Source organism: Vipera ursinii (genome assembly GCF_947247035.1).
Source record: "Vipera ursinii genome assembly, chromosome: 7".
Taxonomy (NCBI): domain Eukaryota; kingdom Metazoa; phylum Chordata; class Lepidosauria; order Squamata; family Viperidae; genus Vipera; species Vipera ursinii.
In genome coordinates this window covers 1,052,476-1,196,654 of record NC_139521.1, presented here as the reverse complement: position 1 = coordinate 1,196,654, position 144,179 = coordinate 1,052,476, and the positions used below count along the sequence as shown (strand labels likewise).

The following is a 144,179-nucleotide window of genomic DNA, read 5'->3' as shown; positions in this document are numbered from 1 at the left end:
CTGCAGTGATTCACTTAACGGGCGTGGAGAGAATGGTAATAAAATGGGGCAAAACTCGCTCAACAAATTTCTCACTGAGCCACATAAATTCTGTGGTCGTAAGTTGAGGTCTACCTATTCATTTATATCCTGGTTTATTATTTTATATATGTACCTCCAGGCAGCAAACATATCCAACACACCCATATCCACTTCCTCCCACAACAACAGCCCTGTGAGGTGGGCTGGGCTGAAAGAGGAGGGCTGGCCCAAGGAGACCCAGCTGGCTTTCATGGCTAAGTTGGGACTAGAACTCACCATCTCCTGGTTTCTAACCTGGGTGCCTTCATCACTAAACCAAAAGTGACTCTATGTAAATCTATCTATCTATCTATCTATCTATCTATCTATCTATCTATCTATCTATCTATCTATCTATCTATCTATCTATCTATCATCTATCTATCATCTATCTATCATCTATCTATCTATCTATCTATCTATCTATCTATCTATCTATCTATCTATCTATATTTCTCTATATCTCTATCTCTATCTCTATCTCTCTATCAATCTATCTCTATCTTTATCTATATATCTCTATCTATCTCTATTTCTATTTATCTATATCTATATATCTCTATCTATCTATATCTATATATCACTATCTCTCTGTCAATCTCTCTCTCTCTCTTTATCTATATCTACTGTATATATCTATCTATATATATCACTATCTATCAATCTCTCTCTCTCTCTGTATCTCTCTCTCTCTCATCTATCTATCTATCTATCATCTATCTATCTATCTATCTATCTCTATTTCTCTATATCTATATCTCTATCTCTATCTCTCTATCAATCTATCTATATCTTTATCTATATATCTCTCTCTCTCTCTCTTTCTATTTATCTATATCTATATATCTATCTCTATCTATATATCACTATCTCTCTGTCAATCTCTCTCTCTCTTTCTATTTATCTATATCTATATATCTATCTATATATATCACTATCTATCAATCTCTCTCTCTCTCTCTCTCTCTCTCTCTCTCTCCATCTACATACAGATATATGTATACTGAATTATCTCAGTTCTATTACATTTTAGATTAGAGCACCATCTGACCAGCCTGGAGATCTTCTTGCTCTCTTAGATATACCAGTGAAATGCCCTCCCCACCTTTTTTTTCTGACCAGCTTCTCTCTGTGTCCTGTCATCTCACCATCCAAAGCTATTTTCCCCCCCCCCCCATTTTTACTGTTGGGGGTAAAAAAGACGAAAACCAAGAGCCAATATGAATATTCATTGCTCAGGCTATTCAATTAAGCCTTCCATATTTGCTTGTGTCACACTGTGCCGTTAATTTGTTTTTCACGTAAGCCGTTTTCTCAAAAGGCCGTGCGACACCGATTCCCTTCTCAAAAAGTGAACTTGCTAAACAACAGCAAACAAACGCTACTTTTTCCCCCCCTCTCTAAGGAAAAAAAAGAAAAACTTTTTGGAATGAAATCTGAAGCACTGAGTGACACCGATTATCTATCTTTAAATATGGAAGTTTCCAGGTAAAGAAAATAAACTTTCCAAACATATTTACAGTTGAAACTCTTGGTGAGAAAAGCTTTCTTTAAACACGGAAAGAGAAGAAAGTTCTTTGACCTTTCATTGTGTAGACCAGGGGTCTTCAAACTTGGCCCTTTGATGACTGGTGGACTCCAACTCCCAGAATTCCTCAGCCAGGCACGTGTGCCTGGCTGAGGAATTCTGGGAGTTGAAGTCCACCAGCCATCAAAGGACCAAGTTTGAAGACCCCTGGTGTAGATGATCAACAAGCACAAGTTCAGCAACCATTCAAACTTACCACAGCACTGAACTGATAGTTATGACCAGAGCATCCCCAGAATCCTGTCGTTGCAATTTATGACCTTCCCATCTGGCTTTTCACGAGCAAAGTCAATGGAGAAGCCGTCATCATTCTTTTTTTTTTTTAATTTTTTTTTATTAAATTTATTATTTAAAAACATTGGACACAGTACCAGCGAGCTGACAAACCTTTTTGTCTACAATGTTTAAATATATATATATACATGTATATATGTACATCAAAAATACACTTAAATACACTTAGATTACAAATCGGTAAAATACCACAATATTTAAAACAGTGAGCTAGTCTGTAAAACCTAATAGAGACCTTTCTTTTTATCCATCCAAAGATACAATTTGTTCCAAATTCTATAATAGTCTGATTGATCTTTATTCTTTAATTCCAAAGTTAATTTGTCCATTTCAGCGCAATCCCAAATTTTCCTAATAACCTCTTTTTGTCCTGGGATCTCATTCTTTTTCCATTTTTGCGCAAATGATATTCTAGCTGCTGTGATAATATGGATCGTTAAGTATAGCACATCTTTAGGATATTTCTCTTTCGTGATTCCCAACAAGAAAAGTTCTGGACTAAACTCCAGATCTTGTTTCAAAATTTCTTTCAGCCAAATCCAAATCATTCTCCAAAATTTTTGTGTTTTACTGCAAGACCACCACGTGTGGAAGTATGTGCCTATCTCATCAGAACACTTCCAACATTTGGGAGATGCTGTTGTGTACATTTTGGCTAAGCGGGCTGGGGGAAGATGCCATCGGTAAAACATTTTAAATAAATTTTCTTTATACGATGAGGCCAGTGTTATCCTTTTATTCCTATCCCAAATTGTTTGCCAAGTATCTAGGTCGATGTTATGTCCTAAATTGTTAGCCCAGGTCAACATAGGGTCTTTCACTTGCTCTTCAAACAGCTTATATCCCAAAAGTAATTTATAAAAATTCCTTATTTGTTTAGAGTCCGGTCCCAATAATATTTTGTCCAATGCTGTTTCAGAGGTATATATCCCCCATTCATTTTTATCCTTCCTAAATCTCGATTGGATTTGTAAGTAGGCCCACCAATCGAGTTTTATACCTTGTAATTCTAGTTCATTCCTAAGTTTCAATTCCCCCTCCTCATTCAGAATATCCTTGTATGAGATTATGTTACCCAAATCAAACAGATTTGGGTAAACTATCGCTTCAAGGGTGGATAGCCAGACCGGTATTTTAGTGTAATTGTGAGATCTAATTTTTTTCCAAGTATTGAGTAGCGCTTGCCTGATCCGGTGTCTTTGAAAATGCGAGAAAAGACCTTGTTTCTCCGTCCATAGGAAAGCATGCCAGCCATATTGCAAATCGTGACCCTCTAAAGTTAATAGTCTTCTATTTCTCAAGATTACCCATTCTCTAATCCAGCTCAGGGCCGCGGCGTGGTAATATAATTCCCAGTCTGGCAATCCAAAACCCCCATTTTCCTTCGTGTCTTGTAAATATTTCAATTTAATTCTTGGTTTTTTCCCCTGCCAAATAAAATTTAGTGATAATTTATCCAAATTTCGAAAAAATTTAGAGTCGAGTTGAATTGGGATATTCTGAAACAGAAACAGGATTTTAGGCAGAATATTCATCTTAATGACAGCGATTCTTCCCAATAATGAGAGTTTTAGGTTTCCCCATCTTTCCAGGTCACCTTTTATTTGGTTCACTACATTATCATAATTATCCTTTTTGAGTGAAGTGCATCTAGCCGTAATGTTAATCCCTAGATATTTTATTTTCTTGACTATTTCTATATCCGTGATTTCGGCCAGATTACCTTTTTGTTTATTGGTCATATTTTTAACAATCATCTTGGTCTTATTTCTATTTATTCGCAGTCCGGCAACCTCACCATATTTAGATAATTCTTCCAATAGCTTTGGTCCCGTCTGACATGGATCCTCCATAATAAAAACTAGATCGTCCGCGAAAGCTTGCAATTTAAAGGTTTCCTTTTTAATGGTTAATCCTTTTATCTTTGGGTCGTTTCTTATAGTTCTCGTTAATACTTCAAGAGTCAATATAAACAGCAACGGTGATAAGGGGCAGCCTTGCCGTGTTCCTTTTTGAATTTGAAACTTGCTAGATGCTTCCCCATTAAAAATTATTTTTGCTTCCTGATTGTCATAAATTGCCCTAATTATATTTATAAATTTTTCTCCCATATTCATAAAGCTAAGCTGTTGGCACAAAAAAGACCATTTAACATTGTCAAATGCCTTTTGGGCGTCTAAGAAAAGTAATGCCATCTGTTGTTCGCTATGTAATTCATAGTACTCCAATGTATCTAATATTATTCTAATGTTGTGCTTAGTGTGTCTCTTAGCGAGAAAACCATTTTGATCTGCGTGTATGAAATCATTCAGAAATCGTTTCAATCGTTCCGCTATAATTGATGTAAATATCTTGTAGTCCGAGTTAAGAAGTGATATGGGTCTGTAATTTTGGATTAATGTATGGTCTGTGTTATCTTTCGGAATAAGGGTTATGTTTGCCTCTAGCCAAGATTTAGGCGTCCTTGCGCCTTCTAATACTGCGTTAAATACCTCCACTAGGGGTTGAGCTAGGATATTTTGTAATTCTTTATAAATCTCTGATGGAAGACCGTCGGGTCCCGATGCTTTATTATTCTTTTGTGCATTATTTATTTATTTATTTATTTATTTATTTGTTTTTATAAACCGCCCTTCTCCCGAGGGACTCAGGGCGGTGTACAGAATAAGATAGGCATACAGAATGAACCGTAGTGAAAAACAAACAATAGTAAAATACAAATTGGGACCCCAATAAGAGCTATCAGGCCAGGCCGGACTGCTGGAACAGGTAAGTTTTTAATTCGCGCCGGAAGGTGCGGAGGTCGGGGGCCATCCGGATTTCGGTTGGCAAGCTGTTCCAGAGGGCTGGCGCACCCACTGAGAATGCCCTCCCCCTGGGGGCCACCAGCCGACATTCCTTGAGCGGTGGCACCCTGAGGAGGCCCTCTCTGTGGGAGCGCACAGGACGGTGGGGCGTTGACATTGGCAGAAGGTGCTCCCGCAGGTAGTCCGGACCCATGCCATGTAGGGCTTTGTATGTCATTGTCAGCACCTTGAACTTCACACGGAAGGCAACTGGAAGCCAGTGCAGCGCACGGAGGAGAGGTGTGATATGGGAGTATCGGGAGGCTCCCAAGAGTGTCCGCGCCGCTGCACTTTGCACCAGTTGAAGCTTCCGAGTGGATCTCAAGGGCAGCCCCAAGTAGAGAGCGTTACAGTAGTCTAGGCGAGAGGTCACAAGAGCATGGGTGACTGTACGTAAGGCATCCAGGTCCAGATAAGGCCGTAATTGGCGAACTAGTCGAACCCGGGAGAAGGCCCCCTTGGTCACAGCTCCTATGTGATCTTCCAGGGAGAGCTGCGAGTCAAGGAGGACACCCAGGTTGCGGGCCCTATCAACAGGGGGTAGTAACTCGTCCCCGATGTTAAGGGATGGGATGTTCTGAGTATCCTGGCTAGCCGGTACGTACAGCCATTCAGTCTTGTCCGGGTTCAGTTGAAGCCTGTTCCTCCCCATCCATTCCCGGACCGCTTTCAGGCAGCGGGACATCACGTCGAGGGCATCACTGATGTTGTTTGGAGTTTGGAGCATTAATAGCTTTTATCACCTCAGATAGTCGAATTTCCTCGTTTAACATATTTCTGGTATCTTCTGTGACCTTAGGTAGTTTGGCTCTTTGAAAATATTCCTCCATTTTCTCCACACTTGCCTGGCTATCTTCTTTATATAAACGTTCATAAAATTCCTGGGCTATAATTTTTTTTTTTTCCTCCTGGTGGAATATTCTCCCTTCCTCATCTCGTAGTTCATGAATCCAGTTTTTCCCCTTTTGTTTTCCCAATTTGTATGCGAGCCACCGGCCCGGTTTATTTGCATTTTCAAAAAAATTTTGTTTCGTGTTTCTCAATTGTTGTGCCAATTTCTCTTTGTCTAGGATGTTAAGTTTGTGTTTAATCAGATCCATAGATTGCTTGATATTCTCTTTTTGTGGATCTTGTTGGAGTGTAACTTCTAAGCTCTTATATTCCTCTTCTAATCTTTCCCGTTGTTGTCTTTTCCCCTTATTTTTATATACCATATATGCCCTCGCTACCCCTCTCATCATTGCCTTAGCTGTATCCCAATTGTTTTGTACTGAGGTGTCTATAGCTTTATTTTCCTTAAAGAAAAAACTTAGTTCTCTCTCCATCTTAGATTTGAATTCGTCTTCTTTTAAAATTGCTCTTTGAAGCGTCCATCTGGGTATTTTTTTGGAACCTTTCCAGATAAGTTTAATAGGATTGTGATCTGCCCAAGTACCTGTCGCTATATGTACCTCGTCTATTTCTGAACTAATTTCTTTCGTCATCCATACCATGTCTATTCTAGACCATGAGTTATGTCGGTTGGAGTAATATGTATATTGTCTAGCCTTACGATTTCTTTCCCTCCAGACATCTTGGATATTTAGTTCCTCAGCCAAGTTAAGAAAAGATCTCGGTAGAGTTCTTCTCTTCTTTTTCCTAAGTGTCTTTCCCATATAATCCAAATTTATATCTAGGATAGCATTAAAATCTCCTATTAAACAAATCTCCTCATAATCAATGCTACATATCTTATTGTGAAGTGTTTTGAAAAATTGTTCTTGGTTATGGTTTGGGGCATATATCTCTACCATCATGACCTTCCTGTGATTTATTATAACCTCGACTATCAGTATTCTACCCTCTTTATCGTTATAAATTTGTTTTGCAGTCAATTTTGGGTTTACATATAGTGCCACTCCTCTCTTTTTCTTGTGTCGGTCTAAGGAAACGAATAGGTTCCCTATTCTTGGTTGTACTAACAAATATTTTTGTTGTTCCTTTATATGGACTTCTTGTATTGCCACGATATCCAATTGTTGGTGAATAAGCCTATTAAAAAATTTCCGCCTTTTCACTGGCGAATTCAATCCATTAATATTCACAGACATAATACTACACTCACCTCCCTTCATCTTACTTATTTCTGGTTTTTGTGGATCTCGTGATTCGGGGCTCTCTCTCTTCCTTGTCTCTAGTTCCATGTTTCTCTGTTAACTCACCGGATTTGTTCCTTCTATCCTCTGTAGCTAAGATCTTCCCATCCATTGCCACACGTATTGTATCTCTTTCTTTTACCTCCCTTCCATCTTGATCTTCTAAATCTACTTCCTCTTGGCTATGGAAGTGGCGTTTGTAAAAATCTTCTGCCTTCTCTATCGTGTCCAGTCTATGCCTTCTATCCTGCCACGTAACTAGAATACCCTCTGGAGTTAGCCATCTAAAGTTTATATTTTCTCTTATTAGTTTGGATGTTAAGAATTGATAGCCGCGTCTCAGATCCCTCATCCTTTTAGGTATCTGTTTAAGGATGGTGATTGGTTGGCCCCGAAATTCTAATGGTTCCTCTCTAGATCTATGCAAAAGCTCATCCCGAATTGATTTTTTAACTAACCTTACATGTACTTCTTTTGGGAGGTTGTGCCTTCTCGCATAATTAGTTTGGACCCTGTATGTTTCATCAATTTCCGCCAGCATTTCCTCCTTCCCTACACCGAGTGCCTTTGCCATCAGTTCTGCCATCATGACCAACAGATCTTCCCCTCTTTTTTCTTGAACGTTCTGGAAGCGTAGATAATGAGCAGCCTTTTCTGCTTCCAAAAAAATGACTGTTGTTTCTAATTCCTTATTAGCCTGAAGGAGTGTTTCATTTAAATCATCTACTCTCTTTTCCTCTTTTTCCATTCTAGCTTCCATATCTTGAAGTCTTTGTTCATTTTTGACTAATTGCTGTTGAATCCCTTCAAATTTATCATCTATCGCTTGGATTTTCCCCTTTAATTCACCAGTGTCGTTTCTTATTTGGCCTATTTCTCTCTTCATCTCCTCGTGGTTTTTGGCCATTGCCTCGTGTAGGTTTTGCAAAAGGGCATGTAAATCTTTAAAGGAATTCGAGTTAGATCTTTCCCTTTGCAGCATATCCTCTATAGATTTCTGATTGGAGGGACTTGAGGCCATCCCCTGTCCCTGTGCTGCTGCCTTTTTGCCAGCACTAGGCTTAGTTGCTCCCGAGATACTTGTCATGTTTCCCCAATTATAACAGCGTTTTATCAATGTATAATACCCTGAGTCTTATATAAACCTTTTAACTCTATGACAAAAGATATATAAAACAGTTACCACCAGATACTTATTACCAACTAAGCAATTTATATAATAGAATTCTATAGTATGAATATATTCAAAGTCACGTTCTTCTTCTTTTTCTTTTTTTTCCCCCGTTTCCGGCGCAGAAATTGGCACCTTTTCCGTCTTCCTCTGCTGTCAAAGACCAGTAGGTGTCCCACTAAACAAACCTCCAGTTACTAAATTGCTATATCAAATGGCCGCCCTTGACAAGTAGAGTAGAATTTCAAAAGTTTCAAAAGTTCACAAATTCAAAATTTATTTTATTTATTTATTTTATTTATTTATTTAGTTATATTTATATACCGCCCTATTCCCTGAGGACTCAGGGCGGTTTACAGGAAATTAAAAAATCCAAAATACAAAAATTAAGAACCAAATTAAAAAATATTAAATTAACCCTGTAGTCAATTAAAAAGAACCCCAAATTAAAAATTCCTCCTCAGTCTGGGCCCGAGAGCTCAAAGAGCCAGGTCTTCAGGCCCCGGCGGAATGATCGAAGGTCGGGGGCAGTTCTCAGCTCCACCGGCAGCTGGTTCCAGAGGGCAGGCGCTCCCACCGAGAAGGCCCTATCCCTGGGTGTCGCCCGCCGGCAGTCTCTTACCGGCGGGACCCTGAGCAGACCCTCCCTGTGGGAGCGCACTGGGCGAAGGGCATTTGATGCCGGCAGCAGGTGTTCCCTCAGATATCCCGGACCCAGGCCATGTAGGGCTTTATAGGTGATAACCAGCACCTTGAATTTCACCCGGAGGGCAACCGGAAGCCAATGCAGCTCGCGGAGTAGAGGTGTTACATGGGAGTATCGGGAAACCCCCATTACAACTCGCGCGGCCGCATTCTGCACCAGTTGAAGCCTCCGAGTGGTCTTCAAGGGCAGCCCCATGTAGAGAGCGTTACAGTAGTCCAAACGGGAGGTCACAAGCGCATGAGTAACTGTGCGTAGGGCGTCTCGGTCCAGATAGGGACGCAACTGGCGCACCAGGCGAACCTGGGCAAAAGCCCCCCTGGTCACGGCTCCTATATGGTCTTCAAAATTGAGCCGTGAATCCAGGAGGACGCCCAAGTTGCGAGCCCTATCGACGGGGGGTAACACCTCACCCCCCATCATTAAGGATGGAATAACTTGGTAAACCCGAGATGCCGATATGCACAGCCACTCAGTCTTGGCGGGATTGAGACGAAGCCTGTTTCTCCCCATCCAGACCTGAACCGCCTCCAGGCACCGGGACATCACGGAGAGGGCATCACTGGGTTGGTTCGGGGTGGAAAGAAAAAGTTGGGTATCATCAGCGTACTGATGATACCCCACCCCAAAACCACGAATGATCTCGCCCAGCGGCTTCATATAGATGTTGAACAGGAGAGGCGAGAGAACCGACCCCTGAGGGACTCCACAAATGAGAGACCTCGGGGCGGATCTCTGCCCTCCTGTCAACACCGACTGCGAGCGGCCCTGGAGGTAGGAGGAGAACCACCGTAAAACAGTGCCTCCCACTCCCAGCCCCCTGAGACGCCGCAGTAAGATACCATGGTCGATGGTATCGAACGCCGCTGAGAGATCTAATAGGACCAGGACAGAGGAGCAACCCCTGTCCCTAGCCCTCCAGAGATCATTCACCAGCGCGACCAATGCCGTCTCCGTGCTGTGTCCGGGCCTGAAGCCCGATTGGTACGGGTCCAGATAATCAGTTTCCTCCAGGAACAGAGGGAGCTGATGCGCCACCACACTCTCAACAACCTTCGCCAGAAAGCGAAGGTTGGAGACTGGACGGTAGTTGTTTAAAACAGCCGGGTCCAAAGCAGGCTTCTTGAGAAGGGGTCTCACCACCGCCTCCTTCAAGGCGGCAGGAAAGACACCCTCCTTCAAGGAAGCAGTTATTACTGCATGGAACCAGCCTCGTGTTCCTTCCCGAGCCGCATAAGCTAGCCAGGAGGATAGACCAGGATAGACCAGACTAGACCAAGCTGGTCGCTTTCCACGCCCGACAATCCAGAGTTCCAAAGCTCAGACTTTGACCTGTTGTAGCTTTTCTCCAGCTAGAATACAGTCATATAGTCTTCGGCTTTCTGTCCCTTGCTGTTTTTGCCAAACGCCTCCCTCAAGACTTCTATCGCCGCTTATTCCCTCTCCGTGAGGCTCCCACTTCGAACCAGTACCTCTTTCACAAGCGCTTCCTATTTAGTATTCGGATACACTCTCCGTCAGCTCCGCTCTACCGTTGTCCCGCTGCTTACGTGCTAGCTCCGTCCCTCTGTCAGATCTTCATGTCGGCCATTACTGGCCTCCTTCTCCCCGGTTCGCTCGCATCAGACTTTCTCCGGATCTTCAACACGAACTGCCGCTCATGAAGGTTCTCCGGGCTGCCTGCAACTTCGGATGTCCCTACAGGACCTCCTGAAGCTCCGAAAAGCCCCCGCGAACACTGGGTGAGAGGTTGTGCGAGGAGAGAGCTCCGTTCACACAGCCGCCCGCTCTGACAGTTGGCTCCGCCCTCCCCGTCATCATTCTGTGGGATCCTCACTTAATGACCCACGTGGTCCTGACTCGATGGCAAGCAGAACGAATGGAACTGCCTTTGCCAAGCACGGTCCCGTCGCTTCTCCATTTAACAAGCACCGTCACTTAACAGTGGGGTTTCCAGTCCCAGTTACCGTCATTAAAGGAGGACGTGGTCAGCCTTCCCAGATAAAGCACATTGGAAACGCAATCACATTTAACGTCCCAAAGATGCTTTTTCAAGAGGCAACTGGACTTTCCTGCTTTTCTTTGAAGACGTTTCGCTTCCATAGAACATAGAATAATAGAGTTGGAAGGCCTTCTAGTCCAACCCCCCCCTGCTCGGGCAGGAGACCTTGTACCACTTCAGACAAATGGTTGTCCAGTCTCTTTTTGAAGGCTTCCGGTGATGGAGCCCCCATAACGTCTGGAGGCAAGCAGTTCTCACCATTAGGAAATGTTTCCTTAGTTGTAGGTTGCTTCTCTCCTTGCTTAGTTTCCATCCATTGCTTCTTGTTCTGCCTCCAGGTGCTTTGGAGAATATCTTGACACCCCTCTTCTTTGGGGCAGCCCCTGAGATATTGGAAGGCTGCTAGTAGTCCTTCTTTTCCAGCAGATCATGATATGAAACATATAAAGCTTTCCGACCTCAACCATTCAAGTCAGAACTGAAGAAGCTACTTGGATGAGAAGCTTCTACATAAATTGCCCTTTGTAGCAAGAGCTCCTGAACCCCAGCTGTTTTCTGCCTCCAAAATCTCATTGGTCCTATGAATCAGCAGAAAAATCACACACACACACACAAACACACATACACAAACACACAATAGTTATTCCCAAGGAGCTAATTAGGTTTCATCTGAAAGGTTGAAGACAATGTCAACCAGTTGAGTGGGGAAAGACAAGAGCGGTCTGAATTTTTGCAAAGATTACATCTCTCCTTTTTCATTCCCTTTCCCAGAAGGGGCTGGACACATGATGAGAAGGGGGCAGAAAGAACAGAGTGGATACGACGTTTACTGACACAACAGTGGAAAAAGTTGTTGCATGAGCAACCCTGTCTTTAAGCTTTTTGTTTCTACTTCAGTCAGAACATTGACTGCTGGCTTGATCCATGCCAATTTAAACAGCTGAGCTTCTCAATGTCAACTCCTGGAATGACTGACAAGAACAAGGACCTGGAGAAAAAGCCCAATTGTTAAATCCCTGTTAAAACTGTGGTGCAACCGTAGCTTCACCAGCCAGATTAGTGTCTATTTAACAAGGCATAATACTCAACAAGGGGAATGGCTGAAGAACAGAACTCACCCAAGTCCATAAAATATATAGCCATGCAGATTATGTTCATGATGACAAGGATATCCATTTGGTCATGTCAAGGCTCTTGCCAACTGGGAATGAATTCCAACCAGCTTGGAAAATATACAATAGGCCTTTAGAATAGAATAACAGAGTTGGAAGGGACCTTGGAGGTCTTCTATTCCAACCCCCTGATCAGGCAGGAAGCCCTGTACTATTTCATGATTGTCCAATCTCATCTTTAAAACTTCCAGTGTTGGAGCCTTCACAACTTCTGGAGGCAGGTTGTTCTGCTGGTTAATTGTCCTCACTGTTGGGAAGTTCCTCCTTAGTTCTAGGTGGCTTCTCTCCTGCATTAATTTCTACCCGTTGCTTCTTGTCCTGCCTTCAGGTGCTTTGGAGAATAGCGTGACTCCCTCTTCTTTGGGGCAGCCCCTGAGATATTGGAACGGTGCTCTCTAATAGCCTTGGATCTTTCATAAGAGCATCTTGTCTATTCAAATTGACTTCTTTCAATAGGTTGCTTCTGAGTAACCATGCCAGATTTCCTTGATTTGATGCTGTCATTTGATGGTGTCTTTTCAGACATAGCTGTCCTCGGTGGAGGAGGCTCCTAAACTGGGTTGGAACCTATCTCAGGATTACTGGTAGTCCTGAAGACACCAAGTTTCCTTCTTGTGATACCTTATCCTGGTCTTCTCCCTCTTTTGGAGAGCGCTCTTGAATGCAAATTTTGACTGCATGTCTTCTAAACTATTTCCATGGAAATAGGACTCAGTAAAGATCTTCAGTCGTGGGTAAGAATGCATAATTTATGGACCAACCCCTCTGGAACTGGAAATGCAATGTTTCATAAGGCTCTAGAATCAAAGAACTGGAACCCATTAACTACCAGGTGCACCAGCTTTTGAAATATACTGGCCCAATTAGTTGATGTTACTCAGACCCTGTTCTTAATTTAGCTTTACAATGGCACAGTTGCCAGGCATAATTTTCACGCGGGGGATTTTGTTTTAATTCAGTTTTGTGACCTCCGGATCGGAGGATGAAAATAAATAAAGAGGAGGAGGAGAGGGCTGTGTTTTCTTAAAAACACAATCAACAACCAAATGAGAAAAAGAAAAATGGGCCACTCTTTCAAAATTCTTTACAAAGAAATTAAGCAAGGAGCTTCTTTTAATCGGAACGCAAGCAACGTGGCAAGGGCTCCGGGAAGTTTATAACTAAATTATTTGATCAAAGAGCTTGTCTGGCAAAGGAAATAAACCTTCTTGTTAAATAGTCAAGGAAATAAAGCATCTTTCGGAAAACAGGTTATTAGGAGACTAACTTATGATATGCAAGCCACTTAAAGACATCCAGCTAAGCATGGGAAACACGAAAGCTTTAGAAGTGTCTTTTCAGGCCCATGAAACTACGACGTCCTTTTTCTTGCACTAAAGAAAGAATAACCCTTTTTCCCCCCAAATAATTAATTCTCCATTGCTTGTGGCAGCATATAATAATCTGAGAATCACCTTTGGGGCAATCATGACCTGGATGACCGAGAACCTCCATAGACATTTAAAATCTGGATTATTTTCATTTCCATGTCCCCTTAACTGCCTTCCAGAAGGTCATTAGGGCTGTATGCAAGCAGTGAGAAGACCAACGTTGCTTCTCTTAGCATCTTCATCCCCTTCCCTCATTTTCTGATGTCCATCTTCCTTCATCTGACAGCTTGAAAAAAGTGACCCATTCCATTTCCTGCCCCTGAGCTGGTACCATTCCACTCTCGCAAGTGTCACGATGCGGAATAATGTCAGAGAAGGGAAAAAGGCTAGTTGAACGGGATTGCAACATCACCACTTAATTTAAGGGTAGTTTCACGGGTCATGGCTATTTGGCCCACGGTTTACGAAACAACCCAGAATAGTTTATGACATAAGCCACAACAACCTGAATTCACACACTACGATAAGCTATAAATCATTCATCCAGAATGGCGGCGAGGTTGACACAGCAAGCCGAACCAAATCACGCAAGTGACATTATAGCCTGGCATGTTATAAGAACCACGTCTAAACGATAACCTTTCATAGCCCCAACGCATTTATATCTGCAGTCAGGTTGATGGCCTTAATGAAGCATGGAACATTATCTGTTAGAAAGGTCATTTTCAACAATTGTCCTTTGGTCAAATGTAGCACGTTTGGGCTCCTGGCTATAGCCAGATTGTAAGAGCTGACAGTGTTGCTTTATAAATATTAGAGCCGAGAAGTCCACTTTGGGTGATTTGTCCCAGGGATTCGGCGGACTATCGTATATCACGGAAGCTGCCACGGTGTCTGTTCCAGTTAATGCCGTGGCTGGAAAACCTAACATTTTCAACCAATGAGAAGGTGTCTCCGAAACCTAAAGATACACAGCAATGAGATAAACGGACAATCTTACAAGAAGAGTCACCAATATGGACTGGTGCTTTTCCCCTTGCGGTCACGGATAAGCGGAGGATATTAAACACGGTGTTCTGTAGAGAGGGAAAACGGAGCCTGACTCTTCCGTTGCAAAGCAAGGAGTTTTGCCCCATTTTACGACCTATCTGCCACCGTTGTTAAGTGAATCACGGCAGTCGTTTAAGTTAGTGACACGGTTGTCAAATGAATCTGGCTTCTCCGTTGACTTTGCTGGTCAGGAGGCCATCGAAAGGGATGACATGACCCCAGGAGACTGCGACCGTCAGAAACAGGAGTCAGTTGCCAAGGGCTCTCTTTTGATCACGTGGCCATGGGGATGCTGCAACGGTCGTAAGTGTGAAAAATGATCGTAAGTCACTTTTTCAGTGCTGTTGTAACTTCAAACGGTCACTAAATGAACTGTTGTAAGTTGAGGATTATCTGTACTCAAATGATCACATTGCCAGAACAGAATAACAGAATAACACACTTGGAAGGGACCTTGGAGGTCTTCTAGTCCAACCCTCTCCTCAGGCAGGAAACCTATACCACTTCGGACAAATGGCTGTCCAGTCTCTTCTTAAAAACCTCCAGTGTTGGAGCATTCACCAATTCTGGAGGCAGGTTGTTCCACCGGTTAATTGTTCTCACTGTCAGGAAGTTTCTCCTTAGTTCTAGGTTGCTTCTCTCCTTGATGAGTTTCCATCCGTTGCTTCTTGTCCTGCCTTCAGGCGCTTTGGAGAAGAGCTTGACTCCCTCTTCTTTGGGGCAGCCCCTCAAATATTGGAAAACTGCTGTCATGTCACCCCAGGCCTTCTCTTCATTAAACTAGCCATCTTCACCAGGAGTTGTGAGGTAATTTTGCCACACAAAATAAGCCAAATGTTCTCCAATGGAACATGTCTGCAGTTGCCCATTTTCGCCGTGGCAGTATTTCCAATTATGACAAAGAATGATTCCTACACCTCAAAAGCTAAGGGGCCCCTCCCCACCTCATTCTTTTAAGACATGTTGAGGCAACCATCAACTATCACATGAAAATTGGTCCTATGACTTGCAAATTCTGAGAATGACAGCCAAAGAGCAAAGCAAAACTGTGATCCAGCAAAACACAAGTTATTTACGTTAGCTCAAATACATGAGAATTACTTATAAGCACAAACCCTTGTAGATCAAAAAGATCTGCCGATCTTTTTTTTTAAATAAAAACACCTCAAAAATAAGTTCTATAAGGTCATGCCATCAATACTGTACATATTTAAAACAAAATTTGACTCAGAACACGTTTCTTCCAGACCGAAAGAAAAAAAAATCTTAGATGCAAAACTGCAAAGAGGTAATCGTTATAAAAAAAACAGGAGAGCTATGGGGGGAAAAGAAACCCTAATAAAATGTACTCCAAGCTCCAATTTGAGGGAAAATCAATATAAAATGTTTTACAGATGGTATATAACTCTATCAATGATCACTAAGGTAGACAAATTGTATCGCAGCAAATGTTGCAAGCGCTACAACAACGGAGGAACATTTTCCCCCGTGTGTGGCGGGAAAACTCCAGATTTATTGGAAGGAAATCAAATCATCCAGAACATTCATCAAAACATTCCGAATGCTTTAAAAAAAATAACATTTGAACTGCAACTGTAAATATTTTTATTGGGAATAATTCCAGAAAGTATATATGAGAAATATCACGACTACTAAGATCTTCTCCGACAGTGAAGAGGATGAGCTTGGAAAAACGCTTGGCTGGTGGTCCCAGATTGGAAGACCAAAATTGGAGAATATGCAACAATCAAATAGAAATAAGTAGAAATAAATTCAAGTAGGAAATGATTGCTTTGCGTGTTACACATCACCCAGCAAGGCAAGTTGAGAGGTCTGGGATACAGTCTCTAGAAAATGAGTTCAGATACCCATCAGGACAATAAAAGGAATGACTTAAACCAGGGGTCTTCACACTTGGCCCTTTCATGACTGGTGGACTTCAACTCCCAGAATTCCTCAGCCAGGCATGCGTGCCTGGCTGAGGAATTCTGGGAGTTGAAGTCCACCAGTCATGAAAGGGCCAAGTGTGAAGACCCCTGACTTAAACTGACAATAGCAATAACCTCCGATGTGTAACTTTCCAAGTACGGTACAAATATTTAGATATTAGTTAGCAGTTGGGGGAAAATGGAAACGAGGTGAACATGAATTACGAAAAACCTTTCTCCCCCGAATGTTTTCACAACTACATTAGTAATTGTTTACCTTCTTTATCGCCGTGCGGTTCCTCTCTAAATAATCTATCCAAGCCTAAGCAGCCAAAATAATTATGAGGATTCGAGAGAGGGAATGCTGGCTTCAGATCTCTCAGTCTTGACTGTTACATTTATACTCTCAATCTTCATCAGCCTTCAAACCGCAGTTAACTTAGAAAGAGTGCTTAAGCCCGTCTTCCTAACTTCTCTCTATTTCAGCTTGTGATGTTCCAAGACATGTTTACCTCATTTTCATGTTGGTTTTGCCCAAGCAATGATTTTCTTCAAAAAGGACTCTTGCTTGTTGGTAATATTTAAATTCCTTCCCTTTGATCCCGTCATCTAGTGATAAATTCTTTGCAACTCTATTGTGTTCTTAAAAAAATATTCTCTCTTATCTTCATTCGTTTCAACTTCGTAAGCTAGTCAACATTCCTCTCTGCATCTTTTCTTATCACAGGCAGCGTTGTTTTCTCATTATTTCTCCGGGGGGGGAGGGAAATGAAAAAAATAATAATAAAAATTGCAGGTTTAAAAAGTAATCTCTGTTGACAAGGAGTTAAGACTCGAACAATTGTCTTCCCGCACACCTCTTGCCTTAGAAGCAGGATTAGGTGGTGTGTGTTTTCTGTGTGTGTGTTTGTGCATATAGATAAACGCACCATAAACATTTGCCTTTATCCAATTGAGATCACAGCAAGCTGCTGGAAAAATGAAATCATAACTTCTGGACCCGTGGAAAACAAAAGACAGCGCATGAGAACGTGGGCGAAATGCAGGTCAACTATTGTAGAGTATAAAACTAAATATTAGCCCTTTTTCGCCTCTTCTCTCCACACGCTCTGCAAAATAGGGGCAGCCATGGCAAATCTAGACAGCAGACTAAAAAGCAGAGACATCACCCTGTCAACAAAAGTGCGTATAGTCAAGGCTATGGTCTTCCCAGTTGCAATGTATGGCAGTGAAAGCTGGACCGTAAGAAAGGCTGAGCGCCCAAGAATTGAGGCCTTTGAACTCTGGTGCCGGAGAAGACTCCTGCGAGTCCCTTGGACTGCAAGGCGATCAAACCGGTCAGTCCTAGAGGAGATCCACCCTGACCGCTCTTTAGAAGGCCAGATCCTGAAGCTGAAACTCAAATCCTTTGGCCATCTAATGAGAAGGAAGGACTCACTGGAGAAGAGCCGAATGCTGGGAAAGATCGAGGGCAAGAGAAGAAGAAGGGGACGACAGAGAATGAGGTGGCTGGATGGAGTCACTGAAGCAGTAGGCGTGAGCTTAAATGGACTCCAGAAGATGGTAGAGGACAGGAAGGCCTGGAGGAACGTTGTCCATGGGGTTGCGATGGGTCGGACACGACTTCGCAACTAACAACAACAACAACAACATTAACTTAAGGAAATAACCACTGCTTAGTTGGAGAGCTCCTCATTTTCAGGCTTGGTTAGAAAAATAACAATACTGCTTTTACAGGTAGCTCTTGACTTACAAGCGCAGCTGCACCCAAAGTTTCCGTTACTAAGCGGGACAGCTGTTAAGCGAGCTTCGCTCCATTTTACGACCTTCCTTGCCACAGTTGTTAAGTGAATCACTGCAGGTGTTAATTTAGTAACAGGCTTCCCCATTGACTTTGCTTGTCCGAAGGTCGCAAGAGGGGATCATGTGACCTCCAGGGGGACACCGCAGAGGTCATAGATGCGAGTCAGTTGCCAAGCGCCTGGATTTTTGATCATGTGACCCTAGGGCAGGGGTCGGCAACCTCGGCTCTTTTATGACTCGTGGACTTCAACTCCCAGAATTCCTGAGCCAGCTCAGGAATTCTGGGAGTTGAAGTCCACGAGTCATAAAAGAGCCGAGGTTGCCGACCCCTGCCCTAGGGGGATGCTGCAATGCTCATAAATGTGAAAAAATGGTCATAGGTTACATTTTTCAGTGCCGTTGAAACTTCAAAGTGTCACTAAATGAATGGTTGTAAGTCGAGGACTGCCTGGGTTTATTAATATTAAATTTGAATGTTATGCAACTATGCTAAAGTTTGCACAATCCGAATTGTCAATCTTAATCTCTTTTTCTCTTTTGTCACGTATGTAACCTAAGCAAGTATCTTAGCATTCTGTGTTTTTGGTATATACTTTTTTTGTTGAAATTCTCCCTACGTATTTCTCCTAATTATTCTTATATTGTTAGTTCAGCTTTGGAAATTTGCATACTGCCTTCCTTTGTGCCTGTAAATGACCATGATTAAGCCTTTTAGAATAATCAAGGTGGCAGCTGCCCCCTTTTATCAGATTTATTTATATGAGACACATAAAAAGAGGGAATGTATTGGATCACCCTGTTATAGACTCCTTTTTGCCTTCTTTTTCTATCCCTTCTCAGACACACACACACACACCCGGGTCCCCATCCTCGTGTGCCAAAAATCCTGCTTCAACTTTAAGACAAACAACTTGCCAAAACAAAAATGTGTTCCACATTTTTGGAAATGCTTCTGCGATTTAATACACCAAACAATAAAAGATTGTGAACATTGTTCTGTGCATATACTCAAAAGGTTGACATGGTGGTCATGAGGATGTGCCTGAAACTCCACCTATTTTAAAGTGTGATGCAGACGTAAAAAAAATATAAGCAGAATTTTGAGGGCACCATCTTGAATTTTTTAACCATTGCATACGGACATCCTTGTAAGAGGATGCCTTGTTTCCAAAACTTTCTACTGCTTTAAAGGCCCTTTCAAATATCAACGGACAAATATTAATTAGGAATCTAACCTTTAAGGATTTAGTTGTTTATGTATCTTACAGGAAAGAGCAGATATCTGATAGATAAAGTTGAAATGATGGTAGAGGTTTTCTTCAAACTCACGTGACGTATTAGCACCACTTTATAAAGTCTTAGTAAGGTCACACCTGGAATATGCTGCATCCAGTTTTGGTCACCAAGGTACAAAAAAGATGTTGGGACTTTGGAAAAAGTGTAAAGAAGAGCAACTAAGAAGATTGAAGGCCTGGAGACTAAAATATATGAAGAACGTTGCATGATTTGGGTTTGGCTAGTTTAAAGAAGGATTAGAGGTGACATGATAGCAGTATTCCAGTATTTGAGGGGCTGCCACAAAGAGGAGGGGGGGATCAACTTATTCTCCAAAGCACCAGAGGACAGGATGAGAAACAATGGTTGGAAACTGACCAAGGAGAGAAGCAACCTGGCATTAAGGAGAAACTTCCTGACAATGAAAACAATTAACCCAGGGGTCTTCAAACTTGGCCCTTTTATGACTTGTGGACTTCAACTCCCAGAATTCCTCAGCCAGCAAAGCTGGCTGAGGAATTCTGGGAGTTGAAGTCCACAAGTCATAAAAGGGCCAAGTTTGAAGACCCCTGAATTAACCAGTGGAACGTCTTGCCTTCAGAAATTGTAGGTGCTCCATCACTGGAGGCTTTTAAGAAGAGACTGGACAAACACTTGTCTGAAATGGTCTAGGGTCTCCTGCTTGAGCAGGGGGGCTGGACTAGAAGGCCTCCAAGGTCCCTTTCTGCTCTATTCTATTCTGATTGGTTTACAAAAATGTGGGCTTTCTAACAGCGTTCACGCTATGGTTTTTGTACCAAAAAATGGCAGGGAGCTATCCTTGGTACTGAACTGCTAATAGCTGAAATGTTTCTTCAGTGGCCATTAAACAGATGGAAGGTGAAAAAAATAAAGACACCCTTGAGCTGAATTGAAGTCCTGATAACTTCGGTCTTCGGGGAGACAAACATGCAGGTTTTTTTTTTTTGGAAACAACACTGAACTGGTTGGCATAACTTTCTTTTTAGATTTTGGGTTTTCATTTTTTTTAACTTTCCACTCTTGGCTACCTCCCTGAATTTCCACATAGTCTCCCAACTGAATGTTAACCAGGACTGACTCTGCTTAGCTTCCATACATTGGCCAAGGTTGGTGAAGTGCTTTTTCCCCTTAGTAAATAGTTCTTACTCATAGTGTCACAATTTACTTACTTTGGGTCTTTGCAGCAGGATCCATCCATCAATGAGGGTGAAGTCTAAATTTATTGAAATTTACAGGCCGCCCAAACTCTGATGGCCTCTGGGTGGTCATTTCTGTTCTGCTATGTTTGATTTCTTCTTTAGCCATTACCAACCCCTGGAAGACATTGGATTAAGACGTCTTGTGAAAACTGACTCTTTCACCTACATTTTGCTTCGCTCGCAGCTCGACAAAATAAAGAGGGGGTGGGATGGAATGCAAAGGTGGGGGGGAAAAAGGCATCTAAGCATCCACCAGCTCTTGTGAGACATTGCTGTCACATCAAGGACACACTGAGCAGATGTCCCAGCGTGGCTGGCTGGTTCCCATAACAAAATGAACAGAGAGTTGGATGTAATGGACTGTGAGCGGCCCATAGGAAAAGGTGGGATTAACATGCTTGCTTTTGCATGGGAAACCCAGAGCTGGTTTCGTCTCTTCTGTGCCAATGTGGTTTATTCAGTAAAGTTTTATACTCTTGGTAAAATAAGTTTCTTTTTCTGGATTTGCCAACTGGACAATTGGCACTTCCCTATCAGGAGAAGTTTGTGTCATCCCTGCCACTAGGCAGGAGGAACCAATGTCAAGTTATGAGAGATGGGGTGGAAGGCAGTGAAGGAAGCTGGCCTATCACCAGGTTCACTACAATTCAACTGCTGGGTCTACAAGAGGCTAGACTAGCAAACACGTTCTGAACGTAAAAATAAAAAGACCAGGATCATGACCACTGCAAGGAACGGAGACATCAAACTAAAAATTGATGGTGAAGAGATAGAATGCATGGGAAAATTCACTTTCTTAGGATTGCAGATCACTCAAAGCGGTGAGGACAGTCCAGAAACAAAACGTTGGATTTCACATAGTAATGATGAACACGAGCTGAACATGGAAAAGCAAAGACATCAGCCTGGCACCCAAATATAGGTTAGTCCACTCTATCATGTTCCCCACAGTTACCTACGGTTGTGAAAGTTGGACCGTAAAAAAGCAAGACAGGGAGAAAAATGACTCGATTGAGCTGTGGTGCTGGAGAAGGCACCCGCGTATCCCTTAGACCAGGGGTAGGCAACCTTGGCCCCCTCGTGACTCGTGGACTTCAACTCCCAGAATTCCTGAGCCAGCAGGGCTCAGCTTGGAAACCTCTCCCTTTCCCCACAGCATGGCTGACTCAGGAATTCTGGGAGTTGAAGTCCACGAGTCCTAAAAGAGCCAAGGTTGCCTACCCCTGCCTTAAGACAACAAAGTTCACTAACAAGCAAGTCCTGGAGTGTCTAACACTATACATGCCACTGGAAGGAAAAATCACAAGGCTGCATCTCACTTACTTTGCTCATGTCATATGGGGAAATTCGCTGGAGAAAGCAATTATGTTGGGAAAAGTCACTGGTAAATCTGGCTGTGTCAACAACTGTCGATTGTGGTGCCTTCCTTGGCTACTGTGCATTTTATTTTGTATATTTGTACGCTAAGGTCACTTCCGAGGTTCCACATACAGTAGCTACCGAGGTTTGTGAAAGTTGGACCTTAAAAAAGCAAGACAGGAAGGAAAACTGACTGCTTTGATCTGTGGTGCTGGAGAAGGCACCTGCGTGTTCCTTGTGAGGTGACTAACAAGCAAGTCCTGGAGGGTCTAACACTATGCATGCCATTGGAAAGGGGGAAAAAATCACAAAACTGTTCTGTACCAGCCTGCTACCGGCCCTGCAGAAAAGGCAGGGACAACCCCTTTACAACCGGCAAGAGGCTGGAATTACACCTGCCAAATTTATAGCTACAAAAACAAACAAGACACGAACCAAGAAACAGGAGCTTTAAGAAACACGAACTATCCAAGCGGTTGCCTTCAGCAAACCAGCCCTCCCCACACATTCCCCTTATATAGAGTTCAGGGCGTGGCTTCTCTCTGCCTCCTTCTGAGAAGCCCCATTGCCTTCCTCTGTTTACTCCTGATTGACTGCCTCCTGCGTCGGGCGTCCTTGAACAGGGCCAGCTGTGGGTCATCTTCATCCACACTGTCAGGCTCACACAGCTGGGTCTCCGTGGTGACCAAGTGGGAGGGGCCTGGCTGAGGGCTCTCATCAGCAAGATCTTCAACCCCCTCAGCAAGGTCTTCAACACCCCCCTCCTCCTCTGAGTCGTCCGACCCAACTGCCGAACCCACAGGCTCACCCTGAATCACAACAGAAACTGTATTTGACTTACTCTGGCCATGTCATATGGGGAAATTCAGCGGAGAAAGCAATTCTGTTGGGAAGAGTTAGCGGTAAAAGGAGACCAGGCCGCCAAAGAACACGGTGTGGGTGGACACCCTCAAGTTGACACCAGCCAGAGCATGGAGCAACTCAAAGAAGACGTGCAAGATGGGGAGAGACCAGCTGGCCCAGAGAATCACCCAGAGTCGGACACGACCGAATGCATTTAGGGGAAAGAGAATGGAATTGCACTTAGGGCAAAGGACTGTTCTATTCTCTAAAAGAGAAAACAGCTTAACGGAGAACTTGGAAAATACCTCAATTGGTGAATTTCTAACGTGCCCCTTGCAAGAGGGGGAGTTCCACAGCACTCATTAAACAACCCAATGCCCTCATTTCAGGAATTAATTTTGCTAAAAGAATTTCAGTTGCCAGATTACTGTAACTATTCCGGAAGCTTTTCAAATCCGTCAGTCAAGCCTGCAGTGATCATCGTAACGAAAAGGTTCTGGTGAGGCCATCCATAGCATTAGTTTACGTTGCATCATTTAACAGAACATTCACCTTCTATCACCTCCCTCCCCCCGTGGAGGATCTGTCTCTGGCTGGGATGACTAACTGCATTTTTATTGCTGGAAAATTACAGCTTCCTTGCTCTTTATCAAAGCTCGCGTAGACTTTGTTTGCGAGCGGGAAAGTCACTGTTGAACCGCCAAGCAATGTCCTTTCCCAAAGGAGACGATGTCGGCATTGATTGATTATGTGCTGCTGTGTGAGTGTTGACTCTTGACCAGGGCTCTTCAAACATGGCCCTTTTATGACTGGTGGACTTCAACTCCCAGAATTCCACACGTGCCTGGCTGAGGAATTCTGGGAGTTGAAGTCCACCAGTCATAAAAAGGCCAAGTTTGAAGACCCCTGCTCTTGACCATCACAAAGTTGGATCTTCTAGGGATGAGCTGCCCCCAGTCGGGCCCCAAATGTCCCCACCATCACAGTAATATCTTGCCACTGATCATCCTCACCTTCTCTTTCCTTCGGTGCTTCTTAGAATGACGGGAGCCACGTCTTTTGCAGGATGAATCCAAAATATGGTCATTTTTGGCCGGTCATTTGTGCCTCAAGTGCAAACTCTTTGATTCAGTATTTTTGTGTTGTTTTGTTTATTTGTTTGATATTTATAACATTATCAAGGATCTTCTCCAAAGCCAAACTTGGAAAGCGTCAATTCCCCCCCCCCCTTTTTTTAAATGTTGCTTGTTGAAAGTTCAACTTTTCTTTCCATAAATAAGGAAGACCTTCCCCAACGAATTTTATCAACGGGCGCGAGAGGCAGCTGACTTCACAGAATATCACAGGAAAATCTTTGGTCTGCCCAAAGGATCTGGCCCTTCATTGCTACGCGGTCTAAAATGATTCGCTTAACAACTGTGGCGGCAGAGGTTGTAAAATGGGTCAAAACTCACTTAGCAAACATCTCGCTGAACAACAGACGTGTGGGGCATAATTGTGCTTGTATTACCTGCATTAATAGTAGAATGCACATTTTAATATTCAGAAACTGCTGTAATTCTTTCATGGTGGATTCTTAACTTTTCCATAACAAATTGCTTACTTGAAATTTCTAGATTCCTTCATCCCCTTGGTTTTAGCCCAGCATTATTGGGGAGAATCTGACCTAGAGTTTTTTTTTAAAAAAAGACAATAATGGATCGTGGCCAACTGGTTGACAAATTAGGTCTGAAGGATGAATTTCAGTGGAACGCTTTTGTTCTGTAACAATTCTTACTATGCCTCAGGAAAAAGAAATTATTTTAATACGTCAGGGTACATCATACTTGACTGTGAAAAAAGTATCACCGTTTTGAGGTGCAATTAGTTCTTAAGAAACTTTGGGCAAACCCTTGGGCGAAAAAGTGCTTCTAATGCACGGAAACTCATGCAAGTCACCCTTCTCTTTATATGTTTAAAGCAGCTGTATTTTTTCCATTTCACTTGGCTTCTTCAGAAGTCATCTCTACAGATATTTACTGGCTGTTCATACATCACATAAAAACACAACCAGGAATCACTTTCAAAGCAGCTATTCAGACATGGGAAAAAACACAGCTGCTTTAATAGTCCCAAAGGGCAGATTTGTCTTTATTTCTCCATGTACTCAAGAACTTCTTTCAAAGGGTTGACACAGCCTTAGCTATACAGCTACATCACAAAGTATCAAACAGAAGGATTCCGTTGGCAGAGGATAAGTTGTAAGAGGTAAGTAATGTCTCCTTCTTGTCTTGCTAGCAAGTTTCCTTGGTCAGCTGCTCTCTCCAACTAACCTGGTGGCATATTTTCTGCACTGAATATGAAATAATGATGTGTAGATATGTATACATGTATGTGTGTGTGAGAGAGAGAGACAGACAGAGAGAGAGACAGAGAGAGAGAAAGAGTGTTTTCTTGTTTTAGAACACATTTGTGTACTTCACTCATATTTTACACAAAACCCTTCAAGTAGAATCAGAACAGACGGGAAGGGACCTTGGAGGTCTTCTAGTCCAGCCCCCTACTCAAGCAGGAGACCCTACACCATTTCAGACAAGTGGCTGTCCAGTCTCTTCTTGAAGACCTCCACTGATGAAGCACCCACAACTTCTGAAGGCAAACTTGTTCCATTTGTTAATTGTCTTCACTTTCAGGAAATTTCTCCTTAGTTCCAGGTTGCTTCTCTCCTTGATTAGTTTCCACCCTTTGCTTCTTGTCCTGCCTTTGGGTGCTTTGGAGAATAAGTTGACCCCCTCCTCTTCTTTGTGGCAGCCCCTGAAATACTGGAATGCTGCTATCATGTCCCCCCTGGTCCTTCTTTTCTCTAGACTGGCCATTCCCAAATCCTGCAACCGTTCTTCCTATGTTTTAGTCTCCAGGCCTTTAATCATCTTAGCTGCTCTTCTTTGTGACAAAGTAGAAGACACCAGAAAAATAGAAGACAGAGATAAAAATGGGAGTGGCTAGAATTTATCCACTGTCCTTGCTCGAAAATGTAAGTGATGGAGATTTGGAAATAAACCGCATGACGACGTTATGAATAGGGAGAAAATGTACACCTCGCTTCATTGTTAAATCCATGCCTTTATTTTGGTAGATGGATTTGCTCGTCAGAGCATCCCAAACGCCAGCGTGCACCTGCTACTGGGAGGCAAGTTGCTGGATGAGCAATACGCAGCGTTGTGCAGAGCTGGTGAAAATCTGAAGCCAATGGCAAACTGCTCTTTTCACAGCGCATGTGGAAATAAATAGCTCCGGCTGAAAATAACTCACAGCCTAATTTTAGATCAAACATGAATGGGAGGCAAAACAGAATGGAAGGGAAGGGACGGTGCCTCAAATTATGAGAGGTTACGCCAGTAATTCAGTTTCTGGTTGAGTCATACACAGACCGCATTGGCTGAACGAGAGGCCTATTTGTAAGGCAATAGATCTATAAATAGCAAAATACTGGCTTCCCAACCTTGCACACAATTAAATGTAGTTAGGGGCAGGTAATAAATCCAAGCCATCCATGGGATTGTTAAGGAATTGCTGCAAAATGCATTTGAAAAGGGCTTTTCGCCGGCTGCAGCAACGCCGTTCTATTTCAAAATCAGCTCCACTAATGTAAAAACGGTGTTGCTTTTTTTGAGAATTCGGAGAAAAGAATGTCCTACAGCAGAGGGGATGGAGGAGGTTGCCACAATCTGCCGGCCCCCAGATAGGAGGGGAACGGCAGCTCCTAGATTTACAGCCAGCTGTTGTCCCAATTTATCTGGCTTTGGGATTAGAGAAGGCTGAGCTAAACCAAAGAGCTAATAAGTTGTACTCTGTTTGGAGACGATAAGATTGTTGTCTTTGTAGACCAAAACATATTCTGTGGGAAGGGCAGTCCTCTCAACCAAGGCTCCCCAAACTATCAATAAAGGAGAATGTTTGCAAGTCAGGGCTGAAGTGAGGTGTCTTTGCTGTTTGCTGAGCTTGCTTTTCTTTCGGGTGCTTCATTACCAAACTAGGTAACGTCATCAGTGCTAGCCCTGATTTCTTCCTCTCTTGAGGGCTTGCTTCTGGTGCTTAGTGGACCCAGCTGATGGGAATGGGTCACATTGACTGTGGGGTGGTGGTGGGAAAATGGAGGGCCGTCTGCCATGGTTTAGCGGGGCAATAAAAGACTGCATTGGTGCCTGCATCTGCCTACGCTATCTGGGCCAGAACGGCTAACTAGGACAATTGGGGGAATGGCGTAAACAGAAAAGGTAAAGGGGAAAGTTTCCCCCTGTCCAATCAAATCAGACTCTGGCGGGTGGTGCTCATCTACATTCCTTAGCTGATGGAGCCAGCGTTGTCTGAAGAAGCTTCATGTGACCCGCATGACTACACACCAAAGCACACAGAATGCTGTTTACTTCCCGCCAAAGTGGTAGCTATTTATCTACTTGCAATGGCGTGCTTTCCAGCAACATGATAGCAGTATTCCAGCATTTGAGGAAAAGGAGGGTCAACCTATTCTCCAAAGCACCAGAAGAAGGCAAGGCAAGAAGCAATGAATGGAAACCCATCAAGGAGAGAAGCAACCTGGAATTAAGGAGAAACTTCCTGACAGTTCGAACAATTAACCAGTGGAACTACCTCCCTCCAGAAGCTGTGGGTGCTCCAACACTGGAGGGTTTTAAGAAGAGACTGGACATCCACCTGTCTGAAATGGTCTAGGGTCTCCTGCTTGAACAGTGGGTTGGACTAGAAGACCTCCCAGGTCCCCTCCAGCTCTATTCTGATTGATAATACTAGCTTGGCAGCTCCCTTTCAAATCGAAAACCTGAAATACAGATCGCTTCCAACTCCTTCTAGCCAGCAGACTGAAATGGTGATATTAGCATCTAAGAGCCCATCCATCTGGCATGCTTACACTATGAGCCAAGGTGTGCTTTAAAATAAGGATTTTTTAAAATTAGATTCGAAATCAATTAAAACCCCATTAGAAACATAATTTCAGTCATACAAATCATGAAATAATCTCTTTTGCTATAAGCTATAAAACCAAGGAAGCTTACCTAATTGATGATGTAAGTAACACGAGCAAATCCATACACCTCCACGCTTGAGACATGGTGAAGAGATCCCCTTTTAATTCTTACAGCCTGGCAGATCCAAAATTTGAAGGGAGCTTCGCCAGAATTCATATCACTGTGGACGCTCCACGCAAGGGACCCTTCAAAACATGCCGCGTGGCTCCCGTAGGAGAGAAGCTTCGCTTTTAATTTCAAGGAAAGTTCAGAGGCACCGCTTGCATCTCCAGCTAAGGCGGAGCTTGCTTAATTTTACTGCTTTATTGAATGAGGCGGAGTCAAACTAAGTTTCGATAACTTTCTATAAGCTGTAAACCCGGAGCGACACCCAGTTTCCATGGGCTCAAAAGTCCGCAACAGTCTTTGCGTCAGATGTCAGGGACCAAACTACAAGGGCCTAAGACAATTTTGGGAAGGTGGGATTAGCGCTCAGGAGCTGGGGGCTAAGGGGGTCCAAACTGTGTGGAGGTACCTCACACCTCACTTAAGTTGGAACTATGGAACAGGGTAACTTTGCTCTCTCCCGCCCCCTCTCTCCTCTCTCCTCTCTCTTGCTCTCTTTTTCTCTTCTCTTCTCTTCTCTCTCTCTCCTTTCTCCTCTCTCTCTCCTCTCTCTCTCTCTCTCTCTTCTCTCTCCTCTCTCTCTGCTCTCTCTCTCTCCCCCAATATACTGAGCTAAATTTAGTTCATCTCTCAAGTGGCCCGTGCTCCCTACAGAGAGGAGATGGATCTATAATACAGCCAAAATACTTCAAAGAATCTCAGTTTCTTCCCAGACGGAGAGACCTGGAGGTCTCCATAGATCTAGAAGGAAGGAGAAATCTCCTGACAGTGAGAACAATTAACCGGCGGACCAGCTTGCCTCTCAGAGTGCTCCATCACTGGAGGATTTGAAGAACAGATTGTCTCCCACCTTGAACAGGGGGCCGGACTAAAAGACCCCTGAGGTCCCTTCAAAAGCAAGGAGTCTATGTTCCAAGTTGTCATTTATTATCTTACATATTTATGCCTCCGTAAGGAGATGCTTCTCTGTAGTTAGCCGAAGCGGTGGCTCAGTGGGTTAGGACGCTGAGCTTGTCGATCTGAAGGTCAGCAGTTTGGCGGGTCAAATCCCGAGTGCCGCGTAGCAGAGTGAGCGCCTGTTACTCGTCCCAGCTTCTGCCAACCTAGCAGTTGGAAAGCACGTAAAAATGCAAGTAGAAAAATAGGGACCACTCCGGTGGGAAGGTAACAGCGTTCCGTGCGCCTTTGGCGTCTAGTCATGCCGGCCACATGACCACGGAGACGTCCTCGGACAAGCGCTGGCTCTTCGGCTATGAAACGGAGATGAGCACCGGCCCCTAGAGTCGGAAACGACTAGCACGCATGTGCGGGGGAACCTTTACCTTTAAGGAGATGCTTCTCTGTAGTTAGCCGAAGATGGAACCAGAACAATATTATCCAAGTCCTTCTGTAAGATGAGATGAATGGATTCGATTACAGCGGCTACCTTTGCACCACAGTTAGTCCTCCACTTTTACAACCACTTGTTTAGTGATGGTTTGAAGCTACAACGGAAAAGTGACTTATTGTCTGGATTCATGGGTTTAAAAACCATCAATAATGATTAGTTTCTATATTTTCACAATCAATATGTTAGTTAATATTTTTTAAATCTTCTCTTCACCCAGTAGTCTTCTTCTTACTAATACATATTTGATGTTACATAGTGCATACTACGTTCCTTTCTCTCTAGCTCGTTTTTCTAGGCATTGATAAAAATTGTCCCATGTTCCAAAGTATACTGAACCTTTTTTCTCTTTTATCTTCAATGTCAATCTGTCCATTTCTGCACAATCTAAAATTTTCTTAATTAATTCTTCCTCCGTGGGTAGATTTCCACGTTTTTCCAATATTGAGCAAATACTATTCAGTTAATACGTGTAAAATTAAGTATATGCATTCTTTCTCATAGTTTCCTACTGTTATGCCTAACAAAAACAATTCTGGCTTAACGTCTATGTGTTTTTTAATCATTTTTTTCTAACCATATGTGTATTTTTGACCAAAATCTTTTAGCTTTAGGACATGTCCACCAGATATGATAGTAAGTACCTGTTTTGTTGTTGTTGTTGTTGTTAAGGATGACTTGATGGAGCATAATCAATCGGTCGATCCAACCTTCTTCATAAGTTAGTAAAGGAGAGTCTCTTTTAATGATTCCAGGATTTGTTGCTCTGCCTTCACTTGGATATATTTTATTATATGTTTTATTTTATTTTATGGATATGTTTTATTGCCTTTATTTGCTCTATTGCTATTATTGCCGAGTGATGCTATGAGATTTCATATCTGCTCTCCCCACGTTTTCATGGCACAGCAAATAATATTGAGGCAATTACCATGCCTGTCCATCTTTAATTCCCAATCCACGCTCGTCAGGAATCCCTGACCGCAAGCTGAAACTACGAACAGAAAGTTCTTAATTAAGGTTACAAAAACTCTTTAAAATTTATGCACAGTAGGCAGGCTGGACAGAACCTCTGATTTCTCTTTGCTAAAGTTTTTCTCATAAATGTCTCATAATATCTAGGTCCATGGTGACGAACCTATGGCACGGGTGTCACAGGTGGCACACAGAGCCCTCTCTGTGGGCACACACGCCAGTCCTAGGCCTTCAGCTGGGTTTTATAAAACCTTTTCGCTTTAGGCCTCTGCACACACAAAAAAAAGTTCAATCACTCAATTTCAACTTCTCATGGGGAAAAAAAAGATCTCACAAAGTTGGAATTGATTGATTGAACTTTTTAGTCCCACCCAGTCTGCCGTTACCACTGCAGCCACACCCACCCAATGGGCCACACCCACCCAATGGGCCACACCCACCCAATGGGACACACCCACCCAATGGGACACACCCACTCAATGGGCCAGGTCCACCTGGCACCCAGCAATACATAAGTGGGTTTTGGGTTGGAGTTTGGGCACTCAGTCTCCGAAAGGTTCGCCATCACTGATCTAGGTGATCGGTTGACTTGTTATCCAGACAAAATGGTTAGAAACTGCTGATCAAGGCTACAGATGAATTTATTTTAATTTGCTTTTTCTAGGATTTTGGTCCACCACCACCCCGGTAGCTCCACTGCCATTCATCTTTAATATCGCTTTTTCCATGCCTCGTATGTGTTTTGCTAGAAACATTTATTTCAAATGAAGCATGCTTTTCAATTTTTTTTGTCAATGATACTTGAAATCCCTGTAAAGATTAAGTACATAATTTAATTGTCCTTGTATCTAATGGGGGGAGGGGGAAGAGAAAAAAAATGCTTCCCCACAGCAGCCTATTGACTCTTTCAACCTTGCCTCTTGAATCCTTCCTGAATGTGGCCGCTGATACTGCAGGTTTTGTTTTTAGAAAGATTAATTAATTCTCCACTAAGCAATGTTCCTGGCTGCACGAACAAAATCCACTTTAGAAAACATAAATGACAGCCTGCCTAAAATAATTAACACCGCAGTGATAGAATTGGGGATGTTTCTCTCCTTGCTTTATGCTGGAGTGTTTCAAGAGACGGTAATTACAAAATATTTCTCCCAAGAAAAATGGTTAGCATTAAAAAGAAGAAGAAGAAGAAGAAGAAGCATGATTTATGTAAAGAATATGTCACTGGAGAAAGAGCAGGAGACAGAAAAAGATATTTTAAAGTGGAGATAAAACACAGTGATTTCCACAGGAGGGATCTGTGGATGTCTTATCATAATAGAAGTTCTCGCATCTGGACCCCAATACTAAGGGTATTGAGTGACCATCTCCAGTTCTGCTTGCTCTTCTCCTACACCAGTGTCCCTACTCATCTGGTCAGATGACCTTCCCCTCAGCCCACCTGAACTGGAGGTGGAGTTAAATGCATCATTAGCTCATAATTGCTGTGTTCCCACAAGTGTTCTAAGTCCGCCTTTGCTGAATTCGGTTGACTCTTATCTGGTGCCAATTTAGCGTTGAACTTTAGTCGACCAGATTCTCGTGTATAGATTTGTGAACTTACTCTGAGAAGAGCAATTCAGGAGCCCCTCTGAATAACCCACCTTGGGTAGACACGGTAGGAAAACCTTGAATTAGAGACACCGACTGGGGCAAGAAAAAAGCATTTCAGCTCCTTTCGGCATGAAGAGTCAAAGTCGTTAAACTGAGACTTGGTCAGCCAACTTTGAGCTCTTCCACCCACTCCTTGTAAAATGTTCTTGCCCCAGAGAGTTCTCCTCAAAACATCTGTATCCACGTCTCCCTAATGGAATGGACCTGAGCTGGTCTCTCAAGGAGCTGAAGGTAGCCAATCAGCACATTGCTAATCTATTGGAATGGGGAAATATTTTGTGTTGTATACAAATAGTCAGTTGAAACCCTGCAAGAGTGTGAAAGCTTTACTCCGAAAATGGTACTTTTAGCCCTGATCATCATCTGGTCAACATCTGGTGTTAGATTTCAGCAAATGGTTACAAATAGCTACTGGTCCTTCCCCATAGCTGCCCTCTTATGAAGGCTGTTCTTACCAGAATTTGGGGATGTCAAAGCTAAGAGTCGTGATTCAAATGAGGAGCTTAATTACACAGGCTTATCATTTCTACTTCTAGATCTCAAGAAATATCCTCCCTGGGATGTCATAATTCAAATAAACTATTTCTGAATTCAGGGAAAAATTGTATGATGAACTTGCTATGGGCCAGTTAAAAACAAGATCCAGTGATCTGAGTTTTAAATGCTCTGATTACCCAGCTCAGGGAAGTTAAATAAATGTGACAGGAGCTTGCAGTGTGAATGGTGCATTTCACCACAAACAGATTATACAAAATTACCCGACAAGTGGCTGTTGACAGCTGCAGAATATGCAACACAGAAATGCTGTCATACGCTTCCTTTATAAAGCTTTGCTTTTCGGATATGCATTTATTTCATATTGTCACTGCAGGGTCTTCCATTTAAAACAAAACAAAAAAAAAGAAACTGTCCACTAACATAACTTGATATTCAAAACTGTACATGCAAACACTCAGATCATGATTTGCCTGAATTAATTTGACACAGGAATTCTATGCACTCCTTTCTATAACTATAAGGTGGTTTCATTCCAATAAAAAAAAACCCACTTCTGTAATTGTATTTGCAATTAAAATTAAAAGGAGCCCTGGTGGCTCAGTGGTCAGAATGCGGTATTGCAGGTCGACTCCGCATTCCACAGCCAGCAGTTTGATCCTGACCAGCTCAAGGCTGACTCAGCCTTCCATCCTTCTGAGGTCGGTAAAATGAGGACCCAGATTGTTGGGGGCAAGAGGCTGACTCTGTAAACCACTAAGAGAGGGCTGTGAAGCACTATGAAGCAGTATATAAGTCTAAGTGCTAAGAGGTATTGTTATTGCTATTACTTATAAGTTCTTTGATGGGGCCTAGTTACCCCATGGACCACCTGTCTCCCAAAGTCAGTCAAGTAGCCAATAGCCATACAAGTAGTCAATCAAGTAGAGGTCCCAGGTCAAACTGTAGATCACATCTAAGAGCCATGGTGGCCCAGTGGTTAGAATGCAGCATCGCAGGCAAACTCTGCCCACTGCCAGCAGTTCGATCCTGACCAGTTCAAGGTTGACTCGGCCTTCCATCCGTCCTTCCAAGGTGGGTAAAATGAGGGCCCAGATTGTTGGGGGGGGGGAAAGAGGCTGACTCTGTAAACCTCCCAGAGAGGGCTGTGAAGGCGGTGTATAAGTCTGAGTTCTACTGCTATGTGTTGAGCACGCAAGACGTGAGGGTCGGAGCCCTTCCCGCTTCCCACGAGAGGCCACCAAAACCTTCTTCTCCCAATGGTTTCTTCTCCCTTTTGCCAGCCTTCCAGGGGGGAGATCAGAAGGCCCCCTGCCCCAGCACAGAAGTGGGACCTTCTTTTCCTCCCACTGCTCTTGGGAGCGAGGCCGGCCTGCTAAAGGCTGGATCCCTCCCTCCACGAGGGAGCACCGCTGCCGGCTCAGGGAAGGATTGCAAATCTTTATTAGAGACCACCGGAGGACGACGGAGACTTAGCAGAAAGCTGAAGAGGGAAAGGAGTGGGAGAAGCAGAGAAACCAGTCCTGATCTTTGTCAGTGGCGCCCTCAGCTCCGCCGTACGCAGACACAAACGCACACCCCCGAGCAATTTCACACAGACCAAATCTCCGTCCATAAAATAAAGCAAAATCTATACCGTGTCTGGCTTCGCTGACCCTAGTTTGCTCTTCCAATTTGCTAAGTCCAGCTATTTCTGCTGGCTGAGCTCTTTTCTCTCACCTGGCTCCCGGCCAACTTTTATCCAAGAGGATAAAGACAAAGGCACAACGGAGAATGTCCTTCCCCCGGGAGAAAGCCCGCCCCGTTGGGCTTTTTTTTTTCTTCCACTCAACAAACACCAAGATTGGCAGGTTGGCTCCCTTTATTCAGCTCTTCTTGTGTCCGAGGGATCTTTGGGAGATGGCTTTCTCCCACCTTCACTGTCCATCTCCAAGTAACCTAATTTGGAGGGCATGCAGGTGACTTTGCTCCTAACCCTAGCCCAGTTAGCCCGTTCAGGAGAAAAACATAGTTAGATTTGAGAGATGCCAACAACAACAACTTTAATGATTAGCCCTTGGGCCATATCGAAGTGCAAATTTCCAGCACAAATTGTTAGTAAAATTTGATAAAAGCAGTTTAAAGTGGAATTTGATAAAATACAATTTAAAATGGAATTAGAATAAAATACGATTTAGGATGAAATAGTAATAAAATAGTATCTAAAATGAAATGGTAATAATGTGCAATAATTTAAGATATAGATAAAATATGATAAAATTATATTTCGGAGTCGCCCTTGCAATCTACCCCAATCAGCCCCACATATGCAGATCTCAACCGGATCATTTTGTTTAAATACTGTGCTACATTAAATGTTATTTTCAAGTTCTGGCCGGACATAAGGTAAGTTGCTTTGATATGGGGATCCCAATGGGTCATTCGTTTGGTATATAGATCAAGATACCTGTCTCTCACCCTCTTATACAGGCAACACCCTGGACGGTATCTCTTTACTCTCCTACCATCGGTTAGGAGATATAGGAGTATAGCCAGCCGCACCAACAGGCTGAAAAACAGCTTTTATCCGTGGGCTGTTAGGCTTTTGAATGAGAAATAACTTTTGTGAATTTTATGCAGAATTGACTTGGGAGGCCGGTGTGTGGTGTAGTTGGTTCACATGGTGTAGTAAGATGGAGGGTTTGTTGTCACTGTGTGTTGAGGGGTGGGAGCACAAAGGGAGGCTGAGCTAATCTCAATGTACACATAGTTGTACTCTGACAATAAAGGTTCATTTCATTTCTGTCAAATAGGATGTGAGCCAGGTCTTCTACCTCAGCCGCTCCGCAAATGCAGAGACGTTCATTATAGGGTATAGCATGAAATCTATGCCTACGTATCTAGACCCTCTTTCACAAAACGCAATTCAGTGGGGAGAAAGGTTTCACAATTAGGCAACAAAAAGCAAACGTGCAGGTAAAGAATAATCTTAACAGTTCTTTTCCAAAAGGCAACTGGACTTTGTTTTTGAACTTGAAGACGTTTCTCTTCTCATCCAAGAAGCTTCTTCAGTTCTCTTCCGTTCAGTTCTCTTCAGCCCTGAACCGAAAAAGCTTCTTGCGTGATGAGAAGGGAAACGTCTTCAAGGAAGGACAAAGAAGGTACAGCTGCCTTGCGAAAAAGCCTCTTTAGGACAACCGTGACCTGGGTGAGGGAGGTCTTGAAGAAGAGACTGGACAGCCACTTGCCTGAAATGGTATAGAGTCTCCTGCTTGAGCAGGGGGTTGGACTAGAAGATCTCCAAAGTCCCTTCCAGCTTTATTCTGATTGATAGTGCAGATTGGGAAGAATAGAATAGAATAGAATAGAATAGAATAGAATAGAATAGAATAGAATAGAATAGAATAGAATAGAATAGAATAGAATAGAATAGAATAGAATAGAATAGAATCTGGAAGGGACCTTGGAGATCTTCTAGTCCAACCCCCTGCTCAAGCAGGAGAACCTAGACCATTTCAGACAGGTGACTGTCTAGTTTCTTCTGAAAGATCTCCAGTGATGGAGCCCCCACAACTTCTGGTGGCAAACTGTCCAACTGATTAATTGTCCTCACTGCCAGGAAATCAGTGGAAGGGCTTGCCTTCATACGTTGTGGGTATTCCATCACTGGAGGCTTTTAAGAAGAGACTGGACAACCATTTGTCTGCAATGGAAGAGGGTCTCTTGCTTGAGCAGGGGACTGGACTAGAAGACCTCCAAGGTCCCTTCGTATTCTGTTATTCTCTATTCTATCTTTTACACAGGGCCTTTAGCACAAACCCCTGCAGTGCTGGATTTCCAATGAAAATGTTCTGGGGATGGTCACTGAGATCCCAAGTTGTCTCTTCCATACTTGGTGAGCATCAGGGTGGGACATACAGGACCATCAAGCCTCACCCTCAGCAAAGCTCCCAGAAATTTGTAGGAAAATGGCTAAGTGCTCTTAGCACAAAGCTGTTAAATTTGGCATCAGTGTGAGCAGTGAGAATCCACCGATATTAGACATTCCCCTTCAAAAAGTAGCTAAATACATGGAGTTTTTCATAGTTAATCTCAGGTCTCTGAGGAAACTCTACAGAGGTCAGAAATTTAGTTGCGAGAAGTGGAGCTGGGGAGGCCTATTTTTAATATCAGCTGATTCCTCACAATTAGTTGAATAGGGCTTTTTAAAAAAGCCATTTGAATTAAATCAAATGAAATCAATCTACATTACAGTCACAGCCTACCATAAATTTGGATTAAATTTTAATAGTTCCCTTTTTGGATTGTTGGAGCGTAAGATCTTGGAGCTGAAAAAAAAGGGGAGGGGCAAAGAAAAAGAAATGAGGTGTTCGTGTAACAAGCAACAAAAAGTGTAGAGGGTGTGAATAGAATTGTTTCTTCCTCTTTTGCAATAACAGGGATTGTCCAATGAAAATGAATCGTGCGAATTGCAGAGCAAATTCTTCAGGCAACACGTTGTTGATTTGTTGGTTCTATCAACCCAGAACCTAACAGCCTTAGTTCTAGAAACCTCTAGAAAGAATACAGAGAAGAGCGACAAAGATGATCTGGGGACTGGAGGCTAAAACAAACAAAGAACAGTTGCTGGAACTGGGTCTGTCTAGTTTAATGAAGAGAAGGACCAGGGGGGACATGATAAGCAATGTTCCAATATCTCAGGGGTTGCCCCAAAGAAGAGGGACTCAAGCTATTCTCCAAAGCACCTGAAGGAGAAATTTCCTGACAGTGGGAACAATCAATCAGTGGAACAACTTCCATTCAGAAGTTGTGGGTGCTCCAATACTGGAGACTTTTAAGAAGGGATTGGACAATGATTTGTTTAAAATGGTATAGGGCCTCCAGCTTGAGCAGGGAACTGGACCAGAAGTCCTTCAATGTCCCTTCCAACTCTTCTTCTTCTTCTTCCAACTATTTTTCATGACCCATGGACTAAAGCATGCCAGGCTCCCCTATCCTCCCCTTTCTCCCAGGGTTTGCCCAAATTCATGTTCGTTGAGTCGTTGACCCTATCCAACCATCTCCTGCTATGCCGTGTCCTTCTCCTTTTGCCTTCCATCTTTCCCAACATCTGGGTCTTTCCCAATGAGTCCTCTCTTCTCCTTTGGTGGCCAAAGTATTTGAGATTCACCTTCAGGAACTGTCTTCCTAAGGACACTCATGGTTGGGTTCCTTTAGGAAGACAGCACATTAGCCACAGAACGTAGGGCCCTAAGATCATGCATGGTCCATGCTATATAGGAGATTCGGGATAGGCATTTGATTGAGCGCAGAGGAAACCAGAATGCTGGACTACATGTTGTTTTTTTAATCTCGTCCAAAGGATCTCTTCTTCATATCAAAACAAGCAATCTGAGGACCAAATGCAGGATGCCAAATGTGTAGAATAACAATATTCTGGTGTTTGACGGGCTTCCATGAAGAAAATTAGGTCAGCTTATTTTCCAAAGCGCCCAAAGGCAGGACAAGAAACAACGGTTGGAAACTAATCAAGGAGAGAAGCAACCTGAAATTGAGGAGAAACTTCCTAAGAGTGAGGACAATTAACCAGTGGAACAGCTTTGCCTTCAGAAGTTATGTCTGCTTCATCCCTGGAGCTTTTTGCAGAAGAGATTGGACAGCCATTTGTAGGGTCTCCTGCTTGAGCAGGGGGTTGGACTGGAAGACCTCCAAGGTCCAGCTCTATTCTGATTGATTGATTGATTCATTTATCTTATAAAAAGGACTTCAATTCACCATGTTCCTGCATTTTCAATGGGGGGGGGTCACATGTTTATTGCTTTTATTGCAGAATCAAACTTCTCCCAGAGATCTTTATCCAGGTTCTGATGCTCTTATTAGATAGAGGAACAGAGGGATGGAGATAGAAAGTGATAGAGAGATGGAGATAGTCATAGAGATATTTAACAAAGCAAGAAGATCCCCTGTCCAGATAAGCTATCTGAACCCTTGGGAAGAAGATTTAAAACCGCGCAGTGAATTTGAATTCTTTGCATCCTATTCATCCCATACGTCTTTCCATAATAAAGGGAACAATTAAGGGGGGGAAAATTGATCCACTAACTGGCATAGACTCCCTAATGGCTATAAAAACACATACAGCATCACTCACAGGCATTAACGGAGACAGCTAGGAGCAACATAACTCAGCTGGATTTCAATGATTTTTTTTAAAAAAAATATGTAATTAACTTTCACATCCAAAGGAAACTCGTTTTCCATTGTAGCCTATAAAGTACAATCTGAAAGAAATCGCTAACTCACCAGCTAATAATCAGCTCCTCCTTAGCCCCGATACTAGCGGTTGGAGGAGAGAGATGGAGGGGGTACGCCGCTCCCTTAAAGCAATAGGAAGGCTGCGGAGAAAAAAAACACAACCAGTTTCAATGATTTTTGGAGTTCAAAACAAGGGCCTGCGCTAGCATTTCGGAGGAAGCTAACCAGGCAAAATGAAATGATTTCCAAGCATTGGCTGACGCAACAATAAAGCCCATCATCAGGGAAAAACAATTGCTATAATTTTGTATGGTGATCTGCTCTCGTCCCATCATCAGAAATTTTCATTTGCGCAAGGGAAGTGAACTGGGGCATGGACAACCGACAATGGACAATCATCCTCTAATTTGCCATTTTCCCTTTCTCCTTCCACTCGCTCTTTGTGTCATTTTTACAAGAACCCGTGCTAACCTGTGGGGGGGGGAGTGGGGGCTCAGATCGCCTCTCCAGAAGGGAACTGGGGCCTGTCGGGAGAGGTCAAGCCTTTATACGCCTGCAGGCCTTGAGCGTCTAGAGTGGAGGATGGGACAGAGCAACTAGGCCATTGGTCACATTTACGTCAAGTTGAGACAGTTTCTGGGCAGCTCCAAAGCTGTTCTGGCCTTTAGCAGTCAGCAACCGACAGTTCAAGAGCCAAAGGACCTATGCTGGAAGGATCTTTCTGGCCAGACTAGAAAAGAGAGTTGGAAGGGGCCTTGAAGGTCTTCTAGTGCAACCCTCCTGCTCAAGTAGGAGATCCTACTTGATTCAAGGTGCTGGTGATGACCTAGAAAGCCCTAAATGGCATGGGCCCGGATTATCTGAGGGAGCACCTGCTGCCAGCATCAATTTCCCATCGTCCTGTGCGCTCCCACAGGGAGGGCCTCCTCAGGGTACCGCCGGTCAAGGATTGCCGACGGGCGATCCCCAGGGAATCAACTGCCAACGGAACTCCGGACTGCCCCTGACCTTCGTTCATTTCGCCAGGACCTAAAAACCTGGCTCTTTGAGCTATCTGGTCTGGACTGAGGGGTTTTAATGTTTTTAAATTGTGATTTTAATTTTTTGGGGCTAGACTTAATTTTATTTTAATTTTATATTGTGTTGTTTTTAAATTTTGCCTTGTCAACCGCCCTGAGTCCTTCGGGAGTAGGGCGGCATATAAACCAAATAAATAAATAAATAAATAAATAAATAAATAAATAAATAAATAAATAAATAAATAAATAAATAAATAAATAAATAAATAAATAAATAAATAAATAAATAAATCCTATACCATTCTGGACAAATGCCTGTCCAGCCTCTTCTTAAAAATCTCCAGTGATGGAGCACCCACAACTTCTGGAGGGAAGCTGTTCCCTGGTTAAGGGGAAGGGAAGGGAAGGGAAGGGAAGGGAAGGGGAAGGGAAGGGAAGGGAAGGGAAGAAGAGAGAAGGGAAGGGAAGAGAAAGGAAGGGAAGGGAAGGGAAGGGAAAGGAAGGGAAGGGAAGGGAAGGGAAGGGAAGGGAAGGGAAGGGGAAGGGAAGGGAAGGGAAGGGAAGGGAAGGGAAGGGAAGAAGAGAAAAGGGAAGGGAAGAGAAAGGAAGGGAAGGGAAGGGAAGGGAAGGGAAGGGAAGGGAAAGGAAGGGAAGGGAAGGGAAGGGAAGGGAAGGGGAAGGGAAGGGAAGGGAAGGGAAGGGAAGGGAAGGGAAGGGAAGGGAAGGGAAGGGAAGAAGAGAGAAGGGAAGGGAAGAGAAAGGAAGGGAAGGGAAGGGAAGGGAAGGGAAGGGGAAGGGAAGGGAAGGGAAGGGAAGAAGAGAGAAGGGAAGGGAAGAGAAAGGAAGGGAAGGGAAGGGAAGGGAAGGGAAGGGAAGGGAAAGGAAGGGAAGGGAAGGGAAGGGAAGGGAAGGGAAGGGGAAGGGAAGGGAAGGGAAGGGAAGGGAAGGGAAGGGAAGGGAAGGGAATGGAAGGGGAGAGAAGGGAAGGGAAAGGAGGATTTGGGGCCCAAAGCCGACTTCTAGCTTATCTTCCATTTCTCAGTCAAATAATTTTTCCATCTTGCCTTCTGCAGAGTTGGTACTGGAACAATAAATTATACGTCTGAATTACCGCTTTTGGTTGTTCATGGGCAATTTACTTTTCTTTTTTGCCTTGAATGTTTTGACACCGGTCAAATTCTCACTGGCAATCGTTAAGCCAACAGGGAAGATTAATCTCAACATTTCAAGCATGGCCAGCATTCCAAAAGGTTGGGGGTCCCCTGCTGGTAAATATTAAAGATTCCCTTAACCTGTAAAGAATCCAACCCTCCCAGGGCTCTCATTTATTAAGGCCGGCACTCAATTGAGGAGGGAGGGGAATCATGGTGGCGACTCCGGTATATTCACTGGATTTGATCATCTAAAGTAACCCTGAGCACGGGATCCATTTAGCCGCCCACAGGAGTGAAGACAAATTATGGGGGAGGGTACCTACATTGCAAATGTGGATCATTTTTATAGTAGCTTAAGTATTCTCGCAACCCTCAAAGGTTGTCAACAGACAAAAAAGCTAACACAATCCTGGCTTGTATAAACAGAGGCATAGAATCAAAATCAGAGGAAGTCTTAGTACCGCTTTTGAAAGCCTGAGTAAGGCCACACCTGGAATATAGGGCATCCAGTTTTGGTCACCACATGACAAAAAAGATGTTGGGTCTTTGGAAAAAGGGCAGAGAAGAGCAACTAAGAAGATTAAAGGCCTGGAGAGTAAAACATACGAAGAGCCGTCGCAGGAAATGGGTTTGGCCAGTCTAGAGAAAAGAAGGACTAGGGGGTGACATGATAGCAGCGTTCCAGTATCTCAGGGGCTGCCCCAAAGAAGAGGCAGTCAAGCTATTCTGCAAAGCCCCTGAAGGCAGGGGAAGAAGCAACGGATGGAAACTCAAGGAGAGAAGCAACCTAGAACTAAGGAGAAACTTCCTAACAGGGAGGACAATTAACCAGTGGAACCACCTGCCTCCAGAAGCGGTGAATGCTCCAACACTGGAAGTTTTTAAGAAGAGACTGTCTAAAATGATATGGGGTCTCCTGCTTGAGCAGAGGGCTGGACTAGAAGACCTCCAAGGTCCCTTCCAGCTCTATTTTGATTGTAATAACAGACTGGCGAGCTGCTAAAATTGAACTCAGGGTCTCTGCTTCCTTTCCAGACAACTACTAGGGTTGAATCCGAAGATCTTTGGTGGCTCTTTTTAAGATGTTGTGTAGGTATGCAGCCTTTACGTATCTTGCCAGAACGTTGCCAAGATAAAGAAACACCTAACTTATTTGCGAATGAGTGGATGGGGCACGGACTTTGCCTTCTCCTGCTTTAACAAGAAGCATCAAAAGCGATTTATTGCAGCTTTGGAAGGGTGGGTTAGGGACAGGAATACGGTGATTTAATTCATGCCATACAAGAGGTTCCCTCCCATTCTGCTCCAGGTAATACATACTTCAAAGACAAACAGGGTAAAAGCAGCTGAATCCATTGATTGATTGTTGTCTGGAACATTTAAAAGAGAAACACGTTACCTTCCAGGTATTGACTTTGGAAAACAGCCTTCTGCTTATGTAAGCAGAAATACGCGGACAAGAATGATATTTCTCGAGCTACGTCAAACGCTTTGGAAAGCTTCATGCGACTTTTAAATGAGGGGTCTTCGGACTTGGCCCTTTTATGACTTGTGGACTTCAACTCCCAGAATTCCTCTGCCAGGCCAAAGGGCCAAGTTTGAAGACCCCTGATCTAAGCCAACAATCTAAACTGCATTATCCTTACGAAGAAAGCTCAGAAATAGGAACCGAATAATGACTCTATAATAACCCAGCAGTTTAAACAGGATTGAGATAACTTCTCGGCTGAAATTGTAGGAAGGAAATTCCATTTGATAAGAATTCTCCTTCATTGTAAAAGCTGCTCTAACTGCAGTTACTGCCGGTAACTTTGAAATTGCCCTTTGAAAATGTCCAACTTACACTCAGAGACTTGTTCATTGTGAACAAATCACTCCCCACGTCCTTCATTACCGCTTTTCTCAGGGGAGGCTGTTAACACAATGATCTATAAGTTATTTAATGCTAGGGAACCAAGAGATATATATGGCTCTGTGGACCAACCTGGGCAGATTAAAAGGTGGCAAGACAAGACAGCTAAAGGGGCACAGCAGGAAAGTTCTCCGAGGTACAACTTTTTTATTTTTATTTTACTGTAAATTGTAGATTCCACTTCTTTCTACAACATGCATGAAATCTATTCAGGTATAATTTGTCTGAATTTTCTCTCTAAAAAGCATTTTGCTCGGGTGCTTTTCAAAGTTAAGAATGGAGTGGAGTGGGGTGGGGTGGGGTAGGGTAGAGTAGAGTAGAGTAGAATAGAGTACAGTAGAGTACAGTAAAGTAGAGTAGAGTAGAGTAGAGTAGAGTAGAGTAGAGTAGAGTAGAGTAGAGTAGAGTAGACCAGAATAGAATAGAATAGAATATTGCAATATAGAATGGAATGGAGCAGAACAGAACAGAATGGAACAGAATGGGAAGAACAGAATGGAATAGAATATATGGAATAGAATGGAAAGGAACAGGAATAGGAATAGGAATAAGAATAGAATAGAATAGAATAGAATAGAATAGAATAGAATAGAATAGAATAGAATAGAATAGAATAGAAGAATAGAATAGAATAGAATAGAATAGAATAGAATAGAATAGAATAGAAAATATAGAATAGAATAGAATAGAATAGAATAGAATAGAATAGAATAGAATAGAATAGAATAGAATAGAATAGAATAGAATAGAATAGAATAGAATAGAATAGAATAGAATAGAATAGAATAGAATACTTTATTGGCCAAGTATGATTGAACACACAAAAGGAATTTGTCTTCAGTGCAGAAGCTCTCAGTGTACATACAAGCATCAAGTGATAAATCATAATCATAAAATACAATCATCAGAAATCATAAGATACAACACTCAGTGATAGTCATAAGTTACTAAATAAAAGCAATCAACATAAACTATAAGATACAACCAACAAAGTAATAGTCATAGGATACCAATAGGAGAAGGTAATAGGGAAGGTGAGAAGAAGAATAGTAATACGGCCCTACTACAAGGTTTGACGTCCTAGGACATGAGATAGTTTTTTTGGAAATTAGTTGTTTAGCAGATCTCAAACTCTTTGCAAGACCTCATCTTTCAACGTTGACATCTTTAGTTCTGGACCACAAATTAGTTTACAAAGTGCCGTTTTAGCAACGGGTGAGCATCCCTGGCTTCACATCCTAAACAATGTTTAGCAATGCTGGTCTAATGGTGAGTTTCTTAACCAGTCATCTTCCCAAGCAGAGGCATTCCGAGGTTGTAAATGAAAAGCCAGGAGTTTTGGAAAAGAGGAATTCTTACCTTTTAGTCAGAGCACGTTGCTGAAGGAACCAAGCTCATATCAAAGCAGAAAATCCAACATGTCTCCTAACTGGAGGTTCACAGAGTCCACTCCAGGATGGTGCCTGAAGATTCAAGCAAGAGTTGTTTCCACCAAAAGATAAAGAATCTTAAAGAGCCCGGTTAAGGAAGCTGCCATCTCATCTTCTCAAAGAGATAGGCTGACCATCTCTGCTTTACTCTTAGTAGCTCCGGTGTGCTGTTGCACAAGGCAACCTCCCAAGAGCTGCTGCTCCCAACTGCTCAAGTTCATGAACGTCTGCTGTTTGATGTCACCTCCCCAAGCTGACCTCCGTCGGTCTTCCACCCCAGCCTTGGTTTGACAGGAGGCCATAACAAAATGACACCATGTGAGAATTTTTAGAATTTGAAACTTTGGTTTTCAAGCCTTGTCTAGCTGGAAAGGTCAACACCTTTGGATGTCCTACAACTATAAGGTGGCAATGGGACCAAGCTTCTTCATCCATTTATTGTCCACAGGTGATGAATGACCCAAAGGCAAATAGAACTGGACTACTTAGCAATGTTCATATGGGCTGTTCTAGGATTCTCCCAGTTAACTCTATCTCCACTTGTTTTTAAATATTTTTTATTTTTTTAATCCCATTTATATCCTGCCCTTCTCCGAAGACTCAGGGCGGCTTACAATCTAAGCACAAATCAAATGTGCTTAGCAATAGCCTTCATTCTACCTATATGCCTGCTTATTAGGGCTCTCGCCCCCCCCCCCAGCAGCATTATTACAAAGTCAGCTTATTGCCCCCAACAATGGTCTCCCTATTCCTTACTTATGGATTTCCGATGAAACAATAACAGAGTCTTCTAGTCCAGCCCCCCACTCAAGCAGGAGACCTATACCATCCCAGACAAATGGCTGTCCATTCTCTTCTTAAAAACCTCCAGTGATTGAGCATCCACAACTTCTGAAGGCAAAGCTCTTCCACTGGTTAATTGTTGTCACTGTTAGGAAATTTCTCCTTAGTTCCAGGTTGCTTCACTCCTTGATTAGTTTCCATCTGTTGCTTCTTGTCCTTCCTTCAGGTGCTTTGGAGAATAGCTTGACTCCCTCTTCTTTCGGGCAGCCCCTGAACTCTGCCATCATGTCACCCCTCATCCTTCTCTTCGTTAAACTAGACATACCCAATTCCTTCAACTGTTCTTCATACCTTTTAGCCTCCAGCTCCCTAATCCTCTTTGTTGCTCTTCTTTGCACTCTTACTAGATTCTCAACATCTTTTTATATCGTGGTGGCCAAAACTGGACAAAATAGTCCACGTGTGGTCTTACCAAGGCCTTATAAAGTGGTAGCTAACACTTCGCGTGATCTTGAACACATCGGATATTTTGCCTAGAAGTCTCAGTGCTGAATATTCTGAAAAAGAGGAAAGGAAAATGTAAATGTATCAAGCAAAAAATGCATGTTTTTAACAACACGCAGCGAATATATCTTGCTTTCCATCTACTTTCAGCATTGGCATTGAATGTTTGTTTGTTTATTTATTTATTTATTTATTTGTTTGTTTGTTTGTTTGTTTGATTGATTGATTTATATACCGCCCTTCTCCTGAAGGACTCAGGGCGGTGTACAGGGAAATAAAATAAGAATACATTAGTTAAATAATTTTAAAGCCCAAATCCATCAGGCCAGGCCGGCTTGTTCGAATAGATAAGTTTTTAGATCACGCCGGAAGGAGCGAAGGTCGGGGGCCATCCGGAGTTCAGCTGGTAAGCGGTTCCAAAGGATTGGCGCACCCACCGAGAATGCTCTCCCCCTGGGGGTCACCAGCCGACATTCTCTGACCGGCGGTACCCTGAGGAGGCCCTCTCTGTGGGAACGTACCGGACGGAGGGACGTTGACGCCGGCAGTAGGTTCTCCCGCAGGTAATCTGGACCCAGGCCATGTAGGGCTTTGTATGTCATCACCAGCACCTTGAATTTCACCCGGAAGGCAACTGGAAGCCAGTGCAGCTCACGGAGCAGAGGTGTAATATGGGAGTATCGGGAGACCCCCAAAAGAACTCGTGCAGCTGCACTCTGTACCAGCTACAGCTTCCGAGTTGCAAACGTGATGCTGCTCCAGTAAATTAACCATATAAATTTCACCTTTAATCATTCAATTAACCATTTAAATTTCACTTTTTGTCTGTTTCCCTCTCAGCTTTTTCTTGTGGTTACCATATTGCAGTTCTTGTCTTGGCTTCCATTGTCCACAATTTAGTTTTTGAGCATGTCATTGATAAACGTCAAAACAGAAGTCACTGATAAACATCAAATGGACCGTTAGAATTAATGGCTGGGTAGGCAAATAAGTGGCATCGAAGAGAACAGCCGCAAAGCAATGCAAATAATTTTTCAATTAGATTAGGAGAAAAAAAATATAAATGGAATACAAATAAAAATAAAATAAATAAAATAAAAAGAAGCACTGGAAAATAGCGATCTGTATTAACATTCTAAGGAAGGAAAGCAGAACGAGTTAAGTTCTTACCGATGTTTGCAGTCTGGATTATTAGCCAGCGACAACGTATTTGCAGAAAAGCTCATGATTATACAAAATTATTATATGGAACATTATATTCTACATCAGCCTTTCCCCCATCTGGCATGTCTGACAAGATAAAATGAAACATATACTATAGGAACCTAGCATAAAACTGTGCCACAAAATTACCAGTAAGAGTTCTTGTTTTCTTCTTGACATGAGGTTGAATATATTCAACTTCATTAACATCATTAGCGTATTACGTGCAACTGCTCAGTCGCCGTAACATCAAAATTAAACACGTAGACGGAGCAAACTTCTAACGCTGCTAAATGGCAAGAAATCTTTAAACTATTGTAATAGTCTGAGCTGGGAAAAGCTACAACACGATTCCAATGAGTCTAAAATTATTATAAAACTGTCACATTTCTAATATTTCATATCATTCCTGACCGTAAGCTCTACAGCTGTAAAAGATGAGTCTTTTGTCTGTTCAATATACGGAAAGGATGATTTTGCTCAAAATGCCTTTAATTATGTTTCAGACGAACTCTTAGCAAGGAATTCTTAAAACGCCCGTCAAGGTCATTGCATTACTTTTCTTGCTGATCTCAAGATCATCCATCTGTGATTGCTGTTTCACTGACATAATATCTGTATTATGCTTCGGAAACATTATATGAGGGGCGAGTTCTCGGCAGCATCGGATAACATAAATTGTCCCTAAAGGTTTGGGTGTGATCAACTGACATCTCTTTCTCCTTTACCTCTCTTTAAAGGTCAACTACAAAAAAAATCAGTCTGAAAACTAATATATCTGCTTATTTCATAGGTGAAGAGATAGTAATATCGCGGCGTTATATGGCAGGGAGGAGACGCACGGGGACAGGGGCTATGAATTCCAGGGAGATGCTGAGTGGGAGCAAAATCTTACAATGTCTTTTTCCAGCATCCCTTTTCAATTCCAACAATGAGCCGTGTGTGGCTGTGTCCATAAGGATCCACTCCCTTTACCCTGTTTGGTGGGGAGAGATGGAATTGAAACAATTGCCAGCTATTTGTCCCCCCCAAACCTTTAAACTCTTAAGACACCAAAAACAGCAAGGAGAAGAATCGTCTTCATGGATCACCGATCTTGTTAACAAGCATCAAATGGAATAAATTGTCTCCAAGTGATGCCACTAACACAACACAGTCTGTTCACCTAATTCCAATATTATAAAGTTGCAGTTTAATGATAGCGGCTTGAGAACACCGTGGCTTTGTGCTTTGAGGGGCTAATTGCTCTATTTCCAATATAGGGCATTGGCTTAGTTTGGGGGTATTTGGAGACGACAACGGTCCACAAATAGGAATGACAGAATTGGAAGGGACCTTGGAGGTCTTCTAGTCCTACCCCCTGCTCAGGCAGGAAGCCCTAGACCATTTCAGATAAATGGTTGTCCAATCTCTTCTTAAAAACCTCCACTGTTGGACTATCCACAACTTCTGAAGGCAAACCAATTAGATACTAATTACTAATTCAAATTACTAAATACTAATTAGTATTCATATTACTAATTTGAATACTATTCAAAGAGAGAAGCAACCTAGAACTAAGGAGAAATTCCCGGATAGAACAATTAATCAGTAGAACAACCTGCCTCCAGAAGTTGTGAATGCTCCAAAAACTGGAGGCTTTTAAGAAGACACTGGACAAACATTTGTCTGAAATGCTTTGGGGTTTCCTGCCTGAGTGGGGGATTGGACTAGAAGACCTCCCAGGTCCCTTCCAATGTTATTCTATTCTATTCTATTCTATTCTATTCTATTCTATTCTATTCTATTCTATTCTATTCTATTCTATTCTATTCTATTCTATTCTTCTATTCTATTCTATTCTATATTCTGTTCTATTCAAACTGTTCTGGTGATTAATTGTTCGAACTGTCAGGAAACTTCTCCTTAATTCCAGGTTGCTTCTCTCCTTGATGAGTTTCCATCTGTTGCTTCTCGTCCTGCCCTCGGGTGCTTTGGAGAATAGGTGGACCCCCTCTTCTTTGTGGCACAAGTCCCTTTTTCCTGTGCTGTCGTAACTCTGAACAGTCACTAAATGAAGTGTTGTATCCACATTCCTCCACACTCTGTGCACGTTCACAGATCCATCCCACCCAAGACAATTTTCCCCCTCTGCTTTTCAGTTCCACTTCATTTTTCCTCACAATTTCCAACTTGGCTGGCTCCTTTTGTTTTTTATGTTCTGAACCATCTCCAGCCTCGCACCCTCTGCTGTGTTTTTAACACGTTTTAACAATTCCTGTCATATTAGCACTAGCAACATCCAATACTTCGGAGTTCCACCTCTTCAGTCACAGACACTTATTTAGATTGCATTTGTGTTGCGTTATTTGTGCCGCTTTCAAAAATGTATATTTTTACTCTTGATTGAAACATTCAATAGTATGAGCACCCCGTAGGTACCTGTTTTTTTTTATCAGTTCAGTAGCAAAATCTTTTAGAAATTTCACGCCACGGTGACTTCATTCCAGAGTTAGTTGGCACGTCAGTTTTACTCATTTAGCAAAACACACAAATATAATTATTTTCTGTTAGCGTCGCTGCTTATGCTGCCTTACCCACCGTGCTTACAACGCGACGTACAGGGCTTTTTTTCTCATAGGATGCCCAGAACGGAGTTCCGGCACCTTTTTTGGATAGAACCTTGTAGGGTTGTATGACGTGTGTGAGTTCCGGCACCTTTTTTTTTTTTTTTTACAAAAAAAGGACTGGCGACATACATGCATATCTCTCCTGGAGATACATCAAATCTTCTAGTAATTGTTAAATAACAATTTAATAAATAAATAAACCTGGTGGATATTATCTCCGGCCATTGTGGGAAGGAAGCATCAACTGCCAGAAAGATTCAACTTAGCTACGTGAAATACCCTCGCAAGTAGGGCATATATTTCGCGACAAACAATAAGGAGGGCTAAAGTTTTGGCGTGAGAAGCCACGGAAGGGTTCAACTTCCTATTTGCCAACATTTATTTGAAAAACAGTGGGACCAGCTTTGATCTGAGCTGTATCTCGCCTCCAAGCATCCTGCAAACTGTTTTGTATGGTTACCACTGCAGAAAGAGAACAGCTTAGGCCAAGGCTCCTAAACTCTTTTTATTGCTAATTTGAGCTGTAAACCTGTTAATTAGTTACTAGTAAAACCTTAGTGAATGAAGCAAGAAAGGCCCATCTGTTTAACATTATCAAACGGTCTTCTGAGCATCACATTTTAAAACAATGGTAGCAATCATCTGAGCACCTATTCAGTGAAAAAATATTCCCACTGGCATGGCTTTCCTTCCGGATTCTTTTTTAAAAAAAATCATCTTAAATATAATGGGGATACCTTTATTTCCCCGTAGTTTTTGGTGGGACCCAGGGAAGGAGGCAAATGTAAATCCCTAAATCCAGACCTGGTTGATCTCCAGGTAAGACAGTCCAAGGAAACCAACAGGAGAAGCACTTACTAAAAGTCCAGCCCCATAACAGAATGACGCCAGGGATCCTAGGGCAGCAGTCAAGACCGAGAAGCAGGTGAAAAGAAGAGCTTGTAAGAAGGTCCAAAGGTGTCAGGCACCTAGTTTTGAAGAAAACGTACTTTTTTTTTTGAGGGGCTCATAGAAAGACAAGTGGGCCGAACTCTTCTCATAGGCAAGTCAAGAAACAAAGGTTGCAAACTCATCAAGGAGAGAAGCAACCTAGAACAAAGGAGGAATTTCCTGACAGTGAGAACAATCAACCAGGGGAACTACTTGCCTCCAGAAGCTGTGAAGGCTCCATCAAGGAAGGCTTTCCAAAAGAGATTGGACAACCATTTGTCTGAAATGATGCAGGGTCTCCTGCTCTCAAACAGGGGGTTGGGCTAGAAGACCTCTGAGGGCCCTTCCAACTCTACTATTCCACGTTCTAAGAAACATGGTGAAGATTAAAGATGCGCAAGGCAAGATTTTCAAATAGACAGGAAGCTAAACTCAAGCTACCAGGCATGCGACTGGTCCTCAGAGGCTGCTTATAAACGTCCAGGTGGGTCAAGGTCTGTTCCTGGTAGCACTTAGTCTCATCTTCGCCTCCCTCCCTCCTTTTATTGATTGATTGATTTAGAAAATTCACATTGCCGCCTACTCGCACAGATATAGAACACCGTATGAAGAGAATTTTTTTAAAATAACAAGAAGATAAGAAAATCACAGACTGAATTGTTTTGGCTCTCTAAAATTGGGGAGGATTTTTCTGGCACAAGTTGTCCCCAGTCTTGGTTTGATGAAGTAGGCAAACTATCGGCCAACAGCTTCCGTGCATCCAGCCTTTCATTGAGTTTGGCTGCTTATCTGATCCAAGAATTTCCGGACCCATTTGGGCCTGGGAAATGATTCTGCCCATGTTCTTTGCTGATGAGACCAAGAGGTACCAGCCCATCTGATAAGACAGACCGGTAGAATTGACCAACCACATTCATCTCTAAACCTCACCCCTCCAGCTTTGGAAAACAACCATCAGCTGCAATATACCTTTCATAGGTATTGTATTGTATTGTATTGTATTGTATTGTATTGTATTGTATTGTATTGTATTGTATTGTATTGTATTGCATTGTATTATTATATTATATTATATTATATTATATTATATTATATTATATTATATTATATTATATTATATTATATTATATTATATTATATTATATTATATTATATTATATTATTATTATATTATATTATATTATATTATATTATATTATATTATATTATATATTATATTATATTATATTATTATATTATATTATATTATATTATATTATATTATATTATATTATATTATATTATATTATATTATATTATATTATATTATATTATTATTAATAGAATAGAAGCTGGAAGGGACCTTGGAGGTCTTCTAGTCCAGCCCCCTGCTCAAGCAGGAGAACCACCGTCTCAGACAAGTGACTGTCCAGCCTCTTCTTAAAAACCTCCAGTGATGGAGCACCCACAACTTCTGGAGGCAACTTCTGTTCCACTGGTTAATTGTCCTCACTGTCAGGAAGTTTCTCCTTAATTCCAGGTTGCTTCTCTCTTTGGTCAATTTCCATCCATTGTTTCTCGTCCTTCCCTCTGGTGCTTTGGAGAATAGTTTGACCCCCTCTTCTCTGTGGCAGCCCCTCAAATACTGGAACATTGCTATCATGTTGTCCCTGTTTCTTCTTTCCTTTCACTAGCCAAACCCAAACCCATATATATCAAAATATGACTTTTTCATAAATGTATAGCAAAATGCAATATTCTTTCAATATGATTCACGGGGAAGCTGTCTTCAAACTGCCGAGTCAGCATCTCTCCATGGCTGAGCTGTAAAATTAAGCGGTCAGCCCATCAACATACAGAGCTTAGCCTTTGGTTCAGCTGCTGGAACTGGAAATGACAAAAGAGAAAGGAAAGGCCTTGGCGATATCTTTGAGTGATAAATATTAAAAGGTGCTCTGCTACAAAACGACAATGAAGTGAAGATTAATGTCACAAAAATTTTGGGAGCGATTCTTTTTTTTTCTTTCTTTTTTCCATTGCCTAACCTTGAAATATTTCCAGGGAAACATTGCTGAAAAGTAGAGGTATTGGCTGGAGCTGCAATATTTCATAGGATTGCTAGATGGCAGCAAGGGGTTACAGTTTCTATAGATCTGTGCTGCCATCTAGTGATGATAGGAAGTGTCGCAGTTGAATGGCTGCAGGGTCCCAGTTTGATGTCACAGGAAAGAAGGAGAACTCGGAAGAACTAATTTGTTGGCAGGGTAGCAGGGATAAAGTAGGTATGGCAACAATTCTACAAGCATCTTTCTGTACCGTTCATATTTTGCATCTCAGAAGGGGAGATGGGATAGATGCAGCTTCATGCCAGTATTTGAGCTGAACGTGCACACATAGTTTCAGCCTTAGAAAGTGTTTGGCTGGATTGCTCAAAAGGGGGAGAAAAAAATAAGATTGCTAAGTACCTCATAGAGAATAAAAGTATCTAGGGAACGCAGACCTAATGCCTTCGTGTTATGCTCACATGCTTCTTAAAAGCACATTTAAGTCTTGGCTCCAGCAGTTTTCTGCTACAGTCTTCTAACAAATGTACAGATAGATCCTTAGGTTGTATATATGTGCAGTACAAATGCTCTACGGCGCATTTGTACCTATGTGCAGTAGATGCAATCCTTGCTTGTATAAACAGGCACAGAACCAAAATCACGTGAGGTACGAGCGAGCAGAGCTTTATAAAGCCTTTCTAGGCCCTCTTTGCCTTTTCCAAACTTAGCAGGCCCTTTTGGTGCAAAGAGTAACGAGGGTAAGGATGTGATTCCTTAAGTTCTATGCCTTTCATTCGTATCTTAGTGCCAGCATGTAATCAGACTGCCTTAGAAAGAAAAAATGATGGACACAGGACACACTATAACATTTGCAAACACTTATTTCTTGCCTCTTTTCAAAGCTTTGAATAAGCAAAGCATTTTTGCATTCTGAGAAAAGTGCAAAGAAGAGCAATTAAGATGATTTAACAGCCTGGAGACGAAAACCTATGAAGAAGAGTTACAGGAATTGGTTGTGGCCAGTCTAGAGAAAAAAAGGTCAAGGGGGTGACATGATATCAGTCTTCCAATATTTGAGGGGCTGCCACAAAGAAAAGGTGAGCCGACCTATTCTCCAAAGCACCTGAAGGCAAGACAAGAAGCGACAGATGGAAACCCATCAAGGAGAGAAGCGACCTGGAATTAAGGAGAAACTTCCTGACAGGGAGGACAATCAACCAGTGGAACGGCTTTGCCTTCAGAAGTTGTGGGTGCTCCAACACTGGAGGTTCTTAAAGAAGAGACTGGGCAACCACTTGTCTGAAGTGGTATAGGGTCTCCTGCTTGAGCATGGAACCATTCTTCATACGTTTCAGTCTCCAGGCCTGTAAACATCTTAGTTGCTCTTCTCTGCGCTTTTCCCAAAGTCTCAACATCGTTTCTTTGTAATGTGGTGATCAAAACTGGATGCAACCAATTCAGTCTAGCATTGTGGGCAATGCAGTTGGAAATGTCTGGAAAAGTAAGTAATTCTGCCTTGTGTCCTTTTGCCCCAACAGAAGAAAAGAAAAGGGGAGATTAATATATATATATTTGCATCGCCTTCCTTGTCTGGATTCCAGTCATGTCATCTGGCAGATATGAAGCCATGAGCATATTGCTTTCATGCTGTAACTACAACTCCTTTCAGAGCAGAGAATGTGGCCTTTCTTTTATTACTGCTTAATTCCAGAATAAATGTTGCCGTCACTCTTTTATAGAGTTATGAACAGTGCATTTATTTACTTGGAGAAGAATGCAATTTTCTCATATTTGACACTCCATTGCTCATGCTTTCCATTGTCACGGCGTTAGTGAAATGTAGCATAAGCTTTAAATTTTCAACCAGCACCCAATCAATACGAAGAGCCTGCTGTCCGAATAACGCCTATGCGGGTTGACCAAAAGCTATTCTATGGGTTCAAATCCCTTGCAACTTGCAAATGTCATCACCCTCCAAACGAACTGATCTTTGCCCTCCCCTTCCCCCCTCCCCATCCAGCTTTGATCAAATGGATGTATTTCAAAATGAGGGAGCCGATTAAATAAATTTTATGTGCTGTATCAAAACAGTCATATTACCGTAACATTATTTGCGACAGCCACAAGTCCCGAGTAAATTACAAGGAACTTGCATATGCAGTACATTTAGCGAGAACAGGGGTTTTTTCAAACAGCATAAATCTTGCAAGGTATCAAAGTGCCACAAAAATGATATGTACATTTTTTTCCCCTCCATATTTCCATGACAGGAACAAAACGTATTTGTTGGCCTGGTTTTCGAATGCATCAAATTAGTATCCAAACCAGGATTTATTGCTAATACGATAGCTAAGGAAAGTGGGCCCCGTAAACTGCAATAAACGCTCCTTTATCTTCGCATCTCTAGATGCCGAATATGACAAGATCATGATTACGCATTCTCTTCTCCGTGGTAGCTATTCTTCCTTCAGCCATATTGTTTAATACGCAGCCTGGCTTTGGCAATGATATGTTCCCTCCTGCACGATCTTTTCATTAATAATAATAATAATAATAAACGCAGGCGTCCAGCAAGAGGTGCAGGCATCCAGCTTTCTGGGGAAATTGAATGCTACCCGATAATAACGAGATGATAGGGGTCCAGCCTCTCTTCAGAAGGATGCGGAGCAATTCAAGAAAGGAAGCTAGTCAGACCCACTGGTCCTCCTAGCCCTCTAAAACATTATTCAAAAATTGTGTTCCTCTCCAATTTCCCAATTGGTTTGATTATATTGTAGATTCTTTGCAAATTGCCAAACCTACTCTCTGCATTTATCCATGGTCAGGGGTAGGCAACCTTGGCTCTTTTATGACTCGTGGACTTCAACTCCCAGAATTCCCGAGCCAGCCATGCTGAGGGGAAAGGGAGAGGTTTCCAAGCTGAGCCATGCTGGCTCAGGAATTCTGGGAGTTGAAGTCCACGAGTCATAAAAGAGCCAAGGCTGCCTATCCCTGGCCATGGTGGTGCAGTTCATAGAATGAGTATTGCAGGCTGACTCTGCCCACTGCCAGGAAGTTTGATCTTGACCGGCTCAAGGTTGACTCAGCCTTCCGTCCTTCCGAGGTGGGTAAAATGAGGACCCAGATTGTTGCGGGGGGGGGGGCAAATAGGCTGGCTCTGCAAGCTGCTTAGAGCGGGCTGTAAAGCATAGTGAAGCGGTGTAAAAGTCTAAGTGCGATGTCTATTGCTAGCGCTCTTTGAGGAAATGTCTTGGATGAATGTAGAATATCTGCAGATGATATCAAAAACGATGCACAAATCAAAGTTGCTTTCCTTTCTCTGGTCCTGTAATATTCCCCGGTCCCTTGTAGCAGATTAACAATTCAAAAAAACAAAAGAGCTCAGCTTATATATGTCCTCTGTTGAGCGTTGGAAAATCTGTTCAGATGTATCCTTTCGTATTCTTTCTCCTGCTCCAGATGTCCAATTGTGTTTCTTTTGCTATTACTGAATTCTTGCCAGGGGCAAGGAGTCAGGAAAGAGTTCAAAAGTACTACAAGTTTATTTCATGCTACCTCTACGCAAGAATCTGAACTATTAACGGTCAAGGCAAATGGGCGCCAGAGAAGAGTCACTGGACTTCAAGGGAGGGGCTGAATTTAGGTCTCTTACGGGAACACAGAGATTCAAAACTGATGATGCATTTAACTCCTCCTGACTTGGCTCGGCCTGCTCATCTCCTACAATTTCTTCCTTTAAAAGGCACAACTGAAGAGCTCAGGCACTCATTTTCCTTCCTGCCATTGGTCGGGTCTCTCATTTTTTTTAATCATACTTCCATTGGTTTCCCAAGCCATCCATTTTCATGACCAGGATAGCGTCCCTCAATGTAGAAACAACAACAAAAACAACAACAACCAAAAAGCTATTGTCCCTGCTTAAAAGAAATCTCCTGTTTTGAAACTTTCTACCATCACTGTAAAGAATCCATTGTGCTTTAGGAAAGAGAATCCTACCAAGGTTAGATCCAATAGATCCAATCCAATTGGAAATGGGGGAATAGCTAAGAGTAGAGACTGGGGTAAAAAAGTCTTTATTGAAACATGGAAGGGACGCGGTGGCTCAGTGGGTTAGGACGCTGAGCTTGTTGATCAGAAGATCGGCAGTTTGGCGGGTCGAATCCCGAGTGCCGCGTAACAGAGTGAGTGCCTGTTACTCGTCCCAGCTTCTGCCAACCTAGCAGTTCGAAAGCACGTAAAAATGCAAGTAGAAAAATAGGGACCGCTCCGGTGGGAAGGGAACAGCGTTCCGTGCGCCTTTGGCGTCTAGTCATGCCATGAAGACGTCCATGAAGACGTCCTTCATGACCATGAAGACGTCCTCGGACAAGCGCTGGCTCTTCGGCTTTGAAACGGAGATGAACACCGGCCCCTAGAGTCGGAAACGACTAGCACGCATGTGCGGGGGAACCTTTACCTTTACCTTAAAACATGGAAGCAGTGGAAGCTTCCACGAAGCCAGCTTTATCTTCTTTCCTTTTTTAAAAAGAAATGCATGAAATAGAAGCAGAGGCAGAGCCAGCGTCTATGGTTTTTAGAGCACAAGCAATTCCCTTCACAGATCATTAAATTAATAAGAACCTTATAATACATTTAATGAGTAAATATGTGTTTAGAAGAAGACAAAAGGCTGCGGAAATATTTCCAGCATATTTTAACGCTGCAACAAGCAGCTTTGATGCAGTTAGTCCACTTGGCACTTGATTTAAAGGCTATCAGAACTGGGCTGCAAATGTCTAGAACAGAGATGCCCAAACTTGGCAATTTTAAGACTTGTGGACTTCAACTCCCAGAATTCCCCAGCCAGCCTGGTCTAACAAAAGATGTCCAATCTTGGCATCTTCAAGGCTTGGGGAACTACAACTCCCAGAATTCCCCAGCCAGCCATGCTGACTAGGGAATTCCTGGAGATACGTCCACAAGTCTTGGAAGTTATCAAGGTTGGACATCCCTGCTTTACAGAGTTGATGCTTTCTGTGGCTCTAGTTGTGGTTCTCCAGATTCTTCCAGCCCAGATGTGGGTAGCCCTAAGTTGATTCCATCTACAACTCCAGGTGAAAGTTTTTTCCAAGACAAGTAAAGAAGACGTAGAAACGATCGTGCTTGCATGTAGAGGACATTTCTGGGGGTGGAGGAGAGGGATGGGGAAAGGAAGGTTTTTAAAGCAAGGTGGTTGTGATTGAGGTCTATCCGGCTAGTCCAAACAACTTGGAGAAAGATAGTAGAAACTTCTGCAGATGTTGTGGTAAGAGAAATTGGTGGCCAGTTCCAATTGCAATACGGGAAATGGATCTTTTAAGTGCACGTATCTGCAGGTTTAAGGTCTTCTACAAGGAATATTATAAACTCACGAATACAATGGTGGCAGAACCGCTTCCGTGGAGAGAGGTTTTTGTGTGGACCGGAGGGTGCCTGGTTGGTTTTGTGTGCTGCCTGCATCCCGCGGATGGGGCTTTGCTTGTTTGTGCGGACCAGTTGCTGGCATCTCGCGGCCCAGTACCAGTCTACAGACCGGGGGTTTGGGACCCCTGCCCTAAACTCCGCTGAAGATGTTATCTAGGCTGGTAGTGAAACGTTTGGAAACCAACCCACAACCCACGAGAACAAACGTTTGCCCTCAAGCTTAGGAGCCTAGTGAACTCACTGGGGCTGTAACCCAAAGTAGAAACGTGGATATCTAGAATTGGCAGAGGGGTCAACAGGCTTGCTGGCCATCCTGCATTCGTGTAGACCTATTTTCCTTCTCAGAATGTACCTGGAGCTGCGCAAATTGATTTTCCCACAAGGCCTGCTGGAGAGAGTCCAGTATGGATTGCCACAAGATGATGTTTATACGCCATCAAAAGTACATTATTGCTAACCTAGGACAGAAGGCTGGGAGACAGCAGGTAAAACAAACAACAGATTTATTTTCAGTTCGTGCACATATGGAACGTAGAAAAGCTTTGTTCCCAATCGTGTCTCCTTTAGCATCGATTATTCAAGACTTGGGATTTGACTTCAATTGGCTCTGCTTTAAGGAGGGGTTTTTTTTAAAGCACAATGTAAGTAAGACGATGTTTCATTTGATGTTTTGCAGGAGGGCGAGGGGGTGGGGAGAAGAAGGTGCATATTGCAAAGATATTTGTTGTCTCCGTTTTGCAGAGAGGGCACTTTTAATGCAAGACTTTTCATTAAAAATTCAAAAATGGAACAAATGTACTACTTAGCAATGGATCAAAGCAGTATGTAAACATCAGTTCTAATTCTTATATTAAAGAGAACAGAACAGAATAGAATAGAAAGGGACCTTGGAGGTCTTCTAGTCCATTCCCCTGCTCAAGCAGGAGAACCTATACCATTTCAGACAAGTGACTGCCTTGCCTCTTCTTAAAAATCTCCAGAGATGGAGCACCCATAATTTTTGGAGGCAAGCAGTTCCACTGGTTGATTGTCCTCACTGTCAGGAAGTTTCTCCTTAGTTCCAGGTTGCTTCTCTTCTTGATGAGTTTCCATCCGTTGCTTCTTGTCCTGCCTTCGGGCGCTTTGGAGAATAAGTGGACCCCCTCCTCTTCTTTGGGGCAACCCCTCAAATCCTGGAATACTGGGTTTGTTCTCCAAGCTGGTTTCCGAACGTTTTGTTACCAGGCTAGGTAACATCTTCAGCAGAGTTTAGGGGAAATAATATGATGGAGACACTTCGTCCATAAATGGAGAGATCGCAGAGAAGGTGACATATACATCCCAGAAAGGTAAGGAATGGTGATGAGAGAACAGAGGAAGATTTTACTTCTCAGCCACGAAGCTTCCTGAACTTCTTCCTCAAGGCAGATGGACATCCTGTGTTTCTGTAGTTGCCGTAGGCATCGTACGGATTCCTCAGGATGCTTCCAAGTCTTCCAAAGAAAGTTAAAACTTGGTCCAAGTAAATAATCACGGAGAAAGTGGCTTTTTTGCTTACCTGAGCAAAGCTTTGGCCGCCCTTCAAAAATCCGAATGCTGATGGCCTTAGGCTGCCTTCACTCCACGGGCCTAAAAGGACATTTCCCGTCATCAGAAGACTCTACCTGTTGGTTTAAGGACTCAGCGGGAGAGCCCAATTCCATCTTTTTCTCTGTGGGCCTCCATCTGCCCACTTCTTCACCTTCTGGATATACCTGAATAATTTTACCGCAGTAAAAGAAGAAGAACAAAGACATCCCAAGATGTCAGAGCTTATGCCGCTGCTACAAAATGCAGCATGGTGGACTTAAGATACAGAGTGGACGAGCAAGTAGTTGGGAGGTCTCTGGTTTATTTAGAGAGAGACCAATTTACCTGGTAATACTGTCACTTCTATCCACCTGGAAGGTGGATAATCTAAGCAGCTTCCTATATGAATTGGTCTTGGGGATTCTATCCACCACTGCTGCTTTAATCGCAGTTTTAAGAGAAGCCAATTGCTCAGACCAAGGGGCTTCTAAAATGCAATTAAGAGTACACCCCAAGCCAATTCGTGGGCCCACTCCCACATCGCCGGGCACTTACTACAGCTCACCATTACTCTCTTAATGGGCACTGCAACTAGGAAAGGTCAGGTGTAGGATATGAGATAGGTTGCCTGCCCTCCAAAATGTCCGGAATGTGGCAGGATAATTGCACAATAAAAGATTTGCCCGGAAGCGTCTTCCATCAACGAGGGCAGAATTGGTTGTGCCTTTTTGGTGGTGGCAAATGCGATGATCAGATGAGAAGGGGAGTGAGTCCTCCTGTCCTCAGCGTTCAATAGAAGCCAAACGTTGCAGTCACTGTACTCTATTTTGTTGACCTTTTAGCTGGGTATGTATCATATTGACAGATTCTAAACATGATTAAGAATTTCCAGCCCACGACTTCAACCCTTTGTTTGATGGTCCAAAGCTAATCAATCTTGATCTTAAATGCTAATACAAGCAATTAAAAAAATAACATTAATTGAAATACTGCAGGGATTTGGTCTCTTGTTTTTTTCTTCTTCTATATAACCGCACAGCAATACTAATTTTCAGGAGTAATTAGTGAATTGCCCTTTGTCTTATAAAACTTTGAAAGAGAAAGAGGAGGGAGAGGAGAGAGAGGAGAGGAGATAGACAGAGGGAGCAACAGAGATAGGAGAGAGAGGAGAGAGGAGGAGGGAGAGAGAGAGGAGAGGGAGAGGAGAGGAGAGGGAGAGAGAGGGAGGGAGAGAGGGACAGAGACAAGAGAGAGAGAGAGGGAGAGGAGAGGGGAGAGGAGAGGGAGGGAGGGAGAAAGAGAGAGAGATGTCTTTTCAACCCCAACACCGAAATTCAGAGGGATGCAGCACTTTCAGTGAGTTTGAATTTCAGTATCTGGCATATTTATTTCAGCCGATAACGCAAGTGAGTTGGAAGATGTAATTTATTAATGCAGAAACAATACCCCTTTTTGGTGGAAAATAAAATCTATCATCCATTTATTCCAAAATAGAATGTATAAATATATCCATCAGGATAAATTTCTACCTGGTGTCCTAATTAAAGAGAGCTCTTCTTTCTTGAATAATAACATAAAATCTGAAGGGAATATAACATACAACCTCTTGTAAAATCCGAGGCACGGGAATATTTAAAATCACGAACGAAACACAGGACAAAGAGAACAGAATATTACTCCAAGCCAGTCTGGCCTGGCAGCTGGGAAGGTTGCTGATGTCCATCTGATTTTGTTTAGAAGATATTCCCCATTTAAAGATGCCAGTTTGGTCTGATTTTAAACCATTTTGAAAGTCAGGTTCACGAGTACAACCTCAACACAATCAAAAACATTGTGATTTAAAGCGCATTCTGCTTGGAAGAAATAAGAAGAAAAAACGGATACCTTATCTTCTAAAAAAATAAACCAGCAACAATAGTCAGTGAGGCTTTAGTCTGGCAGAATGGAGTGGAGTGGAGTGGAATAGAGTAGAGTAAAGTATAATAGAATAGAATAGAATAGAATAGAATAGAATAGAATAGAATAGAATAGAATAGAATAGAATAGAATAGAGTAGAGTAGAGTAGAGTAGAGTAGAGTAGAGTAGAGTAGAGTAGAATAGAATAGAAGAAATGTAGAATAGAACAGAATAGAATAGAATAGAACAGAATAGAACAGAACAGAACAGAACAGAACAGAACAGAATAGAATATGGAACACAACAGAATAGAATAGAATGGAATAGGATAGGATAGGATAGAAGCTTGAAGGGACCTTGGAGGTCTTCCAGTCCAGCCCCCCGCTCGAGCAGGAGAACCCATACCGTCTCAAGGCAAGTGGCTGTCCAGTCTCTTCTTTAAAATCTCCAGGGATGATTACCTGACTGGGACCAAGAAAGAAGAATCCCCTTCATTTTGGATGGAGTCCTGAGAGGTCTTCAGCTACACCTGGAAGCCCAAGAGAATTAAAATAGACAGCAAAATGTTGGCGCGCATAATTTTCTGCAAGACCAGGATAATAATCTCGTCTCTCTCTCTCTTTATGGATCGATTACACTCATTGAATTTGGGCTTGGAAGATTAAAGTGGCCGATTTTGAAAGAGTTCACTGAACACTCGGTAAAAGGCAAATGGAATGAGATGCTTTTGAAGAACGTCACGGTTTTTTGTTGTGGTTGTTCTTTTAATTAAAAGAACAGACCACGACTCCCTTTTCAAGCAAATCAACCAAAATGATCAAAAGGGTTTGGTCTGCGTGTGTGTGTTTTCACCAACTTAGCTGTAGCTTTGCAGATCTACATATAATCTCACTTATAAGAGTGCGCAAGATAGTCCTCCACTTACAACTGATTGTTTAGTGACTGTTCAAAGTTACAGCGGCACTGAAAAACGTGACTTACGACCATGTTTTCACAGTTACCACCTTTGTAGCATCACTCAGGGTCATGTGATCCAAATTCGGATGTTTGGCAACTGACTCACATTTACGACGGTCGCAGTGTCCTGGGGGGGTGTCACGTGACCCCCTTTTGCGGCCTTCTGACAAATCGATGGGGAAGCCGGACTAACTTAACAACCGGATTGCTACCTTACGAGCTGCAGGGATTCGCTTAACAATTGTGGCAAGAAAATGGGGCAAAACTCACTTAACAAATGTCTCGCTTAGCATCGGAAACCTGGAGCGCCACTGTGGCCGTTGAGTCGAGGATTATCTGTATACAGAGAGACACTTTTGTAATTCGACTCTGCCACTTGAAAACGTCACGCCCCAATATAGTTCTTGGAAAGTCAGATTTCGTAATAAACGTCGCACTGCCTTGCAATGTCTTTGAAGATCTGAGGGGTGAGTTTGCCCATCCGCCTTACTTTAGGACTTATTTATTTTTTCTCAAGCCAGAGTGAAAGCACACTCCTCAGATTTTATTCTGTGTGTGTGGGGGTATTATTTTTTTTCTTCCTTCCGTGAAAGATGCTAACTGGGGTTAATCTTTTCAAGAGCGCTGCTGTACTTTCTCCTAAAAACAAAATTAAAAAAGGAGAAAGTAAATGTAAAGCAACTTTGGATGACTAATTTGAGAATTCGGTCACTTAACATTAATGGCTTAGAAAGTTAAGTGACTGAGTCATTACTTCTCGTAAGCAAGAGAAGCCTGAGACCATTATTATTATTATTATTATTATCATTATTATTATTATTATTATTATTATTATTATTATTATTATTATTTATTATTATTATGTTGTTGTTGTTGTTGATCCTCGCACAGTCAGCCAGATGTTCAGACTGGATTTGGCATTTTTGTCCACCTATCGAGTCCTTACCAAGGACCTGGGATAGGCAGATGTGGATGTTTGATGGTATTACAGATCTCGTCGCAGGATGGAAGCAGCTCCTAGTAAGGCCGCCTTTTGCAATTGACTGATGGCGAATTTGTCAATGCCAATTATTATTATTACTATTACTACTACTACTAATAATAATATCTATAATACCATCAAATCCACATCTGCCTATCCCAGCTCCTTGGTATGAACTCGACAGGTAGACAAAAATGCCAGATCCAGTCTGTGCGATGATCAATAATAATAATAATAATATTGAAGAGCAAGTTCTCATTTACAGATTCCTGGATTAGAGATTAATTTTTAATCCCAGTCTCTTTCCAATATAGGAAGGTAGCACTGTTACAGCATAAAGCTAACTGCTTTGTTTTGAAGAGAAACCCCAGAATTGTTTAGAAGAATTTTAATTTTCACATCAATTGAACAAAGGGTGCATGTGAAACGGAAACATGTTTTAAGTCCAAAACAACTGGATAACATTGGGAAGTGGCTAAGATAGAGGCTTCCCTGAATAATAATAAAATAATAGAACAACAGAGTGGGGAAGGGACCTTGGAGGTCTTCTAGTCCAACCCCTTGTTCAAGCAGCAGGCCTTACCCTCTCAGACAAGTGAGACTGTCCAGCCTCTTCTTAAAAACCTCCAGTGATGGAGCACCCACGATTTCTGGTGGCGAGCTGTTCCACTGGTTAATTGTCCTCCCCGTTAGGAAGTTTCTCCTTAATTCCAGGTTGCTTCTCTCCTTCTCTCCTTGTCTTGCAGGGCAAGAAAGAACAGGTGGAAACTAACCAAGGAGAGAAGCAACCTGGAATTACGGAGAAACTTCCTAACAGGGAGGACAATTAACCAGAGGAACAGAAGTTGCCTCCAGAAATCGTGGGTGCCTCATCACTGGAGGATGGCAGCCGCTCCCCTTGTCTGAAATGGCATAATTCCCCAGTTTGAGTGGGGGGCTGGAATAAAAGACCTCCAAGGCTCCTTTCAGCTCCATTTCTATTTCCGTGCCATTCCATTCTTCATTCTTCTGATTCTCTTCTCTCTTCCCTTCCCTTCTCAACTCCTCTTCTCCTCTTCTTCTCTTCTCTTGCTTTCCCATCCCTTCCCTTCTCTCTTCTCTTCTCATTTCCAATTCCAATTCCATTCCGGAACAATAGCTGTCCAAACTTTTGGAAGCATGTTGCCTTTTTCTAATCTTTTTGCGCCCAGAAGAGTGGCTCTTTTTTCCTAATCCAACGGGCATCCCTCCATCCATGTCCCTGCAGGCCTTATTCTGCAATTGCTATGAGTGAAAAGCCACCAGGAGGAGGTTTGGAGAAGGCTGCACACACACACACGTTCTTCCTTGTTCCTGCCCCACAATGGGCCACTTAGCCAAAGCCTTCACTTTGTCACAGAAAAAAGAGTCCTTTCAGGAGCCTTTTAGAGAGGCAAAGCTTCAAAAATGCCTCTCTGAGGACTAGTTTGTTTCTTTCCTCTGCCTCAATCTTTATCGGCAAACACATTTCGCGTTCCTTTCAGTTCTAACTAGCTTTGCAAAATACAAACTAACGTACAATGGAAAAAAAAAATACGGCAAATATGTCTAATTAGCGCAGGTCACAGCATTCATCCATTCTTGGCACAGAATTTGAATTGCCCGTATGGAGTTGTTGTCGTTGTTGTTTTTTTTAAAAGTAAAAATAAAAGAGTACCGAACCACCGATGTACTACCTATTTAATCAATGCGGTTTAATTACTTACGTTTATCCAATGAATTTCTGCCCGGTCTAATAATCAACATTGTGGAAGTACATAATAGCCACCCGGCATTTCGACTTTATTTTTTGAAAAGCCACGTCTTGCAGTATGTAGGCTTTACATCCCGTGCGTGGCTATTGTTCGGATACCCGCATTTTGCTGATTGTGCTTTTGACGGACATTTATTAAAAACCAACGTTTTGCTTTAAAAAGGGCGCCCCGTGCAGTCCGTTGATGTTCATCTGTTATCTAGGTGACTTCATCAGCCCGTTGTTGGCAATGACTTTTGCGTATTCAATTGCAGATTTATAAGGGATTCGGGGCAATGCCGAATTTTCAAAATCTACGTGGAAGAGTCCAAATCGAGAGCTGTATCCGCAAACCCATTCGAAGTTGTCCAGGAGAGACCAGACAAAGTAGCCTTTCACTTGGACGCCGTCAGCGTAAATCGCTAGAAAGAAAATGGAAAGCAACCACTTCGTTTTAATGACATCTATATATCTCCCTTCCGTTACGCAGAACAAAACCTGAAACAGCTTCCCCATTTAAACATTGACCGGACCTTTAATTAAAACTCCTAGTCGAGTTTTATAGACTATAGACCTCTTACACCCAAACTGAGAAAATTAGTTATTCTGCTTTATTCCGAGCTACCAGGGTCACGTCTCTGCTTAATCGTGGTTGTCCCCAAGGTGCTTTTCCGTGGTTTCACAACCGTGGCCTGGCTGACTGAGAATCTCCAATAAATCGTGGGTTAAAGTAGGCAACTGTGCCCTCGTCAATCTTCTCGGCCTTCTCACAAGTATGGATGAAGCGAGAGGAAGTTCCTCGCGGAAGTTATCTTAAACTTCTGGAAGGGAAGAGGCGTAGCTGGCTCCACCACCCACTTCCGCATCCCTGCGGTTGACCTTCTTGATTTAAGAGGAAGGCGCGAGCTCCAGTTAGGAAAGAAAAGTAATTACAATTCAGTCAATCCCGTTCCCCGAAGCTGAGAGGCTCACCAAGCAGATGAGTAGAGGACAAGCTTGACCCCTGCAAAGGCAGCCTGGTCAGGCTCTCCTTGGACGCCTCTAGCTTGTTGGAAAGTTCAAGAAACTCAGCATGACGTCAACCGGTAAGGTCAACTTTCTACGCAAGGACCGAATCGCTTAAAAGAACTGACTATTTAGTGACGAAAAAAGGCTCTCCCCGAAAAGTTACAACTCTTGGAATTTTAACCTCACTATTTCTCCTTTCCATTTATTTATTTATTTATTTTGGTGGCTTAATGGAAACTCAGCTTCATGCTTCTCGTGATCTGGGCAAAATAGCAGTTGATTATTTACATTTTCAGTAGCCCTGCCCTGGGAAATTTTTAGTCATCGTCTCTTCCTCCTCCTTATTCATCAACATAATCATCAGCCTAACCCTTTCTTTCTTTATATATATAAAAAAAACATTAGCCACATTTTCCTCTGAAAAAAGCGGCTGAAGTACAGGTAATGTACAAGAGTTCACTTACTGACCGTCCAAAGTTGCAACGGCCCTGAAAAAAGTGACTTATTGCTGCTTTTCACAGTAGAATAGACCATTGCAGCGTCCCCATGATCACATCATCAAAATTCAGACGCTTGGCAAGTGACTCGTATTTACGACGGCTGCCATGTCCCGGGGTCACGAGATTTCCTTTTGCGACCGTGTTACCAACTGAACAACTGCAGTGATTCACTTAACAAATGTAGCAAGAAAGGAGATCATAAAATGGGGCAAAAGCCACTTAATAAATGTCTCACTTAGCGACAGAACTGTTGGGGTCAATTGTGGTCCTAATTCAAGGATTACCTGTACATGTTCTGGAGATCTGCGTAGGAAAAAGGGGTAAGGCATTAGGGAATTTAAGAGTTTCAGCAAAATATAATTTTAGGTCCAACACACACACACACACACACACACACACAGCCAGAGAGATAAGAGTGGGCAATTTTGGTGTGGGTTTGCTGAGTCACTGCTACAACATCCCACAGGGCTCTTTCCTCACAACACAAGTGAGCCAGCCATCCCACAGTAACTGGACACTCATTTCTAGATAAAATTATCAAAGATAATCCTAAAATCCTAGCTGACATTTCACTTTGCGTGGGTTTAAAGGCTAATCCAATGGCTAAAACTTCTTAAGAGATGTTGAGTCACACATTTATATTCAGAGAGGTGTGTGTCCATCGTAGAACTGCCAACAGAATTTTTTTTCTTCATATAATTTACCCATAAAAAAATCCTGGTTCATGTTGATCAATTATCCTACTAAGCATCACCCAGAATTGAATCACCATCGGGAATTAGAGTCAATGGTAATATTTGGATGGAGGCTTAGTCTAGGTCTCTAAACCCCGCTTCCTTCACCATCTTGAGCCAAGAGCTTCTTTCTGTTCAGTTTCTCAGTTCAAACTGGAAGATGGATCCAAGCTACCCAACGCAACCTCCAAGTTGCTGCTATTGGTTTGCACCAGGCGCTTACTATTTTTCTTGCATGGACGTTGTTTATCATCAAATTGAGTTAGGCCTTCACGTTCTGCATATCATGCTTAGAAGCCTACAGGATGAGCCTGTAAGAGTTTATCCAAGTGCAGATCATGTGATGACAATGATCCGTCTCAACGGAAATGTAACTGAGCATGCAATCGATTCCAGAATAAAGGGACATTTTAGTAACATTGCAATAACAAAGTGGGGGGGGGGCTAAATTCACACTAGTGTGAAATCAGGAACTAGGATAGAATTCAAAAATGCTACAAGGTTTGGTCACCACGATGTAAAAAAAGATGTTGAGACTCTAGAAAGAGTGCAGAGAAGAGCAAAGATGATTAAAGGTCTGGAGACTAAAACATATGAAGAACTGTTGCAGGATTTGGGTATCTCTACTTTAATGAAGAGAAGGACCAGGGGTGACATGGTAACAGTCTTCCAGTATCTCAGGGGCTGCCCCAAAGAAGAGGGGGTCAAGCTATTCTCCAAAGCAACTGAAGGCAGGAGAAGAAGCAACGGATGGAAACTCATCAAGGAGAGAAGCAACCTGGAACTAAGGAGGAATTTACCGACAGTGAGAACTCCTTGCCTTCCGAAGTTGTGGGTGCTCCATCATTGGAAGTTTTGGTCTAGGTCTTTCTCCCTGCACAGAGGAAGGGTCTCACAAGTAAAGGGAGGAGGGAAATGATGGATGGATGGATTCATCATAAACACACTAACATGAGTTTTGTTTTTTTGTTTTTTTTTAAATGAAGAACAATTTAAGCTACAACATTCCGGGAAACATCCGTTATGCACTGATCTTTCACTGTAGCAGAGTTATATGTGGAGAAATGTAGTTCCGGAAATCCGTCTCCCTTTCCTCACACACTACATGGGCACCACATGAACATTCACAAAAAGAATTGTCTAGGCTGAGTCTAATACAGAGTGAGAGGAACACAGCCCTCTGACATTATTAGACAATAAGCCGCGGAGAACGCCACCGTCTTGTCCGTGCGCACACCCGAGACAAAGCAGCCGAGAGAAACTGGCCACGTGACTTGTCAGCTTGATTTATGAGGTACCTAAATCTTGAGGGAAACAATCTTTTGTGTATTAAACCTCTGCTCAAAGCAGTGCTGTGTAGAAAGATAACTGAGGACGACAGGGATGGCTTTGGGTCTACCGGAGCTGGAACAGATGTGATAAGAACCCGTGTTCCTACAATTCTTCTCCTTTCAAACCATCGCAAGTGGGAAGGGGGTCCAAGGAAGCCAAATGTAAAGAGAAAGGTGAGGCGCAAAAGAATACCCCACGATGAACTTTTGATGGACTGCTTCCTTGATGATAGGACTTTGGCTAAACAGAGGGGCTTCACGCCGATACGTTGATGAGAAAAACGCATCGGGAGCTCATTATTTCCCAGCCAAAGGCACGATTTCCCCAACATCCTTGGTTTAATTTGCAGATGGCTGTCGTAGCGCATCAGTTATTCAAACTCATTTTCTCCTAACCCTTTTTCTTTCTTTTTTTGAGGGCAAGTAGAAGACTCTTTAACTACATTTTGCCCTGGAAGCAGACTGTCTAATTTAGAAATACAAAGATTTCTGTTGGAGAAGTGGAGTGACTCAAGTCTTCTCAGACCGGGAGCACATGGCTCCGTTGAACATACGGGCTTGTTGAAGCAGGTGTGTTAGGACAAAAACACACACACACACGTAGACACACGAACCAGATGGCTGATGAGATTCCTATGTGAAATGCTATAAGGAGAAACAGTCTATAAGAATTCACACTGTACTTTTAGTTCTTCCTGGATGTTACTCTCAATTCCACTACAGGCTCCCTGTGCTAAAAGGTAGAAGACCAATCAAGAATCTACAGAATCTTATTTTCCTTTCCAAAGCACCAGAAGGCAGGACAAAGAACAATGGATGGAAACTAATTAAGGAGAAAAGCAACCTGGAATTAAGGAGAAATTTCCTAACAGTGAGAACAATTAACCCGGTGTTTTCAAGAAGAGACTGGACAGTCACTTGTCTGAAAGAGTCTCCTGCTTGGACTAGAAGACCTCCGAGGTCCCTTCCAGCTCTACTCTGAATTGAAATTGAATCTAATCGTTGGGATGAAACCCAGACTGAACAATCAGTAGAAAACCACACGGAAGCAATGCTGCTTAAAATCAGCAAACGGCCCGCCATCGGTACAAACCAACGTTAATTGACCATGTTTCTTAGTAGGCCGTATCTTGTTATGTTCAGCTGGATATACCTAGATAAGAATGCCTTAAGATTTAAATCTGAAATCTATGCTTCCGGTGTCTAAAAGACCTAGGAGGTTAAAAAGGTTTCCCAGCACTGGAGCCATTAGCAGAAGCCGATGCCGAGCCATCTTCCTGGGAGAGAAAGTTCCACCAATGGTTTCTTCTGCTCACCACCTGGCTCAGCTGTTCTTGAAGAGAAGGACCCATGAAGGCCCTCCGCAGATTAACGGCTCTTGGGCCAGCAGATGTTGCCTCGGACCCCCGGGACGGAATTTTATTGGCAAGTGCCAGCATTTTGCAGTCAGCTCGGAAGCTAATGGAGCTCCTTCAACACCTGTTCTCGTCGATTAGTTCCCCCGTTGGAATTCGGTCACCTGCATTCTAGGATTATCTCAATTTTTTGAGTTGTCTTCAACAGCAGTTCCGTGTCAACCCTACTCTCTCCTGACAGGAATGAAAGACCAGTTTGATGAAAAGTGCTCGTGCAGGCACTAACTGAGAGGGGGGGAGGGAGAGGAGAGAGGAGGGGAGGGGAGAGGGAGAAAAGAGAGAGAGCAGAGAGGAGGTGGAGACAAGGGACAGAGAGTGGAGGAAGAGAGGGAGAGAGGGAGGGAGAGAGAGAAGGAAGGGAGAGAGGAGAGAGAAAGGAGAGGGAGAGAGCGAGAGAGGAGGGAGGGAGGGAGAGGAGAGAGGAAATGGGAGAGAGAGAAGGGAGAGAGAGAGAGAAAGAGAGAAGAGGGAAAGAGGGAGAGGAGAGAGGAATGGAGGGGAGAGGGAGAAAAGAGAGAGAGGAGAGAGGAGGTGGAGACAAATGAGAGAGAGTGGAGGAAGAGAGGGAGAGGAGAGAGGGAGGGAGAGAGAGAAGGGAGAGAGGAGAGGGAAAGAAGGGGAGAGAGAAAGGAGAGGGAGAGGAGAGAGCGAGAGAGGAGGGAGGGAGGGAGAGGAGAGAGGAAATGGGAGAGAGAAGGGAGAGAGAGCGAGAAAGAGAGAAGAGGCAGAAGAGGAAGAGGGGAGAGGGAAAGGAGAGAGAGAAAGAGGAGATGGAGAGAAGGGAGAGAGAAAAAGAGAGAGAGAAGGGAGAAGAGAGAAAGAGGGAGAGGAGAGAAGGGAGAGAGAGAGACGAAAAGGGAGAGAGAGAGAGAAAGAGAGAGAGAGAAGGAGACAGAGAGAGATGCAATCAATCATTTGTTATGCAACTCTAACTGCCACGGGAGGAGAAGGACATGCTCTATCACCCACGTGATCGCCCTGCGTAATGTGTCCCCAGGAACTGTTGCACAGAAAGTTAGTTCTCACTCCCTAATCCTGTGGCCAGGTTCTCTGGTGACAGCCATATTATTAATTAGCGTATATCTGTTTACATCCAGCCTGCCCATTAATCACCCTATCAGGAAGGTTGTCTAATTAATTAACCACCATAGGTGGTCACAACAGCCAAAAGAACCATTTCAGGTACAGCAAAGCACGTCATTTGTCTTCTCCTACACATTAGCCATCTCCTCCTGGTAGCTCTTTCTTCCATGCTTTCTTCTCTCCTTGATCTCTGTATTAGCTCTGCCCCTGAGGACACTCCTGCTCGGCAAGGACTTTTCATTCTTGGAGAGTTACGACAACAATTTATGGGTCTTCACATCCCTTTGACAGCTCCTTTGGTCCCTTCATTGAAATAACTTTCCTTTTCAATTGTGTGGAGGTATTTTCTCAAGTAAGTTCGCATATTCATACCTTTTTTGGGAGAGAGGGGGTTGGACATTATAATATGTGATGTCTCTATGCCCAGTTTATTCATCCAAAACTTCCTTTTTACCCTTCCTTCCTTCTTCTCTTCTTCTCCTGCTTCCTCCTCTCTCCTCCTCCTCCTCCTCTTCCTCCTCCTCCTCCTCCTCCCCCTTCCTCTTCTCCTGCTGATTCCTCCTCCTCCTCCTCCTCCTCCTCCTCCTCCTCCTCCTCCTCCTCCTTCCTCTTCTCCTGCTGATTCCCAGTTGCCATCAATTTGGCAGTTCGATTCTCACCAGCTCCTGGTTGACTCAGCCTTCCATCCTTCCCAGGTCGGTAAAATGAGGAGCCAGATTGTTGGGGGGGGGCGCAAGAGGCTGACTCTGTAAACCACTTAGAGGGGGCTGTCTTAAAGCACTGTGGAGCGGTATAGAGGTCTAAGGGCTATTTAAGATGGGCAGATGCTTAGACAGGCCCGTGGCTAAAGCTGCCACTGAAGGACCAACCTCTTCCTGTTTCTTTGCTGTCTTCTGATGAAAAAAAGACTTTGGTTGAATTATACAATTATACAAGGTTGGAAGTCTAGTCAAACCCGATCAGCAAGTTTGCATTCGAGACCTGAGTCCTGCTGTGTGGCGGGTGAGCTCCCGGCATTCGCTCCAGCTCCTGCCCACCTGGCAGTTCGAAAGCGTGCATTTGCAAGTAGATAAATAGGTACCACTTCGGTGGGCACATTAACGGGGACATGAAAGGAGATCCCAACCCGGTGCCTCCCAGGGAACGGTGATATCACCAGCTAATCTGTCAAGGTAATGATTGAACAGCTAACCAGTTTATGTAATCTAAGATATAAGATGTAATGATGGGAATGACTCAGCAGGATCTGTGTCTCTTTAAGAGCCTTGTGTAAAGGGAAGGCTCTGCTGATGTGTTCTCTCTCTTCCGTTTCCTGCTGTAACTGTGGTTTGTTTGATCCTGTATTAGCATGTGTATGTATATTGTTCCTGGTGTATGATATTGTAGATAGTGTAAGATAAACCACCATTTAATATAGACCACTGTTTACTGTATTTACTCCTGGGTTATCTCACGCAATAATCGGTGCTCTGACATAATCCTTTCGACCCAGAAGTGACTCAGTGCTCCCAAGGTGAACGGGGTTGGACCTTTAACCAAGGGAAGAAATCTTGTCCCTTTTCCTCATGGTGAAGAGATGCTTCCTTATATCGAATTTGAGTCTTCCTAGGCTTCAATATACAAACAATCAAAGTGTCATGCTGGATTTTGTGTAGCTTTGGTGTTTTGTTTTGTTTTTAAAACTTTCTGCGTGCATTTTTTTTAAAAAAAAACCAATCTATACATCTGGCTGCACAGTGAAACTGTCGCTGTGCAAAAGCTTTTTTGTTTAAATAAAAGACATTTTTCATATCACATTAAACCTTCCTTTCCCGCTACAAGCCAGCAACAGGTGCATATCCCAAGCTTATTTAACACCAACAGATTAGAGATGAAAGAATTGAAGGAGATTTTTCTGTATCTGAAAGAGAATACGAAAACGGACGTAGCAAAACACTGCCCCCTCCAGTTGCACAGAAGGCACAGTTACAATCTCTACAACATAAGACTCCTCACTACTGCAAAATATAGAAGGCATATAAAACCCAAATGTATTCAGAGGCTGCAAGATGTTGCAAGGTTAATTGAATACCAGTGAGGTCTGAAAGAACAACAGAATCGAATTGAATCAAATCAAATAGAATAGAATAATGGAACAGAACAGAATAGAATTAGAGTAGAGTAGAGTAGAGTAGATGAGAAATAGAATAGAATAGAATAGAATAGAATAGAATAGAATAGAATAGAATAGAAAATATGAAATAGAATAGAATAGAATAGAAAATATGAAATAGAATAGAATAGAATAGAAAATATGAAATAGAATAGAATAGAATATATGAAATAGAATAGAATAGAAAATATGAAATAATAGAATAGAATAGAATAGAATAGAATAGAATAGAATAGAATAGAATAGAATAGAATAGAATAGAATAGAATAAGAAGGATAGGATAGGATAGGATAGGATAGGATAGGATAGGATAGGATAGGATAGGATAGGATAGATGAGAAACAGAATAAAATGGGGCAAATACACGTCTTGCTTAACAACAGAAAGTTTAGGCTCAGTTGTGCTGGTAAGTTGAGAACTATTCTGCAAAATTATTTGCATTTCGTATGAATATGCCATTAGTAGCCCCAAATCTATGCCTCTATTTTATCCAGTCTCCTCCTGTGCTGCATTCTATTAATCAGTATTTTTGCTTTGTGACCGTAGAAAGGCAGTTGCACAGCAAATATTGCAATATGTTTTCTCTAGAACTACATTTGCATTATGTGGAAATGATTGGGACGGACAAGATACCTCTTTACGGAGACAAAAACCTAAGGAGCTCAAAATAATCATCATTAATAAAGAAGCAACTTACAGCCCACAAAAATCAAGGCCTTTAATGGCATCGAACAACATCTGCCCATCCCAGGTTCTGGGGAAGAACTCAACAGGTGGACAAAAACGCCAGATCCAGTCTAAACATCTGGCTGGCTGTGCAAAATAATAACAAATGGGGGGGGGAGCAAAAGAGCTACTCCTTTCCAAGTAAAATTGGTTATTTGTGCAAATTTGCCCTTTCTTCGCCTCCACAAAAGACGCTAATTGATGTTTTACTTTAAACCAGGAACAAGATAGTGGACTCTTAGAAATGGATGATAGCTCCATATGCTAAAAAAAAGTATCATTCAAATAGGATCATCTGACAGTGAACTTATCTCTAATAATGACTTCACAGAGCATGACTTCAAGCAAACATCCAGGTCGTGGTTAATCCCACGGTTTTTGGTTTTTCCTTGAAGACATTTCACTTCTCATCCAAGAAGCTTCTTCGGTTCTTGGATGAGAAGCGAAACATCTTCAAAGAAAAACAAAGAAAATCCAGCTGCCTCTTGGAAAAAGCATCTTTGGGTTGACTTCATTCATTTTATCATATCTACCAAAGGCCGACAGCATTATATGAAACACATGAGTCCTTCGGGAAAGGGCGGTATATAAATCTAAATAATAATAATAATAATAATAATAATAATAATAATAATAATAATAATAATAATAATAATAATAATAATAATAATACCAAAGCAAGCTAAGGCACATATTGATATCCAGGACTATCAAATTTTAGTAGAGATGTATGGTTGGGGTTGCTCTCTATGCCAAACTTGCTACACATTCTATCTTTAAAGTTAGGCCATTTCCAATAAAAGTTGAACGACGTACGCTTGCTAAATATATAAATATACCCTAAGCAACTTAAGCAGACACACATACGGAGGAAATTCTGAAGTGGAGTCAGAGCCAAGCAAAGGAACAGAGAGAACGAAGAAGTTGTAGGAAAACTTTCCACTGTAAAATAATAATTCAGGAAATACAAGCCGGTATAAGGAGTTACATTAAATAAGATTTCAGGTTTATAGTTTGTGAAATAATCATCGCCGCAATTCAAAAGGCCTGACACACATTTCTTGACTAAATCTCTTTGTTATTTATTCTCCCTGAAAATATTTGTTCCATTATACGTTAGCTGCAGAAATTAGATTCATAAATTGGTGACTGGTTGTTTCATCCTTTCCCCCCTTTTAAAAACAATACAGCCTGTAATATTTAAATGTGGTTCCTAATGTTTTTTGGGGGTTGTTGTTGTTGTTGTTGTTGCTTTTTGAAACATTCAGGAGCGGCCAAGATTTTGAATCCACATAGATGAGAACAAGTTATCTCTTTAGAATGAACATCACAACACTGGATTTAGGAATTGCAATGGAGGATTAAAAAAAAAACCTATCCTTTTAATCTTTCACTTGATTAAAGGAATTTAAATAGTGAAGCGTATCATGCACTCGTGACCTCCCGTTTGGACTACTGCAACGCTCTCTACATGGGGCTGCCCTTGAGGACCACTCGGAGGCTTCAGCTGGTGCAGAATGCGGCCGCACAAGTTGTGATGGGGGTTTCCCGATACTCCCATGTAACACCTCTACTCCACGAGCTGCATTGGCTTCCGGTTGCCCTCCGGGTGAGATTCAAGGTGCTGGTGATGACCTATAAAGCCCTAAATGTCATGGGTCCGGGATATCTGAGGGAACACCTGCTGCCAGCATCAGGTTCTTCGTCCAGTGCGCTTCCACAGGGAGGGTCTTCTCAAGGTGCGGCCGGTTAAAGATTGCCGGCGGACAATACCCAGGGGTAGGGCCTTCTCAGTGGGCACGCCTGCCCTGTGGAACCAGCTGCCCGCAGAGTTTAGGACTGCCCCCGACCTCCGTTCATTCCACCGGGACCTGAAGACCTGGCTCTTCGAGCTCTCTGGCCCAGGCTGAGAATTTTAATTTTAATTTTAATTGTTTTTTTTTACTTTTTCAGGGACTGTTGTAATTATTTTTAATTGTTTTTAACTTTTGTATTTCTTGTTTTAAATTACCCTGTAAACCGCCCTGAGTCCTTCGGGAAAGCGCGGTATATAAATCCAATTAAATAAAAATAAATAATAAATAACTACCAAAATTAGACTGTGTTTTGTGTGTTTGGCCTTTGCAAATAGCTTGGACTCAACTCCCCATTTTCTAATGTAGGAGCTCCCTTTAACAAAGCGCAGAGTTAATGGGATTTGCGCAACTGCTTCGCTTCCCCCATTGTGTCCTTTTCAGCGTAAGTTTTTTTTGTCCAGATTTGGGAGGGGAAACTTCCAACTTTGAACTCCTGTAGGTTGAGATATATCAGCCTGCCCCTCTGCACACACCTTGACAATTTTTTACTGAAGTCTTCAATAAATATCATGGCGCCTTTCCACGCACAAAGTGGTCATTAAGAACCCAGAGCTGCCCATCTCGGCACTTTGGAACCGCTGCGCTAACTCGGGCATAATTCTGCATCTAAAAAGTTGGATTTTGTTAGGAAAGTTCATAAAAATGTGGCTTGAAACCTTGCTCGCTCCTAAATTGATTGAGAGGGATGTGTGTGAAGGAAAAAAAAACCCAATGGATCTGTCTTTACACAGCTTGATTTTGATGTTATTCCCACAGACACGATTGCTGAGCGTTTTTTAACATCTGAATGGGTAATAGAAAAAAATAATAACCTGACAGCGGTTCGAACTTTTGCACATTTAAAACCAGGCATCCTGGAAGACGTGGATATTATTACTTTAGCAACAAGGACACCGTTTAAGGTTTCGGTGAAAAAAGATTGAATGTTGGGGCCGGTGAGCAAATTCCCAGGTAAGATTTAAGAGGCCTGCTGTTGGATATTAAGGACTAAATTATAAAACGGTAATACTGTTTAAGAGCATTCGTCATAGGAATTTTAGTTTTATGCCTCAATAAGTAAGAGTTTTATACCTTATAATCACTGCAGCTGGAGTTTCAATAGAGGGAAAAAGTATTCATTTCCCATTTCAGCCCTCCTGACATTTTAAAAGCAAGGGGTTTTGGTCTTCCCAATGCTTCTCTGCTTTATTGTCAATTGTAAAATAAAGGGATGGAATACATGTACGGTAATTGTTCGCCTGCAATTAATATTTACTTATTTATATCCCACTGTAGTAGTAGTAATAATAATAATAATAATAACAACAATAACAATAACAATTATTATTATTATTATTATTATTATTATTATTATTATTATTATTATTATTTATCGAGAATGAGAGGGTGAAGATCTTGTGGGACTTCCGAATACAGACAGATCGCCATTTGGAACACAACACCCCAGATATCGCAGTCGTAGAGAACCAAAGCATATAGTTGATTGATATCGCTGTACCGGAAGATGCCAGAGTTGAAGAAAAAGAACTGCAAGAAATTACGAAATACCGCGACCCGGCCATCGAAACTGCGCAATTACGGATGAAACATGTAACAGGGATACCCATTGTCATCGGGGCGCTGGGAACTATGTCCAAAAACTTTGCAAAACACATCAAGAAATTGCAACTTCCTGCAATAACTCCAGCAAAGCTACAAAAAACTGTGCTACTCAGAACATCTTACATTTTAGGGAGATACGTGGTTGATACCTAGGATGCTGGCAGCAACCCGTGTCAACCATCAGTGCCAGTCAGTCTGAATGTTCAGTTGACTGAGTTTCATGTTTTATGAATAAAAGTGTTAATAATAATAATAATAATAATAATAATAATAATAATAATAATAATAATAATAATAATAATACTGTGTTAAGTATTTCAGGGAACCTATTTTCCAAGAAGCAAAGGCATTTTGGGGGGGGGCAAGAAAAATTCTAAAGGATCCTTTCACAACAGGATCGCCTTTAAAACCAAAGCGATCCAATCAAGGATTACCGAAACGAGGCGCAAACCTGGGAGCCTTGGCCCCATCCCTTGAATTGTCTTCTGACCTTTCAACTTCCTAGCTATGGAAAAAAAACCAAATCCCTTTAATTTCAGGCGGAGCCTTATCGCCGCTTCTCCCGGGAAGTCAATATTTGTGAAATCAATATTGCAGTGTTCAACTCTGTTTTCTTCCCTCGGGTAAATTCTTCCAATTAATACGACTTTTGAGCACCGTGAATTCATGAAAGGGTGCCTCCCCAACGTCACGGTACAGGGGATCTAAGCTAGATTCTCTTTCCTATCTCCTTCCAAAACTTTCCCTTCCAAATTGCCATGCCGCCCTCCGGATGCACATTAACTTGAAGAACCAAACAGGCATCTAGGAAAAATTGTATTAAGTTTGCGCAATTGATCTTCCGTCCTTCTTAAACTGTACCTTTTAAAATCTCCTGTAAAGTCAGCCTAAAATACTCCCAGCGCTGGCCGTCGTCCGTGGGAGCCGGGTCACTTTGGGAGAAGCCGTTCTCAGTGATGTAAATTACGGGGTGATTATATGTGTCCTGGAATAAGGGAGAAGACATTCCCTTCAGAGCAGATGTCAAGAAAAGCCCATAAAACAAGGTGCCTTAGCCTCCGTCTACTTGAAGCTACAACTGCAAAGTACTTTTCATCAAATTGCACTGACCCTATTAACTTAATTTTCCACAAGCTGACCTTTTATGATTAACAGCAGAAAAGCAAAACTGTGCAAACATCCATGAAGGAGGAGAAATTACTTACTTTAATGAGAATACTGAAATTTCTTTTTCTTCCCCCCCCCCTGCATTAGCATCTGCTTCGCTGGCATGGCGTTTTAACCCCCCTCCATCCTTGCAAGGCACAACAAACACCCCACAGCCCCTCGGACAGACCCGGCCATCCTGTGCTGTGTGACTTCCTGGGGATTTGAGATGAAAATGGCCGTGCTTATGGAGAAGCAGTTCACAGCTAGGATGGGGATCAACTGCTAAGAGTGAATGAGGCTGACTCATAAGATGAATTTGGACCCAGAACTAGACATTTGCCTTATGTTTTATATATATTAATAGAAGGGCTCAACTTATTTTCCAAAGCAGGAGAAGGCAGGACAAGAAACAATGGATGGAAACTAATCAAGCAGAGAAGCAACCTGGAACTAAGGAGAAACTTCCTGACAGTGAGGACAATTAACCGGTGGAACTCCTTGCCTCCAGAAGTTGTGGGTCCTTCATCACTGGAGGTTTTTAAGAGGAGACTGCACCAGCCACTTGTCTGAAATGGTATAGGGCAGGGGTAGGCAACCTTGGCTCTTTGATGACTCGTGGACTTCAACTCCCAGAATTCCTGAGCCAGCCATGCTGAGGGGAAAGGGAGAGGTTTCCAAGCTGAGCCATGCTGGCTCAGGAATTCTGGGAATTGAAGTCCACGAGTCATAAAAGCGCCAAGGTTGCCTACCCCTGGTATAAGATCTCCTGCTTGAGCAGGGGGCTGGAGTAGAAGACCTCCAAGGTCCCGTCCAGCTCTATTCTGACTGATTTTCATGAAGGAAATTTTGGCGTTCAGCTGCCTTTCTTACTACAGGTAGTTCTCGACTTATAACAATTCGTTTCATGACCGTCTGAAGTTACAACAGCACTGAGAAAAGAGATGTTGTATAACTGTTTTTCACTCATACGATCGTCACCTGATCAAAATTCAGATTTGGTTGCTTGGTGACTGGCATGTACACATTAACCCTGACCCTTTGGCGACCTTCTGACTAGCAAAGTCAATGGGGAAGCCAGATTCACTTAACAACCATGTTATTCGCTTAACAACGGGCCAAGGGAGGGTGCTAAATGGGGCAAAACTCACTTAACCATCTTGCTTAGCAGCAGAAATTTTGGGGTCAGCTGAGGTCGTAAGTGGGGGTCGATCTGAATTCCCTCTGAGCCTGTTTCTCCACGCAAAGGGAAGTGGTTAGTGAGAGAAAAGCAAGAGTAGAATTCGTCACCTTGATGTAGGTCAACAGCCGCCGTAAACCCCAGGGAACGACCGCCAGCCAGGAATTCCCGGTGGCCACAGGCCAGGATGGATCTAAAACTTGTTCGGCTTCTTTGTCTGCACAGAAACTCGGCTGGCCGGGCTTGTGATCTGGGTGCTTAACTTTGCGGGTGGTGTAATAATTGAGGGCAAAGAAATCGGCCGTGCCTTTAATCCTCGCCTTTTCCCGTTCGGTAAATTCGGGAAGCCGTGAGGACAGAGAGCCTGGCTCCATGCACATGGCGGAAATCTTCGATTTCATCGCAGCAGGATAGTCGCCGTGGAGGAAGATCGGGGTGGCGAACCAGTCCAAGGAAAACACGATGTGCCTCTTGGCAGCTTCCCGGTCAGCGAGGGAATTCGGATCGAAGGGTTCAGCCCAATCGGAGTTGAGGGCTACAGACACAAGTCCACCCTGTTGTTCCCGAAAGAGTTGGTGGTAACTATGCCAAGCTTCGGCATGGGCCTTGATCATGTGGTGGGCTGCCAGATAGGCACCAACACCGGGCATTGAGACACCCGGTGCTATAATTCCCTTTTCATAGCCGTAGACAGCAACGACGTGCGGTTCGTTAATGGTGATCCACAGCTTCACTCGGTCCCCAAAGGTTTGGAAACAGAACTGGGCGTAAGCGTTGAACGCCTCCACCGTGGCCTCGGATCTCCAGCCACCTTGGTCTTCCAAACGCTGAGGTAAGTCAAAGTGATACAGTGTCACCACCGGGATGACGCCAATGGAGAGCAGCCCATCGATCACTTGGTTGTAATAATGAACTCCTGAGGAAGAGAAGGCCAAAAGGTTAGTGAAATTGGCGTTTGCTTCTTTCACGTTGCTCGTCCTCACTGTTCTCTCTCGCACTGAGCCTTCCTTCCTTCGGCCTCACTCTCTTTCCCAAATTGAGCCATTTGATAACAGGCAGGCCAACCTTGTTGTTGATCTATTAGGAGGGTGGAAATAGAGCCAGCGATGTGCTTAACGTGAGCGCACAGAGACTTGCCGTGACGAGCCCTGAAGGATCTGGTCAAGAGTTTATCATATTCTATAATATGGACATAATAGAGAAAAAAGACTTAACTCTATGGAGAGTCTCAGTCATCTGGGTCATGATTGTCCCAACGGTGCTTTTTCAGGAGGCCACTGGACTTTCTTGTTTTTCTTTGAAGACCTTTCGCTTCTCATCCAAGAAGCTTCTTCGGCTCTGACTGAATTGGTAGGGAATTGAAGGATTTATACTCCTTACAGACGGCTGGTCATTTGCTTCCTTTTAGAGTTGTTGAGGTCACTTGGAGGTTTGTCTGTGTTCTCCGGATCCAAGTGGCCTCAATGACTCTCTAAAAGGAGGCAAATGACCAGCCGTCTGCAAGGAGTATAAATCCTTCCATTCCCCACCATCCAGTCAGAGCTGAAGAAGCTTCTGGGATAAGGAGCGAAACGTCTTCCAAGGAGAAACGAGAAAGCCCAGTTGCCTCTTGAAAAAGCACCTTTGGGACTTATCTCCATGGCATTTAGAGCTGTTTTGGCTTTGATTCCCCAAAGTTGGTACTCTAAGCATAAACAGTGTCCACAATGCTTTAAAGCAGCTACCTCATTCCCTAGAGACATGGGGTTACTGCAAGGACAGCCATGTGATCCCAGGAAGACATAGCTGCTTTAAAGGGTTGCGCTCTGTTGCTTTATTCATCCCTGGTACCTTTTTTTGGAATCAAAGCCAAAAACCTCGCCCAGCCCAAGTCTGTTTTATTTAATTATCAGCCTATTTCCAAGCAATATCTCCCGCATGTGAAAGCACCTGGTGATTAACACCAATTAACACAGAACTATTTTTGTTTTAATTTTTCCAGCTTTCTGTTCACCCGCATTAAACATTTAAACACACACATGCGCACACAGAGACAACTACACAAGGGCCAGATGTCTTGTTCTGCATTATCTTTATCCAGGCAGTGTTGGGCATTTAGATAATTCTGCTCTCACAGCTATACCATATGGCTGGCCTTACTTCAAGCCTGCCAGCTGTCCTGTTTTTCATCTACCTTCGGGTGCAACAAGATGCCACCAGTGTCCCATGGGCTTCCGGAGAAGCCTTCCAGAGGCACACCTTCCTTCCTACTTTGCAACCAATCAGTCGAGTTCCTTACGGACCCCTTGCTATTGTCCCACACTTTGCCAAGCTCACTTTCCCACAAAACCTCAATATTGGCAGAAATTGTTGGGGTCAAGAGGCTGACTCTGTAAACCACATAGGAGGGCTGTAAAGCACTGGGAAGTGGTATATAAGTCTAAGGGCTATTGCTATTGTCCTTCCTTCCTTCCCTCCTTCCTTCCTTTCTTTCCTTTCTTGATGGTGCAATGGTTAGAATTCAGTATTGCAGGCTGACTCTGCCCACAGTCTGGAGTTCGATCCTAATGGCTCAAGATTGACTCAGCGTTCCATCCTTCCCAGGTCGGTAAAATGAGGACCCAAATTGTTGCAGGTGATATGTTAACTCTGCAAACAGCTTAGAGAGGGCTGTAAAGCATTATAAAGCAGTGTATAAGTCTAAGTGCTATTGCTATCTTCCTTCCTTCCTTCCTTCCTTCCTTGATGGTGCAATGGTTAAAATTCAGTATTGCAGGCCGACTCTACCCACAGCCAGAAGTTTGATGCTGACCAGTTCAAGGTTGACTCAGCCTTCTGTCCTTCCGAGGTCAGTAAAACGAGGACCCAGATTTTGGGCGGGCAAACATGCTGACTCTGCAAACCGCTCAGAGAGGGCTGTAAAGTACTGTGAAGCGGTATATAAGTCTAAGGGCTATGGCTAAGTGCTAAAGATGATGGCCATCACAGATAATAACATCTCCAGCATTTTTTCATAGAGGATTACCTTTGCAAAAGATAGGTTAAACTTGGCTCAATTAAAGTTTTAATTTTAAATATTCTCAGTGACATTTAAAAATAAACACGACACTTTTAATAAAGTGTTGGAAGACAACTGGGGGGGGGGAAGAAACTCCAGCGAGATGTCTTTCATTTTAGATGCCAAATAGGTAATGAATCAGCTCGTGTGATACTTAAAAAAGGACACTGCGCCGAGATTTTTAATTCTCTTCCTGCTCTTTGCAAAAGAAAAAAAAAAAAAAAAAACACAACCCCACCAAATGCAGATGGGAGCGTGGCCTTTCCAAACTTGGCGGCTGCAATTGTTTCAACAGATCACTGCTCAGGAGAAGCGAGATCCTGGGTAATGAAAACCAGCCTACCTCGAAGAGTTCCCGGCGCCCTTTTGATAAATGTAAAGTTCATAATATTAATCAGAATGTTTACAATGAGAACCAAAAAGCAAGAGGATATTCTTCTTTTTCTGTTTTTGCTCCAAAAAAAGGATGGACGACCGTATTGGTAAACAGGACGATGTTGCTGACGGTGGCCTTAGAAATGTCTGTTCTATTAAACGTGTCCCGTTGCTCCAGCGTCAAAAAAAAACCCCCAAAACAAACGTATCTCCTCTTTTGGACTGAAGTGCTGTCAACCGGCAAAAGTTATCTTGATTTCTATCTGCAAAGCGCTGCCATTTATTGAGGTTTTCTACGGATAAAAGCAAAACAAAAATGTCTGGCTTTTCTGGCAAAAAGTTCCCTAAGCAGAGAGCTGCACGGATGGCAAGTATTCTTCGGCCCCACCGTTGAAATCTCTCACACGCGCACGCACCCCACTGACACAGTGCCTTGTCCGTTCTTCCATCCCACGAGGCCTTTTAGCAAGTAAAGCGCAGACCTTTCCAGAAAAAAGGTCTTTCGGAACAGGATTGGCAAACCCTTCAGCACATTGGGCTTTCAAGGGGGACGAGGCAAGCGGGTGGACAGTCCAGCCAGCTGCAATTCCTCATTCTGATGGCTGCCGACTCCGTCTGCCGTCCGGCAAAAGGCCTTACAACTTTATTTATTTATTTATTTTTATTTTTATTGCATTTATATCCCGCCCTTCTCCGAAGACTCAGGGCGGCTTACAAGCTTAGCAGTAGCCTTCATTACATGGATATGCCTGCTTATTAGGGCTTTCACACACACCCCAAGCAGCATTATTACAAAGTCAGCTTAATTGCCCCCAACAATCTGGGTCCTCACTTTACCTACCTGGGAAGGATGGAAAGCTGAGTCAACCTTGAGCCTGGTGGGACTCGAACCTGCAATAATTGCAGGCAGCTGGTGTTACTTAAGGAGGCATCAGCCCACTGCTCCACCAAGGCTCCACTGGCTGCCAGAAGGCAACAAGATCTCTGGTCCAGGCCGGTGGGCTTCCAGACGCATCCAGTTTTGGCCACGGGGTGACTCCGAATGCTAGCTACGATAAAAGCGGGGACTTGATCCAGCTCCAGGGCTCTTCTGGTGTTTTCTGAAGAGGCAGGTGGGGTCAAAATATTATTTCACCCGTGCTAACTCTCGCGGAAACCACCGCAATAGGTATTGCTACCACACAGGTTAACAGAAATGAGAGTTTGAGGTCATGTAACCCAACCCCCATCTAGTCTCGCAGGAGACCTATACCACGTCTGACAGACGGCTGTCTGGTCTCTTCTTAAAAGCCTCCAGTGATGGAGCAACCACAACTCCCGGAGGCAAGTCCTCCCACTGCTTAAGCGAATCACAGAGTTGGGAGGGACCTTGGAGGTCTTCTAGTCCAACCCTCTGCTCAAGCAGGAAAACCTATACTCTTTTGGACAAATGGTGGTCCAGTCTCTTTTTTAAAAACCTCCAGTGATGGAGCACCCAGAACCTCTGGTGGCAAGCCGTTCCACTGGTTGATTGCTCTCACTGTCACTAAGTTTCTCCATAGGTCTAATTTGCTTCTCTCCTTGACTGGTTTCCATCCGTTGCTTCTTCTCCTGCCTTCCGCTGCTTTGGAGAACAGCTTGGCCCCCCTCCTCATCTTTGTGGCAGCCCCTCAGCCCCTCAGATATCGGGAGGCTGGTATCATGTCCGCCCTAGTTCTTCTTTTGTCTAGACTGGTTCTGGAAACCTTCTCAGTGAAGGATTAGCAATCACGTTTGTAGAACGTGGCGGATCCAAGCCAGCCTTGCACTTTGATACTTGGCCATTTTTCCTTCCTCCCTCCCCGTCTCAGGACACCCATGGCCACTTCCTTCTTTCTTTGTCCTGTGATGTCTTTATGTTTAACTTAGGAATTTCTGCACAACGCTACTAGCATCATCGGGGCAGAAAAGAAATGGTATCTATTGATGGCCGGTACTAAAAAAAAAAACCCAAAGCAAACAGTAAAGCAATAATATCCTAACTCTAACCTCATCTCTAAAGATCCCATCACCGGAAGTACGCTGGAATATTAATTAGGCCAGGATCATGATTATTTTTTAACATATAAATCCCATAATTACTGCGAACGAAGTTGCCATTTCAAATCTGCACTGCAGACTCGAACACTGGCTTAATTGTGCCAGACTGCGGCAATAACCTTGAATTAAGGCAGCACAAGTTTCTATTTTAAAGGAACAATTGCCTTTCTGGTTGATGAAACCTGTCGTCCCATCAGGTAACAGACGTGACCAGGAAAGAGAAAAACGATAATGAGTCAGCCCAAGCTGTTTGATACATTTCAAATCTTCCTCCCACAGAGAGTAGCTGCCACAAGCTACGTCGCCGGTCTGGTTCTTGAAAACTCGATCTCCTCCCTGGTGGGTGAACGTGTCCCAGACGCTGGGGCCTTTCTCATCTGCATCCCAGCCTCCTGGTTAAAGACAAAGCGATCGTTACACTTTTGACGTGCGGAGAAGGCACGCAGTGAATACATACGAGCAAGCACTTCACGTGGTTAGTTCAAAGAATGTACTGCCCCACTCACTCGCTCGCTCACACATATCTGTGTGGCTTAGTGAGCTTTATTAATATTCCCCAGCAATTCTCTTCGCCCAAAACTCAAGAGCTGTCCCAGTTAAGTCCGGCCATGAGCAAGCCAAGGTTAGTCCACAGAGCAATGGCCTGCTAGTAGACAAGGCACTTGAAAGTTCCTCAAGCAAAATAACTCCAGCGGGCAAAACGTAAAGCCACCCCCAGGACAGCTCAGGGGGAAAGAAAAGTTCGGAGGCTACAAGGCACAATTCCAAACACAGGGTCCATCTGGAGCGAAGCAGGGAAGACCACAATAGAGCAAAATATCTTGAAAAGCAACCCATTGTTCCCGGCAACACCTCCCTCTGTCTGCTGGGATAAATAGCCAGATTTCCAGTGCAGAGCCTTAAGGAGGGTGAGGCTTTCTCCTCTTGAGTAGTCTGACTGGCCTCCTCTGCTCCTGCCTTTTCTCTGCTCCGGTTTTCTCGGATCAGGTGCAGAACGCAGCTCCTTCACTGGCCATCTGCAACTGCCTGCTTTGCCCAGCTGGAACCTCCTCCAAGTCTCTTTCAGACAGATGGCCGTTCAGAGCCATCAATCAACTCCATTCCTGACATGTCAGGAACGGGCTCGACCTCCCCTGAGCTGATATGTGGGGAGTTTGCCCAAAGGAGATGTCACAAACGAACAGGCCCGCTCAAAAAAAACCTTCTACGTAAGAGAGCTAATGTGTGATCTTCTCCATTCTGTACTTAGGTCTTCCCTACGTTTACAGCAAAAAGTCACGTGAAGAGCTACTCAAAGTATAGGTAACCCTTGACCATAGCTGAGCCCAACATTTATGTGGCTAAGCAAAAGAGCCCCATTTGATGACCTTTCTTGGCCGTTCAGTGAATCGCTGAACTTGTTAAGTTAGCAGGTGGATCTGGCTTCCCCATTGACTTTGCTTTTCAGGAGGTGGCAAAAGGGGATCGCGTGACACCCCCGGGACACCGTGGCCGTCATAAATAAGGGCCAGTTGCCAAGCGTCCGGATTTTGATCATGTGAACATGGGGGCATGCTGCTGCAACGGTCGTAAGTGTGAAAAAAAGGGTCCTGAGTCATTTTTTTCAGTGCCGTTGCAACTTTGTACAGAAGCCAGGTTCACTTAATAACCGCGTTACTAACTTTATGACGGTTTGCAGGATCCTGGGGGGGGGGGTCACATGACCCTGTTTTTGGTGAAATTCTGACCAGCAAAGTCAATGGGGGGAAGCTGTATTCGCTTAACAACCGCGTTACTAACTGAACAACTGCAGTGATTTACTTAACAACGGTGGAAAGAAAAGGCCGTAAAATGGGGCAAAACTCACTTAACAACTATCTCGTAGCAACAGAAAGTTTGGGCCCAGTCGTGGTCATAAACTGAGAAACTGCCTGTAAGCTGGAATTTTTTTTTAAAGTTTCGTAGAAAAACCTCTTTCAACCGTGCTTATTTCAAACTGGGACGTGCGACGTGGTTGAAGGCTAAATTCTGTTTTACCCTAGTTGGCTGGTGCTGTTCTGGGGGGGGGGGGATGTTTTGCATGAAAAAAACAGCTTAAAAAATAGGAGCCAGGGGGACCTTATGCACAGCCTGCCAGGACACGAAGAGCCGCTGCAGGACTTTACGTATCGGCGAAGGCCACATTATGCACAATAAGACACAATAAATAAAAGATCCGATTCATGTCAAGTTATCTTCCAAATTGTGTCTGCACGGGTCATCCATGATGTTGTCAGACGTCACTTATTTTCTCCCCATCTGCTGGGATAAATAACAGCAGAGCGCAAGGACGTGAGGGACTGAGAAGCTGTAATATATTCTGCAGAGAGCAAAGAAGGGGAAAACGGAGGATTTATGGGGGCAGCTCCAGATTTCCCAGAACGGGCAGATCTGTCCTCAGATAACAAAATATATTAATGGCCCTCATTTTCCTCATTCACACATTCAGATGGTTGCAAACTGGAAGAAACGTCCAAATAAATGTGGAGAAAATAAAAAAAACCCTACAAGGCCTGAAAGGATTGATCATTTAATAATAATAATTTAAAAAATAAAAGTTGGAAGGGACCTTGGAGGTCATGTAGTCCAACCCCCTGCTCAGGCAAGAAAGCCTATACCATTTCAGGCAAATGGCTGTCCAGTCGCTTCTTAAAAACTCCCAGTGTTGGAGCATTCACCGCTTCTGGAGGCAGGTCGTTCCGCTGGTTAATTGTTCTAATTCAGGATCAGCACGACTCATAGTTCCTTTCCCCCATGTAATTGGAGAATTTATGAAGATGAAAAGTCTTAATACAAAAACATGGAATTGGAGTTATTATTTTTTTTAAAAAAAAAGTCTATGTATTAATTGTGTGTGTGTGTGTGTGTGTTCTCTCTGAATCCAGTTGCAGGTTACTAAAGTGACTTCCAAAAGTGTAGAATAGGTTAAATGTTGCGTTGTTCTTTCTTTCTTTCTTTCTTTCTTTCTTTCTTTCTTTCTTTCTTTCTTTCTTTCTTTCTTTTTTTTAAAAAAGACACTCATTCAGACAAGGTGGATTCCTCCAGAAAACATCTTGGCTTGTCTGCCGTGTCCTTTAAAAGTCTTGAGTGCGTCTCCGAAGGGAAAGGGACGACATTCTAAACCGTGGCCTCGGGCATGTATAGGAGATGGGAATTAATCTAACAGCATCCCTGCAAAATCCCTGTTTTTCAGTTAGAAGGGTGTCTGCAAGGAGAGAGGTGGGGGGGGTCATTTGGAGAAACAGCAAAGGTTTCCACAAATTAAATTTTACACTAGGTTTCTGCAACCTCCGCATATATTTTTTTTTGGCATCCTGAGAGTTTAAAGATATTTCCTAGTGATTTCAACGTCTTTGGTAGAGGTCACTCTTTAAAATGTCATTATGGGCTGCAATGATGCATACCACGCTTTTTCCCTTCCCTTCCCCCTGATTCTCTTAAGAGCATTGCCAGCGAAACGCGTCAGAAGGAGCTGCAGTCCAGGACCTTGGCCGTTGCATGAACTGGCGAGCTAGTCCTTGAGGACCCTCGTGGTTTTCTTGGCCGCAGGTTGCTCTGCGGCGGGGAGAGGATCCCGCTGAAGGACCCCCAGAAGAGGCTCGAAGGATAGGTGGGGGAAACTGACGGTCCTTTCGGGCACTTGGGCTCAGCTGCTGGGGGGGCGCAGGGACGAGGGGGAAGGCTGGTTTGGAGAAGGAGGGATGTGAAGAAGAGGAAGAGCAAGGGGCAGCCTTGACTGGGAGGCCCTGCTCGGCACCGGTTGAGCCTTCCTGGACCTGGAGACCCTACTCAACATCACCCACGCTCTCACCACCTTCCCCATGGAGGACTTCCATGTGTTTCACCTGGGGCGCCTTTGAGGAGCATTCAGAACTTCAACTGGTGCAGAATGTGGCAGCAGAAGGGACAGGTACAGAATAGGTGGCACCTGGCTCGGCAGTAGCAACTGTGAGGAGTCCTAGTGGACAATCTCGGAGTCCTAGTGGACAATCACTTGAATACGAGCCAGCCGTGTGTGGCAGCAGCCAAAAAAAGCCGACCCAGTGCTAGGCTGCGTTAACAGAGGGATAGAATCAAGATCACCTGAAGTGTTAGTACCGCTTTACGATGCCTTGGTAAGGCCACACCTGGAGTCCTGCATCCAGTTTTGGTCGCCACGATATAAAAAAGATGTTGAGACTCTGGAAAGAGTGCAGAGAAGAGCAGCTAAGATGATTAAAGGTCTGGAGACTAAAAGATACGAAGAATGTTTGCAAGATTTGGGTTTGGCCAGTCTAGAAAAAAGAAGGACTAGGACCATATTGATTTGGAAGTTAATCAGGAGTCAAATATGCCAGAATACCAGACTGTACTGCTACTCTAAAATATCCTAAAATAAATACTGGCAAATTACTTTGGCATTATGCTCAAGAAAGCCACATGGAGTTAGCTATATACATCAGTTGAGCTTCACATATGGGCTTAGCAATTCCAGTCCTAAGATAAAACTCTTTGTGGAAATGTATCCACGCACATAGGTTTTTTTTTCCACATGCAAGAGGCTTAACTGCATTCTAAATTTGGTGTATTCGAACAATGACCCCGAAAGAAGATATAAAAAATGCAATTATTGGCTCTAGGAGCAAATGAGTCATGAAACGAGAAAACAAGAGCTACATTCTTCAGACTTTTCCTCAAAGTAAACCCTATAAGTGTAATAGGAATACTTTAAGGTGGTAGAAGGCCTTGGGTATAATGGTGTGCAGACGTGTGTTTGTAGTGAAGCCAGCTCTGGCTATTTCCTAGCAGTGAGCAGTGAGCAGTGGGGAAAAAACCTGAGCTAAAATTCTGCTCATATTTTATGTTCAATCCTCCTTGTCTGAAAAGTTAGAGGGCCTTTATGGCTTAGAATCATTTATAAATTAAATATCAGCTAATCTCCAAGATGAATATCTATGCAGCACTTTTACATCAGACCTCAATAAAAATGCATTTTAATAACCAATCACTATTACAAAGATTAAAGATGGAAAAGATGTATTAGGGAAAGATCCAGCCTTGCTTCTTGGAATACACATTCATCTGAAGACTAAGTTTAATGGAAGGTTAAATATATCGGAAACGGCTCAAGGGTTCCTAGAATGTGAGATTTCTCTCTTCCTCACGGATATTGAGACAGGGCTGGGCTTCCAGAGGAAGAAACGGTGGATGGAAGACATCTCCACAAAAAGAAGAGAGGGGGAATGAAGACTCAGCCCGGAGACCGGCTCTTCATGTTTCCTCTCTGGACCAGGAAAAGACTTGAGATTACCCATAAGCGTTCCAGACAGCTGCTCTTCATGAGAAGATTGGCAGACAGTGTTCTCTGACGAGTTTAGGATGGTGATCTTATTCAAACCATGGTCAGTGTCTTCAAAAGGACACTGGGTTCACATACTTCCTGTTCTAACCACTTTCAGAAATTGCTTCTTAAAAGCCTTTCAACTACTAGGAAGCTTTGGAATGACAATTTTTAAAGCTTCCCCCCCCCCCAATCTTTACTGAAAGAAGTTTTAAAATCCAAGTTTAATGACTTGAGATTATTTTTTAATAAATAAATATTTTTAATGAATTGTAAAAGCTTTAAAACTTTGATTTTTTTTTAAAAAAAGTTACCAATAGACTAAAGGTCCAGATAAATCTGAAATATGATTTTGGAATTGCAAGAATCCTTCCTGTGGGAAAATACTTTAGTTTTGAACCCTTCTTAAAAATATATATAATAAGACTTTAAATATTGGATACCAGAGGGATACTAGAAGGAACCAAATGTTGCAATTAAAAGAGAATAACATTTAAACTGGGCTTACGGAATGAAGCAAGATACTCTAACATTGGACATATGCAAGGATAATTTTGAACAAAGGACTCAGAAATGAATTTTAATAGTGTCAGAGCCCTCTGTCACTAGTGACAGAAACATCTGCTTCTGGAAAAATGGTGTCTAGAAGATATTATGGAACAAGGTTTACTTGACAAAATTGAGACCGAGTTGCGAGCAGAATTACAAATGACAGACTATAAGGATGACATGGAAATATATGTCGCAAAAGGTATGTTACACTGGACAGATAAAAGAAACCAGATGTTGTCTTAACTATGAAAAGGGATATACAAACAGTAAACTAAGAGAACAACCACGGTAATCTTCTTACATTAGATTTACTAAAGACTATTATTATTATTATTATTATTATTATTATTATTATTATTATTATTATTATTTGCAAAGTCTTGTGAGAAGGAAGTAAGAAAAGAGAAATCAAGTTTTACAATATTATTTGATTTTATTTATTTATTTATTTGTTTTATTTTAATTCCATTTATATCCCGCCCTTCTCCGAAGACTCAGGGCAGCTTACAAGCTTAGCAGTAGCCTTCATTCTATGTATATGCCTGCTTATTAGGGCTTTTTCCCCCCCAAGCGTCATTATTACAAAGTCAGCTTATTGCCCCCAACAATCTGGGTCCTCATTTTACCCACCTCGGAAGGATGGAAGATTAAGATTAAGTTAAAAATAAAAGGAAGAAATATAAACTTGTTTTGTTTGAACAAGGTTAAAAATACATATGTATTTGTACGTTGCCCTTAATGGGCTTTTGCTGGCACCGGGATTGAAATGGTCGTGCTTTATGGATTAGTTTATAGATACGGAAAAGTGTGTTTTTGTTGTATTTTAAGAGGAGGTCATAGCTGACTGAAAAACTGTATACTTGTGACGAAGGTTGAAAGTCACTTATTGATAACCTAACCCTTTTCTTTTGCTTTACTGTAGTTTAACTTTTCATTCTTTCCTCTTTCTCTTTTTTTCCACTTTCTTTCCTGCACCTTCTTCACTTTCTTTGTTATTCTTCTGCATTTTTCCAGTTTGCATTTGTTTTTGTTGTGGTAACACTAATCTTTAACACAATTACAGTAAAAAAAAAAAGACATCGAGCGATGTCCCATGTGCTTCCAGCAATGTCTTATGGCATTGGTAGATCTATCCAGGTTTATCTCACATATTGAACTTTAATGTATGATCATCCTCACAGGAAGATAAAGGATGTCAATTAATCAGCTCAATATTTGCCATTTTCTTTTAATTCAATAACTCACGGCAACCCTGTTTTATCAGTGGAAACGTTTCCTAACGTATCAAGCTTGATATCAATTCAATTTCTTCCCAAAGTGTTAGCTATTTGATGCTTCAAACTTTTACTTACCTGCGATCAACTAAATTAAAATTTTTAAAAAAAGATAAAGCAGGACTATTTGGCTTATTTTAGAAATATAATTCTTGGGATCTATTTTACTTTAGCAGCCAATGCTTCCATGTTTTTTTTATAAGATATCATGGGGAAGTCTATAATGCAATGTTTTGCAGAAAGGCGAGAACGAGGAATCCCAAGTTCCAGTAAAATATTTATTCAGCCTGGGACATTTCAGAAAATGTTCCTTACTGAAAGACACTTAAGAACAATCTTTTTAAAACAGTATTGCAAAAAGACATGAATTGTAACACTAAAAGGCCATTCAAAACAATTCATTAGGTCTCTTAACAGAATAGTCTCAGGTTAACAGATCCAAAGATTAACAATATGTCTGTAGGTACCAGAAACAAGAATTTTAATACAAGGAGCACAAAATGAATTGTTTACAAGAAACACACACATATCTTACACCATGAAGCATATGGTTTCCTCTATTGTAACTGGAAGTAAAAAAATGAAAGAGTACGCCAAATAAAAAAAGTTATTTTTTTTTCTTTTTTTTTAAAAAATAATCATTTACCTTCAATCTGATATGCTGCTGTAGCTGAGCCCCAGGCAAATTTTTCTGGGAAAGTCATACTTTCCAGACTGGAGATGTCATCATTTGGAGAGGAGACAAGATCGTCAGAAACTGCAGGAGGAGCAGAATCCATGGGAAGGTTGGCTGTTGTGTCCATCAGTAAGGTTAATTCTACTTTTTCATCCCCCAAACAATATCTGGAATTAAAGGATCAGAAGTGCAAGGAGAGTTTTAGCCATTAGGAACAAATCTTGCTTGACCCATAATCCGAAGGGCCTACATGCAGATTGTAGGATTGTCTCTCAAGAGCTATGCGGGAAGATAGTTGGGTTTTGTGTCCAAGGAACCTCTTAATCCAACATTTCTTATCTATGCTCACCTCCCCAAAGGAAGAATCCTGACCAACACAGAACAGGATCTGTTCTTTTAAAGAGGTCCAAGTATCGAATGAAGGAAACGCCACGCACCAGTTCTAGAGAATCTCAAAAATAAAGCACTGGGGTTTCCCCGAAGACAAGCAATTTTTAAAATGAAGGCTACCCCTTTTAGTCACAAACCTGTAGGCAGTTTGCCAACAGAACGGAGCGAATAGGCACCAAGGGGATTATTGCAGCTAAAACGTGAGGGGACCAAAACCCCCCAGCGAGGTTGCATTGTTGAAGGGGTCCCAAAGATGCTTTTTCAAAAGGCCGCTGGACTTTATTCTTCCTTGAAGGCATTTCCCTTCTCATCCAAAAAGCTCCTTCGGTTCTGACTCAACGGCGGACCACCATTCAGTCAGAACTAAAGAAGCTTCTGGGATGAGAAGCGAAACGTCTTCCAAGGGAAAACAAAGGAAGTCCAGTTGCCTTTGGGACAAGCTTGACCTGGATGGGGGAGAATCTCCGTAGACATTGTTGAAGGTGGGCTTAAAATCTGGATCCCCAATCCAGAGAAACCACAACTGGTTTCTCCAGGGGAGAGTTTTGAAAAACTTGCTTGTGTAGGTCTCCCCTTTGATGTGTAGACTTCTATGGTGCGCTGTGACGCCAACAAATTCTATCTGTAGTAGAATTCAACCCACATAGAATATTGGATGCTTAGAGGGATAGAAAATCAGTTTCCTAACTTGCGGAAGCTGGTGCCAGAAATGTCCACAGGGATCAGTTCTGCCTCAGGAACCCAAGTTAATATGGTTATCAGTTTCCTACTTTTTAGGGAAAACTCAAGAATATTAGCTTGAATGTGTTAGCGCACAGCCCAAAGCCCTGCAACAGCTTGGCTAGCAAATATTTTGTAACTGAAAGGGGAACGCGGGCAGGACGGCTCTCAACTTACAACCACAATGAAATCCAACATTTCTGTTGTAAAGTGAGACATCTGTTAAGTGAGTTTTGCCCTGCTTTACGACCTTTCTTGCCGCAATTGTTAAGTGGAAGACTGCCGTTGTTAAACTAGTAACGCGGTTCTTAAGTGAATCTGGCTTTCCCCATTGACCTAACTGCAAAAAGGTCGCAAAAGGGGATCGTGTGACCCTGGGACACTGCAACTGTCGTAAATATGAGTCATTTCACATTTGTCCCGGATTTTGATCACGTGACCACGGGGAGGCTGCAACGGCCGTTAAGTGTGAAAAACGGTCAGCGCTGCTGTAACTTTGAGCGGTCGCTAAATGAACCGTTGTACGTCGAGGGTCATGTATTTGAGATGGGTGGCTGTATAAATGGAATAAGTAAGTAAATGAAGTAGTGAGCAATATCTCGGGAGAATTATCTGCTAATCGTGGGAATCCTCCACAGTCACACAGCATTACCGTCACCCCGAAAAGGCACCGTATTCCCTACCTTTGGTTCTAACACATCTGTTGGCAGAGAAGAAAAGAGAGGGCAAACTGCTGGATGGAAGGGCCAGCAGCCCTGGCCTCCCAAGAGAGAGAAATGTTTCTCCCTTCAAGTCGAAACTCAAAAGCCGAGATATGTTTTCAAAATACGCAGCAGAGGGCACCCTCGCAATTGCATTCTTTGGAGACTGGAAGTAATATTCCTCTTCTGTTAGTATAAAAACACACCCCTACAGATTGATGCTCAGGTCATTTATTTATATTCATTAAGCCACTCTGTGTGTGTGTGTGTGTGTGTGTGTGTGTGTGTGTGTATCCCACGGCTTAATGATTTTCTTTCTTTCTCTCCTTCCTATTTCTCTTCCTCCCTGTTCTTTCTTTCTTTCCCTCCCTCCCTCCTTCTTTTTTCATTTCTTTCTCTCCTTCCTTTCTTTCTCTCTCCTCCCTTCCTCTCCTCCCTTTTCCTTTCTTTCCTTTCTTTCTTTCTCTCTCTCTTTCTTTCTGTTTCATCCCATAGTTTATCCTCTGTTTTGTTCTCTGCAAACAGATGTGTCAGAACTAAAGGTTAAGAAATATCTAAAAGTGTGTAGAGAGGAGAGCAAACTCTTGCGTGCACTGTGGACATCGGCTCTTCTTGCTTTCCTTTCATGGAAGCCTAAAAAAATTGTCTTCCCAGAAAGCTGATTTAAAATGGCATTAAGACTGATTTGGGCCAGAGCTTAATGCATAGATAAGTTTAGCTAACTACTTCCAAGAGATTAAAACCAAAGGCTTCAAGAATGGCTGCGTAGGAATTTTAAAACAAACAGATCCATAGGAACAACTTTTACTCAGCTCTGCGTCAGGACTGTTAATTACGTTTATCTGTTACTCCTTTTGCAAAGAGTTGTTATGACTTATTGCCACTGTGAAGGTCAACACAGGGGCAGAACGTGAGCAGAAATCTCCGTGACCCAACTCTTAAGTCAACACATGAGTTTAAGATAAGCCTATGGGCCTTGGAAACTAGATTTTAGTTCGCAGTGGGGGGAAAAAATAAATACTTTGGATAGTTTTCATATCTAATCAGGGAATTAAGTTTCCAATAGTTTGCAGCAGTAACCAAGGGAACTTTGTGAAAGCCAGCCAGAAAAATCAGTGTAGTTTTTATTGTCAATTTACACCCACCGTTGTTGATTTAGGTGAGGATAAAAATTGAGCCCCCTGAGACTTCGCTGAAACAAAATAAATGAGTCTAGAGGGTGTTACATTTTCTTATGCAAATATTAAATAGAGAAGTGGAAACAGTAAAAACAACGGGGTACCCATAGCACTGTTTTAATGAACACGCTGATTAGAATGTCTTCCTAAAATTGCATTAAATGGTTCGTAAACGGGTTTGCTGACTTGAGATCAAGGTGAACAAAAACAACAGATTTGAGGCGGGTGCAGAAATCATTAATCCGTGGCGGAGAAGATGGCACCTATTTAGCACCTTCATTAAAGGAGGAGGAACGGCAAGATTAATTAGATCTGCAGCTATGAAGGGTGGGAGGGGGGCGGGAAAATTAGCAAAGCCGGGAAGGATTTAATAGAGCCAATCACCTTGCAGAGTGATAAATGACGGCGCAGAGAAAGATCCCCGTGGCAAACAGAGAAATGTCCCGAGAGTTCACCATCCCACTTAGCTGAAAATATTTTAAACAAATATATGAGATGGATGGGACCTTGGAGGTCTTCTAGTCCAACCCCCTGCTCAGGCAGGAAACCCTACACCATTTCAGACAAATGGTTGTCCAATCTCTTCTCAAAAACTTCCAGTGTTGGAGCATTCACAGCTCCTGGAGGCAGGTTGTTCCACTGGTTGATTGTCCTCACCGTCAGGAAGTTTCTCCTTAGTTCCAGGTTGCTTCTCTCTTCGATTAGTTTCCATCCGTTGCTTCTTGTCCAGGGACTTTGGAGAATAGCTTGACTCCCTCTTCTTTGGGGCATCCCCTGAGATATCGGAACACTGCTATCATGTCCTTCTCTTCATTAAATTAGACATACCCAATTCCTTCCACCGTTCTTCGTATGTTTTAGCCCCCTAGTCATCTTGGTTGCTCTTCTCTGTACTCTTTCTAGAGTCTCAACATCTTTTTTACATCGTGGTGACCAAAACTGGATGCAGGATTCCAAGTGTGGCCTTACCAAGGCGTTGTAAAGTGGTATTAACACTTCACGTGATCTACCACCTTCATTTCTTGACTATCTACTGTGACTTTACTGATCAAACCAGTTGCTTTAAAAAAAAACCACCCTGACAAATACTTAAAATTCCGCAGCCCAAGGTCCCCTTCCAAAAAAATTTTCTCCCAAATCTTCCCTTCTACTGTAATCTTTCCTGGTTCATTGTAATCTCTACTCCTCTCTTTAATTCTTAAGTCTTATTTGGTCTTCTGTAAACCTTCAGATGGAGAGCAACGGAAGCTACAAATCTTATCTTGTGTTCTTCATTGCTAAGACAATGAGTCAACTTAGCTGATACAAGACAAAGTCTTTCCTCTCTTGAAAAAAAATGACTCCTTTGTAAGCTTTGTGCAAGACAGTGTAAAATTACAACAACAAAGCATTCATTCTATATTTGGAGCTACTCTCTGAAACTTTAAAGATGACATGCAGAGATGACCCAGCATTCAGTAATGGGAAAATATTTCAGCCGGAAATGCAACGTTCTCAAGTCTACCCCTGCCAAAAAAGTAGAAAAATGAAGAAAATCCTTAACGTTCAATCCCTTACTGAAATGACCCGTAACCTATTGAATCATTACGTTCTAAAAAACTAATTTTACTGGCCAATTATTCAGCAAAACATGACACGATTGATCATGCTGAAGGATTCCAGCAAGATGTATTGATCAGGGCTGTGTGTGTGTGTGTGTGTGTGTGTGTGTGTGTAGGTGTGTACAAAAACTGTCAGCTCATTGGAATTCATGGCTGATAAAGTGATGTAAAAACAATTAATGAGGTAATCCTTTGAAGACGGTGGGCAAATGTGCTAATTGATATTTTAAAAAGTCATAACACTAAAGGGTTCAATTAATTAATCCATCTTCCTTACAAGTTGGTTTATGGCAGGATTTATCATAATGGTCTTTCTACAATAGTTTGGCATTTGACACTTTTCTAAAAGGAAGCCAAAGCGCCGTTAGTTCTTCCCACCCATTTCTATCTTTTAAGAGATGTTGGGTAAATAAGAAAATGCAACCTCAGTATATTGTTTGAACTGTTAGGTTTCCGATACTTTTTAGAAATAGGCAATGTAGGTGACAGAGGAGGGGAAGACCCAGCATTGCAAATCTTCAGAGAATCTTCAGCTTTGCAAGAGGTACTTACTGGAATTAGATGTAAAGAAATCCATAAGGTGCTTTTAAACTGCTACAGGGACTTATAGATCCTAGTATTTCTTATATAATTATCTGCAGTTATCTAGCTTAACTACTTTTGGATGTTAGACCACAGATTATAGTTCTACTGACTCCTCCCCTCATATTTTATCATTTTAAACTCAGATTACCTCTATTTTACCTTACTAATAGGATATCTGATTTCTTTTGCTTCTATTTTTTCCCCCAAAATGATTTAAACGTTGTGTGCTTTATGCTGGAGTCGTAATAGAAGCAAGCAAACCAAACCATAATATGGATGACACGGAATGAAATGACTCAATTTGGCTACCAGCCTTAATTTTTCAATCTGCAACAAGACACTGGAAAGAGAAGCCAAAGCTGTTTCATGTGGCCTTTCTGTTCTTTCCAAACTATCATTCATCCCAAAATGTTTGTTTGCTGGGCAATATCTCCCTTCTTGAGACTCAAGCCTTTTCCCCACCGCCTTGTTCCTTTGTCGTTGTTAGCTGCGAAGTCGTGTCCGACCCATCGCGGCCCCACGGACATCGTTCCTCCAGGCCTTCCTGTCCTCTACCATCTTCTGGAGTCCATTTAAGCTCACGCCTCCTGCTTCAGTGACTCCATCCAGCCACCTCCTTCTCTGTCGTCCTTTAGGGTGTTTTTCTTTCCAATTTAAATTGGGATTTGATCATGCCCTCTTAACTAAGCAGCATCCAGATCCGCCACTAGCAGGTTATGGATGTCGCTCCCATCTCCATTCTTGGATGAGAATGTACAGAAACGTTTTCTTGTTCTACGCTAAATTTGAGTTTAATTGGAACATATTCACAATTCACTTGGGGACTAAGTACAGCCTGATTCAACTTCCTCAATTTCACAACGTTCTTCCTCTTGTGACTATCTCTGGAGATCCTCCCTCACCCGGGTCATGGCTGTCCCAAAGGCGTTTTTTCAAGAGGCAACTGGACTTTCTTTGTTTTTCCCTGAAGACGTTTCTCTTCTCATCCAAGAAGCTTCTTCAGTTCTGACTGGAGTTTTTGTTTTTTCCCTGAAGACGTTTTCATTTCTCATCCAAGAAGCTTCCCAGGAGGATCCATAGAGAAAATATCTAATAGCTTGCTAAAGATAACAAAAAATATCAAGTTAAAATAGTCCATTTCTCTCTCTCTCTCTCTCTCTCTCTCTCTCTCTCTCTCTCTCTCTCTCTCTCTCCCCCAGGCATTAAAAAGAAATATCTCCTTCCAGCTGAGATTCATTGCTGAGGTCTTTATAGTCACGTCGGTGGCATTTTCACGGAAAGGGTTTGTCGTGTTATATTTTTTAAAACCTCACATCCGAGATTACTGATTTTTCTCGGTGCCGTCAAGATGAAACGTCGCTTGGATTTTTTAATATATTTTTTAAGTTCAAAGAGTCCAACCAAAAGGGCCGATTTAGCTGCTTTTGAGAACCACCGTGCTATTAACAAATGGTTTTAAATCCCGTACACTTTTTACACACAACGCTATTGCTAACCGGAATCTAAAACTTGGCCCAAGAGGCTGTGAGAAGGTGGCCTTGCCCTCCTGACCGGAGGATCCCGTCAAGATGAATGGGCATTCAGCAGATTTGCCCTTGCCAAAATAGCTCTCGGGCTGCGACTGGTTCAGTCACCCGTCCTTCTTGGGTGCCTTTTAGGATTTCCAAAGCAAACAGCAAACCAATATGAGGGATGAACGGTCGTGTTGTGAAAAATCCATTTAATCAGCGTGGCTACTTTTAGCTTTAACTAAACCTAGGCATTACGTGCCAGGCTTTCCTTTTAGAGAGAGAGAAGAGATCGAAGGCACTTTTAAAAAGTAAATTTATCTTAACAGGGAGCCTACCTAACGCCCTTAATTGGGAAAGAAATGGTTTGAAGAGCATCAGTGTGAAGGGAAAAAGGGAAAATCCTTGAGACAGGCCATTTCAGGAGAGTCAGCTAAGCAGTTTGCTCCGTTGCCGTTCAATAATTTTCTGATTGACTACTCAAATATCGTAAAGCGCTGACTTAAACTCCCCTTCGGGGACCAGTTAGAAAAATTATTTGTTCTCCTTTAAAACGTCTTGGGGAATAAGGGAAACACAGAATGATTTTCTTTTTTCCCCATTCAGGGATTTAGGAATGCTTTCAAAATGGGGTTTTCTGCGTGTGTTTTTTTTCTGGTGTGTTTTTATTTAAAGGAAGAATCAGCTCTTGGGATATGTTTATTCTAACACTGAATCAAGCATGAAGTTAATACATTCTAACCCTATTAAAAGCTGACCATTCGGAGGCCCAGCAAGAATCGAAAGCTGTGTTCCTGTTGTATTTATTTGTTTGATTGACTGATTGACTTCTAGAGCCGTCCATCTCAACGGATGACCTTAGGCAGCTTACAATTCAAAACGTGTGTTAAAAAGTTTTTAAAAAGTTTTTTTAAAAATGTTTAAAGCAATAAAAGCGTTAAAAACAGCAGGGAACATTAAAGCATCTAATTCGAAGTACGCTCAAGAACAAGGTATGTGGCCTGTCACCCTATGCGGCTTTTTTTGGCACCTGACTGAACTCCTTTGACTCTCCCTTGAAACGGATTAATGCCAGCCTGTTGGGCGCAATGCAGTGAAAGATATGGCTTCCTTCACCTATTAAATTAAATTGTAACACGGCTGTATGGCACCGGCTCAGCACGCTGCTGTTCCCTGTTCCTGCAAGCCATGAATTATTGTTTAACATTATGTGTGAACCCAGCCAGCTGGAAAAATAACCAAGGCTTAGAGCAAAATGTAAACTGATTTCACTCTGAAAGGACAGAAGCTCAAAAATAAAATAAGGACTACTTTATTGGTTTAATAGCGTTTGGGTAATGTAAGATTGATGGGAGCCAGCAAGCCAAGACCAGACAACTCCTGACGCTCTTTAACCGATGCTCCTTTTTCTAAACTTTTCACTTGCCTTGAACCAAGTCGGACGGATCTCTTTTTTTTGAGCCGCGGCGTTTCCAAAATGAAAAATGTGGCTCTCCATTCAATTTAGCCTTCCATACTACAGGCAAATAAATCAAATCCCCGGGTGTGCGTGTGAATCAAGGGAGAGCCACAGTGGGTTTACAAATCAGAACCCGGACAGGCGCAAAATGGTTCTTACCGAAAAAGGGGTGCCTTCATTGCCGCCTCGCTCGGCAGAGAGAAACAGAGAAAGCCATCATTCTTCAGGCAGTGCTCAACTTACAACAGATCATTTAGTGACGGTTCAAAGTTACCACGGCGTTCAAAAGAGGGACTTATAATCGTTTTTCACACTTACCACCTCTGCAGCACCGCCAGGGCCACATGATCAAAATTCACCACGACGCAAAAAAGATGCAGAGACTCTGGAAAGAGTGCAGAGAAGAGCAACAAAGAGGATCAGGGGACCGGAGGATAAAACCTATAAGGAACGGTGGCTGGAATTGGGGATGTCAAGTTAAATGAAGAGAAGGACCAGGGCGGACATGATAGCAAACGTTCCAATATCTCTGGGTCTGCCCCAGAGAAGAGGGAGTCAAGCTCTTCTCCAGAGCGCCCGAAGGCAGGAGAAGAAGCAACGGAGGGAAACTAATCAAGGAGAGAAGCAATTGAGGAGAAACTTCATGACGGTGAGCCCTTCTTTTTTGTAGGAGCCCTTCAAATACTGGAAGGCTGCTATCCTGTCCCACCTGGTCCTTCTTTTCTAGCCAAACCCAAGTCCTGCAGCCGTTCTTTGTACATTTTAGTCTCCGGGCCTTGGATCATCTTAGTTGCTCTTCTTTGCACTTTTTCCAAGGTCTCCACATCTTTTTTGTGATACGGTGACCAAAATGGGCTGCGGTATTCCAGGTGTGGGTCTCACTGGGGTTTTATAAAGCGGTACTGATGCCTCGCGTGATCTTGATTCTGTGCCTCGGTTTATGCAACCCAGGATTTTTATCCCACTTTTTTTTCCACAGGCAGCTCAAGGTGGCAAGGGTATCCAGAACGTCTCCCTTCCCCACAAGAAGTGAGTTGGGCCGAGGGGCAGGAATTGGCCCAGAGTCAGCCAGTTGGTTTCCATGACTAAGGTGGGACTAGAACTCCCACTCTCCTGGTTTTCTGGGCCAGCACCTTAACCACTAGACCACAGCTAAACTGAACTTTAAACCAACAATGGAACAACAACAAAAAAAGTGCCCATATCTCAAAAATCAATTAGACGCTTGAAAGCATTCCTTAAGATCTTTACTCTTCTCTAGCAATTCCCAGGATCACAAAGAAAGAAATCCTTAAACGCTAAGCAGACAAAAATAGTGTTGCGGTCTGGAAATTAAACTTGAAATGAAATAGCCCCTGTGGATTTAGCTGTCATCAGTTAATGAACGCAGAGAGAAGTCAGGCGTTATAGTAGCTGAGCTCTTAAGAGATCAAAGCCAGATCCAACTGCACCAGCCCTACTTAGCCAGTGTGATTTATTAACAAAGCATCCAGAAGATGGCATGGTCAATTCTTACCAACAAGAAAAGCGAGTCTCGGTTTGGAAGTTGCCCTAATTATAAAGCTAAAAGATATGAAGAGGCCGCTAAAACATACAAAGGAGGGTTGGAGGAATTGGGTGTCTACTTTAATGAAGCGAAGGACGGGGGGGGGGGATGATGGCAGTGCTCCAAAGAAGGAGGAGGGGTCAGGGTCTTCTCCAAAGCGCCTGAAGAAGCAGCCCTGGATGGAAACTAATCAAGGAGAGAAGCAACCTAGAACTTAAGGAGGAATTATGGCAAAAGCGGGTCAGACTAGAAGACCGTGTTGTTCTGTTATAAACAATGGAGGGGGGGGAAAGGTATTCTGTTATTGAACATAAAAGTCAAACAGTCCCTTGATTCTTGGAACAGTTTCATAGTGTTATATCCATCAACTTCATTTAAAGACCCCTTATACGCCACTTGTTAAAATAATAAAAGTACTTCCTTCCTTCCTCATCTATCTATCTATCCATCCTTCCTTCCTTCCCTCCCTTCCTCTCTCCCTTTCTCTATTTATTGCTTTTTCCTTCTTTCCTTCCTTCCTTCCTTCCTCTCTCCCTATTGATTTTTCCTTCCTTCCTTCCTCTCTCCATTTGATTTTTCCTTCCTTCCTTTCCTCTCCCTTTCTCTATTGATTTTTCCTTCCTTCCTTCCTTCCTTCCTTCCTTCCTTCCTTCCTTCCTTCCTTCCTTCCTTCCTTCCTTCCTTCCCATTATCTCTCAATCTAGAAACGCCAATGATAGAACCAAAATATTTCAATATATATTACTGAATTTTTCCTAGAAACATCATTAAAAGATACAAATGAACAGATCAGTGTAAATACTTGAGTCATGTTTACAAAGTACTTTGCAAGATTACTGCCAAAAGTAACATTTGTTAATATTAGATGACAGTAGGTAGAACCAGCTCTATTCCCCAAATGTGATTTCTTTTTCTCTCCTAGGGCTCAGAATGGGCTATGTACCTTATTCATTCCAAAACCACATTTATTGAATCTAACACTAATTTTGTTTACAAAGGCACACAAGAGAAAGATCAGTTCTCTGGGGAAATAGCATTATTATAGGAAATTAGTATTCTCCATTCCCGGTTTATCTTGATTTAAAAGGATAGTTCATGTCTTTATTTGGATAGTAACTATTAATAGAACTATTAAGCATCTTATGATTAAGAATTTTAATACAGCTATTACTGAAAGTGTATATCAAGAGATGCAGTAGCTTTTAATGTACTGCAAATATGTGGAGCTGGTATTTATTTAATTTGCATGGAAATTAATTAACACGCAATAATGTTTTATGAAGCCTAAATTAAATAGACATCTAATAGAGAAGCTGTCCAGAAGACGTGAGATTAAACAAGCGGCTGTTTCATCACATTCCAGAGAAGATCATCCAGGTACAAGGGAAGAATCCAAATTCAAGGATCTTCTGTCTTAAACCCTGGTATGAAATTTCGCACAACGCGAGTGCAGCACATAAGCCATGATCAAAGGCAAGTAGTACTTTGAAACCTGACTCACTTCCCCCAAGATTAACACTTACGAAGGCAGGAGAAATTCTGTTCTTAAAGCTGCTAACGAAGCCAGCCTTAAAATCCTGCATCCTGTAAGTTGGACGTCTCAGAAAAGGATTTCGGCCAGAGCCCAGGAATTAGACTATTGAGGATTAAGGGCCAAGTTCAACAGGACTCTTGATGGGACACTGGGTGGATGGATGGATGGATGAGTGAGTAGATGGGTGGGTGAGTGAGTGAATGGATGGATGGATGGCTGAGTGGATGGCTGAGTGGATGGATGGATGGGTGGGTGGATGGATTTTGATTTCCAGAACTAGATGAAAATCCAGATCTGGAATTGGGCTCCTTCACCCTTTTGCTTCTAATGATTTTCTAGCCCAGGTGCTCTTAAGAGCTATAATCAAGGAAATCGTAGCTTTGGAGAATCAGGTGTTGTTCCAAAACGGAGGCACCGCGTTTGCTTCCCAACACTTCACAACCAGGCAACTGAAAGAAAAAGAAGTGTGCTTCTGGTAACGGACCCGTTTAATTGCTAGCCCAACAGCTGGCTTGTGGCTGTGCAGGAGCGGAGAGAGAGAGAGAGAGAGAGAGAGAGAGAGAGAGAGAAATGCTCCTGAAGGAAAGCCACCCGGGGCCTGTAATACATGGCCAGACCCTTCAAGCTATGGAAAAGGCTTGCAAATCCCATGTCATGCTCAGGACCTGTTTGGGCCTTAATAAAAGGTTTTCTTGAAAAGCCGTCTCGTACATCATGGTACGATTTGCATAGTTCTTCATTCAGGGCATTTGGCCATTAGGGTCCAAGAAAGTTCTTCTTTAAATGTGTGGTGACTCCCCAGACGCTTCCCCAGGTACCTCTCCAGATGTCTCCTGGGAGGAGGAGGAGGAGGAGGAGCCAACCCCAGGCACACCTGAAGGGGCGTTGGTCAATGGCTCTCAGCAGGGATTTGGCTGAAGCGCAGCAGCTGCCGCAGGACAGTCCCGAGGCTTCAGGTGGGGAAAACACACAGCTGCAGCGGCTCACAGATGAGGAAGTGGAACTGCCTTCCCCGCCAGATCCCAGGACACGTAGGAGAAAAGGCAGGCGCAGAGGTGGTCAGCCAGATTACTCACGAGGAGGCAGCCTTGCCCATCTTGATGGTCTGCACCAGAAACTGGCTGTTCAGCACAGCAGACAGATGGAGGCGATGCTGGGAACAAGGTGTTTGTTTCCTAGCTGTGTGGTTTTGGGTCGTTGTGATTCCTGCCTCGCTTTGGATTCACACAGTGCCTTGCCTTGGATCGTGCCTTGTGAACTCTGGACTTTTCTTGCCTCTTGGCTGTGGATTTTATTTTGCCTGGTGGGTTTATCTTGTTTGGGGAACTTTCAAGGGCCTTGTGGACTCTTTGGCCATTGCTCCGTTGATTGGCATCGGTCAGCTTGTGCCTGGACTTAAGTGGGACAGTTCTGGGTTTTTGGTGAAGGGAATTGCAGGGGAATATTAATAAAACCACCAAACCATGCTTGTGTGTGTGTGTGTGTGTGTGTGTGTGTGAGAGAGAGAGAGAGAGAGACAGACAGACAGACAGACAGACAGACAGTGGGATAGCACAAAATGTTACTTTTATCCACCAACGGAAATTCAGCCGATCTAGGAAAACCCAATCAGTTTTCATATTCTTTTAGTGATAAGCAAAATGAAATAATAACAATAAAAGACTTTTGTATTAGCAGTTGGTCCTTTGAGCATAAAAACTGACTTTAGGAAAACTGTTTATTGTGGCAACTGTTTGTGCTAATAAAGAGGCTGTGCTTTCTTCCCATTTTATTTAAGAGTTATGTTTATTACTTTATTCACGCTGGGAGATAAGGACTGAGGTGCCACGCTACCTCATCCCACTGATAAAAGAGACCGTTTGAACCAGGGGAAATGGTTCAAAATGGCAATCGCACAGTAGAAATACCTGCATTTTTATACAACGGCCACATGTGTTATCTAAGCGAATGTAAATTTAAAGTTTCTATAAAAAGCATCTCTTCTCATGCTGAATGGATCGTCCTGTCGTTTAGCCATTCGATAAAATTCAAAATGATGGTTCGTTCATTTAAGTGCCATCGTTCCCAAGAAGATTCCTTTCAAACTGAACCAGAGATAAGTGGCGATTTTCTCCATTCTGCAAGCGTTCTTCAGCAGAGCCGCAAACTAACAGCAACTTGAAGATTTAAAAGCTACCTCTCTCTATGCAGCCAGGCTGGCTCGGCCGACACTTTGGTCAGCATCCCCCGAGAGTAAGTCGCCGCTCTAAAGCAGGGGTCTTCCAACTCGGCCCTTTTATGACTTGTGGACTTCAGCTCCCAGAATTCCTCAGCCAGGCACACAAGTGTGACGAGAAGGGTTGTAAAACGGGGCAACAAAGGTCTCACATAGCAACAGAAAAGTTGGGCTCAGTCGTGGTCATAAGTTGAGGACTAGCTGCACCATGGACTTCAGGATCCCTTTCTCGTTCCATCCCAAAAGCATCGGTGTGATGCATAAAGTTAGCAGCAAGCAACGCCTCATCTCCTCAGGCTGAGCAGAGGAGGAAGGGAAGGGAATAGATAATGGAGGATGGGATGGGAAATAATGGAAGAGAAGAGAATAGAGAATAGAATATAGAATAGAAATAGAGCTGAATAGAATATAGAATACTTTATAGAGATGCCCTATGCACGGTCACCCACGCCCTTGTCACTTCTCGCCTGGATTACTGCAATGCTCTCTACATGGGGCTGCCCTTGAAGTGCACCAGGAGGCTTCAACTGGTGCAGAATGCGGCCGCGCGGGTGCTTGTGGGAGGATCTCGATACTCCCATGTTACACCACTCCTGCGTGAGCTGCATTGGCTTCCGGTTGCCCTCTGGGTGCGATTCAAGGTGCTGGTAATTCCCTTTAAAGCCCTACATGGGTTAGGCCCGGGGTACTCGTGAGACCACCTGCTGCCATTGTCAACCTCCCATCGCCCGGTTCGCTCCCACAGAGTTGGCCTCCTCAGGGTTCCGTCGGCCGGGCAATGCCGGCCGGCGACCCCCAGGGGGAGAGCCTTCTCTGTGGGCGCGCCGACCCTCTGGAACAAACTGCCTCCGGACCTGTGGACGGCCCCTGACCTTCGGTCCTTCCGCCGTGACCTGAAGACATGGATGTTCCAACAAGCGGGCCTGGACTGACCATGATTTTTATTTTATTTATTTTATTTTTTTATTTTAATTCCATTTATATCCCGCCCTTCTCCGAAGACTCAGGGCGGCTTACAAGCTTAGCAGTAGCCTTCATTCTATGTATATGCCTGCTTATTAGGGCTTTCACACACACACACACACCCAAGCGGCATTCTTACAAAGTCAGCTTATTGCCCCCAACAATCTGGGTCCTCATTTGACCTACCTGGGAAGGATGGAAGGCTGAGTCAACCTTGAGCCTGGTGGGACTCGAACCTGCACTAATGGCAGGCAGCTGGTGTTACTTAAGGAGGCCTTAGCCCACTGCTCCACCGAGGCTCTAGATTTTTAATTAGGCTTTTGTTGTGCACATTGTCCCGTATTTCTTATAGTCGTTGTTTAATTCTTTTTTCAATTTTTGTATTCTATGTTTTTAAATTTTTTATTGTTGTGAGCCGCCCTGGGTCCTTAGGGAGAAGGGCGGCATCTAAATTTAATAAATAATAATAATAATAAATAATAAATAATAATAATAATAATAATAATAAATAGAATAAAATGGAATAACAGAATAGAATATGGAAGAGGAATAGAGCAGAATAGAATCATGGAATGGAATATAGCAGGGGTCTTCAAACTTGGCCCTTTTATGACTGGTGAACTTCAACTCCCAGAATTCCTCAGCCAGCTTTGCTGGCTGAGGAATTCTGGGAGTTGAAGTCCACCAGTCATAAAAGGGCCAAGTTTGAAGACCCCTGGACTAGACTAGGCGAGTTGGGAGGGACCTGGGAGGTCCTCTAGTCCAGCCCCCCGGGGCCGTCCAGTCTCTCCTTGAAAGCCTCCTGGAGGCGGCTCGTTCCCCCGGCCAAGTGCTCCCCCCGTGGAGAAGCTCCTCCGTCGCTCCCGGTCCTGCCTTGCGGGGCTTCAGGAGGAGCCAAAGAAAAAAACCCAACCAAAGAGCCGAGCCGGGCGGAACTGCACAGGGGCGCCGAAGAGAGCCGCGCGCATGCGCTAAAGCCCGGGGGGGAAGGGGGCGGGGCCGCGGAGCGCCGCGCATGCGCGTCTCCTCAGCCAACAGGCAAAGCAGAGGAGGGTCGCTTCGGCCGGCCTGGATGGCGGCCGTTACCGGCGGCGGCGGCGGCGCTCGGGCTTACCTCGAAGGGCGGCGATGGGGCTGCGGCTGCTCTTCCTCCTCTTCCTGCCGGCGCTGGTGGAGAGCGGCGGCGGCGGCGGGGCGGCGGGGCTGCCCGCCGGGTGCAAGCAGGACGGCGGCGGCGGCGGCGGCGGGGGTCGCCCGCGGGGCAGCAAGGCCCCTCCGCCGGCCGGGGCCTCCGGGGAGAAGGTGGTGTGCAGCAGCCTGGCGCTGGCCCACGTCCTGCCGCCCGGCGCCCTGCCCGAGAGGACCGTCAGCCTGTGAGTAGCCGCGCCGCGCGGGGGGGAGGGGGGAGGAGGAGGAGGGCGGCCCGGACGCAGTGCGCATGCGCCAGCCCCCCCCTCGCGGGAGGCCTCCCCCTCCCGTCCCGGCTTTGTCCTCGCGCTGCAGGCGGTCCTCGACTTGCGGCCGTTCGCTTAGCGACCGTTCAGGGCAGCCGGTTCCTTTCTGGGCCTGGCAGCCGTAGTCTTCATTTGCTTCCTTTGGTCGTGCGTCGCAACCAGAACAATATTGTTGTTGTTGTTGTTGTTAGTTGCAAAGTCGTGTCTGACCCATTGCGACCCCATGGACCACATTCCTCCAGGCCTTCCTGTCCTCTACCATCTTCTGGAGTCCATTGAGGCTCACGCCTCCTGCTTCAGGGACTCCATCCAGCCACCTCATTCTCTGTCGTCCCCTTCTTCTCTCGCCCTCAATCTTTCCCAGCATTAGGTTCTTCTCCAGTGAGTCCTTCCTCCTCATGAGGTGGCCAAAGGATTTGAGTTTTAGCTTCAGGATCTGGCCTTCTAAAGAGCAGTCAGGGTGGATCTCCTCTAGGACTGACCGGTTTGATCGCCTTGCTGTCCAAGGGACTCGCAGGAGTCTTCTCCAGCACCAGAGTTCAAAGGCCTCCATTCTTTGGCGCTCAGCCTTTCTTACGGTCCAACTTTCACAGCCATACATTGCACCTGGGAAGACCATAGCCTTGACTATAGGCACTTTTGTTGACAGGGTGATATAGTCTTATTTTAATCTTTCTGGGCCCCGGGGGGGGGGCTCGGCTCCTTCCATGCAGGCAGTCCTCGCTTAGTGACCGTTCAGTGCCAGTCCACCCAGTTAAGTTCCTTTCTGACCTGGTTCCCCCCTGGGCTGCCTCTTTTCAGGCAGTCCTCGCTCAATGACCAGTGCCAGTCTGCCCACTAGGTTCGTTTCTGGGCCTGGTTCCCCCCCCATCTCTTGGCTCCCTCCCTGCAGGCGCTCCTCAACTTCACGGCGGTTCACTTACTGACCGTTCCGAGTTTCACACCGTCTCTGAAAAAGGGACTTACGGCCAGGTGGCTTCCTTCCAGCAGCTCGCTTAGTGACCATTCAGAGGGATGGTTTCTGGGCTCCTCTGTTGACTCCCTCCCTGCGTTGCGGTCCTCAACTGACGGCGCTTCGCTTAGCAACCGTTCCGAGTTTCGCGCCGGCCCCTGAGAGGATGGGGCTTGGGAGGTGGGCTCCATGCCGGGCCCGGGTCCCCCCTTGGCTCCCCTCCTTGCCAGGGAAGCGAAGCGGCGTCCGGGACGGGGTTGGCTTTGCAGACGGCAGCTCTGGCGGTTCTCGTCCCTCTCCGTAGTAGCGTGGCTTCCCGGAGTTATGACGGCCCTTTGTCCCGATTGGCCCTCTTGCGGGCGCTCCTCCACTTAAGCAGCAGATCTTTTGCTAGCCGTTCAAGGTGGCAACGACGCTGAAAGAGGCGACTTGGGACCGTTTTCCACACTTGACGACCGCTGCGGCTTCCCCCGTGGTCACGTGATCAAAATTCGGGACGCTTGGTAAACTGGCAGGCCCAGGTGGTCTTCGACTTACAGCAATTCGTTCAGCGGCCGTTCAGAGTTACAACAGTCATGAAATAAGGGGCTTATTATTTATTATTATTTATTTTATTAATGGGACTTATATCCCACCCTATCTCCCGAAGGACTCAGGGCGGCTAACAACAACATATAATAAATACAGAAATTAAGATAAAATTAAAATTAAAATTATCTTAGTCTATTATTTTTCCAATGGATGTTAAAACACAAATCAGCATTTGTTCTCATTCACAATTTTCCTAATATGCTAAATATTTCTATGCTTGTCCTTTCTTTCTCTCTCTTTCTTTCTTTCTTTCTTTCTTTCTTTCTTTCTTTCTTTCTTTCAGCTGTTTTTTCGCACTTTACGACTGCTGCAGCTTCCCCGTGGTCCTGTGATCATAATGTCATCTGGTTCAGATTTATGACAGTTGCTTTTGAGACTTTCTGACCAGCAAAGCCAGGGTCACTTAACGACCGCGCTGCCGTTAAGAACTGTGGCAAGAAAGGTCATAAAATGGGGGGAAACTGAACGAATGTCTCACTTAACCGCAGAAAGTTTGGGCTCGAGACTGTGGTCGTAAGTGGAGGACTCCCTGTCCCTTCGCTCCGTGGAGTCGCTCGGCCCTTTGTCCCGACCCTCCTCCATTCGACTGGTTTTGTATCCCGACTTTCCGAGGCAGGCGGGGCCGAGAGGCCTTGGATTTCGGCTCTCTTGCGGCTGTTTTTGCTTGTGGGAAATGCTCTTTCTCTGATGTGCAGCCAGCAGCGGAGGGGCTTCTGCCTCCCGAGGGGGGCTGTGGGGGCTCCGTCACGGGGGGGGCTTTGAAGAAGAGTCTGGACGGCCACTGGTCTCAGATGGCATAGGGTCTCCTGCTTGAGCAGGGGGCTGGACTAGAGGACCTCCCCGGTCCCGTCCAGCTCTGTTGTTCTGTGGGCTGTGGCGCTCTGCAAGGGAGGCCAAGCGGCTTTTGCACCTCCTAGGATGGGATTCGCTTTAGTGTCTGTGCCAGGCTGGGCTTCCTGCGCTCTCCTTCACCGATCGATGCCCGTTTGGCCCTCTGCAGAGGAGGCCCTGAGCCGGTGGCCCCTGCTGTTTTTCCCCCTGCTCTTATCAATCTGCTGCTGTTTGATTCCCTTTTGTACCCAGTTTTATCCGTATAAAATGGCAGGGCAACAATGGATACGTGTTTTTTTTATTCACTAATACAGGCAGTTCTCAACGTATGGCCCCCACCGAGCCCAAAATTTCTACAGCGGCCCTGTGAAAAATGGTCCCAAGTCAGTTTTTCCGCTGGCGTCGTAAGTCTGAGCGGTCGCTAAATGAAGCGTTGAAAGTGAGGACCACCTGTGGTAGTACTTTGGATTCCTTTCTTGGCTGGACGCCCAACTTGACCCTTTGCGAAGGAGGCCGGGCAGCTCTGGCTCTTCTGCCTGCCCTTACAATATCCCTGCCATTATTACAGGTAGTCCCCGTTTTACGACCACGGTTCTGTCCAAAATTTCTCTTGCTAAGCAAGACAGTGGTCAAGTGAGTTTTGCCTTATTTTATGACCTTTCTTGCCGCACTTTATGACCTTTCTTTGTTAAGTGAATTACTGTGCTTGTTAATAACACGGTTGTTAAGCGATCCGGGCTTCCCAAAATCTGAGCCAGTTGTCGAAACATCTAAATCATAAGTCTCATTTTTCAGTGCCATTGTCACTTTGAACGGTCACTAAACAAATTCTTGTACATCGAGGACTAGCTGCGCTTGATTTTTTTATTCAGCCTACATCTAGTCTTTGCCCTATACCAAGAAGGCAGGGCTACTATGATTACGATGCCGGCTTTTTGCAAAGCTCACCAGAAGCAGAGGTGTGCAGTGATATAATTATTGCCGTTGCTGCTTTGTTCATTTACTTGATTTCTTTCCTTGTCTTTCTCCTCTGGCAGGAACTGAGAAAAGCTGTTCTAATTATTGTAATTAAATTTTATTATCACCACTGCTGCTATCATTACTTGATTTATTTACAGTAATTGTGATTGCCGTTCTTGATATTTCCCACTTTCGGTGCAAATGTTCAAACTTGGGACATACCGCTTCTGACTGAAATGTGAGGCGATCTCAGATCTGTTTCTGGTTAGGTTGAAGATTACATTAAAATGTTATTTTTATTGTGGAGATTACATATTAATGGCCGCTGGATTTTTGTGCTGGGTTGGAAGATTTTACTATGTTTTAATTGTATTATATATCATTTTTGTATTGGCGACCATCAAGAATCCTCTGGGATTGCAGCTGGATATAAATATAAATAAGGATTTTAATATGAATTCTTCATACTGGCATAGTTTGTGTGGCCCAGGACCAAATATTCAAATAAAACTTCTGTTTTGTTTCAGTTGTGTGCCACCCACATTCTACTATACTACTGTAGAGATCCTTATCAATAATTCTCTTCTTCCCTTGTTCTAACATCCCATTCTGCTTTTTTTTAAAAAAAAATCAGTGGTAGGTAGACAAACTCCTTTGCTTTATTAAAATGTTAAGGTATTCAAAAAGACTACTATCAGAATTGAGAAATAATGAAATTACTTACGAATGCGTAAATCTTTGTAAAACCTTAAGATTAAACGTTAATCTTAATATTTAAGAATTTTTTAAAAGTAAGCCTCGCAGAAAAGGGGCAAGGAGGAGTTAGAGTTGCCTGTTCTTTTCCATTATTGTTAGCCAGTAATAAAAAACGTCCTATTTGCATTTGACTAGCTTTTCAACGTAACCTTTATTTAATTTCCCACATGGCTGAAAAAGTTTGAAGCAGTTCTGTGTTCAGGGCGGTTTATCTGCCTCACCAAAAGGAAGGAGGCAGATCCAAGGCTGCGGAGAACCAGAAAAGACGGCCTCGTTTGTACGGACTTGGCTTTATGATCGCATTGGTAGTCTCTGAAACAAGAAGCTGCCGGTGAATTTATAATTTCATTGGGGCATTTGTAATTTCCAAGTTAACATAGTTGAGTGTCATCGTCATCCCTTGGAGCATGGGCCAACTCCAGGGCAAAATTTACAGAGATTTACGCAAAGGTGGCCAGTAAGAGAAGAATGCTAGATTAGATAAGATATCAGACAAATTGGGGACAGATTGCTGGGGCAAAATCGGGGCCACCAAGGGACACGGTGGATGTCAGAGGCTTCCTGGGAGAGAGGAAGGTCAAAGGCAAGTGAAGATTTGAAACAAAGCAGAAATGTCAAATTCGAGAAAGGACGGCAGCCAGCCTTCCACGGACAAATGACCACTTTAATGACCACTCCCCCCCCTCCACTGAAAGGTCACTTATGACTTCTTTTCAAAGTTACCACACCCACACACTTGGCAGTCGCATTTTGCGCACTGGGCAACTGACTCTTTTTTTTCGGACACCTGACGGTGATTTGTGACAGTTTTTCTTTGACAAGTTCCAGCATTTACTTCTGGATTCCAGCAAAAGAAAAAGAAACACCCCCCCTTCCATTGGAGAAAATGGACTCACTTAACGACCAGGGTTCGCTTAACCATGGCCGCGAAACATGTCGAAAATCAAATCTGGTCACACGGTGCCTCGACTTGACAACTGCAATTATGGCTGTAAGTCGAGGACTGTCTACAGATAACTGAAGGGGCCTGAAGCAAATACGGCTCCAAACCGCAAAACTCACAATCTGCAGCCTGAAGAATCTCCTCCGCCTTTGAGACGGGTTGATGGGCTTGTCCATCATTCCAGCCGGGGTAGAGCTGAAATCCTGAGCAGGGCCCTTGAGCTTAAAATTTCTGTTGCTAAGCAAGACAGTTAGCTGAGTTTTGCCCCATTTCATGACCTTGTTGGCCACAGTTGTTAAGCGAATCACTGCAGTTGTTCAGTCGAGTCACGTGGTGGTGGTTAAGTGAGTCTGGCTTCCCCGTTGACTTCGCTTGTGGGAAGGTGGCAAGAGGGGATCGCGTGACCCCGGGGGACACTCCCACTCGTCATAAATGTGAGCCGGTTGCCAAGCCTCTGGATTTTGATCGGGTGACCCTGGGGGTGCTGCAGCTCTTGCAAGTGTGTGAAAAACGGTCGTGAGTCACTTTTTTTTCCCAGTGACATCATAACAAAAGGTTGTAATTCGAGGGCGAGCTGTACTTTAAGATCGGGGAGATCCCAAGACTTTTGCCATGGAGAATGAACGAATGCCCTGCTTCTCTTTCAGAGGCCACAACTTCCCTCGCCGTTTCTTTTTGTTGCCAAGTAGGCACTGGTGGCATCTGCAGTTTATTGGCTCGCTGCAGAATGGGGAAAAAAAGAGGAAACTTTAAAATAAAATAAAAAGCTATTATCTTTCTATTCCACTGGAGCTGGGGATACAACGTAACTGCTAGTACTTACAAACATACTGCTGAAAAGTTTTAACCTAAAGAAGCCCTTTGTCGATTAAGGGCGAAGAATGAAAGTGCCTTTGGAAATTGATTTTATTTTAAATAGGTCTCTTCTGAAGAATGACAGCCCCCCCCCCCGCCTTCCTCTTCCCTCTTGCTTAGCTATCGTTTGGGTTCGAAAGGACGGTCGTAGGGTTAACAGTTCCAAGCGAAATAGGCAGGACCAAGCCACAAGTAATGTTTGAGCCTATTTGGATTTTGAATTTATACTCTAAACATTGGTGAATCACATTTAAAATTAGAGCTGTAGACATCTGTGAAGGGGTTTCTTTTCATTATGATTCTTTCACAGTTTTTGCTGGAACTCTTCCCAGAAAAATATTTGCTTTAGAAAGCTTTCCATGTGGCCACTGGTGGCTTCTGCTTCCTTCTTCTGGGAGAAGCATGTGGCTGTTTGTTCCTCTTTTTATATATTGCTCAGAACAGCTTTTTTGAGATTTATAGTAGTCGTTGGGTACACTTTCTTCCTCCTTGCTCCTCATTCATATGATGGTGCCATATTGCAGGGGAGCTTCTCTGTTAAGGAACACTATTATTCTCTGGATTACTTCAGATGCACCGATTATTTTTTTTTTTAATATTTAAATGCTTTTATGTAGATACCTTTGATTCTAAAGTTAGGTTGCCTGTAACCTTAAAAGATGTAAAATAATAAAATTGGTTTCTTTATCTACGAGCCTGTCTTGTTAATTCTTCTAGAAATAACCACTGCTATATATATATATATATAACATCACCATTCCAGGAGTTTTAGTAATGCCTACTGAAAAATGTCTTTCTCCATCGTTTGCTTAAGTTGAGGAAAACTCTTTTCTTTCTTTAAGTGATTTTGTTCTAAATTGAATTCTGTCCAAACAAACTACTTGTACCATCCATTCCCCCCTTTCGTGTGTGTGTGTGTGTGTGTGTGTGTGTGTGTGTGTGTGATTGAGAAGAAGTGAAAAGGGGCAAAGATAGGGAGAAAAGATTCAACTTCCCTTCTGTCTTTCCTGGTGTCTTCTGACATTTAAGAATTGAGTAGGAGTCTTGGTGGGCTAAGAGACCCTGGTTCATCACATGATATCCACCTAATAAATCACATAATTACTTTTATATTAATTCACCTACTGAATGTAAGAGATTTAAGACTGGGAGAAAGGAATGAAACCAAACATCTTTGCAAACGACTGAAACATTTTTAGAGGACTTCTCTTATAATGGATTTTCTCTTTGCGTTGTAGAATTCTGAGCAACAATAAGATATCTGGTCTGAAGAACGGCTCCTTTGCCGGACTGAGCCTTCTGGAGCGATTGTAAGTTTTTACACTGACGTGGCTTAGCATTCTTAAAGTCAAAATCCTCCTGCCTTTAAAAATAATTAAACTTGTTCAAAGAAAATATTGCAGCAGAAGTACTTAAATAAGTAGGTTTCCTACCAGGAACGTAACATGCAATTAATTGCTTCAAAAGGTGTTTTCCCCCTCCCCCAAAAATAGTTTGGGTGAATATTTCCAAAGGATGTTTCTTAAAGCAGAGTTCCCCAACCTTTTGGAGGGGGGGGAAGGAGAGGTGGCTTTGTGGGAGGGGTAAATGCCCACGTTTGTGCGCGCAGGAACTCCCATTGCGCGAGTGGAGCCAAGAACACCCATGGTGCTCGGGTGAATGGGGATTAACGGTCACAAGGTGATAATATTTCTGTTAATATACTATTCTGTTTTGCTTTTCTATTTTTTTTCTTTCTTTTTTTTTTTTTGAAACAGGGATCTCAAGAACAATCTCATTAGTGTGATAGATCCAGGAGCTTTTCTAGGACTTACGTCCCTGAAAAGATTGTAAGTGTTGACCTTATTATAACTTGGATATAAATTGAAATGTTACAATGCGAAGGTGGGGTAGCTTAAATCCACAAGCACAATTTGCAATGTCTAGTTAGCTTCGCTTAAACCCAAACGTTTTCTGTTTTAGAATAGTGTGTATAATGTTCATTCAGCTCCCTACTCGTGAGTCCGTATTCCCGAAAGGTATAGACCAGTCCTATGTTCTACAAGATACTTGAGATTTTTATTTTATTTTTCATCTTTGCACGTAGTGCCCATAGCAGTGGAGCTTTTTTTTTTTTTTACATGCTGCTATTCAGTTATCAACATGCCACTTTACTGTTCTGGTAAACGTGGCAAAGCCCATTTGTGCAGGTTAAAAATGAATTGTGTATTTTTTTGTAGTTTTGTGATTTTTGTTTTAATCGGGTATTCCCTGAAATCTGAATATTTTTCTGATGGTTCCCCCAGGATAAAAGGGTGATGTGGACATATTTTTAAGACAAGTTTCAACTCCATTCATACTTAATGGAGAATAAACTCAGCTGGCACGTAGCGTTTCCTGCAAATCTGATTTCTCCAATGTCAATATATTCATCGGATTCTTCCGTAAAGTAGAATTACTCTGAGAATGTTCCTCGAGTTGATGATTTACTTCTAGTTGCTGAATTGGCTTATTGAGCTGTGCGGCCCTAACATTCTTTAGTATGTTGTCTACAGCATTAGGGGCATCTTGTTTCAGTTCTGCAGTGTTTGTAATTACCAATAACCTCCTGCCCGGGACAGATTCGTTCTGGAACTAATGTTACAGCACAGAGAGGATGGAGAACAGGATATGAGGTCACATAAAGCTGAATTTTCTGAATCTCGACTCATTTACTGATCTGCTGCTTACGTGAGGAGGCGGGGTGGGTGGGGCTGGGAGACCTATGTTCTGTGATTTGATAAAGGCGTCTAATTATATATATAGCAGTTTTTCATATCTTGTCCCTCTTTTAACAGAGATCTAACCAATAACCAAATAGGATGCCTGAATGCAGATATCTTTAAAGGATTAACAAACCTCGTTAGACTGTAAGTTAAGTTTGATGTATTTGTTACTTCATAAAAAACATAAAGTAAAACCTTTATTAAATGAAGTGGAAAAGAATGAGAATGGTGTGTGTCTGTGGTTTGTTTTTTTTAATCCCATTTATATCCCGCCCTTCTCCGAAGACTCAGGGCGGCTTACAATCTAAAGCACAAATCAATGTGCTTAGCAATAGTGTTAGAGGGGCTGGAGAGAGAAGAGGCCGCCTCACGTGGAGCAGAGAACATCTGGAGAGGCTGTCCCTTTCGAAAAGCAAGCGGTGCAGAGAAGAGACCTAGTTCCCAGGGGTGTTTTTCCTCCATTAGCCACTGTAGTAGGGTTTGTCCATTCCTTTCATTAACTACCAACGTCTGCATATTCTGCATCTGGTGGCTTCTTCTAAATTTCTTCTTACCTGCATTTTAGTTCTTGCTCTCCCTTTCCATGCACGTTCCATGAATTAATTCCTATGCTGTTTCTTAAGCTGCTATTTAATCATCAAGCGCCGAGTGATGTGTTGACACAATCTTGTTACGGCTGTATCAAAATACGTAATCTTACTAAGGGTTGGTAGGGATTGTGGAATGTATGCAAAGGCATCATACACGACTTTCTTTCTGTGTAGTCAAAATTTGTGGAAACATTATTCCGTGACTTTTCAGTCGCTTTTGCTTTAAATGTACTATCAGAAGCGCAAAATAAATCTATGCAGGATTTCTGGTGCTACGTGTCTCTGGGTACACTTACAGCTCTACAGGTTTTCCATAACAAAGAACAGAGTAGTATAACTTTGGGATGCATCAATTCAGAGGGCATCATATACCCTCAACAGATAGGCATTAATGAGCTTGCGTGTCCCAAAATTTTCAAAATCGGCAAAAAAACCCTTCAGGCTGCTTATAAGCCCATATATGGTATATTCTTGGCCCTTGAAAGGAAGAGAAATCATGAAATTCTGAAATGTACGTAAGAGTTGATGTGACTGGGTTGACTCATTGCAGGCTTCTAAAATGTTTGTTTTTCCATCATTTCCTAGAAATCTGTCAGGAAACTTATTTTCTTTGCTTGCCCAAGGAACCTTTGATCATCTAACCTCATTAAAAGCTCTGTAAGTACTGCTGTATGAGTTATTTGCTGGACATAATCTAATTCTTCAGTACATTTTGTAATCTCTTTATTAGGTTTCTTCATGATTCCAAGACTCTGAGGCTAAGAGTATAAACATGTGCCATTTCATACTATTTCTAATTGTCATGACTTTATACTAAAATGTAATAAAGCAATTGTGCCCTATTTGATTTTATTTTTTTAAAAAAAAGTTGTTAAAATTTTAGAACTTAACAGTGAAGCTATAGCTTGATCCTGGGAATTTTAATTGCTGAATTTCAATTATTTTAAGCTTAATTATATTGATTCCTTTTTTAATTATTTCAGCGAATTCCAGACAGATTATCTGCTTTGTGATTGTAATATGCTATGGATGCAACAGTGGTTACAAGAAAGAAATATAACTGTTCGTGACACCAGATGTGCATATCCAAAATCACTACAGGCTCAGCCAATTTTGAGTGTAAAGCAAGGGCTTCTAACATGTGGTAAGAATGCTACGGCACAGTGATCATCAATTTAAAATGAATGCGTCAGGTTTCTCTCCGGCATAAATTTTTCTCTTCTAATTTTCTTACAATTTGATGTTTTATCATTGACATTTATGATGCTGCTCCGCCGTCATGATTGGATTTTTTTTAAAAAAATGCTGATTTTGTTAACAAGTATTGTTCAAAAAGTGAATATTTTCTGTTCCTGAATCTCTTGGGCCTAAATTCTCTTTAACAAAACGATAGTAAAACATGTAGCTTATTTTTTCAATTCTTCATACGCTGTTTTTTCTATCTTTAGCTTTAAAAAATACAGTACGTAACTAATTCAGAACATGTAGCAGAACAACAGTAATCTTTTCCTTAGCCACACAAAAGGAAGCGCATTTCACCTGCTCTCTGTAAAATAAGTTTACTTGATAATGTTTTGAGGCCTGTGCTTTGGTAACAATCAGTTCTGTTCATATAAGAATGAGAGTTTGCATATTCAGTGTCACAGTTTTTCTTGTCTTGGCACAATCTATCTACTTGTGCCCTATATTTGCTTAACCATCCATTTTGCCAAAGCAACAAAATGAATATGCTAACAGAACAACTGCAGTGATTCACTTAACAACTGTGGCAAGAAAGGTTGTAAAATGTGGCAGAGCTCACTTAACAAATGTTTCACTTAGCAGTAGAAATTTTGGGCTTATTTTTGGGCTGTAAAATGAGGACTGCCTGTATTTCTTGTACGTCAGGGTATAGCTAAAATCACGTTGTGCATTTTTTTGTCTCCCCTCCCCCCCCCCGGAAAACAGACCCTCCCCTGGAGCTGCCGTCCTTCTCCATGACCCCCTCCCATCGGCAGCTTGTATTTGAAGGAGACAGTCTGCCCTTCCAGTGCATGGTCTCCTACATTGACCAAGACATGCAGGTTCTGTGGTATCAGGACGGGAAGATTGTGGAAACGGATGAATCCCAGGGAATTTTTGTGGAGAAGAACATGATTCGTAACTGCTCTGTCATTGCAAGGTAAGAAGGATAAATAACGCTGCTTCTTCCATCTATTCTTAACCCTTTTATGAAATGGGCACCGAGACGCGTATGCTGTGCCTGTTTATACAAGGGGATTTCTCCCAGTAGGTAATTGCTACTTAAAAGAACTCTAAATAGTTTCTCTTGACGGGCTTCGTAATTATCCCCTCTCCTAAAAGAATCTCCTGAATATTTTTTAAAAAAGCAAAAGGAAACTGCTCGTTCTCCCACGCCGTAGAAATCTGCTCATCCACTGCGTTGTATAATTGTGACAGTTCCTCTCATCTCGTTTGCGCCGAGTTTTCTAACGTAAAAGCTCCGTGTTGGTTTTTAAGCGGTAGTTTGGAGAAGCTGCTGGGTGGAGCGATCAGTTCTTGTGCATTGGCAAGATCCTACAACCTCGCCTGGTCGGATGTCCGGCTGCTTGTGAAGGCACATCATAGTTAGTTTTGGAGGCCTTAATGTAGAACGGGTGGGCAGCTATGTCAAATTTACACCCTGTGGACTTCAGCCTCGGGAATTCTGGGGGTCGAGGTCCACGTGACGTAGAGATGCCACAGCCGCCCACCCCAGTATAGAATAACTCATTGTTCCTTGCCAGTAAAATAGTTGGTGTTTTGGGAGTGACTTGGTACCATTTTTAATGCTGCTCTTGCTTGTTATCACCAAAGCGCCCTGACCATCTCAAATATTCAAGCTGGATCTACTGGAAATTGGGGGTGCCACGTGCATTCCAGGCGTGGGAATAATTCGAGGACGGTGGACATTGTGGTCCTGAACAGCTCTGCCCGGTACTGCCCACCGGAGAGAGTGGTCAACAACAAAGGGGACTTCAGGTGGGTGATGAGAGGTGTAAAAAAACTATGTCGGTAGCCCTTTTAACTCGAGCGTCACCCAACCTTCTTTTCCTTCCCCCCCCCAAATAATGAGCTATTTCTTTTCTGAACTGGGGTAATTTTAAAAAAAAACACGCAGAGCCGGTGTCTTTATTTAGCAGGCGGCTTGACACCAGTCCTTCAAGTTATGATAATGAGAATAAAAAGGAGAACGCTCCAACGCGCCCTTAAGCTCTTATGTCAGTCATTTTAATTACTACGCCGGAAATGAGGCTGAGAAAGTCACTCCTTCAGTGGTGCCGACAGGGTGAAGATGTCCTCGGAGACTCTGGCATCGCCCAGGTCACGCTTGTCCCACAGATGCTTTCCCACAGGGCAGCTGGCCGGACTTTGTTCTCCCGTGAGGACGTTGCCTCCTGCCGCCGTGTCAGCACATGTCCTCTCTTGTCTCCCTCTCTCCAGGTGGCCCAGAACTCTGGCGGGCCTGACTGCCCAGGTGCTCTGCACGCGGTACTCGGCTGGCAGCGGCATCTACATGGGCAGCTCTCAGGACGAGAGGAGGGCCTGGCGGAGGTGTGGCAGGGGAGGCCTCTGGGCCGAAGGGGACTACTCCCGTTGCCAGTACGCAAACGATGCCACCCGGGTCCTCTATATGTTCAATCAGGTTAGCCGTGGCCCTTCGCACCCGCCTTTTGTGAGCGGCTTTTCATACTGATGATGTCTCTTGAAATGCATTTATAATTCAACAGATCCGGGATCCCTATTGCCATTTAGCAATCTCTGTGTCTATTTAAATAGAGAATTAACGAACGTGAACACCTGCCGATCGTTGTGCTGTGTTTTTGACTGATACTAGTTTTTTGCTGCTGTTGCCAAAGAATTCTTTTACGAAGTAGGCAGTACATTTTGTTTGGTTCGTTGGTTCGTTCCTAAAGAATTCTTTACAGCAGGGGTCCCCAACCCCCGGTCCATGGACCGGTACCGGGCCACGGCATACCAGCAACCTGTCCGCACAAACAAGCAAAGCCCCACCCGCGGGATGCAGGCAGCACACAAAACCAGGCCCCCTCCGGTCCGTGGAAAAACCTCTCTCCACGGAACCGGTGGTCCCTGGTGCCCAAGAGGCTGGGGGCCTCTGCTTTATAAAGTAAAAGCTTCCTGTAAAAGGTAGAAGCTGTCCATTAAAGCAGCTTCTTTAAGAGGCTTGGTGGCAGAGTGGTTAGAGTGCAGCCCTGTTGACTCCCGGCTGCCAGAGGTTTGGCCGTTCGATCCTGACCGGCTCAAGGTTGACTCAGCCTTCCGTCCTTCCGAGGTTGGTCAAATGAGGACCCAGATTGTTGGGGGGCGATATGCTGTCTCTGTAAATGGCTTAGAGAGGGCTGTAAGGCACTATGAAGCGGTGTATAAGTCCTAGTGCTATTGCTGTTACTTGCTGTTTATGCCTTATTCATAGTAAGGTCTGCGTTTGAAGCTTAGGAAGTCTTATTTGGCGTCTCAGTAGTTTATTTAGCAGCTTTGTATCCTTCTCCTTAGTGAAAATCATCGGAGCAGCTCAGGTATATTTCCAATAAGTAGCCCAGCCCAAATAAATAACAGGTGTTGGGAGCCATCATCTCTGAATGATTCTGAGGTGGACGATGAGAAGTTACTCCGAATAAAATAGGAGAGGAAAATGTTTAGTGCTATATCTTTATGTGTTTTCTTCAATGCCCAGTGAAGTTGGATTTAGGCAGCTTTATGATGTCGCAGGAGGCCGAAAGGTTTCCTGAGTTTTTACAAAAACAAAGCTGCACTCCGTTATTGCAGCGTTTTGGCCAGCTCGGGCCGTAGGTTTCCAATCCGTTTCTGATTTCTGGGATGTGTTTTGTGAGCGCCTTTTCTCTGCACCTTTAATGCGGCGTGTTGTCCCTCGTTGCAGATGCCGCTGAACCTCACCAATGCTGTAGCCACCGCCCGGCAGCTCTTGGCCTACACTGTAGAAGCAGCAAACTTTTCTGATAAAATGGATGTTATTTTTGTGGCTGAAATGATAGAAAAATTTGGAAGATTTGCCGAGAAATACAAAGAGGTAATGATTTTTAGCACAGTCCAAATATTCTTCAAGCCGTATTTTCTTGTGAAAGGGCCTTCTTCATCCTGTAACATTCAGAAGGTTGACAGCGCTAGAATTCCACATTTATACAAGGGGGCTTCAGTGCGATCTAACGTGATCTAGAATGTGTGACTGGGTAGTTCGTTGCAGTAAGATTAATATTTTTTGTGACTGTCAGACACAAATGCTAGCTTTGCTACTGCTTTGACAATAGTTAACTCTACAAAAATAAGGAAATTCAGGAGCAAGGCTTTTGATACAAGCGTGTAATATATTTTAATCTGGCTTAGTGACACCGTGTTAGTCATTTTGCTGAGCTATAAAAATTAAGTTTACAGTTTCTTGATATACTGGTTAGCGCTAAAATAAGCAGTTTATATGGAAGCGAAAACAAGAGGTGAATGAATAGCTGTACTATTTTTCCCCCTGAAATCTGCACTTTTAAATCGGTATGGCAATCTTATCTCCAGCTTCCCATTTTTGTTATTGCGGTAGCATCCAGAGTTGCAGCAGTGGCGTTCTCTGTAATAAAAGTATACAGTACAAAACACGTATTCTTAGGAAATAGGGCCATGCTATGCTAGGAATACCTTGAGAACCTGACTCAGGTTTTGTTCGTTATTTTTCTAATGATACAAGATGTTTTTTCCCAATACATGGACCAGTCCTGTAGAAATTCTGCTCACTCATTGGAATATGGCCTGGATAGTTGATAGGATTGTTTTTGAATATTCTGTTACATGGCAGAAGTGTAAAGCCCACGCCGCTCGGAGAACTTCAAAAATTCTTGGGAAATTATATATTTTAATGTGATGGAAGGTGACAATTGTTAGATACATAACTGAGGAGAATCGCACTAAATGTGTTCTGAATTAGATTTAAAATTTACAGGTAATTCTGACTCCCTTCACTAATTCTTTCATGGGATAGATTCCCTCCGTTTGTCGAAATCCGAAGCACATTAAAATAAAACCAGCTGGAAGGCTAGTGGGAGATTTTGACCGTGTGTTTTGCAGCACAGAAACGCACCTGTTGCAGCTTCCTTGCCGATTCAAACCAGGGAAATAACTCGGTGAAATGTTTGCCAGACAATTTTAAAGGCCGAAGGAGGCGGGCAGAATTCTTGATAAAAAATTTCCTGAACAACTTGTTTGCTCCACTTTAGTTAATTAGCAGGAAGGGAAGAGCTGTTTGTCTCCAGGAGAAAATTAATTGTTCCTCATGAAATTCAGATGAGTTGGAAGAGGAAAAAAGTATGCCACGTAACTCAGCAGTTGTAAGTCCCTCTTTCCAGCCACGGTGTCCGTGGGCTTCAGCTCACAGTGCCCGGATAACTCCAGGCAAGCAAGGATGGTTTAAATTTGCTGGCCGCCCTCCGTTTGAGGGGTCCTTGCTGCTCTCTCAGCTTGCTTGTTTTCTTGCAGACGTCTCGTCGCCCAAGCTAGGAAAAGGCTAGTTAGGAAGCGGGGTTTGTTCTCAGTTTATATTATGGTGGCTTGCCCTGCCAGTGCTGGTGGGGGTGGCCTTAGAAGATCTTTGGGTGGGCTGCTTGCAGTTGGCTTCTTTGGCAGTTGCTTGGACGCAAACCGACAGCAATCTGCACCCACTATTAGCCCTGACGATGTTACCTAGTTACCTGCCAGAAAACCACCCAGCTCAGAGGGCACCCAGGACCCCTCAGGTCAACCCTGAGCTACAGACATTCTCCTTTACTGGTCTTCGGTTTAGATCTAGATTTAGCATCGGTACCGGAATGGGGAGCGATGGGGAAGGCGACTCTGCCGATTGCTGTGCTGTCTCTGCTTTTCTCCGCCACGAGCCTTGGATTCCGTGGCCCTTCCCCTCCGTGAGGGAGATGGAGATGGAAGCCTTTTCCTGCACCGACTCCTTTCCTTTTACAGCAGGGGATCCAACCCAGATTGGGCCATGGCCTTTCCTGCTGACCCTGAAGTTCAAAGCCTTAGCAGCGGTTGCGCTCCTGAGCGAAGTCAGGCTGGCCTCACAATGTCCTCTTTCAGAAAATAAACACACCTCTTCACCTAAGCTCTGACGGGACCAGTCCGGCCACTTTTAACATTGCCTGTAGATTTCCTTGGGTTTCCTGTTTCTGAGAATGCAGACGACTGAAAAGAAATTCATTGCCTTGCTAGTTTTATTGGCCGGGTTTTATTTCAAACTCCCTTCCCCCCTGGTTGAGAGGGGCAGAAAACTCGGTCTGTCCCAGGATGAACGTTTTCCTGGGTCAAAGGTTAACGCTTCACACCTTATTCTTTGGCCCGGGTTTATGGAACATTAATGCTTCATTCTGTTCCCAGCATCCTGAAAAACTTTCTTTGGATTTGACCAAACTCTTAACGCGTATTTGAAAAATTAGCTCCATAGACTTACGGACAGGAGAAGTGCCTTGTGACCTTTTCCTCACCGTCTCCTTTATTTTAATTACACAACCCCAACACGATCGGATTACCTTAATTTCTGATTTTGCAAGCACAAACTTTGTGCTTTAGTATTTTTAATTCATTTTTAAATTCTCTAATTTTAATTTATTGCACTGATGTTCTCAATTTCATTTTTATCTTGATTTCTGTACTTATTATATGTTTTGTTGTTAGCCGCCCTGAGTCCTTCGGGAAATAGGGCGGGATATAAATCCCATCAATAAATAAATAAATAAATAAATTTATGTTCCACTTTTGGGAGAAACCAAATTGCACATTTTTTTCCAGGGGTGCACCCAAAGGCTTTTAGCTCAGTATATTATTTAAATGGGCAATTATAACCAACTACAAGGGACGCGGTGGCTCAGTGGGTTAGGACGCTGAGCTTGTCGATCAGAAGGTCGGCAGTTTGGCGGGTCGAATCCCGAGTGCCGCGTAGCAGAGTGAGCGCCCGTTACGCGTCCCAGCTTCTGCCAACCTAGCAGTTCGAAAGCACGTAAAAAATGCAAGTATTAAAATAGGGACCGCTCCGGTGGGAAGGTAACAGCGTTCCGTGCGCCTCTGGCGTCTAGTCATGCCGGCCACATGACCACGGAGACGTCCTCGGACAAGCGCTGGCTCTTCGGCTTTGAAACAGAGATGAGCACTGGCCCCTAGAGTCGGAAACGACTAGCACGCATGTGCGGGGGAACCTTTACCTTTATATAACCAACTATTATTAAGAACTACGCTCCATTTGTTGGGAAGGTATTTTCTAATCTGCGGCACGGTAAGTACTGCTGAAGAATCGATTGAGTTTCGAGGGGTAGATAAACTAGGAGAAGAAATGTGGGTATAATAAGCCGCTAAAGCACCACCGTTAAAAATGAAACAGCTGAAGGGACAAAAAGAGAGAGAGACTTAAGATATAAATAGAATATGTGACATTGCCAAGGGTTAAATTCGCACCTGCCGGAGCGTTTTATTTTTTCCTGTTTGTGAATTTGAATGAGTGATAATATAAAGGTAAAGTGCCTGTCGAGTTTCTTGAGTGGAGAATGGGGGAAATGTAATTAATCAACCTTTGGGAACCTGGGTGCCAAGTTACGCCAGAGCTGAGAACGGCAACTCTTCTCCCGCCAGCTGGGCGACGTGATGGTGGATATCGCCAGCAACATCATGCTAGCTGACGAACGCATACTCTGGATGGCCCAGAGGGAAGCCAAAGCCTGCACTAGAATTGTACAGTGCTTGCAAAGGATCGCAACCTACCGGCTAGCTAGCGGGGCGCAGGTTTACTCGACGGTAAGGACTAAGACTTTGGTTTTCCATCGACGATAACGGCCGTGTTTAATGTTTTTAAATTTTTTTTATTTTATTTTAATTCCATTTATATCCCGCCCTTCTCCGAAGACTCAGGGCGGCTTACAAGCTTAGCAGTAGCCTTCATTCTATGTATCTGCCTGCTTATTAGGGCTTTCACACACACCCCAAGCGGCATTATTACAAAGTCAGCTTAATTGCCCCCAACAATCTGGGTCCTCATTTTACCTACCTCGGAAGGAGGGAAGGCTGAGTCAACCTTGAGCCTGGTGGGATGCGAACCTGCACTAATTCACTGAAATGCTTGCAAAAGGGGTCAGAATTCTGTCGTGCCGGCATTGTGAGCCTCTGCAAAGTCAGCTGAAGGGGGCGGCCTTTGGCACGGGGGAAAGACAAAATTCAGAAATGGGACAGATCCAAGGCAAGGTTGCGTAGGAAAGTAAAATCCTTCCTCCCCATCCTCGTGGGAGGGGCACCTGGGTAGCAGTTCGAAAGGTGGGTGACTTCTCCATGGCGTTGTTGCTGTTGTACTTCTGGGTCGTATAATAGCAGTCGCACTTGCACTTACATACTGCTTCATCGTGCTTGTACAGCCCCCTCTGAGCAGTTTACAGAGTCGGCCTCTCCCCCCAATCCCCCCACTCCAAATCTGGGTCCTCGTTTTCCCGACCTTGGGAGGGTGGAAGGCTGAGTGGTCCAAGTAGACCTTCCTGGCAAGGGGGTAGAAATGCTTTCCCTGCATCCTCTTACGGTGGACAGACAGGCGATTGGTTTTTTAAAAAAATTATTATGATGATTTATGGGTTTTTTTTAGCAACGCCTAGCCTTCCAGGTTCCGCTTTTTGGGAGTTTCCCGTTCTAGCAAATCTGGTGTATTTGGGGAGCCGTTTGGCCTCTTTTTTCCGCAGCACAGCACAGCCTTTTGTTCCGTGTCGTTTCGTTTCAACAGTATTCTCCAAACATTGCAGTGGAAGCTTACGTCATAAAGGGCTCCAGCTTCTCTGGGATGACCTGCACGGTGTTCCAGAAGGTGGCGGCCGCCGATCGCTCGGGCTTCTCCGACTACGGCCGCCGAGACCTGGACGGGGGCCTGGACAAGCAGCTGGGCCTTAAGTGCAACGTCTCCACTACCTTGTCCAGCCTAGCCCTGAAGGTGAATACCAGCCGAGCGACCGCAGGCGCCGGTGTTCCAGGCGCCGTCGCCCTGCGCCACGGCCGTCGGCCCCTTCTTTTCAGCCCCGTAGCTTCACGAAACCGCCGTAAGTCGAGGACTCTCTCTAGCTTGCATTAACGCCACTTCCCGCCCCCTTTTGCAGAACACCGTTGTGGAGGCCTCCATCCAGCTGCCCCCTGCCTTGTTTTCCCCAAGGCACCGGAGAGAGATCCGGCCCGCGGAGGACGCCGTCTACAGGCTTCAGCTGATGGCCTTCCGCAACGGGAAGCTTTTCCCCACGACGGGGAATTCCACTCCTGTGGCCGCCCGGAGGAAACACCTGAGGGTGGTGACCCCGGTCATCCTGACCAAAACAGGTTTGCTCCTTAGCAGGCTCCCATTTTCAGTCCCCCGTTCTTGCCTTGCCGTGGAACGGCTCCCCCCTCCCCCCCCTCCTCTTCCCCTCTTTGCCCTGGAAATGCCCTCGCCTTGATTTTCGCGTTTGTGTATAAAAATACCTCTTGCTTTCTTCCTTCTTTCCTCCTTTCCTTCTTTCTTTCCTTCTTTCTTCCTTTTCTTCCTTCTCTTTCATTCTCCCTCACTCCCTCCCTCTTTCTTTCTTTCTTTCTTCCCTTCCTTCTCTTATTTTCTTTCTTTTTCTTCCTTCCTTTTCTTATTTTCTTTCTTTCTTCCTTCCCTTCTCTTATTTTCTTTCTTTTTCTTCCTTCCTTCCTTCCTTCCTTCCTTCTTTTATTTTCTTTCTTTCTTTCTTTCTTTCTTTCTTTCTTTCTTTCTTTCTTTCTTTCTTTCTTTCTTTCTGCCATTCTTCCTTTTCTTTCTTTCTTTCTTTCTTTTTTTTAACCTTTATGACCAAACAAGACGGTGTGAGTCCACCCTATCGGGATGTCCCCATCAATGTGACCCTGCGGCGCACTGCGCACGGAAGGGAGGCGCTTGCGGCTGAGTGGGACTTCGACCTGCTGGACGGACAAGGCGGCTGGAAGTCGGAGGGGTGCCGCGTCCTTTTCTCGGATGAAAACGTCACGGCCATCCAGTGTGTCTCCCTCGGCAATTACGCAGTCCTGATGGTGGGTCTCTTGGCTTCTTCAAGCGGGGCTGGGGGGACTGGTAACGCTATCCAGGTGTTTAATATGAAAGTGCTGAACCTGTTGGGATCACCTGGCTATCCAGGCGGGTCTGGCGGTGGCCCTTTCCGCAGGGAAAAGTCTGGAGAGAGGGTGGATTTAAGAGTTCTAGGCCCAAATCTCCCTCATCTTTTTCCTGAAATGGAAAAAAAAACCATAGCTCAGGCATTACACAGGGAGTAGTTGACTTGGAGCTGTTTGTTTATATCCTCATTTGTACAAATCAGGGAGGTAATGTTCCTTCCTCCTATTCCCCCCACCACCACCACCAAAAAAGTGGGTTTTCTTGAAAAGTGGCTTTGGCTGAAAGAAAGAGCGGTCCAACTTCACTTGGACTTTGAAAGAGGCTCTTCTTCCGCTCTCTTAGCACCCAGGGATGCTGTTTCGTTCTTGTGTCCAGCCGTGCCGTAGTCTCCTGTTGCGCCCTTCTTCCATTGCTGCACCAGCGCCTTTTCATCCTGCTGTTCTAAGTGTGACTGCCACCATTCCTGTCTTGTCAGGGCCGCGTTCCTTCACCTCCAGCGCTAGTTTTGGCTCTAGTATGTTTATCACATCACAGTTCACACATTACGCACGCTGCCATCCTGCCATTAACGTGCTGTCGGACCTGTCTGGTGGCCGCCTTTAAAAGAAAATGTAATATGCTAATGGTGCTCTGTGCATTATGGTCCAATCTCCCGCTTTCCCCTTGCCGAAAGGGTGGAAGGAAAATAGGCCTCGTCGGCTCTACTCAAGTCGTGCGGCATTCTTGCCTAGTCTAAACGTTTAATTCCTCCTTGTGCTAGCGGGAGACCCAGACGGGACTAACCTTCTGAATTGTGTCGTGTTGTCTCGCCTGTCAGGATTTGACAGGGGACGCGCAGTCCGCTGACCTCCTCCATCCAGTTGTCTATGTGTCTGCTGTGATTCTGCTGCTGTGCCTCTTGATGATCCAAATTAGCTACATTTATCACCACAGGTAGCATCATTACGAATGTATATTAAATTAGCTGGGTTAAATCAACAAATATTGATGAGTTGCGGGGGGGGGGTGCACTGGCACTAACCAAAACATCTTCCTTCAAAGCACCCAAGAACAGGCAGTCCCCGACTTACGACAGCTCATTTAGTGACCGAAGTTACAACGGCACTGGAAAAAGCGACTGAGGACTGTTTTTCACACTTAACGGCCATTGCAGCATCCCCCACGGTCACGGGATCAACATTCGGACGCTCAGCCGCTGGATCCTATTTCCCAGGTCGTGTGATCCCCGTTTGTGACCTTCCCAAAGCAAAGCAAAGTCCGCGGGGAGGCCAGATTCACACAACAACCATGGCTACTAGAAGGTCGTAAAAAGAGGCAAAAGCCGACAAACTTCTCGCTTGGCAACATAAATTTTGGGCTGGGTTGTGGTTGTAAGTCGGGGACCCCCTATACCCCACACTTCGCCATCGTGGCTGGCGACTTGCGTTGGGTTGCCAGGGTAGCAATGGGCAGGTGTGTTTGCACTTGAGAGGGTGAAACAAATGCACAAACCTTGTGAAAAGCCGGCTTTGAAGGAAGATTTTCCATTTGTGCTTCATGAAGCATTTCTTTCTAACGCTTTGCACAGTTCTGATATGTAACCAGGTGGGCCTTCTTTCCAAAGATGGATAGAGAGAGTAGAACTAGATAGATAGGTAGATAGATTAGATAGATAGATAGATAGATAGATGACAAAACAAGACAAACAAGGAGATATAGATAGATAGATAGATAGATAGATAGATAGATAGATAGATAGATAGATAGATAGATGATAGATAGATAGATAGATAGATAGATAGATAGATGATAATAGATAGATATAGATAAGATAGATAAGAGATAGATAGACAGACAGATAGATAGATCTCCTTATACTTGGGACCAGCTTCAGGCAGAGAGATTCTGTGCTTTTAATTATTTTGAAATATTTGTAATTTTGCCAGTACATCCTTTAAACAAAGAGTTAGTAGCTCTAACGTTTGTCGCCGCTCTATAGAACGCTTGCAAAATTCACTCATTTAATTGCTTTTTCGTGGTTTAATTTATTTTGGACTGATACAGCATCCTAAATAGAAGAGGGGCAAATAAAATCATTTGTATAGCCCCCCCTCCCCCTTTGTCATGTTTATAAAGATTGAGCAACTGTAATTTATGTTGTGATTTCCAAAATTTAGCTTAAGGTAACTTCAGAGAGATCTCAGTCAGAGGTGAATGATATCAGAGAGTTTTCTGCAAGAAATCAACTCGCTTGCTGAATGTCAGTTAAAATCTGAAAAATTATTGGCCTTGTTCTGGAACATTTGCATAAATTAAGCAAGCAGGATGATTTCATGGAAAGTGGACATTTATTCTAAAACGAGCTCTAAAATCCTTGCAATATACGGGAGGAGAAGGTGTTTTTAGTCACGTTACAGTAGGAAATCTTCCCCGAAGATTAAAAATAGCCTGCCTTAGTTGGTATTTTATTTTATTTTATTTTTTAATTCCATTTATATCCCGCCCTTCTCCGAAGACTCAGGGCGGCTTACAAGCTTAGCAGTAGCCTTCATTCTATGCCTGATTTGGGTTTTCTTTCTGCTACTATAAAGGCATCTTATTTAATGTTTGTAAGCATGCTTTTGCGTTGAATATTTGAGTTTACCAGGATGGATCCAGGTTTTGGGGACCCTAATAGTTTCTTTGCCTAACTGAATAATGTTTAGGTTTGTCTGCAAAATAACTGCTGTGGTTTTTTATTATTATTTTTATTCCACAGTGTCATCAGGATCAGTCTTAAAAGCTGGCACATGTTAATGAACCTCAGTTTTCATATTTTCCTGACCTGCGTGGTGTTCGTTGGAGGCATAACCCAGACCGAACATACTAGCATCTGCCAAGCGGTAAGTGAAAGGCATATTGGGAATATTGCAGGGACAGGAGAAAAGACAAACAACCTCAAGGATAAAATCCATTAGTTAAAAGAGTATTTTTAAAAAAAAAAAATATCGGTGTTAAATGTTTATTTTCTGAAACTTTTACGTTCGGGGCATCAGTTTATTTTTTAAACAATTTCCAAGATCCACAAGTAGGAGCCCAGTAGCATATTTTCAGGTGATCCAACATATTAATTCACGAGCTCCCACTCACTTCAGCTACGTGGAGGGGCCAAACCGATGGAATATTTGAAGGCAAGGTGTGGGAGGAAAGAAAACATGCTTGTTTAAATAGATAATGTGTGGATAGATTAGAGGAATCTTACCGGTGAGCAACTATTCTTAGTGAAGATCTTCTGAGATAGCCTGTCACTCGTTCCCCTGCCTGCGAGTCCCTCCTCCTGTAGCGCTGCCGTCATTTTGTGGTTGCAAAACAGCCACTTTTTGAGATCTCAAGTGAAGTTCCCCGGGCAGGGCGGTTAAAATGCTCTTTCCTGGGTCCTTATTTTGATGGATGACGCCCATTAATTCTTTTAGCCAAAAGTCAAAGGACTCCCAAGACAGGGTCCTGACAGAAACCACACTTGCCGCTTTGATTTATGGCAACCTTCTTCCCACCCACCCCCACCTGCTTTAAATGAGAGAAGTTCAGCTGCCAGATTCTGTCAGCTGTCACCAGCGCCCCTGGCGGCTCTGGGAAGGTCCCCTTGCAGGAGAAGGATCGATTTTGTTTGTTTTGTTAATCAGTAATCTAAAATCATCATCATCATCATCATGGGAATGTTTTCCTGGATGGCTGTTCTGTGGGTCGGGCCTCTGTGTTCTTAGCATCAGAGTTTGCAAAAGCTTCTGCTTTCTATTTCTTACTAATGTGCAACAACAACAAAAACAACGTTCCACTCATGCCAGCCAGTGTGTCATACATCATTTGTATTTCAACATTTGTATATGGAAAACCTTCCCTTCCAGTTCTGTGGAGCAGGGCCGTAATCCCAAAGCTTCGCCTATTTTTCTGGGGTAGGGGAAAATTAAGGTGTCATTAAATGCAAGGGGGAATAATCAGGTTTGGCATGCGTAATTAAATTCTGACATGTTTTTATCGTGGTCCCTCCTCTCTTTACGGAACATGGTGTCCGGCCTGAGCTAAAATGCCCTTTCCTCCCCCCTTTGTGGCTGGAGCAGTATGAATTTGATGATCGTTTGAGGAGAAGGTGTTTAGTGAACAGGAATAGGAAACAGGGTATCCTACATATTGTGAAATATTAATCAAATCGCTGACTTCCTGGGTCAGCGTCATTCATTATCAGCTTCCCTGATAATTGTCCTCTTTTTTGTAAAGGGATTTCTGAGCAGTAGACAAAGCAAAAATCCACTAGAAAGATAATTCAAAGTTTAATAAGCCTATCTGTTTTGAAAACTCAGCCGGTTCTTTAGTTCGATAATAATCTCAGCAGCCGCTTTGGAAACCACCCTTTCGGTGCCTTACCCAGGTTTACCGGTTTGTTGCTTCCCAAACAAGCAGCTGAAGGAACTGGAGAGCGAAGAGGTGAAAACAAAAATTGTCTCCTTTGTTTTTGATGTCTGTTTTCCAGGTTGGGATAATCTTGCACTACTCCACCCTTGCCACCTTGTTGTGGATAGGGCTCACCTCCCGGAACATCTATAAACAAGTCACCAGGAAAGCCAAGCGGTGCCAAGACCCCGGGGAGCCCCTCCCCCCTCCAAGGCCCATGCTGAGGTGAGAAGCCAACATCAACTCTTGTTTATTGCAGTCTTCTTTCCCCTTAGCTGGGCTGGCCCAAAGTTTGATGGAGTAGTTGAAATTTTTTGTTGTTAGTTGCGAAGTCGTGTCTGACCCCACGGACAACGTTCCTCCAGGCCTTCCTGTCCTCCGCCATTTTCTGGAGTCCCTTTAAGCTCAACGCCTCCTGCTTCAGTGACTCCATCCAGCCACCTCCTTCTCTGTCGTCCCCTTCTTCTATTGCCCTCAACCTCTCCCAGCGTTAGGCTCTTCTCCAGTGAGTCCTTCCTCCTCATTAGGTGGCCAAAGGATTTGAGTTTCCGCTTCAGGATCTGGCCTTCTAAAGAGCAGTCAGTAGTTGAAATAGTTGTGCCAAATTGGAGTGTCTCAAAAGACCAAGGATGTTGGGGAGGTCCCCAAAAAAAGGCCCCAGGCCGGAATCCCTCACTTGACGCTTGCACAAAAGACAAATTGCTCCACGTCTCAGCTAGTTTTAACCTCCAGTGAATTATGTTGAAGCTGAAATCAAGAATTGGCTTTTATTTCTTTCAGTTTTGTTTTGTTTTGTCGGGGAAGGAGAATTCAAAGGAGGAAAAATGTGTTTATTTTTGTTTCTCTTTTATTATTATTATAAACTCCTAAATAAAACGTATAATAAATCTTCAGCAATAGCAACAGTAGAAATTTGCAGGAAAGTTTCTTACTGGTAGACTCGCTAATCAAAACTCGTTTGCAATGCTTTAATCAACTTAATATGTGGAATGCTGCTTTATAATTTCCATATTAAAGTGAAAAATAAATGTAGGATATATATGTTAATTACTAGCAGTAGACTCAGTAATTAGAAGTGATTCTGTTTTGAAATTTCTTTTAATCCTTAATTAAGTCAAATACATATAATTCAGCGAAGCATATGTCATCAATCCATTCAAGGAAATTTCATGATGTAAACAAGATCGTTGTGGTAACTTAATTTTGAAGCAGACTTAAGACAACCAACCATTTTAAAGAATATAATTTCATTATTGCATTTTCACAGATTCTTTTTTCTTTCTTTTTTTTTAAAAAAAGGCTTCTTAAACTTTTGCTTAGTCTTAACTAATTTGGAAATCATTTAAGACAGAAGTCTCCAGCCTTTCTCGCTTGGTGGACCAAAGGGGAAGGGCGGGGGAAGCATTTGATGCACGCACGTGCGTGCACAAATGGGGCTGCGAGCACGCGTGATGCAAACGGGGCGGTGCTAGGTAGCACCGCCCTGTTTTTGCTGCGCGGTGCTCCGTTTGCGTAGTTGTGGCACTAACGCGAGTGGGGGTGAGTGCACGCACACATATGTGCACACTGGCCAGCCTGTTCCGCAGCCTGTTGACCAATAGGCCACGGTGAACAGGTTGGGGACCCCTGATTTAAGAGATTCTGATAGCCCACACCAGGGGTCTACAACCTTGAGAACTTTTAAGACTGGTGGACTTCAGCTCCCAGGATAGATAGATAGATAGATAGATAGATAGATAGATAGATAGATAGATAGATAGATAGATAGATAGATAGATAGATAGATAGAGATATATAGAGATATATAGATATATAGATAGATAGATATGTGGATCCTTGGTTTTTCGGGTTTTTCCCCGCGTAGAATTAAAGGTGTAGGCGCAAAATAGATAGATATAGATATAGATATATAGATATCATTTTGAAAGCAGCATGTTCATAACACAGACCACGTCAGATACTGTGTGTGTCTCCCATAATGTTTGCCTTCTACTTTCTTCCTTTCTCACATCCCTGTTAATGGCACACGGGCGACTCTGGGTATCTCTGCTTCTGCTGACTGTCTTTCAGTTCCTTAATCATTAATTTAATCAGTCCCTCCAAGAACTCTTGCCTTTAGTTGTTTTCCTGCTCTCAAGTCTCATTAATAGCGTGTCACCAGCATTAAATCTGGTTTCAGCCCCTCACCGCGGTAAAAGGACAGTTACAGCGATTTTATTCTCATAACGGTTTTGTGTAGTGACCTACTCTTTTACGTAAAGGTTATGTTTCATTTGCTTTGTTCTTCACTGAGATTTATGACAATGTGATCTTTATATAAAGACTTTTTTTTCATTTCTTAATTGCGAATGCTCACCAGAAAGGCAAAATTTAAATGTTTCGATATATAAATATTGTAGTCGGATAATTTGGCGTCCTCTGCATGTCAGGTATTCTTATTAACTAGATATCTGAAGTAGGTAGGTTTTTGTCCACAATACTTGCATAGAAGCCACGAAGAAAAGCAAAATGACAAATAAGGGATATCTGGCCTTAGAAGTAGAAAGGGAAATTCTTAATGGCAGAAGAGAATTTTTATTTATTTTTATTTTAATTCCATTTATATCCTGCCCTTCTCCGAAGACTTAGGGCGGCTTACAAGCTTAGCAGTAGCCTTCATTCTATGTATATGCCTGCTTATTAGGGCTTTCACACACACCCCAAGCGGCATTATTACAAAGTCAGCTTAATTGCCCCCAACAATCTGGGTCCTCATTTTACCTACCTGGGAAGGATGGAAGGCTGAGTCAACCTTGAGCCTGGTGGGACTCAAACCTGCACTAATTGCAGGCAGCTGGTGTTACTTAAGGAGGCATTAGCCCACTGCTCCACCAAGGCTCTTTCAGTTCAGAATATTTATAAAACTGAGATGTATATGAATAGACTCTCTCTTTGTGCACCTTCAGACTGGATAACTTTTTCAGAATGCATAGGAAAAGCTGCGTGCAATTTTTCAGAGACAGGATATCAAACATTTTTATCATGTTGAACTGCACTTTAGCCAGGAAAAAAAAGTCTCGTATAATTGGCTGCATGCATAGGAAGATTGCTAGCCAGCATATATTTCTGTTAAATATCATAAGCTTCTAATGAAATATAACTGAAGCTATCCTGAGACTAACATCTTGGTAATTGGGAATTATTCATGACAGCTTATTCTCCGTATACTGAAGAGGCGATTCCAGTCTGCCTTATTTGTCATTTATCTTGCTCCAGATCACAGCTTCTCATTTGAATATTGCTCTACCTTCATCGTTAAAGTAATTTCCTTCATCTTTGTCCACAAGGTGGCAGAAACTGATCAGCTTTACCCCCAAGTTGGGTAAAAAATATTGTAACATCACGTTTTATTTCATATAAAGTGCCATAAAAGTGAAAGGAGTAAAACTGATGGGCAGTTTTTCCTGTGCCTGAGATGTCGAGAGAACGGGTACCAAAGCGGAAGTACTACATAGCCTGTCGTGGAATGGGACGTGACGTGCTTCCTGGCGATCCCACCCTATTCCCCTCTTCCAGTTGCAGCGAGAGCAAAGGTTTAGCCCTTCTCTGCCATCTGTTACGGAGAAGCAGAACGTAGAGCCGCCCTCTACCTCTTGTGTGGGCTGAGAGTAGCGGTTGTCATCGTACTCCTCTCCCTTTAATAATCCAGCTGGCAAACATCCCTGGGAGCACGGGGAGATCCAATCCCTTCGATTTTGAGCCAGCCATCTATCCAGTTCACACTCGCTGGAACAATATAAAGTCTCGTTAACGGTGCTGTGGCTTGGAAGCCTCCTCTAGTAGTTCATTCATGGGCACGGATAGTAAATCCTGTTTCTGACTGAGGGGTCCTTGGTGGTCTCTGAGCTTGCTTGTTTTCGTGCAGACGTCTCGTTGCCCAAGCTAGGCAATGCTAGTAAGGAGTGGGGTTTGCTCTCAGTTTACGTAGCCTGGTGACTTCTCCTGTCAGTCTTGGTGGGGGTGGTCTTAGAAGGTCTTTGGGTGGGCTGTTGGCTTCTTTGGCAGGTCCTTAATTGGGCTATTCTTTACGGCGGTGGGTTGCTTTCTGAACGCTTCGTTACCAGGCTAGGTAGCCTCTTCGGAGGTGTTCAACCCTCATCCTACACCCGAGCTACAGATTTTCGCCACTGTTGTTTACTTGATTATTGATCTGACGTTAATCTTGGAGTTAATCTCTGCTGATGTGGGTGCCGATTGCTGGTGGAGAGGTGCCTGGGCCTTTTTTGTTCCCTTTTTGGGGCGGTTGATTGTCTCTTTTGCATAGCATGCTGGCATTGTTTATGTTTACGTGTCTTTTGAGAGCAGACGCCACTCGTTACCAACCAAACCTGATGTGACCTGATTTGAGTAAGGAAACGTCTGCAAGAAAACAGCCACGCTCAGAGGAGCACCGAGGACCCCTCAGATTGTTGGGGGCAATAAGCTGACTTTGTAATAATGCCGCTTGGGGGGGGGGGCGAAAGCCCTAATAAGCAGGCATATGCATAGAACCAAGGCTATTGCTAAGCACATTGATTTGTGCTTTAGATTGTAAGCCGCCCTGAGTCTTCGGAGAAGGGCGGGATATAAATGGGATTGTATGTGTATGCATGTGTGTGTGTGTGTAATATGTATATGTGTGTGTGTGTATGTGTATATATATATATATATATATATATATATATATATATATATATATTTTCTGAGGTTTGATATATAATGATATATATTGATATATATTGATATATATATATATATATATTGAGATATATATATATCAACCCTGAGCCGCAATTTTGCTCCTTTATTGGCATTTCTGACCGTTTAAACCAATAGGCTGCATCTGTCTCCTTTTTTTTTAGGTTCTACCTAATTGGCGGAGGAATCCCCGTCATAGTTTGCGGGATAACGGCTGCTGCAAATATAAGAAATTACGGGAGCAAGCCTCACTCAGCGTAGTGAGTATTGCCTTAGTTGAGGGGGGGGCGCGGGTTGGGGGCCCTGCGGAGAACCTGATCTGAAACGCTCGTAAAGGCTTTGGTTAGATGTTGCACCAGAATGTCTTTCTTAGGATTGTTCTTTTTTCTCGCAGTTGTTGGATGGCGTGGGAACCGAGTTTGGGAGCTTTCTATGGACCGGCCGGCTTCATCCTTTTTGTCAACTGCATGTATTTCCTCAGCATATTTGTTCAACTGAAGAGGCACCCCGAACGTAAGTTTGAGCTTAAGGAGCCCGCCGAGGAGCAGCAGCGCCTGGCCACCAACGAACACGGCAGCCTGAACAATCAGGATTCCCTCTCCGTGTCGCTGATCTCCGCCGTGGCTTTGGAGAACGAGCACAGCTTCCACGCACAACTTCGGGGCGTGAGCCTCACTTTGTTCCTGTACGTGGCTCTGTGGGTTTTGGGGGCCCTCTGCGTCGCTTCGCCTTACCCCCTGGATTTAGTCTTCAGCTGCTTTTTTGGAGCCCTGTCTTTGTGCCTTAGCAGTTTTTTAATAATGCACCACGGCGTTAACAGAGAAGACCTCCGGCACTCTTGGTTGACGTCCTGCTGCCCCGGAAGGAGCGCGTATTCGGTACAGGTCAACGTTCCCCCTTCGTCCGGGGTGAGTGGCCCCAACGGAGACCCCGCCAAGTGCACCAACAGCAGCGCCGAGTCCTCGTGCACGAACAAAAGCGCCTCGAGTTTAAAAAACTCTTTGCAAGGCTGCAAACTGACCAACATCCAGGCGGCAGCGGCCCAGTGCCCTTTAAGTCCGGTGGGCCCGAGCGCCGGCCCTCCTCTGGACAACAGCCTTACCGAACACTCTGTGGACAACGAGATCAAGATGCACGTGGCCCCTCTGGAGATGCCTTTGCGGACAAACGGGCACCCTGTCCGCCATCACAAAAACCGGAGCAAAGGGCACCGTGCCAGCCGACTGGCCGTCTTGCGGGAGTACGCCTACGACGTCCCCACCAGCGTGGAAGGGAGCATCCAGGACGGCTTAATTAAGACGCGCCAAACGACGGCCGAAGGGCACTCCAGGACCCGGAGAGCTTACCTGGCCTACCGGGAACGCCAGTATAACCAGTCCCAGCCGGAGAGCAGCGACGCTTACAGCTCTCTTCAGAAAGGACTCCGTAACACCGACCGAGCGGGGCCGCCCGGCTTGAAAGAGGAGCCGCCGAGGAAGCCCATCGTGGTTGAGCTGGAAGGGCAGCAGAAGTCCTACGGCTTAAATTTAGCGGTCCAGAACGGACCTCTGAAAAGCAGCGCCCAGGATGGGACGTTTCTGAGTGCCGACAGCAGTGGCAATATCAGGACTGGCTTCTGGAAACATGAAACTACTGTGTAGTGCTACTGAAGATCCGTAAAAGGGTTTTAAAAGGGAACATTCGTTCTCTGCTCCGGACGATTTTCTGTGCTCGACTTAACGAAGGTCCTTGAAGCGGGAGGGCCCCGGGTGAGACGGCCCTGCCACGCTGGGTCTCCTTTTGGAAAGGGCACCTGTGCCCGTTTTTACAGTACTCTGTTGCTCTTTCGCTACCATCCTTTTTTGGGGTACCAAACCTGGGGAGTTAAATTCTTTTTTTTTTCCTTTCCATGTGAGATCGTTCTTTGATACGTCCAATGCATTTCATTTTTGTATTTAATTGTGTAAAATAAATAACTTACTATAAACTTCTGTTTAACTTACCAGATGCGGTCCTAAGGCTGGTGTCTTTCCCATTCTGGCCGTAAACTCTCTGGTTGGCTAACTATGCGTAGGATTGCATTCTCGGGATTTGACACCCTCTGCGCCCCAAATGCGCAGCGTGCTGCCAATGCCCAAGTCCTCTCTCAGTCGAAAATAATGTCGCTGTTTTGCTTGTTTAAGGACCTGGCCGTGCCTTCATAGGTTATTTATCCAGAAATTGTTACATTCAGTGTTGGGCGCTCATCAACAGAGAAATAACCGTCGGCTCCTGGATTTAACAGTTTTATGTGTGCGCGCACATACATACCTGAACACACAGCGATGTTCATTCTGTGAAGGACAGGATTGACCGGCTGATTAGTTGCCATCAAGTCAATTATTGGCAAGCACCCAGACATCATGATCTCACCCCAGCCTGGTTCTACAGGTCTCCCAACGGAATACGTTACCCTGTAATTGGGTCCAGCCTCTTGCCGCTGACCGTCCGCTTCTCTTCCGCCTTCCCTGCGTAGCAGAGTCAAAAGTAGCGCTTTGGGCCCAACTCAAAGGAAAAATTACAGAAACTAGCCAACTTTTGACCGGGAGAGCCCTTGGTGGCCGCAGTGGTGAGAGTGCAGCATTGCAGGCTTACTCTGCCCTCCACGGCCAGCGGTTCGATCCTGACCGACTCAGCCTTCCCTCCTTCCTTCCGAGGTCGCTGAAATGAGGACGCAGATTGTTGGAGGCAAATAGGCTGACTCTGCAAACCGCTTAGATAAGATAACCTTTATTGTCATTTTTTACAACAGCACACATCAAAACTGAGTTGCTTGCTCTCAAAGTGTACACATATATAACACCCATTTAAAACATACTATATATACAACATATGCATAGACCTACACCCTTAACATATAAGTAACATATAAATATTAATCACTGTCCATCTTGAGTACATAACGGAAGGAAGAAGCTTTAGAGTTCAATTAGGGTGGCGCAGTGGTTACAAGGCAGTATGGCAGGCTGACCGCCCACTGCCAGCAGTTCAATCCTGACCATCTCAAGCTTGACTCGGCCTTCCATCCTTCCCAGGTCGGTAAAATGAGGATTCAGATAGTTGGGGGCAAGTAGGCTGATTCTGCAAACCGCTTAGATCTGCAAAACACTCTGGGGCAGTATATAAGTCTTAAGTGCTATTGCTGTTGCTATTTTTTAAAATAAAAAAGACAATTTCCAGTGAAGTTCAAGGAAAACCTGAAGTCTATTTTCACTAAAGACATAAATGTTTAACTAAAATAAAATCTGAATGATATCACATATTAGGCATCTGTTTAAAATTCTCTAGGCATTTACTTAGAGAAAGGAAGAGCCAAACGTAACAATACATGAATTGGAGAGAGATACTCATCATGGGGCGGAACGGTGGGAGTCCCTGCAAAACAGTGTATGAAATATCAGTTGTAATGAGAAAGTAAAAGATTTATAAACTTGTAGTTTTACAAACAGAATAGCTGAAGATTTGTGTCCTGCAAGCCTCTCTCCCAACCCTTGTCTTCCTTTTCCTAACATTGCAGCAATTACTTACCTGGGATTTCCTCCTATAATTTTTACAAATAAATTGGGTGGTAGTCTCTTGGCTAAGACCCCGATAATGGCATTTTTATGGTTAAGATCGCGTCCTTTCGTCGCGATCTTAAGACATTTCTGTTTGTACAAGCCGGCCTAGCCTGAGGGGGAGTGTTGGGGTTATTTTATTTTTGTTTTTTTTTAACTTTTCTGGGGGTTTTTAGTGTTGTATTTATACTGTTTTAATTAGGGCAATTTGTTTAATCTTTTTTAATGTTTGTATTCACTATTTTATTCTGCCCTGTGAACCGCCCTGAGTCCTCAGGGAGAAGGGCGGTATATAAATGTTATTAAATTAAATTAAATTAAATTACTTTAGAGCTGCTCCTGAGCAAATTTGATTCAGATTCCTAACCGTGATTGTCTCCTGTGGTCCTGGGTGAGCCACCAGATGGCGCTAGAAGGAAATAGTTGGGGACAAAACTTAAGCTCGGGGAATAACTCGGTTGGGACGATGCAGTACAGAACACCACCTGTGTGTGCTTAACCCAAAGGATTTAACGAATCAATTAACTACCCTTAACTGAATAGTCCAGGATCTAAGAAAAATCATCCAGCTTAGTTTTGGAGACCTTCACCAGCCACAAGCACCTCTCTTGAGGCAGACAGAAACTTTTTATCGGGAGATGCGCCCAAGTTATATATCTTACTACTATAGCAGGGCTCTTCAAACGTGTCCCTTGGATGACTTGTGGACTTCGACTCCCAGAATTCCTCAGCCAGGCACGTGTGCCTGGCTGAGGAATTCTGGGAGTCAAAGTCCACAAGTCATCCAAGGGCCACGTTTGAAGAGCCCTGTACTATATAAAGGCAAAGGGTCCCACTGTCCAGCTGAGTCTGTCTCTGGGGAACGGTGCTCGTCTCCATTTGCAGCCGAGGGAGCCTGAAGTGTCTGAAGAGCCTTTCGGTGGTCACCTGGCCAAGCAGGATTATGTGCCGAGGCTCACGGAATGGGGAATACAATGGGCCTGGTTCCAGATAGAAGACCACCACTGTGTAACACTGGTCTTCTGTCTAGAACCAGCCCCATTGCATTCTGGTGGGCTTTTCTCCCGCGCCACTCTCCGTAACTCTTCCAACCGATTCATCCCCTGGAATTGGGTGGATCACGTGAAGTGTTAGGACCGCTTTGCAAGGCCTCGGTAAGGCCACCCTTGGAACACTGCCGCCAGTTTCGCTCGCCACGACGTTAAAAAAAATGTTGAGACTCTAGAAAGGGCAGAGAAGAGCAGCAAAGATGATCAGGGGGGCTGGAGGCTGAAACATAGGAAGGTCGGTGGCTGGAATTGGGTAGGTCTAGTTTGATGGGAAAAAAGGATTGGGGCGACATGATATTTGAGGGGCTGCCACAAAGAAGAGGGGAGGTCAACCTGTTCCCCCAAACACCTGAAGGCAGGACAAGTTTGTGCACCCCAATTTCTGGCATGCTGCAGCCCGATGCTGGTCCACGGCTTGGGGACCTCCGATTAGCTAATTCCAGAGAAACTCAGATAAAACTTCAATAAACAACAATAGCTCTTAGACTTATATACCCCCTTCGCAGTGCTTTACAGCCCTCTCCTGCGGTTTTACAGCCACCCAACGATCTGGGTCCTCATTTACTGACCTCCGAAGGACGGAAGGCTGGGTCAACCTTGAACTAGTCAGGATCGAACTCCTGGCAGTGGAATGCAGAATTGGCCTGCAATACTGCAAGGGATGGAGGAAGGGAGGGAGGGAGGAAGGAAGGAAGGGAGGGAGGGAGGAAGGAAGGAAGGAAGGAAGGAAGGAAGGAAGGAAGGAAGGAAGGAAGGAAGGAAGGAAGGAAGGAAGGAAAGAAGGGAGGAAGGGAAAAGATAGGTGATCGATGGATGGATAATAACCATGGTGTCACAGTTTTCAAAGGAAAGCAAAAGGAATTGAATCAGCCAGTCCTGACGTCAACTCTCTCCCTTTAAAAAAACACAAAATTGCGCACACCCGCAAATCTCCCAAAAAATGGGACTAAAAGTGTAGCGATGTGGACACACAGTTCCTCCCCAAAGAGGGAATGACCGGGAAATAAAACAGCCCCCCCCCCGCTCCTTGCTCTGCTGCGCAGCCTAACAAGTGGCCGGAGAGTGGCGGAGCGCAAGTTTGGGCGATGCCCCTGGCACCACGCGGCTTTGGCCGTCCTTCTTGCCTCTGGCCTCGGTGGCAAATGCGGCCGAGCGGGGTGTGAGGCTTTGTGCTCGTCCTCTCGATTTCTCCAAAACAGCCTCTTTGGAGCTGGCACTCACTCAGCCCTGACCTTTCTGTTCCTCATCCCACCTTGAATTACTTTTCTTGCAAAACTTTTGATCTTTTCCCAGCGGTTGAAAATGCAGATTGTGCGTCCCCGAT

The 144,179-nt window shown here is 43.6% G+C and overlaps 2 protein-coding genes across 6 annotated transcripts; one reads left to right on the top strand and one right to left on the bottom strand.

The window, feature by feature from the left end:
- Positions 1–38,790: 38,790 nt before the first annotated feature.
- LOC310643339 (cytosolic beta-glucosidase-like) lies at positions 38,791–108,627 on the bottom strand. Of its 5 annotated transcripts, none has more exons than XM_083367678.1 (8): positions 108,392–108,627; positions 92,848–93,044; positions 85,202–85,429; positions 79,678–80,483; positions 78,103–78,226; positions 45,460–45,544; positions 44,134–44,237; positions 38,791–38,829 (listed from the first exon to the last, which is right to left on the bottom strand). In XM_083367678.1, exons 2-7 carry the CDS (start codon positions 93,002–93,004, stop codon positions 44,174–44,176), a joined length of 1,464 nt encoding a protein of 487 aa, XP_083223804.1. In that variant the 5' UTR covers positions 93,005–93,044; positions 108,392–108,627; the 3' UTR covers positions 38,791–38,829; positions 44,134–44,173. The 5 variants fall into 5 exon arrangements, 4 of the variants coding, with proteins under 4 accessions (XP_083223804.1, XP_083223803.1, XP_083223802.1 ...); XM_083367677.1 differs by lacking the exon at positions 38,791–38,829 and adding an exon at positions 42,205–42,232; XM_083367676.1 differs by lacking the exon at positions 38,791–38,829 and having other exon boundaries at positions 43,658–44,237.
- On the top strand, positions 108,319–140,206 carry ADGRA3 (adhesion G protein-coupled receptor A3). Its single transcript, XM_083367615.1, has 19 exons — positions 108,319–108,650; positions 115,858–115,929; positions 116,377–116,448; positions 117,436–117,507; positions 118,539–118,610; positions 118,937–119,097; positions 119,901–120,114; positions 120,789–120,953; positions 121,416–121,617; positions 122,872–123,021; positions 126,606–126,767; positions 127,735–127,938; positions 128,102–128,315; positions 128,818–129,026; positions 129,926–130,041; positions 131,846–131,969; positions 133,595–133,740; positions 138,396–138,491; positions 138,626–140,206. The coding sequence occupies exons 1-19, from the start codon at positions 108,406–108,408 to the stop codon at positions 139,869–139,871; spliced, it is 3,942 nt and encodes a 1,313-aa protein (XP_083223741.1). The 5' UTR covers positions 108,319–108,405; the 3' UTR covers positions 139,872–140,206.
- Positions 140,207–144,179: the final 3,973 nt, after the last annotated feature.

What these genes read in the sequence shown, in the direction of transcription:
- LOC310643339 (XM_083367675.1), bottom strand. Translation starts at nt 93,004, where the DNA reads ATGGACACAACAGCCAACCTTCCCATGGATTCTGCTCCTCCTGCAGTT. An exon ending in AGCAGCATATCAGATTGAAG is followed by an intron (nt 85,430 to 92,847) that starts GTAAATGATTAT and finishes GTCTTTAACCAG; the next exon opens with GAGGCTGGGATGCAGATGAG. An exon ending in TTTACAGGAGATTTTAAAAG is followed by an intron (nt 65,256 to 78,102) that starts GTACAGTTTAAG and finishes TTTTCTTTCTAG; the next exon opens with CGATTTACGCTGACGGCGTC.
- ADGRA3 (XM_083367615.1), top strand. Translation starts at nt 108,406, where the DNA reads ATGGGGCTGCGGCTGCTCTTCCTCCTCTTCCTGCCGGCGCTGGTGGAG. An exon ending in CCCGAGAGGACCGTCAGCCT is followed by an intron (nt 108,651 to 115,857) that starts GTGAGTAGCCGC and finishes TTTGCGTTGTAG; the next exon opens with AATTCTGAGCAACAATAAGA. An exon ending in GCAAGGGCTTCTAACATGTG is followed by an intron (nt 119,098 to 119,900) that starts GTAAGAATGCTA and finishes CCCGGAAAACAG; the next exon opens with ACCCTCCCCTGGAGCTGCCG.